Genomic DNA, 144179 nt, shown 5'->3' on the forward strand with positions numbered 1-144179 from the left:
CTGAAACTGTACTATAGTAAAAGTATGGTACTGTATCTCAATCTAACTCAATTAAAGAGCTGAAACTGTACTATAGTGAAAGTATGGTGCTGTATCCCAATCTAACTCAATTAAAGAACTGAAACTGTACTATAGTGAAAGTATGGTACTGTATCCCAATCTAACTCAATTAAAGAGCTGAAACTGTACTATAGTGAAAGTATGGTACTGTATCCCAATCTAACTCAATTAAAGAGCTGAAACTGTACTATAGTGAGAGTATGGTACTGTATCCCAATCTAACTCAATTAAAGAGCTGAAACTGTACTATAGTGAAAGTATGGTACTGTATCCCAATCTAACTCAATTAAAGAGCTGAAACTGTACTATAGTGAAAGTATGGTACTGTATCACCAATCTAACTCAATTAAAGAGCTGAAACTGTACTATAGTGAAAGTATGGTACTGTATCTCAATCTAACTCAATTAAAGAGCTGAAACTGTACTATAGTGAAAGTATGGTACTGTATCTCAATCTAACTCAATTAAAGAGCTGAAACTGTACTATAGTGAAAGTATGGTACTGTATCTCAATCTAACTCAATTAAAGAGCTGAAACTGTACTATAGTGAAAGTATGGTACTGTATCCCAATCTAACTCAATTAAAGAGCTGAAACTGTACTATAGTGAAAGTATGGTACTGTATCCCAATCTAACTCAATTAAAGAGCTGAAACTGTACTATAGTGAAAGTATGGTACTGTCTCCCAGTCTAACTCAATTAAAGAGCTGAAACTGTACTATAGTGAAAGTATGGTACTGTATCCCACCTCTAACTCAATTTAAAGAGCTGAAACTGTACTATAGTGAAAGTATGGTACTGTATCCCAATCTAACTCAATTAAAGAGCTGAAACTGTACTATAGTGAAAGTATGGTACTGTACCCCAATCTAACTCAATTAAAGAGCTGAAACTGTACTATAGTGAAAGTATGGTACTGTATCCCAATCTAACTCAATTAAAGAGCTGAAACTGTACTATAGTGAAAGTATGGTACTGTACCCCAATCTAACTCAATTAAAGAGCTGAAACTGTACTATAGTGAAAGTATGTTACTGTATCCCAATCTAACTCAATTAAAGAGCTGAAACTGTACTATAGTGAAAGTATGGTACTGTATCCCAATCTAACTCAATTAAAGAGCTGAAACTGTACTACAGTGAAAGTATGGTACTGTATCCCAATCTAACTCAATTAAAGAGCTGAAACTGTACTATAGTGAAAGTATGGTACTGTATCCCAGTCCATGCAGCAATAGGGGACCTGTCCCTATTAATAACATGCCACAAACTCAGCGAGTGCTGCAGGTGAAAGCAGAATGCTTCCCTCTACTGGTGACGCTTGCAGTCACACTGGTTCTGCCAGCATTGGATGTGCAGTTATGTGCTGTCATAGCAGGACAGATCAATTATTGGTGATTGTAACCAACTGAACCAACTGTAGTTTGATGTTGAGACAGGTGTGTGTACGGCAGAGAGACACAGCGAGTGTGTACAGGCTGTCTGCAGCTCTGTGAAGATGAATAGCAGGCGAGTTCACGGTTTGAATATTCTCTAAAAAATGAACTTCTACAACACATGCCAGAGACTCTCCGGGCGGGGGGCCAAGAAACAAGCGCAGGAGAGGAGAGGAAGAGAGGAGGGGGTGCAGCTTTGGGGGTTTGTCAGAGCTCTGAAACAGATGCCCAGATAATTTAACTATTGCATCACCATACCTGTGCTCTCCATATTGACAAAAAGTATAGGGACAGCTGCTCATTTATTCCATGTTTCTTCTGAAATCATGGTATTAAAGCCTTTTGTTGGAGTAACTGTCTCTACTGTCCAGAGAAGAAGGCTTTCTAATACATCCTGGAGGGGCATTGCTGCAAGGATTTGATTGCATTCAATGACAAGAGCACTAGTGAGATTAGTATATTGGATGAAGATCGCCACCCCACCTCATCATCCCCAACTCAACTCATCCAAAAGAACCACCATCATTCCAGAGAACACAGTTCCTCCACTGCTCCACAGCTCAATGCTGGGGGGCTTCATACCCCTCTAGCCCACGCCTGGCATTATTAGGCAGCATGGAGCCAATAGGGTCATGATGTTTTATCTGATCCGGAGAGTCCTATTCTATTGGCAGCACTTCTCTACAGGGACTAGACAAGCTGTGTGTGTGCATTTGCACATCTGTAGCTGAGTGCATGCATTAGTAGGGGTGCTCAGAGCTCTGGAATGAAGGTGTGGCAGAAATCTGGAGTCGAACACAATCACTTCGACTCTTCCATTGGAAGACTCTTCCAATTCCCCATTTTACCAAAACCTGACTAAAGCCTGGTACACACGGCAGGAGAACCGTAACCGATGTAGAACCCGGAGCACATCCCACACCTAACAGAGGCGACTCGCCAGGCTGGTCAGGCGTGCTGGGTAAGTGGTTGGTGTGGAAGTGGCCTGGACAGGAGAGAGGAGGACACCGCACACACTGCTCTTCATCATGGACGATGATGGTCACCCACTGCACACCATCATTATGGGCCGAAGGAGCTGAGATCAGTGGCAGGCTGCTGTCACAGAGCTGCTCTACAGACAGACTCAGGAGGTCCTTTGTTCAGAGAGCCATCAGACTCTTCAGCTCCTCCAGTGGAGGTGGAAGAGGGAGGAGGACGGGGTCTCTTATGTTTAATCAGAGTATTCAGTATTGTTAGTTTATCTTTATTCTTTATCTTTATTTTTCATTATTATTGTATTGTTTTTACTGTGCTGTATTGTGTATCTGTCTGTCTGTCTGTCTATCTATCTATCTATCTATCTATCTATCTGTCTGTCTGTCTGTCTATCTATATATCTGTCTGTCTGTCTATCTATATATCTGTCTGTCTGTCTATCTATATATCGGTCTATCTATATATCTGTCTGTCTATCTATATATCGGTCTATCTGTCTGTCTGTCTATCTATATATCGGTCTGTCTGTCTGTCTGTCTGTATATCTGTCTGTCTATCTATATATCGGGTCTATCTATATATCTGTCTGTCTGTCTATCTATATATCGGTCTATCTATATATCTGTCTGTCTGTCTATCTATATATCAGTCCTATCTGTCTGTCTTTCTATCTATATATCAGTCTATCTATATATCTGTCTGTCTGTCTATCTATATATCGGTCTATCTGTCTGTCTTTCTATCTATATATCGGTCTATCTGTCTGTCTTTCTATCTATATATCAGTCTATCTATATATCTGTCTGTCTGTTTATCTATATATCGGTCTATCTGTCTGTCTTTCTATCTATATATCTGTCTGTCTGTCTATCTATATATCGGTCTATCTATATATCGGTCTATCTATATATCAGTCTATCTATCTATCTATCTATCTGTCTGTCTGTCTGTCTGTCTGTCTATCGGTCTGTCTGTCTATCAGTCTGTCTATCTATCTATCTATCTATCTATCTATCTATCTATCTCTGTGTATCTGTCTGTCTGTCTATCTGTCTATCTATCTATCTATCTATCTCTGTGTATCTGTCTGTCTGTCTATCTGTCTATCTTTCGATTCTCCAAAATCACCAGGCTAAAGTCTGCCTAATTTGGGCCGAACTTATCAAACACTAGGAGGCGCTCTTGAGTGAGGCCTTATTTGATGGGTGGATGGAGCTAATCAGTATGGTAATGATGATGGATTACTTTTCTAGTCTTTCAGGCAGGATTTCCTTAATTAAAGTAGAATCATTCATTCGTTTAATTTATTTATTTATTTATTTATTTATTTATTTATTTATCAAATTTCCTGTTATGTACAGCAAACAGATTTAGCAGAAACTAATATTCTGGTTATGAAGTGCTAACTCGTATTCTGGCTACCAAACTTATTTCAGACAATTTATGTGCTATATATTATGGTGTTGCTGAGGTTTTCCCTGTGGTTGTTAAGGTGTTTCCAGTTGTATCCCAGTGGTTGCTAAGCTAATTTCTATCATATTTCAAGTGGTTGCTAAGGTTTTCGCTACCATACTTCAAGTGGTTGCTAAGCTATTCACTATCATATTTCAAGTGGTTGCTAAGCTAATCGCTATGGTTTGCTAAGGTTTTCACTATCATATTTTTTACTGCTGTCCAGTGAAAACCATGTATCTCCAGTTTTCAGTTTCTCCATGGTTTGAATCCTGTAGCTGCTTCTGTGCACTGTGTAGATAACTCTGGATGAATGGACCAATAGAAACGCTCTAAATGACCTAAATAAATAAACTCTTATTTCTTATTACTTCCATTCCATTAGAAACATTGTTCTGTAAAGTCACATTTTGGAGATACATGTTTTTCTTGGACAGCGACGATTAGCATCATTAGGGTTGTGTATAGGTAAGAACCTGGTGCTGTGATCTGTATGACGGTGCAGGAGGTAAATATACTGATTTAATATTCTGCACTTTAAACACAGCACTGAGGGAACCTCTGCCTGACACCGGACCGATCTCCACACCTGCACTATTCATCAGTCCTGGGTTTTTCTTGAGAACTGATAAAGCACTGATAAACATCTGCTACAGTCATATTTCTTACACCTCAGTTCATCATGACACTCAGAACATATGAAAAGGTAAACGGTCATAAACCGGTGTATCATCTAGAATCCAGGGTTTCCGGCTGGTGGTACGAACTGTGTTTTACCCATCGCAGCTTCATTTACATTCTCAGTCATTTATGTTCTTAGATCATAAACCAATTAAATAAGTGGATTCTTATAAATAATTTAATAAAATCATTTTCAGCCCAGCCTGTTGTTTAGATAAGGTGCCGTAAAGCACGAGCTCATTCACTTATCTCAGTCTTAAAGGCGCAGTAACAGAAGAGCCGGTTGATTTCTCATAGTACATAAAAGCCACGCCTCCGGGAAATCCGGAAAATGAGGAAAACGTTGTACCCCAAACTGGAGATCATATCTCTGTAGCATTCAGATGTGTGATGTCACAAAAAGGAGAGCATTTACATACATCCTCACATTCAGCCTACAGCAGCTCCACCCGGTAGAGCAGCCATTCATAGCTCTCACAGTCTTAAAGGCACAGTGACTAACAACAGCCAGATTGAGCCTACGGGCCATAGAGACGATGGACAGTTATAAATGATAAATATATTATATATACATAATATATATATTAATATATTACATAATAAACAGATAATAAATATAATAGTAATTACTATGTAAATTGGGAAAACAGGGAATATGGGCTCTTTAATAACTTCAATACTGATTTTCAATTTTCCAAATTTCAGCACAGTTCAGCGGTCGAGATCCTGACTCGCTGTGTTCTCTACCTCCAGCCACTGGAGTTGCCCCTTTAAATGTAGAAGATAGCAAAAACCTTAGCACCCCGCCTTCTTATGCTGAAGTTATAAGGAGTGTTTCAATGCAGCCTGGGGTTTGACCATTGCACAGCCAATCAGAGCAGAGCTCTTTGATACATATTGGTCTTAAAGGCACAGTAGCAAGCACAGCCTGTTTAATCCCAAAAGGGTACGAAGAGATTGGACTGTTGTTTTTTTTTTTGGTATATAAAAATATAAAAGGAAAATTGGTGTAGAAAATGTGAGATATGGATCCTTTAAAATCTCAACACTGGATTTTCTACACAATTCAGTGGTTGAGACTCAAATCCCAAATCTTGTCTGAATGTGTTTGTTTGCAGATCAGTCTTTTAATGAAGGTGTGAAATTTGGGCTATTGATAAAAATTCGGGCTACTGATCACAGGGTTGTGGGTTCGATACCGGGCTTGGTAGAAGGCTGTGGCTCAGCGGTTAGAGTGCCGGGCTATTGATCACTGGGTTCGATACCCGGGCTTGGAAGGCTATTGATCACAGGGTTGTGGGTTCGATACCCGGGCTTGGTAGAAGGCTGTGGCTCAGCGGTTAGAGTGCCGGGCTATTGATCACTGGGTTGGGCTTGGGCTTCCCCTGGCTTGGAAGGCTATTGATCACAGGTTGTGGGTTCGATACCCGGGCTTGGTAGAAGGCTGTGGCTCAGTGGTTAGAGTGCTGGGCTATTGATCACAGGGTTGTGGGTTCGATACCCGGGCTTGGCATCTAATTTGGGGGTAGAAGGCTGTGGCTCAGTGGTTAGCGCGCCGGGCTATTGATCACAGGGTTGTGGGTTTGATACCTGGGCTTGGCAAGCTGCCACTGTCGGGCCCTTGAGCAAGGCTTCCCCCAGCCTGGGGTTTGACCATGGCACAGCCAATCAGATATATATATATATATATTATTGGTCTTAAAGGCACAGGAGCGAGTTTTTTTGGTAAATAAAAAAAAATTGGTGTAGAAAATGTGAGATATGGATCCTTTAAAATCTCAACACTGGATTTTCTACACAATTCAGTGGTTCTCGAATCTGTCTGAATGTGTTTGTTTGCAGATCAGTGTTTTAATGAAGGTGTGAATTTTGGGGAGATCGCTGGAGTTGCCCTTTAAAGGTAGAAGGCTGTGGGTCGTGTTAAAAAGCTGTGCTGTTCTCACATCCGGGATATGAAACATGAGCAAAGACGTGGAATGTTAGGCTTTTTTTCTCCTCTCTCTCTCTCTCTCTCTCTCTCTCTCTCTTACTCACTCACTCTCTCTCTCTCTCTCTCTCTCTCTCTCTCCCTCTCTCTCTAATGATGAAGTAAAAAGCCCATGATTGGTGGAGGCCAGCGCCAAGAAACCCAAACCCGGAGCTGTGAGCTGTGTAGCGTTTGGGAATGCTGCTCCTGATCGGGAGGAGAACCGGCGCGCGCACCCCCTGCGTGTTTTTCTCTGCCCTTCTTTTTTAGGCGAGACGGGCCGCGTGAACCGATCCCGCACAGCCGCGCGCAGCAGAGGAGCTGTTAGAAGTGCACAATGGTCGCTCGCGCTGCTCCGCTCTCAGACAAGCTTTAGAAGGCGCCGCTCTGCGTGACGGACCCGGCGGCCAATGGGAAGGGGCGCGCAGGCAGCTGCGCCGGCGCTCGGCCAATGGGAGCGGGCGGAGCGCGGGCTCAGCCGAGGTTAGGCTGTTGCTGCAGCGGCCAGCGCTAAACTTCACCAAATAATAGCTGTTTGTGTTTTGGCTGCTGCAGTAGCCATTTTAGGTAAGTAGATCTTTGCAACTTTTGCTTTAATCCGTGTGGTTGGGGCGCGCGCCGGGCGGCCGGGCGCGCGCACGACCGGTCCCTAAACTCTCCTGCATCCCTCCTGAATGAAGCGCAGGGGTGTTAGGATTGAGAAATTCGACTTCTTCTTCTTCTTCTTCTTCTGTGTGTTTTTTCCACCCTCCTCCTCCTCCTCCTTGTCCCCCTCCCCCTCTCTATTTTTTATGCATCTTTTTTTTTAACTCCCCCCCCTTTAAAAACTGTCATGGCGTTTTTGTTGTGCCCTTGGAAAGTAAATGCAGGGGGGGAAGAGCGCGTGCTGAGTCCGGATAGCCGGTTGTGAAGGGGCTCAGGTAGGTAAGGTGGGCTCTTTAGGTTGGCGCACAGACACACATAGACACATAGACACACGCACGCGCGCGCGCGCACCCGCACAGGGTCCCTCCGTGGAGTTTGGAGGGAGTGCTTGAGCTCACACGTGCGACGTTAGAGCCTTAGCACGCGGGGCTACATCGCTACACGTTATGTGGAATGCATTAGATATACGTTGCCACTGCCACCGGTGCGTGCGCGTGCGTGAGCGAGCGAGCGTGCGTGCGTGCGTGCGTGAGCGTGCATGTGTTTTTGCATCGTTTTGGGCAGCACGAGAGCAGCCCAAAGCTGGATTGGATAGCCAGTGTAGCACCAATGTCTTCTAAAAGTGTGCACGTGTAGTGGTTAGTTAATTGAACTAATGCATTTAGACACTTTAAGGAAATGCACCACGGTAGAATGGGACCAGTCTGAGGTCACCATGCCCAGTGATCAGTGCATCCAAGCGTCGGCTAGAGGGGTTTAAGGCCAGTGGACACTCTAGGTACTGAACAAATGGGGTGGCCTAGTCAATTTAGGGCATCCAAGGTACGGGAATGGTCCCAAATATAGATAGTGTGCACACAGTGTATAAGGATAATAAAAATAAAGTTCTTTATTCTGTTTACCATTCCACCTTAAATGGTGCAGCAGATACGTTCATGCACCTGTGCACCAATAACAGTGACAGTACTGTAATTGCTGGCTGATTTAAGGTGGCACGGGTAAGCTGGACAGCACGAGAGCATCCCAAAACTAGCAAAAGTCCTGTGAGGAAGGTGTGAGACCTAATGTAGCATCTTCTAACTGTGTGCATGTGTAATTACTGATTAGTTAATATGCATCAGTATATATATATATTTAATATACACTAATATAACACTAATAGAAATGCACCAGTGGTCAGTGCATCCAAGTGCCAGTTAGAGGAGTATAAGGCTAGTGGAGACTCTAGAACTGTACTAATGGGGTATCCAGGGCAATTTAGGGAACTCATAGTATGTAAACAGCCCCAAAATCTGATCTGTGCAAAGACCAGAAAACAAGATTCAGCCTCAATTAATTCGTCTTTATGTGAAAAGAAGCTAAAATTACTATCAGGTGAACAGATAATGGGTGTAGTTATAGTACAGAGACAGACAGAGGGTACTTCCTGGACTGGCTTCCTTAAACGGCTGTCAGCACATCAGTAATACACACCCGACACTCACATAACACACACAGTGTATAGGCTAACGAATGATCATTTTTTAAATTCCACCTTAAATGGTGCAGCAGTTACATTCAGGCACCTGTGCACCAATAACAGTAAGAGGTGCGGTAACTGCTGCCCCGTTTAAGGTGGAACGGATCATTAGAATCAGTGGCTGCAGCTTGACCACATAAAAAGACAGGTGTAAACCTGATCACTCAGATCAGATCACTCAGGCCGCAGTTGGAAGCGGTCAGCGTTGAGCCTGGACCACATTTAACACGAGTGTAGATGGGACATGTGCCACACCTTTGACGCGAAGGTGAAAGCAGGCACGCCAGGCTTGGCTACTATCTTGAGTCCAAAGAGGTTTCTAGAGGGTCGGTGATTCACTGACGACTCAGATGATTCGATGAGTCACTACATTAAGTCATTTTCAGTTCTCGCTAAACACGATCTTGGGGTGGAGATAAAGGCCAGCAAACCTGGTCACTGACGGAGGGCTGTGGCATCACTGGGGATCTCCAAAGACAGACCTCCCAAAGACAGACAACAGTGACGGGATGCAACCCAGATATGACATGCAGCTTAATGAAGGATGTAGAGAAGCTTGAGGAGTTTCACATAAACACTTTTTCACATACACGACCAGCCATAACATTATAACCACTGCCGGGTAAAGTGAATAACACTGATGATCTGGTTCCAATGGCTCCTGTCATCGGATAAATATATTAGGCTGCGAGTGAACAGTCAGTTCTTGAAAGTGATGAAGGAGCTAAAGCAGGAAAATTGGACAAGCGTAAGAATCAGAGTCACTTTGACAAGAACCGAACTGTGATGTGCTCAGAACCCCATGGCCCTGCGTATTGGAATCAGACATGACTGAGTGGTATTGTGCCACCCCTGTTTAAAACGAGCAGTGTTCTGATCCTTACTGGACTGGATTACTCACTGTGTTCTGATCCTTACTGGACTGGATTACTCACTGTACTGGGCTGAGTGATGTTCTTTATATAGGGGTGACCAGTTAGTGGTGTTAAAAGTATTGACCTTACTTCCTCCACACTCAGAGCGAGGATGGAGTGGTTGGATGTTGAACTGCAGTGTGCTGGGACAGAGGGGCATCCCGCAGAGCTGCAGCAACTCTCAAAGTATGGATCATGCGAGCTGACCAGCTAAATTCTCGGTCGACCGCAAATTTGGGCTGAAAACATTCCAAACTGAGACATAGCATAGCATTCACCATATGTCCCGTCGCATAAATGAAGGTCTTGAAAATCAGGTGTTTTGGCTGTCCCCAGGTTCAGGCTGCTCACTATGGGTGGCAGGTGCTTCAAGGTTTCTCTGGAACTCTTTACCTTCATCTTTTTGCTTCTGCACCCCTCTTTCTACCTTTAAAGCCCAGCTTAAAACCCAGCTTTCCTCAGAATACTACCACTCCCTCACAGCCCCTCCTCTTGGCTAGAATTAAATACATATATTTATTACTTTTTTTCTTTTATTCAAGGGCTTTTGTTGGAGTAACTGTCTCTATTGTCCAGAGAAGAAGACTTTCTACTACATTTTGGAGAAACATTGCTGTGAGGATTTGATTGCCTTCTTCAGCAAGGGCATTAGTGAGGTCAGGATGTTGGATGATTACCACCCCACCTCATCATCCCCAAAAGTAACCATCATTTCAGAGAACACAGCTCTTCCACTGCTCCACAGCTCCTCAATGCTGGGGGGCTTTATGCCCCTCTAGCCCACGCCTGGCATTATTAGACAGCATGGAGCCAAAGGGTTCATGTTTATCTCCTCTTGCTGAATGCAGTCAAAAAATCACAGCAATGTTCCAACAACTAGGTCTTTACAGCAGAGTAGATGCTGTTACTGCTTCAAAAGCAGTCAGACTCACTAATAATACATATATTTATTCATTTTTAACAATTGTGAAGCGTCTTGAGTATGTGGAAGTCTAATGTAGTATTATTATTATTATAATTATTATTATTATATTGTGACAAATGCTATGTCTAAAGAGGGTGGGCAGTAACAGTGAGAGAAATCTGATACTGATATTCTGCTGGACCTCACGGTTCAGAACAACAGAAAAAAGCAGCGAGACCCCAAATGCATAAAACTAACCCACAGGCAGTCGTGCAAGTCATTGTTTGTTCCATCTAATGCTGTATAGCGCCCCCCTGAGGTGGCTGGGACAGCCTGTACTGTGTAAAGCAGCACAAACTGCAACCGAATAGAATATTATACACTAATCAGCCTCAACATTAACACCACCTGCATAATATTGACTCCCCCTTGTGCCGCCACAGCAGCTCTGACCCGTCGATGCACGGATTCCACAAGACCTTCAGAGGTGTATCCGGCACCAGGACTAATGTCAGCAGCAGATCCTTTAAGTCCTGTAAGGTGTGAGGTGGGCGGGGCCTCCATGAGCATCAATGAGAGACTTGTGCGCCCATGACCCTGTCGCTGGTTCACCGCTTGTCCTTCCTTGGAGCACTTTTGGTAGGTCGTACTGACCACTGCACACCAGGAACACCCCACAAGACCTGCTTGCTGATGTTCTGGAGATGTTCTGACCCAGTTATTATCTAGAACATCACAGTTCGGTTCTTGTCTTAGATTCTTACGCTTGTCCATTTTTCCTCCTTCATACCTTCATCACCTTCAAGAACTGACTGTTCACTCGCTGACCATTATGTAGATCCACCCCATGAGAGGTGCTGCTGGAACCAGATCATCAGTGCTGTTCACTTCAGCTGTCAGTGGTGTTAATGTTATGGCTGATTGGTGTGTAATTAGACTTGCAGTTTTGGGGGAGTGTTTTAATTGGTTCCACTTAAGCTGGAAGGGCTTAAACATTTAGGGCTTCTTAAGCTAAACCCAGCCGTCCCAAACAACAGACAGAGGAAACGCCATCGCTGGTTGGAAAACAGCGTTTACACTCGCCGTAGTCAGACGCCGATCAGCTAAGGGTTTGTGATTGTGGTATAAAAGTATTGGGACACCTGCTCATTCACTGTTTCCTCTGAAATCAAGAGTACTAAAAGAGCTGATCCTGCTTCTGTTGGAGTAACTGTCTCTACTGTCCAGAGATAAAGACTTTCTACTAGATTCTGGAGGAACATTGCTGTGAGGATTTGATTGCATTCTTCAGCAAGAGCGTTAGTGAGGTCAGGATGTTGGATGATGATCACCATCCCACCTCATCATCCCCACCTCATCCCCAAAAATAACCATCATTCCAGAGAACACAGTTCTTCCACTGCTCCACAGCTCAATGCTGGGGGGCTTTATGCCCCTCTAGCCCACGCCTGGCATTATTAGACAGCATGGAGCCAAAGCGTGGTTCATGTTTATCTCCTCTTGCTGAATGCAATCAAATAATCACAGCAATGTTCCAACAACTAGGTCTTTACAGCAGAGCAGATGCTGTTACTTCAGCAAAAGCAGTCAAACTCACTAATAATAGCCTTGATATGAGAAGAAAGGCTGGACAAGCAGGTGTCCACATACTTATGGAAATGTAGTGTATTTGGGTCAGTGGGGTGTGTCACTGCTGTAGCTGTAATACAGGTGTAATTACATAGATGTGCACTTTTCTAAAAGGAGAAGTCAACCGATTTTTCAGAATTCCTCCACAGAGAAGTAAATAGTAAGGATATCAGCAGTGTTGGGGCTGTAATTGGGCCTAGCAGGCCTCGGCCCACCTGTTTTTATCACCCACGCAAAATTAATGGCCAAATTTACTTTCATTATTAAAATGTTATGACTAAATTAAGTAAAACAAATAAAAAACAGTCATTAAATAAAACACAGCCAGATCCTCCCCTGCCTTAAACCCCAGCAGCAGAACTGTACCTCACTGCTGCTCCGTAGCGGCAGCCGAGCGCGGGACGGTCTCTCTCCCGCTGAATACTGTGTGAATGTCTTTATTGACAGTGAGATCAGAGTCACTGTAATGCTGATGGAGAGCGCGGTTCAGCAGCTGTTAGCAGACTGAATGAAGGCGTGCAGGCCTGCAGTGTTTATACCTGTAGTCTATATTTATTTCATACAACGGCCACATCATAAAACCACGCCAACTACCAAACTACACCAACAGCATCCAAACCACGCCAACTACCAAACTACACCAACAGCATCCAAACCACGCCAACTACCAAACTACACCAACTACCAAACTACACCAACTACCAAACCACGCCAACTACCAAACCACGCCAACTACCAAACTACACCAACAGCATCCAAACTACACCAACTACCAAACCACACCAACTACCAAACCACACCAACTACCAAACCACACCATCTACCAAACCACACCAACTACCAAACCACACCAACTACCAAACCACACTAACTACCAAACCACACCAACTACCAAACCACGCCATCTACCAAACCACACCAACTACCAAACCACACCAACTACCAAACCACGCCATCTACCAAACTACACCGACAGCATCCAAACCACGCCAACTACCATACCACGCCAACAGCATCCAAACCACGCCAACTACCAAACTGTCCAAACCGTGCCAAAAGTCGTTACACTGCTCTATGATTCACACATTGTTGACGAGCAGTTAGGAGACACTGACCTCAGTATGACGGGATCAGGGGCTGGATGATATTGATCAAATCCCAAATCACGATATTTTCCAGATATTTCACAAAATCATTGATCATGGATGTTTTCAGCAAAACCTGCCTGATGTTCTGACCCAGTCGTCCTCCTGGTGCTAATGTTATGGCTGATTGATGTATCGTGTGTGTGTGTATTTAATTCATGAGCTGTTGTTTTACTGTTTTACAGATGCAGACGCAAAGTTCTAGAAAAAGATGAAAATACAAAAGAAAGACAAGCAGGTCAGTGTAACACAACCTCTCTCTCTCTCTCTCACTCTCTCTCACTCTCTCTCTCTCTCTCTCTCTCTCTCTCTCTCCCTCTCTCCCTCTCTCTCTCTCTCTCACTCTCTCTCACTCTCTCTCTCTCTCTCTCTCTCTCACTCTCTCTCTCTCTCTCTCTCTCTCTCTCACTCTCACTCTCACTCTCTCACTCTCTCTCTCTCTCTCTCTCTCTCTCGCTCTCTCTCTCTCCTGACTCTCCCACAATCTCTCTCACACTCCTATGGGCTGTTTCACTTTCCATACATTTAAAGCATCATTCTGCGTCAATCAGCTCCACCTTAAATCAGCAGCTTCAGGATCATGCTGATGCTCCACTGGCTGGAACAGGGAGAATGGCGTCTCCGTCATTCCCACTCCGGGCCGGAGCGCTGCTGCTGCTACTGCACTATGGAGGTTTGGTGGTGGAGCTGCAGGAGGAGAACCTCTCTCCAGAACTGCTGTGTAATGCTGCAGAACCCATAGTGTTACTCTACCGCCCCCACCCACATGCTGCTCCACCTTCAGATCAAGCTTCTGCAGCTCTCAGCTTGCTCAGCTGTCCATGTGTTTACAGCAGTGGTGTAAAAATAAATGACACTTCCTGACTGCAGGGGGAGCCCAGGAGCAGAGAATACAGATTCCCAAACAATTCCGAACTCCGCTTGAGCTCTCAGAGCTCCTCCAGATCTTCATTAGCTGGTAGATGGATGTGGTTTAGGAGATGGTGGGACTAACTTTAGTCTATAAACCCCAACAGAACCGGAACCACAGAGCTGAGGAACGCTGGAGCAGTAGCTGAGTGACTCTTCTAGTCTTAGCTTAAACTTAAAAGTTTTCATCGTTTAACTCCATCATATTTCTACTGGACCTCCTCCCGGGCCGGCCTAGAGAGGCAGTTTTCCCTTACTGACTTCAGCCACAAAGCTAACAAGCATCTGTGCTTCTAAGAGGAGGAGTCATCTTAGGTAAGCTGAGGTTGGGTCTCCTTGCATACGTGTCATTAATTGGTGTTAACGCATGTCGACTTAACATCGGTAGCGTGCCGGTGTGACACATCCTACCACACCCCCCTCCTCGACTGTCCCATTGGTTAAAATCGTGCATGTGATTAATTGCCCACCTTCACACTGCTGTCGTACTTATATGCCAGATTAAACTTTAAGGAAAGATATTTACTGATCATTACTGAAACGTTAATGATAAAGAGTCGCTATTTAACTTTATTTATTAATTATGAATCACATATTAGCACAAGTTCAACCATATAATATTGTTGTGGCTACACTGGCATATACAGCTGATACCAACCTTGACGCTGGCCTACAAAGCCAAGACTGGACCAGCCAGCTCCTCCGTACCTGATGGCAATGGTCAAAAGCCGATCCGCACCGAGAGCCCTTCGAGCTTCAAGTACGGCTCGGCTCGACCCGCCATTCCTCAAAATCCGCAGAAGACAAGCGTCCAGGCTTTTTTCTGTCCTGCACCGAAGTGGTGGAACGAGCTTCCCCTGGGTGTCCGAACGGCCGAGTCGCTCGCTGTCTTCAAACGCAGACTGAAGACCCTCCTCTTCTGAGAGGACTTGGGCGAATAGCAGAGTACTATGGTCACCTTATTGTCTTGTGCTCAGTAATGTCTAAAGATTAGAGGTATCTTTAAACTATTAGTCTATTAAAACTAGCTAAGGTTTTCTTGGGTAAATAGCAAAGCACTTTGTAAGTCGCTCTGGATAAGAGCGTCTGCTAAATGCCGTGAATGTAAATGTAATGTAAAGCTGGCTATCGTGCACTTGCTATCCGCTGATCATTGGGATCCACATAAAATAATAAAAAACTAGCACGAGATAAAACACACTGTGAAGGATGGGGGGGCAACTCCGCTGGCTAACTAGTAGCATGCTAGCTACATCGCTAACTACTGGCTAACGTATCAGGTCCTAAATGGTCCTTGGGTAAGATGACGTAAGATGACGTTAGAGGGGGTAGGCTGTGTCCAGGGGGCTAGTATGTGTCATGACACCGGCAGCCGGCCTCGCCCAGCAATGCTACCATGGCACAAGCATCACAACCGTGGTGTTAGCATCCCAATCGCGCTGTTGGCTTTGCTGTTGTGGCGTTAGTGGCACCAACTCATCCAGCATCGCTACTCTGGTGTTCCTTTCTGCTCCTTATTAAGATATTTTCCAGATATTTCACAGAATCATGGATGATTTCAACAAAACCTGACTGATGAAAATAACATAACATAACATTAAGACCACCTGCCTAAAGTGAATAGGTTTTGCTTGTACCACCACAACAGCTCTGACCCGCTGAGGTTCAGACTCCACAAGACCTCTGAAGGTGTCCTGCTGTGGTGTCCGGCACCAAGACTAACATCAGCAGCAGATCCTTTAAGTCCTCAGCATCACTAATGCAGCGATATTCACATGCCATGCTCACTGGCCTTAGGGCTCTGAGGGCAAGGCTGGAGTCCTACACTAGACAGGGTCACAGGAAATGCTACAGGAAACAGAACAGAGGTGATTTTATGCCACAGAACCTTATCCACCATAAGGAGAAGATAGATCGGACCCACTGTTGAAATGAAGCGCACCAATCAGATGCCTTGATTGACTGAATCTGAATCTGGGCTCAGTGATCAATCATGCTGATTGATTTTTTGCTTGTATTGTTTCTTTAAGACTAATATGTGAACAGTCTCTGTTCTGATTGGTTGTACTATGTGCTTAAATGAAAAATCAGTCCAGGCTGCAGCACCCAATATAATTGCTGTGTCAGTGTGAATGGGCGGGGCTAAACTGCTCTAGGCTTGATATACAGTCGGCTTTTCTGCAGCTTTGCAGCGTCCACATGTGGCCTGTATGTAAGATACGCTTTCATACAAATTGTCAGTATCATTGTTTCATTATCAAATTGTAAAAAAGGAGGGAAATTCAGTTTTCTTTAATACAGGGTCTGTAAAAGCTCACAGCAGCGATATTCCGTGGCCTCACGCCTTCAAAACACATTTTAGGACTTTCAGCAGGGATCTGGAGAAGCTGGCAATTTGCTAGGCATTGTGCATTAGTCTGCTCCAGAGTGTCCAGTTCTATTGATCAGTACTTTTCTGTGGAGACTATACAAGCTGTGTGTGAACACCTGTGTCAGCAGTGAGGGCACCTCAACGCAGCTGAACTCCCTCAGTAAAAGGGCTGTCCGGATGTAGCAGTTGGTTTGGCATGGTTTTTCATACTTGAGAAAGGATGTTATTTCAACTAACTTAATTCATTGTTTTAGTTAATTATCATGTACAATGATGATGCTCCCAATCTAACTCAATTAAAGAGCTGAAACTGTACTATAGTGAAAGTATGGTACTGTATCCCAATCTAACTCAATTAAAGAGCTGAAACTGTACTATAGTGAAAGTATGGTACTGTATCCCAATCTAACTCAATTAAAGAGCTGAAACTGTACTATAGTGAAAGTATGGTGCTGTATCTCAATCTAACTCAATTAAAGAGCTGAAACTGTACTATAGTGAAAGTATGGTGCTGTATCTCAATCTAACTCAATTAAAGAGCTGAAACTGTACTATAGTGAAAGTATGGTACTGTATCCCAATCTAACTCAATTAAAGAGCTGAAACTGTACTATAGTGAAAGTATGGTACTGTACCCCAATCTAACTCAATTAAAAGAGCTGAAACTGTACTATAGTGAAAGTATGGTACTGTATCCCAATCTAACTCAATTAAAGAGCTGAAACTGTACTATAGTGAAAGTATGGTACTGTACCCCAATCTAACTCAATTAAAGAGCTGAAACTGTACTATAGTGAAAGTATGGTACTGTATCCCAATCTAACTCAATTAAAGAGCTGAAACTGTACTATAGTGAAAGTATGGTACTGTACCCCAATCTAACTCAATTAAAGAGCTGAAACTGTACTATAGTGAAAGTATGGTACTGTATCCCAATCTAACTCAATTAAAGAGCTGAAACTGTACTATAGTGAAAGTATGGTACTGTACCCCAATCTAACTCAATTAAAGAGCTGAAACTGTACTATAGTGAAAGTATGGTACTGTATCCCAATCTAACTCAATTAAAGAGCTGAAACTGTACTATAGTGAAAGTATGGTACTGTACCCCAATCTAACTCAATTAAAGAGCTGAAACTGTACTATAGTGAAAGTATGGTACTGTATCCCAATCTAACTCAATTAAAGAGCTGAAACTGTACTATAGTGAAAGTATGGTACTGTCTCCCAGTCTAACTCAATTAAAGAGCTGAAACTGTACTATAGTGAAAGTATGGTACTGTATCCCACTCTAACTAAATTAAAGAGCTGAAACTGTACTATAGTGAAAGTATGGTACTGTACCCCAATCTAACTCAATTAAAGAGCTGAAACTGTACTATAGTGAAAGTATGGTACTGTATCCCAATCTAACTCAATTAAAGAGCTGAAACTGTACTATAGTGAAAGTATGGTACTGTATCCCAATCTAACTCAATTAAAGAGCTGAAACTGTACTATAGTGAATGTTTGGGGAGACAGTGTGGTATTTGAATATATCTAATATGTGTGTTTTAAAGCTTTTAAATATAGAACATGTTATGGCAGTGTTGGATGATACGTTTTTTTCGCATCTCCAGTTTTGTGAGATTTATATGTTGAGATGATGACCGGTAGTTTTTCAGGATCAGTGAGTGCTTTTCCAGGTTCAGCTGATCTGTATTTGGGGACTTCTCTGTTGCGCATCTTTGGAGTGATCACTTGTGACAGACTAAAGCACTGTGTGGATGTTTTATGTGACAGTCTACATTAAGCCACATTGGGTTTTGTTCTAGTGGGGTTGTGATGTCTGTTGTTCATAAAGGCACATTTACACGTCTCTGTTTCCAGGGTCTTCTCGCTCCGTGACGAAGTCAGAAATGCACAAAGAGGCTTTTTCTTTTCCGCACTTTGATGATGATGATGATTGATGTTTCAAAGGCATAAAGAATAGCTTTGTGATGGTGGTGTGAAAATGCAGTGATAAGTTGGCGATAAAGATGATATGACCAATGAATCAGACAGGCTGTGACTGCACAGAGCCCCTTAAATAGTGCTGTGCTGTGCTGAGTTGGGGGGGGGGGTATTTTATTAGTAAATCGCAGTAAAAACACAAAGATCAGTAAATGAATTTAGATTATTTCTCATCAATGTGCATCAGCATTCACCAGTAACATAGACAAAACAAACCGATTTCTTATAAGTTGGGTTCTTGTGGACATTATAGTTTGGACAAAAGTATTGGGACACTTACTCATTCATTGTGTCTTCTGAAATCTAGGCTATTAAAAATAGTTGATCCTGCTTTTGTTGGAGTAACTGTCTCTACTGTGCAGAGAACAAGACTTTCTACTAGATTATGGAGGAACATTGCTGTGAGGATTTGATCGCAGTCAGTAAAAAGGTCGTTAGTAAGGTCAGGATGTTGGATGATGATCACCAGCCCACCTCATCATCCCCAACTCCCCAACCCCTCTCTTTCGCAGTTCACAGCTCAATGTTGGGGGGCCTTCTAGCCCACGCCTGGCTTTAGGCAGCATGGTGCCAAAAGGTTCATGTTTATTATCATCTCCAGAGAGTCCTATTCTATTGGCAGTACTTCTGTACAGGGACTTGACAAGCTGTGTGTGTGCATTTGCACATCTAATGAATGCATTCATTAGAAGGGATGTCCACAAACTTTTGGACATCTAGTGAATATGGTGAATAGGTTTGAGAATTTAGGGTTCTTTCTAATCTAGGATTGTAGGAAGCTGTAGGTCGGTTGTCATGGTAGATGTTCTTTTGTATTTCAGTTGGAGATCACACCAGTCAGGGACGTCCTGATAAGCGGGTTAGGAAAATATCTGTATACTGAAGTATTGTGATATTCTGTTCTGCGGAACTGTATCGATTCTTAATCTTAATTACAGTATTGATTATTAATGAATCGTTTAGATGTAGAGATTGGTGGCAGACAGTGGTTCACTTAGTGTTGTGTTTAAACCCGGACCACTAGATGGCAGTGTTGTTTTCTGTCTTCAGATCCCGCTGTTCTGATTGGATTAAAAAGTCAACTTTTCTTTTACTGAGATTTTATGCAGATGATCGTGTGCTTATATATATATATATAGACTGTATAGCTTACAGTATTGCATCGTATTGTGATGCGTATCATATCGCCAGGCTAGTCAATGCACAGCCCTAGTCCCAATTCAAGTACATCATCATCTAGAGTATTATCTAGAGCTGGGCCATATGACAATATTTTATCATATCGTGATAAATTTGGTTATCGTGATACACAATATGCTTTTCTAATCATATGGAGGAGACTGTTAGTGTTAATAAACACTGATCAGCTGCAGGTTTCATTACTAACAGTGTAATTAGACTGAAGGGTTCATTAGATGAAGAGCAGCAGATGTTGAGTATAAATCACTGTATTCAGTACAGGAGAGGATCTGAACAGTCGTTTATAAGAATCTGTTTTTAGTCTTTGATTACATGTATTGTAATAAATATTGTGTATTGTGAAAAATGTCTTTAAATATCGTGATGTGGTATTTTTACCATATCGTCCAGCCCTAAGCTTTGATAATAAGGAATTTAATTTTAGTAATAATCAGTCAGTATTGGCCGATACTCAGCATTAAGGTCATTTTTTTAAAGCTTAGTAGATTTTAAAGATAAAGATATTAAATTGTATTTGTAAGGTTTGTGTGTCGGTATCAGAAGGGAGGTGATATTGTTCATCTCTGAGCTCATTTCTGCCTCTCCTCCTCTTTAATAGAGAAAAAATCGCTTGGCTGTATTTTAAGCAGTCTCACACTAATGATAATAAACCCTGCTTGTTTCATTAAGCACTGAAACTCATTAAACACGGGGCTTAAAGTTTACACAGTTGGATGACAAATCGTATGCATGTTTCTCTGTAGCTTGATGAGCTCATTACTTGCGATGCTACACACGGTCTGTGGACTAATGACCTAATCTATTCATTCCTTTGCTTTCTGCGCCAGACGACGTAGCTGGCCGGCCGCTAACATTAGCGGCTAATGTGGCCCTGCTGTGTGGGCACTATTTTCAGCTCAGATGTTCGCCCTGCTTATATGCAAACACTTGGGAAAATCCCTGACATGATTTTTGAACGTCCGGTGTTAAAATACACCTCCTGACATCCTTAAAGGGGAATTCCACTCTGAGCTTCACTGTAGAATAACTAAACCCACTCTGATCTCTCTACAGTGGAGGTGAATGGAATTAGGTGTCGGTTGCCATGACTACAACACAGATACAGCCCATAATTTATCTCTTATCCAAACCCTCCAGTGCAGCTACACGAGTCTTCTGAGTTTTATATGGAATGATGATGATGATGATGATGATGATGATGAAGGTAAAATAGTGAATAGAGAATCTGAACTAATCCAGTTTTCTTTAGGGACTACTTTCTGTAGCTGCACTACACCCTGCAGCATGTATCCCTCCACCATTTTAATGATCTGGTTCTAAAAGCAGGTTCTAGAGCCGAGCTCTTCTCAGAACTCTGGTAGAACAGTGTCTCAGGCATCAGGCAGCGTCTTCATCACCATTAGGTGAAGAACTTTCTGTGAGGAGCTTTTATTAGAGCTTCAGACGTCTGCTAATATTCACCTGCTAAAAATATAAATATAAAGAATAAAAAATCACCTCTACTAAAAAAAATAATACAAAATAAAAGTCACCTCTGTTAAAAAAACAAAAGGGGATGCCCTTGCTTCATTGCTCATGTGCCTTTGTCCTTCATGTCCTTTATGAATGTGTGTTACCGTGACGACAGTGGCGGGCTGTTATGTCAGAGTGTGGTCAGTTCATGAACATCAGCAGCCGTCTGTCTGTTCAGCAGCACAGGGGTGCAGAGCGTGAGTCAGACAGACAGACGATTTGTTTGGTGGTGTTCCTTTTCAGCAGGTCAGGGGCAGTTCAAGGGACCCGAATTAGGTTACCCTGCCTCGCCCGCCACGCCCGCATCACCTGTTCCCCATGAGCCCTACATCTCGGATGCTGCATCTAGATGCACCTCCGCTGGAGTTTAGGAAAGACAGATGGAGAGATCTTCCAGGCAGCTGTGATGCCGTCTCTCTCTCTGAGGATCTCCGAAACCAGCCGGTCAGTATCCGTGCTGTTAGCCGCCGGGGAATCCCTTATCCTCTGTCCGGCAGGAGCCTGAAGTGAGCATCGCTTGTCTGGCTCACTGTGCTTTATTTAAGGGGACCCACTGAAGTGAACTTCGGCTTCTGCAGGACATCTCAACCGTGTGGTGATCGATTGTTAACATCCGCACTGTGTTTATTTGTATGTTCTTGCTTTTCTTATGAAAAATCATTCATCAATTTCTCTGTTTAAAAAAAACAAACAAACAAACACCAGCTGTGAAGATTTCATAGCAAACGCGCTTAATAAATATAGGCTTATTGTGTATCTGAGGATCTGCTGCGTGTTGAGCTACATGCATTGTGAAGGCGAGGGCGAAGACGCATTTACACCCTGGTGAGGCGGTGGAGAGACCTTCGAACATTGGAAGGCATGAAAAGGGATAAGGATAAGGAAAAGGGATATTTTAGCAACAGTTCGCTAATGCTAACCTAGCTAATGCTAACCTAGCTAATAACCTGACCCTAATGTTGCTCTCTCTCTCTTTATGATGTTAGATCATGGTATTTGATTGTACAGCATATGCAAAGGCTGTTATGGTCACAAAGATCTGGGCGGGGGTTGTGTGGCTGGGGGCGGAGCTTCTAACAGAGCACTGAAGAGAGGCGTGTGTTTTTGATGCTGGGAAGTAGCAGCTCTTACTGAAAACTGAAGACCCCTGGCTTCTTTGTCGCGTCCCGCCACGTCCGGTGTGATCGCAGGGTGAAGGCCTCAGTAATCTCCTTGTGGAGACGACGTTCGTCTGACTTCTGCAAACGAAATGATGGAATTGTGGAGAACAGGAACACCCACAGACGTCACATACACCATGCCACAATGCATTTGATTGGTTGGTGGTATAGAGGCGGTACTTTAGGGTACTTTACAGCTCGCAGTCCTCTTCCAATAGTCATCTAGCTCAATGATCATAAACTGTCCTCACACCCCCCTCACAAGCTTCATTTTTTAACCTACACTGAGACTAGTCCCTTTCTAGTCCTGTTTACATGAATGCCGGCATAATCCGACAACAGGACAACAGTAAGGTCGCCCCCTACAGGCCACACGTTTTTTTCCATTTAAATATCTAATATTAAATATTTATAATAATCTTTATCATGAGGGATGCTCCTCCTCTCCGCCGGATACGCCCCTTCCCCCTTTTTGGACTCGTCTGTTTGGGTGCGTCGGGGTTCTGATTCCTCGTGTTCAGCCTGCCCTTGTTCTGCTGGGGTGTGTGTGGATAATGTGGACTTCTCTGAGTGCTAAGAGGACGTTTACAGGGCTGTTAAACGCAGAGCTTTGATTTAGTGTTTGATTGGTTGGTTTTACTGCTGGAAAAGCTGTGAAATGTTGCAAAAGCTCTGTCTGCGAGTCGGGGAGCGCCCCAGAATTTACATGAGCAAATATGACCTCAGGTGATCCAGCTATTATCAGCCCGGACCGCATGTTTTCATCAGGCTCAGCTCAGCTTAATTAACACCTCAGTTGGACTGAGAATCGGGTCAATCACTCAGTTAATCAGTCAATCAATCAGTCAATTTATTCATTTTCAGGAGTGCATCATTGCATCATTTCAGCGTGGCTGAGCGTTTATAATAAAGAAAATCTCAAAAAAAAAAATTATATATATATATAGTACCCAATAACTCTAATGCAACAATTTACAAGTGAGAAATAATAATTAAATAAGTAAACAACAGAAAATAAATGAATAAATGAAAAAAACCCAGAACAAAGTCACTTTTTTTTACAAAATAATAACTAAAAAAATAACTAATTTATGGAAATATATATAAAATAAGCCAAAGTGAATGACAAAATAATGATAATGTTTTAATGATAAAATTAAAATAGAAAGCGATATAATTAACAATAACAATAATATTAATAATAATAATAACCATAATAAATAATAGAATAAAATAATTATAAAAAATCAAGAAAAATTATTCAAAACAACTGTTTTCTCATCATCACAGCTTTAACTAGTATATATCGAGCCATGGGTGTGAGTGTAAACATAGCTGGTGCCTTTCCCACTTTATTCCGGAACAAAAGACCCGAAGTGTGAACGCTCTCCCCGTGCTGCAGAGTGGGGAGTCTGCCCTTATTCTTTTGGGTGTATTTTTGTCAGAAAGGCGTCTGCACGAGCACACAGTCACTGAGCTGTTGTTCAGAGGGTTTACGAGCACGGCTTAGAGTGTGTGTTGGAAAGGTGTGTGTGCTGGAGTGGTTTCTGGGAGAAGCTTGGCATTGACCAAACTGCAGCTGTCGCATTTGGGTGTTTGGAGCGGGTATTGATTCATAGGGAGTTTGATTGGGGTGTGTGCGTGTGTGTGTGTGTGTGTGTGTGTTTGGCGGATTTGCCTGGCAAGCATGCATACTGCAGCATGTCCGGGGAATAATGAGCAGTGTTTGCGCATGCCTGGGTGTGCGTGTGTGTGTGTTGTCTGCATGTGAGGCGTACTGCTTGGGACCGCCACTGCAATGTGGTTCATCCCCTCGGCACACGGGAGAGCCAGGCTGAGGACAGGAAGGTCTCGCAGGCCTTTTCTTCAGCAGATTTGGGCTGAAACGTTGAAATGTTGGTTTTCGGCCCTGTAGACGTCGGGACACGTGTACGTCTGGGCGAAAAGCAGAAAGGTGGTCCGGGTTTTTCCGGGTTTTTTTCGGGCAGGGGTACGGTACAAAAAATCACTCCATCGGGTTCGTTAAACCGAGCAGACACGTCCCTTCAATTCCACAGCTTTCACCTTCAGACAGACGGAGACTGAGAGAAACGGCACAGCTGGCGCCGAAAGAGTTACCGCGGAGACGGTGTGTTTACGTTGCTGCTTCCTGCAGCTTGGGCCCGAGCCTGTTGCCGTGACGACGGCCCTGATTCCAGACCGCTTTGGAAAGCGTGTGATTCATTGACATTATCCCCATACCTGCCTGCAGATGCGTGCTCTGTGTGTGTGTGTGTGTGTGTGAGAGAGTCTTTGTGTGCATTTGTAGGCTTCCACATGTGTGCTGCTGCCGCTGCTGCCGCTGCTGCGGTGATGGTGGTGATGGTGGAGGTTGGCACAGTTAAAAATAAAGCCCTGAATGAGATGAATGAGAGATCCTCGGCTAAATGTAGCTCAGAAACGTAAAGGTTCTCCTCCTCCTCCTCTTCCTCCTCCTCTTCCTCCTCCGCAGCACAGAACCAGTCCTGCCTTATAGAGAAAGCTGATATTTCCATGGCCATCCAGCAGCGTGTATGTAGAAGTAGGTCAGTGCAGGGGCATCTGCAAAACCGAGGCCCAGCGTCCACATCTGTGTCCATGCCTCTTCTTTGCAGTGGAGTACAAGTGAGTTACATTCTCCACCTGTAGGGGGAGCCCAAGAGTAGACAAAATACCAACTCTACCTAAGCGCCATGCTGCTTTAAAGGATGTTGTGTGGTGTATAAATAGTGAGTGTGTGACTTCAGTTGGGGTGAAAATGCCCAGATGTGATGTTATAAGCAGTTTACCACCCCCATATTTGTGTAAAATCCTGTAATATTGCAGCTGGTCAGTGGCTGTTGGGCCTTGAGCATGGCCCTTCACCCACCCTGGAGTTGGCTGCCCACCGCTCTGGTAAATATGGTTGTCTTGTCTAGACTGATCGCTCTACATTCTGCCATGTTTTTGTCATTTCTGGATAAGAGCAGCAGATGTGGCAGATCTACATGTTTCTGTAAAAAAATTTAGGGATGTCCTGAAATCTGATCCAAGTCACCTCATGCCTAATCAGCCGATAGTGATCTAATCTGATCTTTGTGTTTCTATAAATAATACAGCCCCACAGCTTTAGGTACGAAGTGCTGTTAATTAACACTAGTAAACAGCAGTTTCTGTAATCAGACTAAATTCTAATCTAAGGCTCAGAACTAAGCCTCCCCGACTGAGGTTAGCTATTAGACCTTTTCTATCCTAACTAGCTATCCTAACGTTTAACCTGATCAGTGCGGCGACGTAAGCTACTGCTATTTAGCAGCCAAATCAAGCCGTCTTAGTCTAACACACCCTTCCACCTTAAACAGTGCAGCAGTTATTGTGTACGTTTCAACTGTAGAGCATTTCTGCATTATTTAAGGTGGAGTGAAACAGCCTGGCTGCTAACTGGTAACGTCAGCACACTGATCAGATCAAATAAAGCTCTTTTTTGTTTTTGCTCACTGGAATAAGCTCCCAAATGAACATACGAACAAAGCGGTTAGGATAGTTCCTAAGTTCCTTATTGCGACAGATGGCAGCCAAGAATCATGCCTGTTAATGGTGCCTAGAGGACTCCAGAGGGCGCTCTGCTACAATAAAAACCCAAGTATCTAGAGTGCATTGGGCTTTAAAAGCCGATATCCATGCCATAAAAAGCCTGGATCGCCCCCATCCCGCTCCGTCCCAAGTCACTGGATTGGGACATTCCTAGTAAATGTTCTTGTTCTATAAAGAACGTGTTTTAACGAAGCCCAACATTCACAGATGTTTGTTCCGTCAGTGTCAGAATCTCTCTTTCTGATCAACAAACACGTGGATAGGGTGATCCGATCACAGGGGAGGTCTGCATGCAGTTATTGCATGATTCTCTTACTGTGTTTGATCTGAGACCAGCGAATCCTGGTTCGTGTCCCAGTACGGTCAGGCTGTGTCGGACGTTTTGATGAATTGAGCTCTAGTCTGCAACTAAAGTTAAAAGCACAATACAGCGAATCAGAACCAACATTATTTACATGTGGCATTTTAAGGGGACAGAGGTCAGGAAAACCATAAAAATGCAAGAAGGTCAGGGAGTGGAATTCTTGCTGAAGGACACACTGTACACATGCATTTCTGGACAGTGTGAGAGCTGCAGAAGCTTGCTCTGAAGGTGGAGCAGCATGTGGGCTGAGGTGGTAGAGTAATACTACAGGATTTTACACTAATATGACTCTATGGGTCCTGCAGCGTTACACAGCAGTTCTGGAGAGAGGTTCTCCTCCTGCAGCTCCACCACCAAACCTCCATAGTGCAGTAGCAGGAGCAGCGCTCCGGCCCGGAGTGGGAATGACGGAGACGGCCTGTTAGTTCTCCCTGTTTCAGTCAGTAGAGCATCAGCATGATCCTGAAGCTGCTGGTTTAAGGTGGAGCTGATACAGGATGCTGCTCTAATGAAAGTCCTCTGAGAAATTGACCAGTTTGCTTTATGTTGGCTTCTAATCAGTTCTAATTTGCATATGTGTTTTGTTGCAGATGTCTGCAGCCCACATTTTAAAGCACACGCAAGCCACTGCAGCAGCTACTGCCTCCGACCAAAACGCACAAACTACATTTCCCATCGGCCATTTCGGCAAGGAGCAGATCCGCATCATCGGCGGGCCGGCCAATCACTGCATGGCCCACGGAAGCAGCCCCAGTACCCACCCCTCTTCCTCACCGGTCAACAGCGAGGAGGATGATGGAGGGGGCGGGGCCAGGGTGAGGAAAAAACGGAAGAAAAAAGAAAAGAAAGACGGGAGAGACTGGCAGCAGGCGGAGCGAGAGAGCAACATTAGACCAAAGAAAAAGAAGGAGCAGAAAGAAGGGAAGGACCTGCTTCAGAAGAAGCCCCGGACCCCCAAGGAGGAGAAGGAGGCTAAGAAGAAAGAAGGGAAGCCGGTGAAGGAGTCGAAAAAGGTCAAGAAAGACCAAGAGGTCAAGTCAAAGACGCAAGCCAAGTGTGCGGCCTCCCTTCCGAGACAGCGAGGGAGGAAGCCAAAGTGAGTTGAAGACAATTAAAAATGAGACATTCTGTCGGTCGCCATGACTACAACACAGATACAGCCCATAATTTATCTCCTGTCCAAACCCACCAATAAGGGAGAATCTCAACTAATGCAGTTTTCTTTAGGGACTACTTTCTGTAGCTGCACTACACCCTGCAGCATGTATCCCTCCACCATTTTAATGATCTGATTTTAAAAGCAGGTTCTAGAGCCGAGCTCTTCTCAGAACTCTGGTAGAACCGTGAGTTAAGTAAGCTGCACCCATTGCTGACAGAGATGTGCAAATGCACACACAGCTTCTCTAGTCCCTGTAGAGAAGTACTGCCAATAGAATAGGACTCTCTGGAGCAGATCAACAGCAGGAACCTATTGGCTCCATGCTGCCTAATAATGCCAGGCGTGGGCTAGAGGGGTATAAAGCCCCCCAGCATTGAGGAGCTGTGGAGCAGTGGAGGAGCTGTGTTCTCTGGAATGATGATGGAGAAGCTCCATCCAGTACTTTTGAATGGGATGAGTTGGGGATGATGAGGAGGGGTGGTGATCAAATCAAATCCTTACAGCAATGCTCCTCCTCCAAAATCTAGTAGAAAGCTTTCTTCCCTGGAAAGTAGAGACAGTTACTCCAACAAAAGCAGAAAAGAAAAAAAACATGAATCAGAAGGTGTCCCAATACTTTTGTCTATATAGTATAGCAAGTCTTAAAGGCACAGTAACAAATACAAAAGGCTGGTTAATTCATAGGAATAAACAATGGCTGCAGAATGGCAGTGTACAGTGAATGTACTTTAAAATAAGTAAATTGAATAATATTCTAATAATATTCTAATATAATATTTTTACAGAAAATGAGAAATATTAGATATGTAGACTGGAATTAAGATGATTTCAGTTGCTAACAGAGACATTCTTTGCTATAAATATTAGGAGCTTCTTATTATACCTGTGTGTGTGTGTGTGTGTGTGTGTGTGTGTGTGTGTGTGTGTGTGTTGCAGAGAGCAGGGGGCCGTCCCTCCAGAGAAGAGGAAGAAAGGGAAGCGGAAAAGCGAGGCCATGCAGGAGGCAGGGGAAAGCGATGACACGGCCTCGCTCTGCACGCTGGCCACCGGTGGAGAGGAGAGCACCGACCCCATGGACAACACTGTGAGCACTGCGGTCATTCCTCACTCAGTCTGCTCGTCTATCCGGCTCAGTGATGCTCTTTGTTTCCTCCGGCTGTCTGTGTCTGAGGCCCCCCCCGACAGTCTGCCCCCTCCCCTGTTCATCTGTCACTTTATGGTTCCCCGTGATCTCAGATCCAGAACCAGAACCAAAGTAGCTTTATTGTTCTGACTGTATTGAGAATACAGATGAGAAACAATACTGACCAAAGAACCAAAAACTATAGATATATAAAACATTATCTGGACAAAAGTATTGGGACACCAGCTAATTTGTTAAAAAGTGTTTCTCCTGCTTTTGTTGGAGTAACTGTCGCTACTGTCCAGAGAAGAAGACTCACTACTAGATTCTGGACTTCAGCATTGATGTGAGGATTTGATTGCATTCAGCCACAAGAGTGTTAGTGAGGTCAGGCCACTAACCTCATCATCACCACACCACCTCATCATCCCCAACTCCCCAACTCATCCTTTCCAAAAGTACTGGATGGAGCTCCACCACCATCATTCCAGAGAACACAGTTCTTCCACTGCTCCACAGCTCCTCAATGCTGGGGGGCTTTATACCCCTCTAGCCCACGCCTGGCATTAGGCAGCATGGTGCCAATAGGGTCATGTTGATCTGATCCAGTCCAGTCCTATTCTATTGGCAGTACTTCTTCTCTACAGGGACTAGACACATCTACACAGCTGCAGATCTGTATCACAAATGGAAGTAGCTTAAAGTAGTTAAATGCAATCATTAGAAGGGGTGTCCACAAACATTTGGACATACAGTGTACTAAAAAGAATCTCTCTCTGTCTCTCTCTCTCTCTCTCTCTCTCTCTCTCTCTGGTTTGCAGAAGAGGCGTTCGGGGCGGCAGGTGAAGCGCAGGAAGTATAATGAGGATCTTGATTTTAAGGTGGTGGATGATGACGGGGAGACGATCGCAGTGTTGGGAACGGGGCGAATCCCCGCCATCTCCTCCTCCACCCTCGCCTGGCAGGCCGAGGTACTTCCCTTTGTTTCTCTCTCCACAGAGTTGCCCTAATTCTGTCCACCCAGCTTCTCAGTACACACACACACACACACACACACACACACTTTCATCTGCGTGTGCATTATTTGAGTGACACTCTTATCCAGATCACCTCACTGTAGTGCAGAGGTAGGAGTCTTGTCCAAGGTCTCTTCTTGGTGTAGAGTGGTGAGCTTGTCCAGCCAAGGAACCTAATTCTGGTCTGCCCCAGGAGGGTTGTGTTGCTCCTTACTAGGCAACACCAACCAATTTCCAGATTATTATGTATTATTATTATTTTTGTACCTACATTGGCCAGTTTATCAGAAACACCAACCCCTATGGGATTTTTAAAAGACAACATCTGCCTCGTACACAGCGTAGCCTCCATCACATCTACAGTACACTCCTGACCCACCATCACATCTACAGTACACTCCTGACCCACCATCACATCTACAGTACACTCCTGACTGACCCACCATCACATCTACAGTACACTCCTGACCCACCATCACATCTACAGTACACTCCTGACTGACCCACCATCACATCTACAGTACACTCCTGACCCACCATCACATCTACAGTACACTCCTGACTGACCCACCATCACATCCACATGTTTGGAAGCTGTACTTTAGCTTGGCTAGCTCTCACTGCTTCTCTCTCTGCTTCTAAACGGTGCTCTATTACGCCACCTAGAGGAGGTTTAAATAAGGCAGGAGTGAATATAATATATTTATTTACTATACAATATATCTTATTTATAATAATTTTATTTATATTTATAGACTTCTACACACTCCTCAGTCATCACACACACGTACCATGAACACACACTGTTATAGTGCAGAAACAGCCTTCAGGGGGAATCTGGAGAAATATCTGTCCACATGCGGCCAAAAAAGCGACGCTACCAGTATAGAAAAACACATGGATGCACAGGTGCAGAGACACCGTTATGCATCATTCACACATATGACAGCTCTGTGTCACACACTCACCCACACACACACACACACACACACACACCTGCACACATGACTAATTCCCCGCTTCTCTCTTTCTCTCTGTCTTCCTAGGAACCCCCTGAAGACGATGCCAACATCATTGAGAAGATCCTCTCTGTGCGCATCGTGAAGAAAGAGGTTCAGTGCTCTCTGCTCTTCTGCTCTCTCTCTTTCTCACTTTCACTTTTGATCAGCGCCGTTTTATCTGAAGTGTTTAATCGCTTCTTCCTCCCCTCTTTTCTCTCTGTCATATCTGTTTCATCAGACGTCCCCCGGGGAACCACCTGAGGAGTTGGAGGAGTTTTATGTCAAGTACAGAAATTTGTAAGTCTCTTTGTCGGATGTTTAAACTGGTGGTCTGTCTGATTATGAAGCTAAATCCTGATCTGAGTCACAGCAGGGCTGCTGAATTACTGTGTAGACTATAATGTTAATACAATGATTTGTCTAAATCACTCGTTTTTGTAATATAAAAAGGTACAGAATGATGCACAAGTTAATTAATAATGTGCTTAATAATGCCAGGCGTGGGCTAGAGGGGTATAAAGCCCCCCAATCATTGAGGAGCTGTGGAGCAGTGGAAGAACTGTGTTCTCTGGAATGATGGTGGAGGAGCTCCATCCAGTACTTTTAGGATGGGTTGGGGAGAGGGGATGATGAGGTGGGGTGGTGATCATCATCCAACATCCTGACCTCACTAACGCTCCGGTTGCTGAGTGCAATCAAATCCTCACAGCAATGCTCTTTCTCCAAAATCTAGTAGAAAGTCTTCTTCTCTGGACAGTAGAGACAGTTACTCCAACAAAAGCAGGATCAGCTCTTTTTAATATCCTTGATTTCAGAGGAGACAATGAATGAGCAGGTGTCCCAATACTTTTGTCCATACAGTGTGGATTTCTGATGGTAACAGCTAGGGTGGATATGGTGTGAATGTGCAGAATATGACCTGGTTATCTCCTGGTATTAACGCATGCGTTTGTTTTGTTTCAGCTCCTACCTTCACTGTAAATGGGCGACGTTGGAGGAGCTGGAAAAGGACCCACGCATTCACCAAAAAATCAAGCGCTTCAGGAACAAGCAGGCACAAATGAAGCACATTTTCACAGAGGTGAGTCTTGACTCACCGGCCTGGTGTACCCTGGTGTACCCTGAATATATACCCACAAAATATTAGCTTTAATACACCAGAAGGACGATATTAGCCAATATTTATTTTTATATTTATGTACATTTTTTTTGTATTTAAAGCTGCATTATGCATTACAGCTGAATTGGTATTTCAGCCCCTGGCCGCCCCCTACAGTTGGAGAGTGTAATAAATTTTTACTCCACTGCTGTAAATACAAATCAGGCTTTGAGTGCCCCCTCATGGACAGTTGTACATGTGCATTTCTGGACAGTCTGAGAGCTCCAGAAGCTTGATCTGAAGATAGAGCAGCATGTGGACTGAGGAGGTAGAGTAATACTACATTTCAGAGTTTATGCATATTTTTAGATTTGAAAGTTTTACTAAAATTTCATTTAAAATTTAGAATCAGAGTCAGAAAAACTTTATCGATTCCAGTAAATTGCAGAAATTGCAGTTGTTATAGTTGCAACTGTTTGTGTAAGAATAAACACTTTATAAATAAACACTCTATAAAGTAAACAATAAAACAGACACTATAAATAGACACTATAAAATAAACACTCTATAAAGTAAACAATAAAATAGACACTATAAATAAACAATAAAATAGACACTATAAATAAACACTATAAATAGACACTCTATAAAATAAACACTATAAATAAGCACTCTATAAATAGACACTATAAAATAAATACAATAAAATAGACACTCTGTAAATAAACACTATAAAAAACAATAAAATAGACAATAAAATAAACACTATAAATAAACACTATAAATAAACACACTATAAATAAACACTCTATACGTAGACCATAAATAAACACTATAAAATAAACAATAAAATAGACACTCTATAAATAAACACTCTACAAAATAAATTTACAACAAATAGAGAAATTGAAATATATACATATGTATAAATTATATGAAGATGGTAAAGTGGCATAGTGGTAATAATTGTCATAATAAATATGGAAGATTAATGCTCCCGCATTATTGCACACATATTAAATTGAATTACTGTACTATTATTATTGCACATATCAACATTACAAGACCAGACCACCATATTCACTATTTGTGACATTGTTGTGACACAGATTAAATTTGGCTTCTGCCTTTAACCCATCTGTGCAGTGAACACAGACACACACACACACACACACACACACACACACACACACACACACACCAGTGAACACACACTGACAGTGAGCACACATGCCTGGAGCGGTGGGCAGCCATTGCTGAGGAGCCCGGGGAGCAGAGAGGGTGAAGGGTCTTGCTCAAGGGCCCAACAGTGGCAGCTTTCTGATCCCGGGTATCGAACCCACAACCCTCTCATTAATAGACCCCCAGTATTGTGAAATACGTATCATATCGGCAGGTTCCAGCCACAGCTCCACAGAAACTGAAGCTGCAAACTAATTTCATTTCCTCTCAGTTGCGTTATTTCGTTGATTTGTACAATATTAAACTATGTCCCTGTCAGTGCTCAAAAAATAACAGAGTTATTGTAATATTTGGTGTGTTTTGTGATTGTTTGGGGGACACTTGAATAATAATAAGACATGAAGGACATGAAAACAGTGAATCAGACCCACCAGGATCGCAAGATCACAAATTCCTGGAGGGACTGAATGAATAACAGCTGGTCTGGATCTGTTATGGTTGTGCAAATGAAGTAGCTCATTGTTATCCATCAGTTCTGAAGGAAATTATGGGCCATTAGTGATGTTCAGGATGTCCATAACATTCCTATTAATAATATTAATAATGATGTCCATCTCACAGCCGGACGAAGACCTCTTCAACCCCGACTACATTGAAGTAGATCGAGTTTTGGAGATTGCGATCACCACCGACACCGAGACAGGAGAGGTGAGAAGACAACGCACGCAAATCTGATGCCTATAATAGAGAGAGGCTAAGAGGAACGCCGCTGTGGAGAGCTTCTGGGCGGGTGTGTGATGTCGCCATGTGTTCTTATGTCCACACAGGAGGTGACGCACTATCTAGTGAAGTGGTGTTCTTTGTCCTACGAGGAAAGCACCTGGGAACTGCAGGAGGATGTAGACCCTGGGAAGATCCGTGAGTTTGAAGACCTCAAGAAAATTCCAGAACACAAACATGTTGTAAGCTTTTCATCTTTTATTCAACTGAATCCAATTTACTCCGTTTAAAGCAAAGATCCTCGCGCTCACTCAGAGCCGTGTGAGATATCCCTGCTGAAAATCCCAGCTCAGGACACGCGTCTGCTCCTAGATGGAGGTTAAAAGCTGGTCATCCAGCCGAAAACACACCCTATACTGGTAAACTAGCTGGATTACCAGATCTTGATCAGCATGGGGTGTGTTGCATTTGATTTTGGTCTTGCTGGTCATACTGGTCAACCAACCTAGTCATGCTGATCATGCTGGTCAATCGGCGGGTCATGCTGGATAACCAGCTTGGTCTTGCTGGTCAATTAACTTGGTCATGCTGGTCAACCAACGTAGTCATGATGGTCAGGCTGGTCAGTCGGCTGGTCATGCTGGATAACCAGCTTGGTCTTGCTGGTCGATCAGCTTCTTCTTGCTGGTCATGCTGGTTAATTAACTTGGTCATGCTGGTCAACCAACAAAATCATGCTGGTCATGCTGGTTAATCCGGTTGGTCTTGCTAATCCTGCTGGTCAATCGTCTGGTCATGCTGGATAACCAACATAGTCATGCTGGTCATGCTGGTCGATCAGCTTGATTTTGCTGGTCATGCTGGATAACTAGCTTGGTCATGCTGGTCAATTAACTTGGTCATGCTGGTCGATCAGCTTGGTTTTGCTGGTCATGCTGGATAACTAGCTTGGTCTTGCTGGTCATGCTGGTCAATTAACTTGGTCATGCTGGTCGATCAGCTTGGTTTTGCTGGTCATGCTGGATAACTAGCTTGGTCTTGCTGGTCGATCAGCTTGGTCATGCTGGTCGATCAGCTTGGTTTTGCTGGTCGATCAGCTTGGTTTTGCTGGTCATGCTGGTCAATTAACTTGGTCATGGTGGTCGATCAGCTTGGTCATGCTGGTCGATCAGCTTGGTTTTGCTGGTCGATCAGCTTGGTTTTGCTGGTCATGCTGGTCAATTAACTTGGTCATGGTGGTCGATCAGCTTGGTTCTGCTGGTCATTCTGATCAACCAAATTAGTCACGCTGGCCAACCAACTTGGTCATGCCGGATAACCAGCTTGATCTTGCTGGCCATGCTTTTTGACTGGCTTGGTCTTGTTGGTCAACCAGCATGGTCAAGCTTGGTCATACTGGTGGTTTAGCTTGGCCAGGTTGATTGTGCTTGTAGAGCAGCTAAACTTACCCTATGCTGGTCAACTATCTTAACCGGCTTGAGCTGGCCAGGTTGTTTTTTTCAGCAGGGATAACTTTTGAACTCACCCAGGTTAACATGTACTGCTGCTGGTCTGAGGTCTGACAGTTAAACCTTCCACAGAGAACAAATACCTGCACAGTCTCGTGAACAGTTACTGTTTATTTACTGACTTTAACAGACTGTGCTGTAAATGCTGGCTCTGTTTGATAGAAATGAACAGGTGTGTTATCAACGGCTTGCTGTGTTAAACCATTATTAGCATGTTAGCTTTGACGTCCCTGTTAAATACTCAATGCACAACATAATCTGTCAGCATGTGGGGTTGTTTGCATGTTTGGGAATGTGCACAGCTATGCTGAACCTGAAACCTGATGATGTTCTGTGCATGTAGAAGCACATCATTACTGCACAGTGTCATTTGACTGAGGAAAATGTGGTTCCTGAGGAAGAAGTTCAGACCATTTCTCTTTCAGTCAAGAAAGAAAAAATCCTGACTGTTTTTATTCACAGTTGATCCTTTTCTTGCTCTGCTTTAGGAGAGGCCTTTACCGGAGCAGTGGCAGAAGCTCGAGAAGTCTCGAGAATACCGAAACGGCAACCAGCTCAGAGAATACCAGCTAGAAGGCATGAACTGGCTCCTGTTCAACTGGTACAACAGGTAAAAAAGTAAAGGGCTTGGGGATGAGGCGGGGTGGTGATCATCCTCATCATCCAACATCCTGATCTCACTAACGCTCTTGTTGCTGAATACAATCAAATCCTCACAGCAATGCTCCTCCAAAATCTAGTAGAAAGTCTTCTTCTCTGGACAGTAGAGACGGTTACTCCAACAAAAGCAGGATCAACTCTTTTTAATGGCCTTGATTTCAGAAGAAGCAATGAATGAGCAGGTGTCCCAATACTTTTGTCCAAATAGTGTATTTTGTTACATTCATACCTAAAGCATTTTTATATGCAGGATGGAATTAAAAGCCATTAAAATAAATAAAGCAATAAATAAATGAATAACCAGATTGATTGATTGGTTGATCTTTGGGTGTGAAGTGTTCCTCACTGTACTCTCACCCTCTCTCTCTCTCTGTAGGAAGAACTGCATCCTCGCTGATGAGATGGGGCTGGGGAAGACCATCCAGTCCATAACATTCCTCTACGAGATGTTCCTCATGGGCTTGAGGGGGCCCTTCCTCATCATCGCCCCGCTCTCCACCATTACCAACTGGGAGAGGGAGTTCCGCACATGGACTGAGATCAACGTCATCGTCTATCACGGCAGCCAGATCAGCCGGCAGATGATCCTGCAGTATGAGATGTACCATAAGGATGAACAGGTAGAGGAACTTTACAGGGATGTGTGCTGTGTCGGCGAGCTGTATAATTAAATAAATAAATTAAATTATAATTAAAGCAGAGTATTTCACTTCTCCTAGTCCACACAGCGCCCTCTGCTGGCCACTCTGCAGTTTAGTTCGTTCAGTATTTAGTTTTCATTTGTCTGTCGAAGAGGCTTCTTACTGAAATTCGCTGCACCCTTTAAGCTAATGAACGAGAAGTGAAAAACGACTTCAGCTCGCTCTCAGTTCCACTGTATTTCCTTCAGCTGTTATAATTAGAGCCAGTTTAAAAAAATCTTCAGGGGCTGTTTCTCTTTTTTAGATGCTTTATTAATCATGTTGATATTTTTACACTCGCCTTCACTCGTCTTTCCAGTTGTGGGATATCGTCTGAAGTCATAGTTTAGGGTCAGTGCTAACGATGCAGCATTCAGCTACATGAGTATAACACTTTTCTAAATTATATTTATAATATTGTCTAATATAGGTGCCAGGGCTGACATAAATAATGACATAATTATATATTATATATTTAGTTGAATTTAATGAAACTTCTTTATTTTTACTCCGATCCTGTTTACACGTGGCTGTTCGAAGCCTCTTAGGTATCAGGATTACCCTCACAGAAAGTCACGTATAGGACAGGATATACCGGCTAACATGCATTGGACTTGCATTGTCACCAATCTCATTTCTGTAAACACATTTTTGGCGTAAATTAAGATTTTGGGATGTGATTACAGACATGGGGATGAGATTGGTGAGTGGTGTTTATTAGCAGTATTAGCCTAGCATCTTCCATTGTAACCTAAAGAAGCTTGTGTCAGATATCGAACATGCTGATCGTCTGAATCTGAGTCTCATTAAAATCTTATCAGTCTTATCTAATCAAATCTTATCTTTTTCTCTCTCTCTCTCTCCCTGTAGGGGAACATAGTGCCTGGCCAGTTTAAGTTCCACGGCGTGATCACCACGTTTGAGATGATCATGGCTGACTGCCCTGAGCTGAAGAAGATTAACTGGCGCTGTGTGGTGATTGACGAGGCTCATCGGCTGAAGAACCGTAATTGTAAACTGCTGGAGGGACTCAAACTAATGAACCTGGTCTGTTTAATATCCTCTGCATTTCCTTAACCGTCAACCTTAAAAAAAAATGTTAAAAACAATTATAAATAAAATCCAGTCTGTTTTTAGAATGGTGTCCAAACCTGAAGAGCGTTTACTTTAAAAAGAGGAAATAAAGGCAGTCAGTGTTTCCCCTTATGACCTGCTTAGTGGTCAGACTGGGGCTGCATTCTGCTTCAGTGCATTTAGATGCAGCATGTACAGAAGATCCTCTCCCTCCTAGCGTACCTAAAATGTACTCAGAGTATATATAAGGAGTATATATAAAGAGTATAGGAGTGTACATATAAGGAGTGTATATATAAAGAGTAAAGGAGTATATATAAGTATACATAAAGAGTATGGGAGTGTATATATAAGGATTATTTATAAAGAGTATAGAAGTATATAAGGAGTATATTTATAAAGTATGGGAGTATATATAAAGAGTATGGGGTATATAAAAGAAATATAGAAGTATATATAAGGAGTATATATATAAATAATACAGGAGTGTAAATATAAGGAGTAAATAAAAAGAGTAAAGGAATATTTATAAGAAGTATATTTATAAGGAGTATATGAGGATAAATATGGAGTATATATAAAGCGTATGGGAGTATATATAAAAAGAGTAAAGGAGTATATACAAAGTGTATGGGAGTATATATATATATATATATAGGGAGTATATATATATAAAGAGTAAAGGAGTATATATAAGGTAGAACTATGATTAAACACCAGTATTTAGAGCTATGTGGGTGTGACCAAATACTCAAATGAGTTCACTTGATTGACATCCTCTGTCCAACATTTCCAGCGATTCTTTAGGGACTACTTTCTGTAGCCGCACTACACCCTGCAGCATGTATCCCTCCACCATTTTAATGATCTGATTTTAAAAGCAGGTTCTAGAGCCGAACTCTTCTCAGAACTCTGGTAGAACAGTGTCTCAGGCATCAGGCAGCGTTTATAGTGAGGACTGCTACTAAAACTGACTGCCTCGTTGTGTTCGCTCTCCTCAGGAACATAAAGTCCTCCTTACTGGTACGCCCCTGCAGAACTCTGTGGAGGAACTCTTCAGTCTGCTCAACTTCCTGGAGCCGATGCAGTTCCCATCAGAGAGCACGTTCCTCGAGGAGTTTGGAGATTTGAAGACCGAGGAGCAGGTGAGCGTCCTGTGCCTCTGCCCATTCTGCTCCAGTTTGACCCAAGCTGGTTGACTAGCATGACCTATGTGGTTAATCAGTATGACCAAGCTTGTTGAGCACTGAATCAGCTGGTTTACTGGCAAAGTGGGATTCGCATCAATTCCTTTTTGTATAGCAGCTGTGACAGATCTGAGCAAGTGTGTTCTTCTAAGCTGTGTGAGCGTTTAGTCTGCTCCCTTTTATATATACTTCCAGAGTGACTGATTTCAAAGTGTTCAAACTTTGAAATCAGTCACTCTGGAAGTATACATAAAAGGTATATATAAGAAATATATATAGAGTATAGGAGTATATATAAAGAGTATATATAAGGAGTATAAAGAGTATAGTAGTGTATATATAAGGAGCTTAGGGCATCATTTGGGACTAGGCTGTTAATATGGCATCCTGCTGTGCCCTTGATTGGTATTGCCGATTGGCCGATTGTACTGAAAGACAATTGGCGATCAGTTTCAGAACAAAGTCTGCTATCTCTATAAGTATAATTTTAAATGTAATTCATAAAAAATATGACTGACGCCTCATCACACTCGAGTAAGTTATAAGTGAGTTATAGTTTTATTGAGTAACTGAGTAATTCACCTTAGGGTGTGATAAGCCGTGTGTTGTGTGTTAAGGGGTTGAGAGAAGAGAAAGTGTGTGTGTGTGTGTGTGTGTGCATTTACAGAAAAGATTTGGGCGATTAATGACATTCTAGTGTTATCCTCTACACTCCATAGATATGGGCTCAAACAGTTCCCTGTCCACACATATATGGTTATTTAATATCTAAGTTTCGGCCTCCCGTCCACACGAAAACGACATTTTTGGTCACTAAAAATAAATCTTTTAAAAGTGTAAGATTTTTAAAAAGCTCTGTTTTGATTGTTGTCGTGTGGGCGGGGCAAAAATGATTCATGTTTCTGGCTGAATCTCAGATGGCAACTTGTTTCCTTTATATAGTGAACTACTTAAATCATAAACCTACAACATCTACACACAGATAGCTCTGGAGTTCAGATTTCCACACATGAATAAATGTAGATGATGTTCTATTACAGATTTTGCTCGGGAGCTGATGTTAAATGTGTGTGTCATGAAGTTTTTTTCTTCTAACACAAACACCCACAGGTTAAGAAGCTCCAGGCCATTCTGAAGCCCATGATGCTGAGGAGACTGAAGGACGATGTGGAGAAGAATCTGGCGCCCAAAGAAGAGACCATCATTGAGGTGGAGCTCACCAACATCCAGAAGAAGTACTACCGAGCCATCTTGGAGAAGAACTTTGCTTTTCTAGCTAAGGGAGCCAACCAGCACAACATGCCCAACCTCATCAACACCATGATGGAGCTGCGCAAATGCTGCAACCACCCTTACCTCATCACAGGTCAGTACATTTACACACACACACACATACACACACACACAGGCTCATTATACACACACTAAGCACTTCATTACCATCACTGTGTGGAACCTGCTGTTGTACAGAATGGTTATCTGAGCTACTGTAGCCTTTCTGTCAGCTCCAACCAGCCTGATTCTCTGTAGACCCTCTCATCAACAAGGTGTTTCAGTCTGCAGAACCGCAGAACCTCCGCTCACTGGACATGAAACTCTAGAGACTGCTGTGCTGAAAATCCTATTATCGGTTCTAGATAACCTCAAACCAGTAGAATCGCACCACGCTCAAATCACTGAAGTCACAGTTTCCTCCTTTCTGATGGATGATGTGAACATGGCCTAAAGCTGCTGGACCGTGTCTGCATGATTTAATGCATTGCACTGCTACTGATTAGATCCATTATAAGGACAAGGCAAAGACAATTAAGAGTTGAGGTCAGGATGTTGGATGATGATAACAACCACCCCACCTCATCATCCCCAACTCCCTAACTCATTCCAAAAGTACTGGATGGAGCTCCACCACCATCATTCCAGAGAACACAGTTCTTCCACTGCTCCACAGCTCCTCAATGCTGGGGGGCTTTATACCCCTCTAGCCCACGCCTGGCATTAGGCAGCATGGAGCCAATAGGTTAATGATGCTGATCTGCTCCAGAGAGTCCTATTCTATTGGTACTTCTCTACAGGGAGTAGACAAGCTGTGTGTGTGCTTTTGCACATCTCTGTCAGCAATGGGTGCAACTTAAAATAGCTGAATTCATTCATTAGAAGGGGTGTCCACAAACTTTTTGATCTATATGTAATTGAATGTATGTTAGTTTATTTGTTTGTGTTTGTATTGATTTGTATCTTCTGCTTCTCTCAGGTGCTGAGGAGAAAATCCTGGAGAGCTTCAGGAAAAATCATAATCCCGACGCCCCAGATTTCCAGCTCCAGGCTATGATCCAAGCTGCCGGGAAACTGGTGCTGATCGACAAGCTGCTGCCCAAACTGATCGCTGGGGGACACAAGGTGCTGATATTTTCCCAGATGGTTCGGTGCTTAGACATACTGGAGGACTACCTCATCCAGAGGAGGTGAGGTTCTGCTTTCTGCTGATGCATGTTTCTTTATATTTTCAAGGAACATTTCACCAAAAACACACATTTTCAGATTTTCCTGTTAGGCCAAACACAGTCGATAATTTGGCTTCTTCAGTTTGACACTGGGTCTTCAGTGCTTCAGTCCTGTTACATTAACCTTCCAGTGCAAACATAAAGAAGCCAAACAGCTGCCATTGAGGTGTCTGACCCATAATTAGAGGTGCAAGGATCAATCAGCTGTACTGTATTGGTAACGATTTTCAGACCAGTTATGCAATTGGTGATTGTCAATAATTTTCCTTATCCTGAGAGCTGGTCAGATTATATGGTCTATATTGCTGCCTCTCTGCTAGAGGCTGCAAAATACCATGAAAGTCAGTGTGGAAATCTTCTAGAATGTTTTTTTTACCGTTTCTGACTCAAACTCACGTATTTGTAAAATACAATACAACAATACATTTTGTTACTCTATCCTTCATATTGTGGGTATTGTAAATACAACACTGAGCAGCTCCACGTTTCACTACGGAGTGTTATTGGTCCTGTTAGTTCAGCTGATTTCGAATCAAATTCTCTGAACTATAGAACTTGATAGTATTTAATAGTATTTGAGTATCAGGTAAACTCTAATCTTTGCTGTATCTGATGTGTATTTAATGTGTGTAATGTGTATCATGTCTTTATGTCAGTGTATTATGATAAATTATATACCATATTTCACATTTTTACCATATGGCCTACCTCTGATGCTGATGTTCTGTGGTATTCGTGTTCTGCAGGTACACGTATGAGCGTATCGATGGGAGAGTGCGAGGAAACCTGCGTCAGGCGGCTATTGATCGGTTCTGCAAGGTGGACTCGGACCGCTTCGTCTTCCTGCTGTGCACGCGAGCCGGGGGGCTGGGCATCAACCTCACTGCTGCAGACACCTGCATCATCTTCGACTCCGACTGGAACCCACAGAACGACCTGCAGGTCACTTGCTCTGCTCTCTCCAGATTAAGGGGCCTTAATTACACTAAATGACTCAGCTTTTGTCGGCTGTAGGCCCAAAATCAGCAGGGGGTAGAGCTGCCCTTACCGCTCTTTGACAGAGAGGGAGCGAGAGAGTGAGAGATACTATATAAAAAAAGAGGGAGGAAAGGAGACTGGGCATGTGTCATGAGACTTTGCAGCAGTGTGTGACTGTTTAGAGCGTATGTAGTGCTGAGTGCTGTTACTCTGATCTTTTCCAAAGTATTCTTCTTCTTCTTATTATTAATAATATTATTACAAAATACATTACAATTTCCAAAAAGAAAAGATGCTTTGCACCATAGGTAGCTAATAAGCCACACTATATGTCCAAATGTTTGTGGACACCCCTCCTAATGAATGCATCCGGCTACTTTAGGTTGACACAGATGTGCAAATGCATTCCCATCTATATACTATACATCCATACTCAACATCTATACCCATGCCCATCTATATACTATACATCCATACTCAATATCTATACCCATTCCCATCTATATACTATACATCCATACTCAACATCTATACCCATTCCCATCTATATACTATACATCCATACTCAACATCTATACCCATTCCCATCTATATACTATACATCCATACTCAACATCTATACCCATTCCCATCTATATACTATACATCCATACTCAATATCTATACCCATTCCCATCTATATACTATACATCCATACTCAACATCTATACCCATTCCCATCTATATACTATACATCCATACTCAACATCTATACCCATGCCCATCTATATACTATACATCCATACTCAATATCTATACCCATTCCCATCTATATACTATACATCTCTAACTAAGTCTCTAACTTTGTTAAAGGTTCTTTTTGTTTTTTGTTTTTTTTGTTTTTTCTCAGGCCCAGGCCCGCTGCCACCGGATTGGCCAGAGCAAAGCTGTGAAGGTGTATCGTCTCATCACTCGCAACTCATATGAAAGGGAGATGTTTGACAAAGCCAGTCTGAAACTGGGACTGGACAAGGCTGTCCTTCAGGACATCAACCGCAAGGGCAGTCTCAACGGGGTACGTCTTCATCAACACTGAGCCAGCGTCCTCATAGACAGTCATTCCTGAGCGTCCGGCTGTACCCAGGGTCAGTCTGCGTGGACTCGTTTTACAGTATGCTCTTCTCACCGTCACAGGTCCAGCAGTTGTCTAAGATGGAAGTCGAGGATCTCCTGAGGAAGGGTGCGTACGGCGCGCTCATGGATGAGGAAGATGAAGGCTCAAAGTTCTGTGAGGAAGATATCGATCAGATTCTGCAGCGGCGCACTCAAACCATCACCATTCAGTCTGAGGGCAAGGGCTCCACGTTTGCAAAGGTAAACACAAACACCCTGAGGTGCAGCGACGTGAAGAGCACAGTTTTATCACAGATGTTTTTTTACATTATTAGAAAGTTATTACATTAATTATTTTTCATAGATCAGAGTTTAATACATTTTTACATGCAAATTTAAAAAATCCATCCCTGACTGTGATCCAAACCAAATCATGGGTCAAAAACCAGCACTGAACCGAGTGGTGAACCGAGTCGTGATCCGACTGGTCTCAGGACTAATGCAAAGCTATTTGCATGCTGGTAGGATCCGACTCCAGCAGGAGGCGCTTTTCTATCCCCTCCTGGAAGCCTCCAACACTAAGCAGTAAATTTCTGAATTCAAGTTCACGTGTTTTACGGATCACAGAAAAGGAGGTGTGTCCATCGTTACAGTGGATGGGCTTCGACACCAGATAGCTCACAGTTTCTTAATGTTATAATTCAGGGATTTATCAGTAAAACAGAATCTAACATTATGAGTATATCAGTGGTGTCACGCAAAAACCTTTTGTTATGAAGTGAATCTGGCAGTTGTTCTTTGTACTGTATCAGAATTTAGACCAATAGAAACGCTCCAAAATGACCCTGAATAAAATCTCTTACACTGATGTCCATTAAAAGTTAAGGTTTTTTTTGTAAAGCTCCTGGAGATACAAGCTTATTTGCACGACAGCAACAATGTACTAGATTTCTCCACTTGATTGACAAGTGTCCAGTGAGTCCCAGTTGAATGTCCCCAGTGTCAGTCTTGGTGATGTGCTTCTATGGTCATTCCCAGGCCAGCTTTGTGTCGTCTGGAAACCGGACGGACATCTCTCTGGACGACCCGAACTTCTGGCAGAAATGGGCAAAAATCGCAGAGCTGGAGATCGACTCGAAAGCAGAGAAGGTAAGGACAGCAGACGCCTTCCTCACGCTCTTCCTCTCTGTCTGTCTGTCTGTCTGTCGGTTTGAGTAAGACGTCTGCTGCGCCTGCTTTGGCCAAATGCCAGAGAATCAGCCAACAGACAGCACATCAGAGGGACTAGAGAGGAGGGGGTTGGGAAAGAGAGGGTAAAGAGAGAGAGAGGGAGAGAGAGGGTACAGAGAAAGAGTAGAGAGAAAGAGGGGAGAGGAGGAGAGAGAGTAGAGAGAGGGAGAGGGAGAGGGAAGAGAGAGAGAGGGGAGAGGAGGAGAGAGAGGAGAGAATGGAGAGAGAGGGGAGAGAGAGAGAGAGAGAGAGAGAGAGAGAGAGGAAGGGAGAGAGAGAGAGAGAGAGGGGAAGGGAGAGAGAGTAGAGAGAGAGAGGAGAGAGAGAGAGAGAGACAGAGAGAGAGAGAGACAGAGAGAGGGGAATCAGGGTTGATTTGAATATCTGGCTCTCGTTATGGTTGAAGCAGATGGGTGGAATTAATGGAAAAAGCAGGGTTAGCTAAACAGCCGCAGTGTGAGAGCATGTGTAGCCTGGCTCGTGCAGACCGACAGGCGCAGACATCTGCAGACAGGAAGTCTTCTTTGTTGGTAGTCTTTCTCTTCATAAGTGTGCTTCACATTTCTAAGCACTGCAGGAGTTTAGAGTTCTGTATTTTTTCAGTCAGATCTGACAACCTGCCCGTCCTCCTTCTGCTCCCCAACACTGACACCAGATCAACACGCTGCTGGTCTGATCATTTCTGTGTTGTTTTGTGAGCAAAACTAAAATCCTTTAGTTATGGTTAAAATATGCTATACACTATAACATACACTAAATAGACAAAAGTATTGGGACACCTGCTCATTGTTCACTGTTTAGATTTTGGAGGAGCATTGCTGTAAGGATTTGATTGCATTCAGTGACAAGACAGTATGTTGGATGATGGATGTTGGATGATGGATGTTGGATGATGATCACCATACCACCTCATCATCCCAAAAGTACTGGATGGAGCTCCTCCACCATCATTCCAGAGAACACAGCTCCTCCACTGCTCCACAGCTCCTCAATGCTGGGGGGCTTTATACCCCTCTAGATCACGCCTGGCATTAGGCAGCATGGTGCCATAGCTTCATGATGTTGATCTGCTCCAGAGAGTCCTATTCTATTGGCAGTACTTCTTCTCTACAGGGACTAGACAAGCTGTGTGTGTGCATTTGCACATCTGTGTCAGCAATGGGTGCAGCTTAAAATAGCTAAATGCATTAATTAGAAGGGGTGTCCACAAACATTTGGATGTTTGTGTTTTATATATATAAATATAGAGTAGATGTTGCTTTATATATTTCTATCTCTATATTTTATAATTTCTTTATATATGTTTTCTTTTTATTTTATTTGTTTTGTTCTTTAAACACTCTCTCTTTTATTTTTTCTTATTGTTTGATGTGATCTGACAGTCGTCAAAGCATTTCACTACTAGTTGAACCATGTATGTAAATGTAAATGTATGACTGTCTAAGTGACAAATAAACTTGATTGATTGATTGATTAATTGATTGCTTGATTGACGTGTCCTCTGTCGACCTGTCCTGTAGGAGAGTCTGGTGATCGATACGCCTCGTGTGAGGAAGCAAACACGTCACTACAACTCCTTTGAGGACGATGAACTGATGGAGTTCTCAGAGCTGGACAGTGATTCTGAGGAGCGTCCCTGCCGCTCTCGGCGATTCGGTGACCGCAGCAGAAGATATCTCCGAGCAGAGTGCTTCAGAGTGGAGAAGAACCTGCTCATATTTGGGTCGGTATCTCACAGATCAGTCACTTCCTTCACAAACTGGTTTTCCCAAAACCTTGTAGGACTTTTATCAGGGCGATTGGGCGATTATCAGGTGATCAGTTGCTTACATTTCAGCATGATTTCAGTAGTGCAGTGTGCAAGAGATGGCCACAAGTTGTATCATGTGAGTCTCGAGTCTTTGGGTGCTGAGTTTGAATTCGAGTCTTCAGCCAGAGGTGTCAGAGTCGAGTCTCTGGGTTGTAAGTCTGAGTGGAGGTCTGAGTCTCTGGGTTGTAAGTCTGAGTGGAGGTCTGAGTCTCTGGGTTGTAAGTCTGAGTGGAGGTCTGAGTCTCTGGGTTGTAAGTCTGAGAGGAGGTCTGAGTCTCTGGGTTGTAAGTCTGAGAGGAGGTCTGAGTCTCTGGGGTGTAAGTCTGAGTGGAGGTCTGAGTCTCTGGGGTGTAAGTCTGAGTGGAGGTCTGAGTCTCTGGGGTGTAAGTCTGAGTGGAGGTCTGAGTCTCTGGGTTGTAAGTCTGAGTGGAGGCCTGGGTCTCTGGGTTGTAAGTCTGAGTGGAGGCCTGGGTCTCTGGGTTGTAAGTCTGAGTGGAGGCCTGGGTCTCTGGGGTGTAAGTCTGAGTGGAGGTCTGAGTCTCTGGGTTGTAAGTCTGAGTGGAGGTCTGAGTCTCTGGGTTGTAAGTCTGAGTGGAGGCCTGGGTCTCTGGGGTGCGAGTCTGAGTGGAGGTCTGGGTCTCTGAGGTGTAATTCTGAGTCTCTGGGTTGTAAGTCTGAGTGGAGGTCTGAGTCTCTGGGGTGTAAGTCTGAGTGGAGGCCTGGGTCTCTGGGGTGTAAGTCTGAGTGGAGGTCTGAGTCTCTGGGTTGTAAGTCTGAGTGGAGGTCTGAGTCTCTGGGTTGTAAGTCTGAGAGGAGGTCTGAGTCTCTGGGGTGCGAGTCTGAGTGGAGGTCTGAGTCTCTGGGTTGTAATTCTGAGTGGAGGTCTGAGTCTCTGGGGTGCGAGTCTGAGTGGAGGTCTGAGTCTCTGGGGTGCGAGTCTGAGTGGAGGTCTGGGTCTCTGGGGTGCGAGTCTGAGTGGAGGCCTGGGTCTCTGAGGTGTAATTCTGAGTGGAGGTCTGAGTCTCTGGGGTGCGAGTCTGAGTGGAGGTCTGAGTCTCTGGGGTGCGAGTCTGAGTCTCTGTGGAGCTCTGGCTCTCTCCATGTCTGGATGACTTTCCTTTATTTTACCTTTCGTCTTGCCCTCACTTTTGCCTGTGGTTGGACGCTGTTGTTACATATATTTACCAAACAGTGCTTCTAATTCCTAGACTTTCAATCCATTTTGGCCAAACAGGTGCTGAGTGTTGGTCATTAATATGTATGAGCTCATTAGCATGTCAGTTTTAATTGGCTGTCACTGAGGACAGGTGTGGAAATACTGCAGTGGTAAAAGGACAGCTGTGTGCTTAGAACAACAGCCATCATTTTAGGAATAGCTGCAGTGCAGCGATACAGTCTACCACGTTACCTTCCCTCTATACCATACTGTACGCTGGTCTCATCGTATTTTTGTTCCGTCTGCACAGATGGGGGCGGTGGAAGGACATTCTGAATCACGGGCGTTTTAAGTGGCACCTCACAGAGCGAGATATGGAGGTGCTCTGCAGAGCGCTGCTCGCCTACTGTGTTCGTCATTACAAAGGAGACGACAAGATCAAGAGTTTCATCTGGGACCTAATCACTCCCACCAAGGACGGGCACAACCAGGCGCTGCAGAACCACTCCGGTAACTCTTCCTGTCTCATAAAGTTGCTTCAATGAGCACTAAAATATGCTCTAATTAATTTACATCAAAAAATAAAGACTTGATGTAAAAAAAAACACCTGCACAAATCTGTTATATATCTGCAGCCCTTCTGAATTTTAACAAAATTCACCATCCACTGAATAATTAAGCTGCCAGTGTACTTAAAACAACCAAAGGAGATATGAAATCGACCCCCCACAGAACACACTGCCATTAATATACTATCTATAGTTGTATTTCAATTAGTGCAAGATTAAAATAAGATTTGGACCTAATCAGTGAGAGTGTCTACCTGTAATTAACTCTATATAACATTAGAATAAACCCAAATAAACATAAAGTCAGTGGTCAGTGAGAGTGTCTACCTGTAATTAACTCTATATAACATTAGAACAAACCCAAATAAACATAAAGTCAGTGGTCACTGAGAATGTCAACCTGTAATTAACTCTATATAACATTAGAATAAACCCAAATAAACATAAAGTCAGTGGTCAGTGAGAGCGTCTACCTGTAATTAACTCTATATAACATTAGAATAAACCCAAATAAACATAGTCAGTGGTCAGTGAGAGTGTCTACCTGTAATTAACTCTATATAACATTAGAATAAACCCAAATAAACATAGTCAGTGGTCAGTGAGAGTGTCTACCTGTAATTAACTCTATATAACATTAGAATAAACCCAAATAAACATAAAGTCAGCGGTCAGTGAGAGTGTCTACCTGTAATTAACTCTATATAACATTAGAATAAACCCAAATAAACATAAAGTCAGTGGTCAGTGAGAGCGTCTACCTGTAATTAACTCTATATAACATTAGAATAAACCCAAATAAACATAGTCAGTGGTCAGTGAGAGTGTCTACCTGTAATTAACTCTATATAACATTAGAATAAACCCAAATAAACATAAAGTCAGCGGTCAGTGAGAGCGTCTACCTGTAATTAACTCTATATAACATTAGAATAAACCCAAATAAACATAAAGTCAGCGGTCAGTGAGAGTGTCTACCTGTAATTAACTCTATATAACATTAGAATAAACCCAAATAAACATAATCAGTGGTCAGTGAGAGTGTCTAGCTGTAATTAACTCTATATACCATTAGAATAAACCCAAATAAATATAAAGTCAGTGGTCAGTGAGAGTGTCTACCTGTAATTTGAACATCCAGGGTTTGTTTGTGTGCAGGACTGTCGGCCCCTGTGCCCCGGGGTCGTAAGGGTAAGAAGCTGAAGAACCAGTTGAGTCCTCCTGAGCTGAAGAATGCAGACTGGCTGGTACACTGTAACCCAGAGGTGGTGCTTCAGGATGACAGCTACAAGAAACACCTCAAACAGCACTGCAACAAGTAAGGGTCCAGCAGTGACCAGCAGTGACCAGCAGTGATGACACTGCCCTCTGGCGGAGCTCTCAGTAGTTTGTGGAAGCGCTCTGAGAGCTTTAGATATGTCTGTAGGAACCATTACAGGTTATGGGTTTGTATGTTTGGGCTTATTTAGGACACCTATTTTAAAGCACTAGGGGGCAGTAGAGTGCGCGCACTCTGCAGTGGGTCAGGGGTTCATGTTTTAAGGCTGCAGATGAAAATCATAACAGATCAGATTGCTAACAGTATCCCAATTACCCAGTCATATCAGAACATATCAGAACCCCAGAGTCCCAGCTCCACTTCCCAGAAAGGATCCCTGTGTAGTTCTGTAATTCCAGCCTGTAGTCCATCAGTGTCTCTGCATACTCCGTTACCCTCTTTTCACCCTGTTCCTCAACAACCAGGACTCCACAGGACAGACCACCACAGTGTTTGGGTGGTGGGTCATTCTCAGCACTGTAGTAACACTGACTCACATTGTAGTGGGGAGTGTGTTGGTGTGTGTTGTGCTGCTGGTACGAGTGGATCAGACACAGCAGCGCTGCTGGACTCTCTAGTGAGTTTCGCATGTTAAATGGTAGAGCGAGCATCACGTTCAACACTCCCTCTACCATTTAAGAAGATCTTATTACTTATTGTGTCCTGAGCTCTGGAAAAACACAATCCCTCACTGCACTGACTGCTCTGTGTGTTCATATGTGTGTGTAGGGTGCTGCTGAGGGTGCGAATGCTGTATTACCTGAAGGCCGAGGTGCTCGGTGAGGCTGCTGGTCAGGCTCTAGAAGAAATCCCAGCCAGGTACTGCTGCATGTTACCTTCTCTAATCTTAAAAGAATTCCTCATTAAAGAATAATATTAGGAGCCTGGACATTTCAGACCAGGCCCATATTAAACCTATAGTCTAAAGTCTAGTCTAAGATTTCCTTCCTGATTTTAAACTTAATTTGCCATTTATGACAAATATTCAGATTTGGAATCAGAGAACTTGGTCAGGAGCAATTTACGGCACAAAGGATCCAGTCAATCTTTAACCTTCTGATCTGCTGCCGCTCCAGCTGGTTAAAAACTGTGTATCTCAGCAGGGAGTGTGTTTCCACCTGTAAAACTGCTGTAAAGCTGCTTTTTCAACAAGCCACAGCTTCACTACTCCGTTTACACTCTTTAAAAATTGGGGTTCCTTTGTAAAATTTGTCGGGGCTAAACCCGTTTACTGTGTGCTTGATGTAACTGCTACCCTATTTTCCTCGTTTCCCTCTTGAGTTTCTAAATGATAATGGTGGTAATAATAAGGGTGTCTTTCGCAGCAAACTGGAGGTGGCGCTACCTGATATCGACTACATTGAGATCCCCACTAGTTGGTGGGATGCAGAAGCAGATAAATCTCTGCTGGTTGGAGTGCACAAACACGGTAAGAGGGGACTAAACCACTACATATGTGAAAGTTATTCTTCACAAAGATTATTTAGTGATACACGTGTGTGTGTGTGTGTGTGTGTGTGTGTGTGTGTGTGTGTGTGTTCAGGGTATGAGCGGTACAACGCCATGCGTGCAGACCCTCAGCTCTGCTTCCTTGAGAGAGTTGGCATGCCAGACGCCACTGCACTTACAGCAGAACAGGCTGGGGCTGAAGTGGTGACTGATGCACCTGACAGGTAAAATATCATCTAATCTGTATCATCACACCTCCTCCCCATACACACACACACACTCTGCACCCTGCATTTACTACTGGAACCCCTATGCACAGTCACACTTCACCCTCAAAGACACAACTACACTTCACCTGCACACTACATCTGAACTCACACCCATCCAGTGTCTTTAGTAAATAATGTAAACATTCTGTACATTTACCTGCTTTTACCAGAGCAGTACTGTAAGTAGAGAGTGTGTATAGTGTGTATGATGTGTGTGTATATGGATAGTATAAGTTAATGTAATGTGTAAATACCCAATTTTTTCTACTCACATTTACACCTGTATTAATGTGTATTAATTATTATAAATAAATTAATTAATTAAGTGACAATAAAAAAAGGATTTGATCAGCTGAGTAAACGATGGAGTGATGGAGCTCCAGAAACGGGTCAATAAGGCCACATCATTGCTGTTAAACTGTTAAAATGATGACTAATGAATATTGTAATGATGCATCATTTGCGTTATGATTCTTGGTCCTTTTAATGACCCAAACAGGCAGAGCATTGCTTAGTAATATGCATTATCTCATGTGCATGTTGATAATAATCCCTCATCTGTGAAAAGACAGCAGCACACTGAGAACATCCACTGTAACTGTATGGAAAGGACCTGCTTCACTATACGGGTCTTTAATAAGTCTTTAACAATGACTGTAGAACACATGAACTCCGTGGTTCAATTCCTTTCCCTTCTATAGAAATGAAGCCAAAACTGTCTGCCATGTGGACTAGGTTGCATCCAGAGTCCCCCCTTCTCCCAGACCAATCCTTAGTGTCTCAGACCGTCTTCATTGAGCTTCCAGCTCAGAAGCAGAACAGATTTCCCCCTGGATTCCTAATGTGTCCGGTAAGTGGACGCTCCAACAGCTCCTGGAAGTTCCTCTACAGCTCTGCTCCTTCATGTACTGAACTGCAGACAAGCGCTCTCTTCCAGCCAAGGCTGTCTGTCAATCACTGCATTCCTAAGCGTAGCCCCGCCTCCTTACGATAGAGCAGAGTAAAGGTTGGAATTACTGCTGGAATCTGGAGACACTGGAGATGGAAAGACAGTTCGGAGGAGGAAAATCAGATAGGAAATGGGCGGGAGTTTCTCATTGAAATATATGGGAATGGGTGGGGCTACACATCATACAGCAACCAGCCAGCAGAGGTGCTAGACCTGTGGTTGCTTGACTATTGAGAGACGTTGGTCTGTCCGTGTTTTCTACAGTCATTGTTGCGCACAAGACTAGCATCCAGTAAACCAGCTGAACTCAGTTCTCTGGTCTGATCTCGTTCAGTCTGACGCCGTGTTGGACATGGGGAGTTTTTTACCGTTGCAGCTGTTAATGATTTTTCCCTTCATGGAACTGAGGTCTCTTATGTAGGGAGTCGGCATGCACAGACCCTGCAGCAGTCAGGAAGGCACTAAAATAGACCCTCCTGTAAACTGCACCTGGCAAGGACTGTCGTAAACCCTAGAAGTGCTCAGGCATAAAGGAGCCAGCAGATATGCATGTGCAGTCAGCCTGGACCTTCAGTCTTGTGGATTGAATCTCGAATAAAATATCTAAAATCTCTAAAATATCGAAAATAATTAAACTAAATAATTGCCACATTTGCAAAAAAAATTATATATATATTTGTGTGTGTATATACAAATCTGAACACAGTGGTTTGTATTCAGTATTTTATACACTCACTAAATCCAGTTAACCCTTTAAAGCCAAGTGTATTATATTACATACAGAGTTAGATGAGAATTCTGCAACATCAGTGTGATTGTTAAATATTTAATAATTATTATATGATTACATTATATATAAATAATACCAATATTTTAAGTTATAAGTTACCAATAATAAAGTTTATACTCTTATATACTATATAGAGTATAAGGGGTTAAAAATACTTTGAGTTTTTTATGTTTGTTCACAAAAACATATGAGTCACTATATGTCCAAAAGTTGGACACTCCTTAAATAAATGCATTCAGCTACTTTGTTACGCCCATTGCTAACACAGATGTGCAAATGCACACACACACATGCAGCTTGTCTAGTTCCTGTAGAGAAATATTGCCAATAGAATAGGACTCTCTGGAGCAGATAAGCTTGAACCTATTGGCACCATGTCTATAGATATGTAATGGGCTGTAGCTGCTAATTTGATTTGTTCTTTTTCAGTGTGAGCAAGAGTGACGATCTGAAAGAAGACGTAGACACAAAGCCGGAGGAACTAGAGGACAAAGAAGAGAGAAAGGTGATGCTAGGGAGTCAGAAGAGTGAGAGTTTGGGGTAAAACATACTGTATGATCTTTAATCATTTAAACATTTATTATAATAGTAAACTTGCTTCTTTCACAGGAGGAGGCCAGCCCTTCCCCAGAGGAGTCAGTGAGACCTGACAGTGCTGTGGGAGGTAGGGCTATTCTGAACGGTGCTAAAAGGTTTATATTTAGATTTAGAATTAAGTTGGGGTATTTAAGTATTACTTGAAAATTAGGACCTTAGATTTAGCGAATTGTGACACTTTATTTATAAACTTATACAGATAACTGATAATGGCAACTGATTTTCATATACAGTTCAGAGGTTTAGTCCCATCACTCTACCCCCGTCTCTCAGCAGTGAGAGGGTTTTAGTGTAGAAGCTCCAGATCTCATCAGAACAGATGCAGGAGAACATAAAACCAGTAAAAAGGAGAAACAAGAGCTTCTCATTCTGAAGAAAGAAAGTAGTGAGATCTTGTCGGTGAGCTAGTCTGAAGAACAGAGCTCGGTTCCTCCAGGTTTCTCCTGGACGCCCCCCAGTCCAGCCAGCACAGCGTGGAGGATGTGTTCAACTCCATCAGCAGCAGCAGCAGCAGCAGCAGCTCACCTGATTTACCATCATTAAGCCCTGATTTACCACCAAACCAGGTGTTGATCTGAGGAGAACTCTAAATAATACTAGACTCCATGAGGAGAACTTTGGCGATGTTCTAATGATGAACACAGTGATGGAGAACCACCATCACGTTCTGTAGGAGTGTTATTATTAGTGTTTATTCCAATATCAGTGATTTACTGATGAGATACTGGGGGGCTTTATACCCCTCTAGCCCACGCCTGGCATTATTAGGCAGCATGGAGCCAATAGGTTAATGATATTGATCTGCTCCAGAGAGTCCTATTCTATTGGCAGTACATCTTCTCTACAGGTACTAGACAAGCTGTGTGTGTGCATTTGCACATCTCTGTCAGCAGTGGGTGCAACTTAAAGTAGCTGAATGCTTTCATTAGAAGAGGTGTCCACAAACTTTTGGACATGTAGAGTATGTGAACTAGAGATGCATAATGACATCTGCAAAATATAAATATCAGCTGATAATTTGATTGCAGCAGATATCGACCAGCTGATATATTGATCAGGCTGACATTTGGATCTGCTGTGGCCACTGGAGCAGTGTGTGTGTGTGTGTGTGTGTGTGTGTGTGTGTGTGTGTGTGTGTTTTGGGTTAGTAGAGTCTCTTCCAGATGGACAGGCTCAGGAGGTGGTGGAGCAGGGGCGTGCTCTGTGGCCAGCTGGTTCTGCCCTCACCGCGAGATTACGCCGACTGATCACGGCCTATCAGCGCTACACACGCCGCGAGCCGCTCCGCCACGAATTCCTGATGCACGAGGGTATTGGGCCTGTTGCCTGGCAACTGGGCGAAGACCTACGGCGCTGCACAACCGATCCCGATCCACTCTTTTTGGAGTGGCAAAGAAGGTGAGCAATGTTGGAAAGTGGCTCCAGACAGTCGTTTTGAACTGGAGAGAAAATCCTGAGCTGGGCTGGTTTATGCAGTTAGAGACGATCATCAAATAATGAACAATTACAATGTAGAAATGGATCAAATCCAAAAGTTAAGAACTGACCAGCTTACAGAGAGTTCTCTGATCATTGCATGACTGGAACAGTTCTGGGGTGGGTTTCCAAAAACGCTCGTAACTCTCAGTACTTCATAACCTTATACTTAAGAACATTCTTAAAAATACAAGCGTTTCCCGAAACCCTTCGTAACGATCCTTTAGTAATTCAAGAAGAGTTCTGATTCAGACTGTGACCCATTCATTACTCACTAAGTACTTCTTAACTTTGAAGGTCAAACAGTTCCACTTCAAAAACTACATTTCCTACAACTCACTGACGTGCTGGTTCTGTGCACGGCAGCAGCACCTTTATATTTATATATATATAAATCATGAAAAATCTCCATTTCTATTTTGTAAAAATCTATTTCTAATTTATTTGTAGAATGTGTGGATCACATCATGTGCAGCATGTCTAATACCAACAAAAATCTAATCCACTAGCTTGAATTATGAAGTTAGTATATTCCTATGACTATATAAGCTTCAGCTAATGCATGGTGGTGTAGTGGGTAGCATTAAATGTTGGGGGGGGGGGGTGCACTTGCCATGCTTCTGGACTGAAAGATTAATTGTGTGTTCATTTATAGGTTTGATATGTGATAGGTAGGAATTGCATGTGTAATGTTTTTCATGTTTCTTTATGCCAGTTATTTAAATACTACTAATAATTATAATAATAATAATAATAATAATAATGACATGTCTTTGGTATAATAATGAGAAAATGTAAAATTGGTGGTTTGTTGCTGGTAGCTTTCCTGTGCAGATTCAGAGATCCAGAGACTACCTAAACCTTTTATTTGGGAAACACTCACAAAACTGCCGTTCTTAAAGTTAAATTATTAAGTTAAAAGTTACGTCATTATTATATTATATTGCATACAGAGTTACATGAGACTTCTGCAACATCAGTGTTCAAAATATAAATATCAGCAGATAATTTGACTGCAGCAGATATCGACCAGCTGATGTATTGATCAGGCTGACAACATCAGTGTGATTACTACATTCCATTATTGCTAAAAGATTAGGTACCCCAGGTTAAACTCCATGTATAGTTGATGTTGTGAGTGTACAGCTTCCACTTGCAGGGTGTTCAAACTTTTGGATATAACTAGAACTGCTCAGATAAAGGAATACATGAATTGGCCCTGATGATGAAATGACTAGACTATTCTCAAGCAACTCATACTTTTATTTTCTGAAGAAAATCTCCTGCTGAATATTACGGCTGACTGACAGACAGTTCCTCTAGTTCATCACTTGTTCATATCTGCAGGTGGACCCGCCGTGAACAGGCTGATTTCTACCGCACGGTTTCATCGTTCGGGGTGGTGTACGACCCCGACAAGAAGACCTTCGACTGGAGCCAGTTCCGAGTCTTCGCTCGTCTGGAGAGAAAAACAGATGAAAGTTTAGAGAGATATTTTTGGAGCTTTGTCTCTATGTGTCGCACTGCCTGCAGGCTGCCACCACGGAAGGATGAAGGTAGAGATGGAAGAGTGAATAATAATAATAATAATAATAATAATAATAATAATAAAAGTAAGAATTATAAATAATGTAGAGCACTTTTAAATAGTTAAAATAAACTGAGAATGATTTTGGTCACAACGTTGCTAGGAGACCACCTGTATCAATAGATACAATGGTCTAATGGTACAACCAAGAGTTCCTAGTCAGTACCTAGATGGTTCAAATCCCACCTCTAGGGGGTGGGCTACACTAGATCACATTTTTGGCACATAAAAAGGTGCTCAGCCATAAACCAGTGCACTTCTGATATAGCAAGGGTGATCTGCACCTTCTTACTTGAACAGATGGAGGAATGGATGGATGGATGGATGGATGGGTTTGTCCACTATCACAGATGTATTCGTGTCTTTCTCCCACGTAGGTCCCGTTGACCCCAGTATATTCGTGGAACCTGTAACCGAAGAACGAGCTGCCCGTACCTTGTACCGCATCGAGCTCCTGCGAAAGGTCCGTGAGCAGGTGTTGCGTCACCCTCACCTGGGGGAGCGTCTGAAGCTTTGCCGTCCCAGCCTCTACCTGCCCGTTTGGTGGGAGTGTGGCAAGCATGACCGCGATCTTCTCATCGGAGTGGCCAAGCACGGCCTCAGCCGAACCGACTTCTACATTCTCAACGATGCAAATCTGTCATTCCTGGAGGCCCATCGCAATTACGTCCACAAAGAGAACTACGGATACCCGGTCTCGGGCTTGCCACATCAACACTGCTGCCTGTATGACTCCAGTCTGGGACACTGCCATTCCCCTCAGCCTCCGGAGTACCATCCTCCACCTTTGCATCCAACACAGACCCACCACCACATGCATGCTCATGGACATCACCAAGCCTCAGAGGCTACAGCAGTGTCGGAGCCTGGAAGCAGCTTAAGCATAAGCGCACATGCCAGGGAGGGGTTCTTGGACTGTCCCCCTTTGGACGACTCTTTGGAGCTCGGGTCTCTGCAGCATGAAGGCTTGGCCTCCGACTCGCTCCACAGCAAGTCTGGCAAGGAAGCCTTCAATGGGTTCCCGTTTAACTCTGCCTCCGCTGGGCAGAGCATGTTAAACTCCTACGGCGTGCAGGGAGAGCTCAGCGGAACACAAGGAGACATGGCCGATTCCATAGCCGGGAAGCTTCGGAGTGATGTTTTGGTGGGAGAGCAGGGTTCCTCGGAGGAGACCGGCTTAATGGCACCTTCGGTGGAGCTGAATGAGCTTCAGGCGCCTTGGGAAAGCTCAGACCACGCTGAAACCTCTGATATTTTCAACGAGGCGGATCCCATCTTGGGGACACCTGCGCTGGAAGCGGGATTCTTGGACCCTGCCCAAACTGAAGACGGGCAAGAACAGGACGACCCTCTTACAGACTGTTTGAGCATGCCCAGTTCGGATTCGCAGAGCAATCCGGTAGAACCTCTAGCACCAAGCTTCATGTTGTTCAAAGATCTTAATGTCGGAGAAACGTCCGTAGAGCAAACGGATTTATCCGAAAGCCCGCACGAATACGTTCCCCCGCAGCCGCTTGCGCTTTCAGATGTGAGCATGGACCAAGCAGAGCCCATTAGCGAGGAGCTAGAAGAAAAGCTGAACGACTCCGACATCACTCACAGCGATCCCAGTCCGGAAAATGTGGAGTATCAGTTTGAGAAAGAGGATCCTTCTCAAGGTAGTGACAGTCCTTTGCACACAGACGAGACGACAAAGGAAAGCCAGAACAGGAGAACAAGCTCAGCAGAACCTTCAATAGAAAATCATCTAGAGCCCTTGAAAGCAGAGCGAAGTGTACCATTTGAGGACTCAAGTGAGGAGCAACTGAAGGATCCTTGCGAGGTATCCTTGGAAGAACCTTGCGAAAAACTCCTAATGGAGTCAGGTAAAGTGCCCTTAGAAGAACCATACAGTACGCCCTCCAAAGATGTCCTGGAGGAATCATTTGAAGAGTCCCCCCAAGACGCTAGTGAGGAACAAATGGAGAAAGTGCCGTCTGAAGAGGCTGGCAAAGAACCATTAGATCCGGTGGTAGAGAACTGTCCAGACGACCCCAGTCTCTCAACTGAGGAGCCTTTGCCTTCGTCGTATCCCTTATCTCCCACTCTTTCCAACCCGGCACCGGAGAACCACGTATTCCCTGATCCCGAAGTGGTCCCTCACATAAAACAGGAGTTCCTACTGGGTCCGGGAGGGTGTGAGGTCAAGCCTGAGCCTGACAGCACCACGTTGACCCCTCAGCTGGACCAGACTGCTGCTCTGGAAGTGAAGGATGAGATCAAGGAAGAGGAATCAAAGAGTCCAGGTAAGGGTGATGATCAGTCTTCTTCTGCTGTTAAATATAGAACCTGTGTTTTATTGGAGATGGCGGAGGTGTTACGTGAGCTCACGTCCTGTGACCAGTATTAGGATCCAGTATCTTCTTAAGGTTTAAGCCATGTGTGTTTACACTGGGCAGTCGAATGCGTCACTGAAATCCGAGTGCTGTGTGGAATGGAATATGCAAATGCGCTCGTTAAGCGACAAACAGTTGTTTACCCGTCAGTCCTTTTCCTGTTTTATATGACGGAACAGGAAGGAACAGCTTCAGTTGTACTGAGAGGAGTTCCTGTTTACTGGGAGGGGTTTCTGTGGTTTGGGGTGGAGGGGTTTTGGTTGTACTGGGAGGAGTTTCTGTTGTACTGGGAGGAGTTTCTGTTGTACTGGGAGGAGTTTTTTGATGTACTGGGAGGAGTTTCTGTTGCACTGGGAAGAGTTTCTGTTGCCCTGGGAGGAGTTTCAGTTGTACTGGGAGGGGTTTTGGTTATACTGGGAGGAGTTTCTGTTGTACTGGGAGGGGTTTTGTTATACTGGGAGGAGTTTCTGTTGTACTGGGAGGGGTTTTGGTTATAGCGGGAGGAGTTTCGGTTGTACTGGGAGGGGTTTTGGTTATACTGGGAGGAGTTTCTGTTGTACTGGGAGGGGTTTGGGTTATACTGGGAGGAGTTTCTGTTGTACTGGGAGGGGTTTTGGTTATACTGGGAGGAGTTTCTGTTGTACTGGGAGGGGTTTTGGTTATACTGGGAGGAGTTTCTGTTGTACTGGGAGGGGTTTTGGTTATACTGGGAGGAGTTTCTGTGTACTGGGAGGGCTTTTGGTTATACTGGGAGGGGTTTCTGTTGTACTGGGAGGGGTTTTGGTCATACTGAGAGGAGTTTCTGTTGTACTAGGAGGGGTTTTGGTCATACTGGGAGGAGTTTCTGTTGTACTGGGAGGGGTTTTGGTCATACTGGGAGGAGTTTCTGTTGTACTGGAAGGGGTTTTGGTTATACTGGGAGGAGTTTCTGTTGTACTGGAAGGGGTTTTGGTTATACTGGGAGGAGTTTCAGGACTTTATGGCTGAGATCATGGAACGCTGGTTTTCAGTTTCCATGATGTGAAATGAACTTGATCTGGGAAGGAAATGTTTACGTCTGTTTCCAGATCAATCGTCGACAGATATGGTGAAGTGGTTGACGTGGGAACCCAGACTGGTCGTCAGGGCAACTGCTGACTGATTCTGCAGATTGAATATCTTCCTGCTCTCGTGCTCATCAGCGTTCTTTAAAATAGACTATATTCTTTCTATTTCTCACAGAGGTTTTAGTGTGTGGTAGGTTCGGTCTTTGTGCGGTGTTCTCACACAGATCTGGAAAGTCTGAAAGACGTCCAATTTAAAAGCTTGATAATCCAGTGTTTTGGAAAAAGTGTTGATATAAAGTATATTAACTATGTATAAATTCACATTGAGCCTCATTCCTGATTCAAGTTACGAAATCGATCTTCCCAAAAACCTACCAGTTTCACAGAGAACGCGTTAATGAACACCAGTGGATCAGGATCAGGGTTAGAGTGTGGATTAAGGTTAGGATCAGGATCAGGGTTAGGGTGTGGATTAAGGTTAGGATCAGGGTTAGGGTTAGGTTTTAAGGTTGAGGTTAGGGGTAGGAGTAGGATCAGGGTTAGGGTTAGGTTGTGGGCTGAGGTTAAGGTTAGAATTAGGATCAGCGTTAGGGTTAGGTTGTATCTTGAGATTAAGGTTAGGATTAGGATCAGGGTTAGGGTTAGGTTGTGGTTTAGGCTTTTCACCATTTTTTATAAATAAAAATCAATTCAATTAAAAAAATAAAAACAAGCAAAAAAATAAATAACAGTAGTGTGCAAACACAACTTTCTGCATTTTTATACAAAACAAAGTCATCAAGTAACCAACTGACTTAAAAACCCTCTTTTAGTGCAAATAACAGCAGCAAACCCCTCATTTCTGAGTGAATGTCAATCCAGCATGTGAGTGAGGGGAGGTCAGTGCGGTGGTCAGCTGTAATCTGTACTGACAGTTTGGGCAGTGGTGAGTCCCATAGTAGCATTTAAAGATGAAGTGCAGGTGTGCAGTGATGGTTAAGAAGTGTGTGGTCAGTCTGTGATGGATGCTGGAAAGGATCATTGATCCAGCTGGTTGCTGGGGGGCAGTAGTGTGGTCAGTAATCTGAGCGCCTCAGGGAAAAAGCTGTCCATCATTTACAGCAGCTGGACTCTGTATCTGGTCTCTAGCTGGGGCTGGTGGTGATCTACAGGCTCACCGGTGTTACTGATGCACCTCCTGGAAATCCTGGACTGTCTCAATGACTGTTATTGGAGTTATATTAGAGATCCCCTATACCGCATTATTAGTTATGTATAATATGTAGTTATGTATATAATATGTGTGTGTGTGTGTTTAGCTCTGCTGGGAGATGGTTTTGTGGAGGCTCCACGGTTTGCTCCACCAGGATGCGAGGTGGCAGACAGTCTGCACGATGTCAGAGAGCCGACCATCGCTCAGCTCCTGCAGGAGAAAGCTCTGTACTCGTTCTCTGAGTGGCCCAAGGTAAGGTGCATGCTTAGAGTTAGGCCTGTCAATCACTACATCATCACCTGATCACAAGTATTATTTGAACTTATCATTTTATTTATTTTTTTAATCTGATCACATTAATTTTATACAGAGTTCTGTCATACTTCAGTAGAGATGAGACGTAGTTACAGGGTTTTTTTATTAATTCATTATTTACAGTTTTTTAATTTACATTTTGAAGATCAAATAACAATAAAAAAACACTTCCCACTTTGAAGTGCTGAATCTAAACTAATGGGACCAGTGCAGAGGTGGGAGAGCACTCACCGGCTGTCCTCATCATGCTTTCTATATACCCTCTCGATAATCCCAGTAATTCCATGGACACACCCACTTATGACAACATTAGCGTGAGATTTCCCTAAACTGATATAATACCGGTCACACTCTACTCTTATTTCTCATTCTGTTTGTTCATGTGTCTATTTTACTGTCCTTTTTCTCTAATAATTACCAAATCCCTCCACAATATGCAAAGGAGCATACAGAAAGAAAGTAACACTACTAATAATAACTATAATAATAATAATAATAATATTATGAATGAGTATAGTGTCCAAAAAAACCAACAAACAAAATAAATGAATATCTATCAACAAGTTTTGCCTCTGATCAGAAGGCCCTATATATCGGTTGAGCTCTAGTCAGGAGCCGGTGTGAATGAGTAATGAATGTTGGCGTTTACAAAAAAAAATGACTCTCAATAAGAGACTGGGGAGCATTTCCTCACTCTACCCATCATTCACCAATAGCACAGGGCTGCCTGCAGACATGCCTGACTTCACCTGAAATCTGCGCTGCCAAACATTACCCCCCCCCCCCCCCCCCAAAAAAAAAAAAATACAATTGCAAATGATTTGTGTAGAAATTAATTGAGTTTTATTACAGAACAGAATAAATCGGCTTGTTTAACTAGAATTATTGATGACAGAATTTGACACCATTACCATTACAGGATTCCTCAGGAAGCACGTTCCACAACAGTGTACATACAGGACAGCAGATACAGTAATAATAATATATAATAATAATAATAAGGTTACATGGTTCTTGTATGCAGGTCTATTCATCTTTATTTGTTTCTGTGGTGTCGTTTACTGTCCATTTTCTCCAAAAAATAATAATTAATAATTAATAAACGTTTTCTCCCTCGGTCAAAGCTGGTAAGCTTTTTTTCCCTAGTATATAGATTTACCTACAGTTTCTACCCACTGTTAAATAACCGTTATTGCTTATATACCATGCGCACCAACCTAATGCTGCGCACCTGAGGCTGATCAGATCAGTAAATGCCAGGTGGAGCATAAAGGTAGTTTAGCCCACACAGGAGGGGAGGGACAGATGGGAGCAGAGACTCTCAGCAAGAGACTGGTGAGCGTTTGACAGAGGGAAGAAGCCAGGAACAAGTTAACCTGGTCCTCAGTAGAGCCTCTTAATTGTGTTTGTTTGAGTTTCATTTGGGTGTAAGTGACAGGTGTCTGTGCTCGGCCGACTACCAGGTCTTTCTTAAATATCTATCACTGCCTGAAACATGGTTATTAATGTCGCCAAGACTCATAACTCATAACCCTCATCATCCCTCCCTAAATGACTGGTTTATTACATTCCCAAAAGACGGGAGTATGGTTGGCCACCGAATTTGCACACATTCTCCAAAACGTGGTTGGTGGTGCCCAATTTGTTTAATGTTATAAAATACAATCATACTATACTCTTAATTAAGTTAATTAAAACAAGCAACAATGAATTAATACATATATTTTGTCTGTGAGTTAAATAAAATCATTTGATCCAGCCGGTTGCTGGGGGGCAGTAGTGTGGTCAGTAATCTGAGCGCCTCAGGGAAAAAGCTGTCCATCATTTACAGCAGCTGGACTCCGTATCTGGTCTCTAGCTGGGGCTGGTGGTGATCTACAGGCTCACAGGTGTTACTGATGCACCTCCTGGAAATCCTGGACTGTCTCAATGACTGTTATTAGAGTTATATTATTGTTATTATAAGTTAATTAAAACAAGCAACAATGAATTAATACATATATTTTGTCTGTGAGTTAAATAAAGACTTCATGATGGTGATGGATCTCCTTCTTCCTCATCACCAGTCCTCACGACCCTTTCTGATAGTCCACCGTTTACTCACTTTCTTTGCTCTACGCAGGACCGAGTCATCATCAACCGCATCGACAGTATCTGCCACGCCATCCTGAAGGGGAAATGGCCTTCCTCCAGTCAGCAGTACGAAGCTCCCAGCTCCGCGGCCAACACCTGTGTGTCCAACAGCGCCCAGCCGAGAGCAGGGTTCCTGCCCGCCAGAATGCCTCTACCTCAGAGCCTTAACTTTAACATCCCTCACTCAGTTCCCCGCATACAGAAGGTAATCCATCACGGCTTAATTTAATATTGCTACATGTCCAAAAGTATGTAGACACCATCCTCCTTCAGTGTTTCTCCTGGCCCCTGTACTGTAGTAACAGTCTCTACTCTTGTGGAAAGGCTTCACACTAGATGTTATGAACATTGATATGAGGAGGATTTGATTGCATTTAGCCACACAAGAGCATCAGTGAGGTCAGGCACTGATGTTGGATGATAAGTTCTGCCACTGCAGCTTATCCTAAAGGTATTGGATGGGAGACTGTCAAAGTCAAAGTTAACTCCTGACTTCATCAACAGAACCAAGGGTGTCTGGATACTTTTGGACACAAAAGTCTGTACACTGTGTGCAGAATTATTAGGCAAATGAGTATTTTGATCACATCATCCTTTTTATACATGTTGTCCTACTGCAAGCTCTATAGGCTTGAAAGCCAACTACCAATCAAGTAAATCAGGTGATGTGCATCTCTGTAATGAGAAGGGGTGTGGTCTAATGACATCAACACCCTATATAAGGTGTGCTTAATTATTAGGCAACTTCCTTTCCTTTGGCAAAATGGGTCAGAAGAGAGATTTGACGGACTCTGAAAAGTCAAACATTGTGAGATGTCTTGCAGAGAGATGCAGCAGTCTTGAAATTGTCAAACTTTTGAAGCGTGATCACCGAACAATCAAGCGTTTCATGGCAAATAGCCAACAGGGTCGCAAGAAACAGTAGCAACTGAAAACTGAAAATAACTGCCCATGAATTGAGGAAAATCAAGCGTGAAGCTGCCAGGATGCCATTTGCCACCAGTTTTGCCATTTTTCAGAGCTGCAACGTTACTGGAGTATCAAAAAACACAAGGTGTGCGATACTCAGAGACATGGCCAAGGTAAGGAAGGCTGAAAAATGACCACCTTTGAACAAGAAACGTCCAGACTGGGCCAAGAAATATCTCAAGACTGATTTTTCTAAGGTTTTATGGACTGATGAAATGTGACTGACTCTTGATGGGCCAGATGGACGGGCCCGAGGCTGGATCAGTAAAGGGCAGAGAGCTCCACTCCGACTCAGACGCCAGCAAGGTGGAGGTGGGGTACTGGTATGGGCTGGTATCATCAAAGATGAACTTGTGGGACCTTTTCAGGTTGAGGATGGAGTGAAGCTCAACTCCCAGACCTACTGCCAGTTTCTGGAAGATACCTTCTTCAAGCAGTGGTACAGAAAGAAGTCGGTATCGGTCTAGAAAACCATGATTTTCATGCAGGACAATGCTCCATCACATGCATCCAAATACCCCACAGCGTGGCTGGCCAGTAAGGGTCTAAAAGAAGAGAAAATGATGACATGGCGCCCTAGTTCACCTGATCTGAACCCCATAGAGAACCTGTGGTCCCTCATGAAATGTGAGATCTACAGGGAGGGAAAACAGGACACCTCTCTGAACAGTGTCTGGGAGGCTGTGGTGTCTGCTGCACACAATGCTGATCGTAAACAGATCAAGCAACTGACAGAATCTCTGGATGGAAGGCTTTTGAGTGTCATGGTAAAGAAAGGTGGCTGTATTGGTCACTGATTTGTTTTTGGTTTTGTTTTTGAATGTCAGAAATGTTTATTTCTAATTTTTGTGTTATATTGGTTTACCTGGTGAAAATAAACAAGTGTGATGGGTATATATTTGTTTTTTATTAAGTTGCCTAATAATTCTGCACAGTAATGGTTACCTGCACAAACAGATATCCTCCTAAGATAGCCAAATCTAAAAAACCCCACTCCAACTTCCAAAAATATTAAGCTTTGATATTTATGAGTCTTTTGGGTTGATTGAGAACATAGTTGTTTAATAATTAAAAAAATCCTCTCAAATTCAACTTGCCTAATAATTCTGCACACACTGTATAGAAGGTCATACCACCCCAATGTTCTCGAGCTCATAAATCTCCCCTTTGGTTAAATCCTTTCTCTCTTTCTTTTGACAGGAGCGATTGGTGACCCCTGCATTCCTCCCTGAACTCAAGCGTCCCAGGCGGGGGTTCGAGTTCGAGGCGGAGGTTCTCGCGAAGTCCAGCCATATTGGAGAAAAAATCCAAGTTGGCGTCACCCATCGCGGCGGCGCTCTCCTGCTCAACGGCTGGCAAGAAGCTGCCATGGACCTGTCCAAGACGACAGAACTCTCAGTCGGTGGGGAGGCTAGCACTATGAGTCACATGGCCCATACTGTCCAATCAGCATCTCATAAGATTCCTGGCCTGGGCTCCATGGGACTGGACATGGCTGGCATTCTGCAAGCAGGCCTTATACACCCTGTCACAGGACAGATTGTTAATGGAAGCATTCGGCGTGATGACTCCATCATGAGGAGGAGGAGAGGGCGGAGAAGAAATGTGGAAGACCCGGACCTGGGATTCATGAAGGGACAAGGCATACATTTACCTGAACAACAGGTGAGGGACAGTCAACCAAGTTGTTGTTTTGCGAGTTCAAGCCATGCTTTCAACAAACACCGATCAGCCATAACATTAGTACTGACTAGATACTGAGTAGGTCCCCCTAGATCTTACCGTTTGACAACTCCACAAAACCTCTGAAGATGTTCTATGGTATCTGGCACCAGGACTAACAGTAGATTCTGAGATTCTGAGTGAGCTTCAGGTTGCTCATCACAACTTTCCAACTCATCCCATCCAAAAGTACTGGATGGAGCTCCTCCACCATCATTCCAGAGAACACAGTTCTTCCACTGCTTCACAGCTCCTCAATGCTGGAACGTCTCTGGAATGATGGTGGAGCTCCATCCAGTACTTTTGGGATGAGTTGGGGATGATGAGGTGGGGTGGTGATCATCATCCAACATCCTGACCTCACTAAGACTCTTGTTGCTGAAGGCAATCAAATCCTCACAGCAATGCTCCTCCTCCAAAATCTAGTAAAAAAGTCTTGTTCTCTGGACAGTAGAGACAATTACTCCAACAAAAGCTCCAAAAAAGGATCAACTATTTTATATAGCCTTGATTTCAGAAGAAACGATAATCAATGAGCAGGTGTCCCAATACTTTTGTCCATATAGTGTATGTAGTTTTGGTCTTTAAAAGACCCTTTACGACCATTTCTTCATCATAAAGAAGAACCATTTAATGAACTGTTGTTTCTGTGAGTAATTGTGGAACTGGAAGGCGGCTGGTTGGGCCGATGATTCTGCTTAATGGAGAGTACCAGAAGTATCCAGACTGAATTCTCACTGTGTTTATGTAATCTGCAGGGGCGACCCGAGAGTATCAACCACGCCATCGTATCCTCAACCTCTTCTCAGCCTGAATGCCCCGCTGCCTCTCCTTCAGCTCCTCCTCCCACAGAGCCGCTGACCACAAGTGTTCACAGAGAGGCAGCCAGTAAGAGCCTGATGGAGTGGCTCAGGCAGAACCCCAGCTACAGCATGGAGCTTCCGGCTTTCCCACCGGTGAGTGTGGAGAGCACCCTGGATTAAAGAGTGGAGCTCAACTGGACACCTTAAATGTCAAGTACTTTCATATGCGTATGTCGTAGCTGTTGTATTTGGATGCACTATGTGTTGTATTTTTAAGCCTGTTTTTGTACACTATATAGATCCGTAGCTAATTTCATTTTAGAGTCACGTTTAGCTCTGGACTGATATTCAGTAATGGTTGTCGGCAGTCCTTCAACCCAAGCATGGTTTTCCTGGCCTGAAATGCAGCCATTTCATTTAGAAGAAGAATTTTCTGCTGTCCTGCCTCAAGGTTAAGAACTAGTTTGAGGCATTTGATGAATCTAAGAGGTTCACATGCTTCTGAACTACTCAAAAAAGAATAAAAGTAAATAAAAATAAATAAATAATAATAATAATTATCAAAATAATTGTAATAATAAGTTAAATTAAAATTATGTGTTAATACTACTAAACTAGTTTGAAATGGCTAATTTAAAAATGCAGTATACATTACAATGTTTTTCATGTTATGTTATATAACATATATATATATATATATATATATAACATGAAAAACATTGATGTATACTGCATTTTTAAATTAACAATTATATATATATTATATTATATATTATTATTATATACACAAAAATGTTAAATAATTATTACTTCCTCTCCTTTAAGCCCAAAATTGCAGAAAATTGTAATTTAAATATTAAGATTGGTGTAATACTATATATACTAACTAAGCTGTTACTGAAAAAAGGTAAACTCCTTAGTAAAACACTGATATTGGAGTAAACACTAATAATGACACTTCTACAGAAAGTGGTGGTGGTTCTCCATCACTGTGTTCATCATTAGAACATCTCTAAAGTTCTCCTCATGGAGTCTAGTGTTATTTAGAGTTCTCCTCAGATCAACACCTGGTTTGGTGGTAAATCAGGGCTTAATGATGGTAAATCAGGTGAGCTGCTGCTGCTGCTGCTGCTGCTGATGGAGTTGAACACATCCTCCACGTTGTGCTGGCTGGACTGGGGGGCGTCCAGGAGAACCCTGGAGGAACCGAGCTCTGTTCTTCAGACTAGCTCACCGACAAGATCTCACTACTTTCTTTCTTCAGAATGAGAAGCTCTTGTTTCTCCTTTTTACTGAATTCATGTTCAGCTGCTTTATCTGTTCTGCTGAGAGACGGGGTAGAGTGATGGGGTTACAGTGATGGAGTCAGGGGACTAAAAGTTCTTTCTCTTATTGCCTGCTCGTCTCTCTTCCCTCTCAGTCTCAGACTGCAGGCATGATACACAGTTTCGTTGAACGTCCGAAGCAGAGGAGACACCGCTGTAAAGACCCTACCAAGCTGGATGTGAACTCCCTGACTGGAGAGGAGAGAGTTCCTGTAGTGCACAGGAGCACAGGCCGCAGGGTAAGAAGCACACACGCACTTTTCGAACGCGTCATAATCTCAAATGATGTGAAATAATGTCAGCACTGACCTTTGATGCTTTAATTCCACTGCTGCTAGCTGGGTGGCGCTATGGCACCAGCCATTAAGGAGCTCTCACGTTGGCTGGACGCAAACTCAGAGTATTGCGTAGCTCCTGACTGGGCAGATGTAGTGAAGCATTCAGTAAGTCTTCCACAGCAACTCAGAAGTCAATGCAGGATGATTTACTAATGATACAACACACTAATATACACAGTATGTCCAAAAGTATCCAGACACCTCTAATGAGTGAATTGCGGCCATTTAAGGTGACCCATTGCTGACTTGGGTGTTTAGTTGCAGTTATACAGCTTGTATAAGTCACCATGGCCCCTGTGCCCCTGGGCTAGAGGGGTATAAAGCCCCACAGCAAAGGAACTGTGGTCTCTAGAGTGATGGAGCCCTGTCCAACTCCTTTGGGAAGAGCTGAAGTGGCAGAAATAATCATCCAGCATCAATGATGATCTCATGGGGCTGAATGCAATCAAGTCCTCCTCACAGAAATGTTCCAACACCAAAAGTAAAGCCTTCCCAGTAAAGTAGAGGACACACTCCCAGCTAATGCCCTTGATTTCAGAAGAAATGCTGGAGGAGAAGGTGTCCACATATTTTTGGACATAGTGCAGTGTATCACAAAACGTTGTATTTTTATAAAGTAACTTTTATAAAGTTTCAAGGTCCTTAAAGATATGTTGTCGTCTGTGCTCCAGGGTTTCCTTCCAGAAGGAAAGTTCACCCGTATCCTCACCGAGCCGGTAAATCGTGACTCCGGAGCACGCCGGCGAGGCAGGCGGCCTCGCAGCGAGATGCCCAAAGCCCCCGAGCTGCCTGCGGGCATAGGACCTCTCTTTATGAACGGTGGGCTCATCGGTAGCATGGACCTGGTTAGCTTACCCAACCTCCGGAATGTCCCTGGCATCCCGATAACCGGGCTCATGGGCTTCCCTCACGGTTTCGCTGCAGCTGTTTCAGGAGAGGATGCTAAGGGCAGCCTGGGCATGCTTCCCATGATGCTCCACAGCATGCCGGCGGTGCAGCCTCCGTTGTACGGCGCTCACGTGAGCAGGATGATGAACCAGCCGCCGTCCAACGCAGCCTCGGTGACGTCTGCGGCCGCAAGCTCCTCCAGCACGGCCACGGTGACTTCCTCGAGCTCCGCCTCCGGGGTCCTGACCCCGAGCCCGGCGGACAGCTCCAGCGCAGAGAGAGCCAGCCCCGAGTCGAGTACCGACAGGCGGAGCGCGGACGACAGGCCGCAAGGGGAGGACGACAGGAAAGCGGCGAGTGTCGCCGCCCCCGTGGCTACTAGCAGCAGTGCTAGCATCACAAGCACTGGGAGCCATTTAGCCTTCAACCCCTTCTTGATCCCAGGAATGTCTCACGGACTGCTGTATCCGCACATGTTCCTGCCGCACGGCAGCATTATGGCGCTTCCGGCCATGCCGGCGGCGGACAGCACCGGCAGCCCCAAGCGAAAGAGAAAGAAAGCCGGGCTGGAGGGAAGCGGCGCCGGAGGTGCTCACGCGGAAGCCGCCGAGACAAAAGGGTCGAGGAGGGAACAGACGCCAGAGAGCAAGAGCGCGGACGCCGCCGAGGCTGTGGAGACCGCCAGGGCTGGAGGTCACAGCACCTGTGAGCCTCCACCTGAGGTCAAAGCAGACCGGAGCTCTGACAGTGAAACAGTGGCGGAGGAAAGGGAAGCAGAGGGAGCGACGGAGCCCAGCGTCCCTGCAGCAGAAGGACCGGCCCCGACTGTAACGACTGAGGACGTGCTGTAGACTCTGCTCCCCCCTCTGAAGCAAACAGTACCGTTGTGTGTTGTGTTGGTAAACGTTTGTGTAAAGAACTTTAATTATCCACTTGTTAATGTTTATAGATCTGCTGCCTAATCAAAACAGGTGACATAATAGCATGCACACGCTTACAGGTCTCAGTACCACAAGGGTACGCAGTAGACATCATTTTCAGTGTTAGGGTCATGGGAATGGGTCCTGAGGGGTCACTTGACCCAGTGTGCCTGTGGAGGACATGCTTAGCTGCGCGATAGAGGTCAAAGGAAATGCATCTCCTTTTTTCTTTTTCCACATACACTCCTCCTGGATTCTGGGGAAGTTTCCTGAACAGGGTGCTCGCTGTTAAATAGTCATCTTAGCAATGAAGTGGTGTCAAATCTAGTCGGCGTGGAATATTTCCCATTCTAAGAGACATTTATGTAGCGAAGTTCCTGTATGTCTTGAGCAAAACAAAATTATCTGCATTATTCCTTAAAAAAGCAAATTATTTCCAACCTGTTTAAATACAGTGGCACGAGGCTAGACAAACTGACTTAGAACAGATAAAAACACGTAAGAAAATCTTCAAATAAAATAAAAAGTCATCAAAATCTCTTAATATGAGAAATATTACATATTAAGACTAGATTTTCGATGCCAAGGTATCGTTTTCTTCAGTGCAGTAAAGGATAAAGAGTTGGTAGAATGAGAATGGGATTGTCTTTAAAGATGACAGGATTGATTAAGAGATTCTTATCAAAATGTCACGTTTATAAAAGTTATTATTATAAACCGACCCACTTTCTGTAGGTGCTGAATCGCAGAATCGCTGCTGTTCTACCACACGTTGGACTCCATCCCTAGTTGGTTGCTGCTATGTGTTCATTCTAGTGGAAACTGTAGAAGCGAAACATCTAAGAGCATCTAAGTGCAAAAAAAAAAAAGTTTTAAAGCTATAACATGACATACGTGCAACACGTCGAGTGCAATGGAACCTTACCTATAGAGAAAAGCACTGCTTCTTTGGAGAAAGATAGCAAAGAACAATCCAGAGATTGATTTATCGTGTATCGTTCGCCTTTTCCCAAGATATTCCCACGACGTCACTTTGAAATAGAGCCCTCCAGCCCTCCTGAGCTGTGGGAGGACCTGTACGAGCTACAAGCACGGGGCAGGCTGTTAGTGCCATAGGTGAGCTTGGATTCCAGAAGGGAGGGGATTTTTAACAGTATGGGAGAACACTTTGAGGATTTTAGCCGAGGTGTGGAGCTATTCCTGTGAATGTGTGTGAGCATCTCATTGGTAGAGGTGGGCGATATGGCAAACATGTCTCAATACTGTCTCACAATCATGATATTGTGTTTTTCTACTGGAGCAGAACCAGTCTTTTAAAATGGCTTCATTCAGTGTTCATTCAGTGCTGCATTTAAAGAAATTCGCTTATTTGAGTTTATGCTGTACTCAGAAAAGCCCTCTAGACCTGGGAGTTGCGAGTTTTCAACCCAGAGCCATGATGCTTTGCCATCAGCGGCCAGAGTCAGAGAGAGCATGATTGGCCGAGCTCTCTCCGGGTTGGTAGATGGCGCTCTCTTCCGTCATTGCTCTTAAGCGACGCTGGCCGGTACAGGCGTCTTTAGGCTGGTGCCGCCTTTCTCTGAGTGTTTCGGCTGCGGGATTCGAACCCTGGCTGCTGCGCTGAGAGGTAAACACACAGTTAAAGGCTCACTGTGGTCGTGGGGGTCGATTTTTGCAATTCCAACCCTGGTTGGTGCGCCCCCTAGTGGTTGAAAATGCTGCATCTAGAACTCCACCTCTACTTATGATGAAATAGTGGGGATTTTCTTTCCTGTACTACATAAGGGTGGGTGGCAACCACTCCTCGTTGAGCCCTGCCCACTCACTCTCCTTGTAGCCCCTTAAATGTCCTGAAGGGGGGGTGAAGACATGACATTTATGCTTAGAAAGTTATAAATTCAGTCAAATTAATATAATCCAGATATTTTGGTGCAGTCGTCCAGCGTTGCCTGAACACTCAATAAATCACATGATTTGTATTGTTTTATTCATTTTTAAAATACAGATACTGATATGATTCTAACATTATCGTGCATCCCTAACGTCCGGCGTACCTGATTCAGGTATGCAAATTCTTTCTAACCACAGTTCTGATAAAGTGCTCATATTGCCCACCTCTACTCATCCATATGAACACTACGAGGGGAAATAAGGTGAAAAAACTGTCATTCCGATGTTTTGTCCCGTATGTGTGTGTGTGTGTGTGTGTAGTGGAGAGGACCCGAGAGGCAATGCGGCGCAGGGCCTTCTTCTATGAAACGTCTCCTCTGATGCATCTGAAAATGCTGTAGAGTAGTACCTAGATTTTTAAAAACAACAAAAAAACATGTAAATCTCTCTCGCTGTATATTGCTGTTACTTTTGTTTACAAGCACATGTTTTTTTTTTTTTGTTTTTTTTTCTCTGATCTGTCATTGCATACTGGGAGAACTGTAAAATGGGTTCTAGTGTCACTTGCAGTTACCATACTGTACACTAGGTGGACACAGTAGACTTTTTTTTGGTTGACTTTCTCCCCAAATGTCACAACAGGGTCTCTCTCCTCTCTCTCTCTCCCTCTCCTCTCTCTCTCTCTCTCTCTCTGTCTCTCTCTCTCTCTCTCTCTGTCTCTCTCTCTCTCTCTCTCTCTCCCTCTCTCTCTCTCTCTCTCTCTCTCTCTCTGGTTCTAGGTGGATTTGGGTTTTCGTAGGCGTCTCTCAGCCTTTTCTTTGTTCTCTGATGTGAAACATTTTGCACAGTCCCTTTATGGTGAATGTTTACCCGTTAACTGAATTCCGTCATGCGTTCGGTTTTGTTTATCCGTGTGTGTGAGTGTGTGTGTGTTTGTGTGGAAGCATGCGCACGCTTGCACATGTCACTTCCTGTAGAGAAGGTATTGATCTGAGTCTATTACCCCCCCCCCCCCCTTTCTCTTTCAAGGTTACGTTTCTAGTCGTTGCCTTGTCACGTCTCGTGACTGTACTGTAATTTATTTACTGTTTTTTTGTTTGTTTGTTTGTTTTTTTCGCTTTGCCAAACTTTCACCAAATATAAGACTTTTATTTCTCTTTCCTTTATTTACTTTGGTTCATTATGTTAAAATCGACTTGCCTTATTTAGCTTTTTAACCGTGAGTGTGTGTTTGTTACATCTACATGTTGGACGGTGTACGTCAAGGTAATTATGTAGACGTATGTGAGATGTTCTGAAATGGGAAGCGCTCTTCTCTTCTCTTCTCTTCTCTTCATGTCAGATTGGCCTCTCTGGTTGTGTAGATACTGGCCTCTGAAGTGTGGTTATTCAGTCCCTCCAGGAGTTCTTCAGAGTTGACCATCACGGTCAGCTTCACACACCACAGCCCAAACTAAACTACAGCTAAGACAAGGGGAGAGCACCTGATAATAAATCTAACCTGAACATTTAAGATTAAACTAAGATCCTTTACTCATGTTCCAATAGCAACAATCTCCACCAGCTGTTTCACCAATCAGACGGGCAGTTCTCCAGATTCCCGCTGAAGACTTCAGAGCACCATAACAGTGTGTGTCTTCAGGAGGTGTGTGAAGAAGTAGAAGTCCCAGAATTCACTGTTATATTATCTGAATCTCCTCTTGGTGGAGCAAGTAATAGAGCACCGTTTAGGAGCAGATCAGCTTCAGCTCTCAGTGAGAGCTAGCCAGGCTAAAGTACAGCTTCCAAACATGGTGGAGGTAGTTTCAACCATATACATTGGCAGCAGCTGCTGTGTTGGGCGTTAGACCCGTTGCCGCCGGTGTTTAGTACGAACACTACAGTTACAGGAAGTGGAATATAATCTTAAATCTGAAGAAATTAAAGAATCAGGACTGATGGATGGACGGACGGACGGCTGGTAAAGTGGGAAAGCCCCTCCACTACATTTTTGCCGTTGTTGTGTTGGGACAGCAGCTCTGCACAGCATTGTAAAGCACAAATTGACACAAAACTTTTATCATTGTCACTAAACAATTCACAGTTGATGGCGGGTTAATTTAGATAAACTGCAGAGTTACTTCATTAAACGAGGGCTTCGGTGCGACACCTCAGTCCATATACAGCCAGAGAGGCGAGCTGTTCTCCAGAGAACACTACAGTACTGGTTGCATCTTCGAGGCAGTTCTCCAGCCTCCTGAGTCAGAACCAATAAGGGGATGCAAAGAAACACTCCAGCTCGACCCGTTTTGAGAACCCTTCAAAAAACTTGAAATACTTGGTCGCTGCGGTCGGTGTGGGTTCAGCTAAAGGTCAATGAGGTCAATATTTATTCAGTTTCCATGTCACGAGAACACTCTGAGCTTTCCGAGGTGCGTTCCTCCCTCTCTCACTCTCACTCTCCCTCTCTCTCTCTCCGTTATTTGATAATTTATCACTAAGTCAGATCAATTTCAGTTCTTTATTATTATTATTATTATTTTCTATTTATTGTACTCCACTGTCTTGCCAGTTGTTACCCATCTCTGTATTTCAACATGTACATAAAAAAGAAGAAGTTGCCGTCTGTAGACTTTGGGTGTTTTCCTGTCATGGTATGTCTGTCTGGGTTTTTTTTATATCTAACATAAAGGCTGAAATGTTCCAGAAACTGAACTGCTGGCAATGCTAGCCACACCCATATATTCAAATAGCTACTGTGTGGCACAGTTTTGCATACGATGTCATTGGTTCTGGGTTCATAATAATTGTTTTGGGAGCTAGAGTAGTGTCATATTCAGGGGTATGAATACGTCTCTCTGATCACCCTCCTTTCTTTAATCGCTCTACTCTGAGGAGAGCTCTGCAGCCCTGCCGAGCCACAGCTCCTCAGCTTTCCATAGAGCTGCAGTTACACGTCACCTCCTATCCAGCATACATGTAGTGAAGGAGCCTGACTTTCTCAAACTCTCCTCATATCTCATCAAGAGTGAGAGCTGAGCTCAGTCAGAGTCGGGAGAATCACTGTAGAGAAACTGACCCCCCTCTGATCTCTCTACAGTGGAGGTGAATGGAAGCAGGCGTCGGTCGCCATGACTACAACACAGATACAGCCCATAATTTATCCCCTATCCAAACCCACCAGTGCAGCTACTCGAGTCTTCTGAGTTTTATATGGAATGATGATGATGATGATGATGATTATGATGATTATTGATGATGATGATGATGATGATTATTGATGATGATGATGATGATTATTGATGATGATGATGATGATTATGATGATTATTGATGATGATGATGATGATTATTGATGATGATGATGATGATGATTATTGATGATGATGATGATGATTATGATGATTATTGATGATGATGATGATGATGATGATTATTGATGATGATGATGATGATGATTATTGATGATGGTAAAATAGTGGAGAATCTCAACTAATCCAGTTTTCTTTAGGAACTACTTTACAGCACAGCTTTATGAACAGACTCTAAAAGCTCCTCACAGAAAGTTCTTCACCTAATGGTGATGAAGACGCTGCCTGATGCCTGAGACACTGTTCTACCAGAGTTCTGAGAAGAGTTCGGCTCTAGAACCTGCTTTTAAAATCAGATCATTAAAATGGTGGAGGGATACATGCTGCAGGGTGTAGTGCGGCTACAGAAAGTAGTCCCTAAAGAGAACTGCATTAGTTGAGATTCTCCACTATTTTACCTTCATCATCATCATCATCATCATCATCATTTCATATAAAACTCAGAAGACTTGTGTAGCTGCACTGCTGGGTTTGAATAGGAGATAAATTATGGGCTGTATCTGTGTTGTAGTCATGGCGACCGACGCCTGCTTCCATTCACCTCCACTATACAGAGATCAGAGTGGGTCAGTTTCTCTACAGTGATTCTCCCGACTCTGACTGAGCTCAGCTCCCTCTCTTGATGAGATATGAGGAGAGTTTTGAGGAATCAGTGTAATTGCCCTTTAACTTTCCTTCCACGTTGGTGCTTGCATGCTTGGGCACGCTAACGAAGGCTTATGTCAGATACAGTTCCACAAGGGCTGCTCTAGTAGTGCTTTTTAGAGAGTTTTTGACGTCCGCAGCCGGAGTGAACACATAGAAGCTCTAGGTTGAGAATTTCTCAACTGGGACTTGTTCAGTCTGGCTGAGGAGCGCAGGGTTCATGCATGCTCAGAGGTTCTGTTCTGTTCAGAACAGTTAGAAGCAGATCGTCCAGCAAAGGCCAGTGTTCAGTAAGTGGAAGTACTGTAAGCTCCTAGTGACACTGAACCAAGTGCACTGGACGTGGGATTCTAACGAAACACACAAAGTGTAACGTCTGTTCTTGGTCTGAGAGTCCACAGCAGCGAGCGCAGGTGTCTTTCCCCTTTGCTTTCCTTTTTCTTTTCTTTTCTTATTATTATTTCTTTGGTTGTCCAAGTAGCTCCTGTATTCCCATGTGGACCAATCACACGATTCAAACCATGGTATGTGATCTTTTATTGTGCAATAAAAGATGACTTTCAACTTTCAGGCCAGTGTGTTCAGTGTATTTATTAAACCGTCTCCATTTCCATTCTCCAGAGTTTCTTCCAGAAGAGCTTCACTCAGAAAAGACCCTTATCTAGTTTATACAGACTAGACTCCAGAAGATCCTCTAATCTTAGACTCTACTAAATACAGAAGTCAGTCTGGAGACACAGTCCTCCACACATATTTACATTTAAGGCATTTAGCAGACGCTCTTCTCCAGAGTTCTTACAGAAGAGCTTCACTGTTTACTGAAGAAGAACCTCAGCTAGTTTAAATAGACTAAAATTAAAGATCCTCTAATCTTAGACTCTACTAAACACAAGTCAGTATGGAGACCATAGTACTCTACTCTTCACCCAAGTCCTCTCAGAAGAGGAGGGTCTTCAGTCTGGGTTTGAGGACAGCGAGTGTTGGACTCTGCTGTTCGGACACCCAGGGGAAGTTCGTTCCACCACTTCGGTGCAGGACAGTAAAAAGTCTGGACGCTCGTCTTCCGTGGATCTTAAAGGATGGCGGGTCGAGCCGAGCCGTACTTGAAGCTGGAAGGGCTCTTGGTGCAGATCAGCTTTTGACCATCGCCATCAAGTACGGAGGGGCTGGCTGGTCCAGTCTTGGCTTTGTAGGCCAGAGTCAGGCGTCTGAATCTGATGAGGGCAGCAGCTACAGGAAGCTACAGTGAAGAGAGAACGCAGCAGAGGAGGAGCTGAACATGGCTGAACTTAGAAGTGTTCTGGATAAGCTGCAGGGGCCTGATGGTGCGTAGAGGGAGACCAGCCAGAAGGCAGCTGCAGTGGTCAAGTCTCGGAAGTGATGAGAGACTGAACGAGCACCTGGGCGACTCTCTAGAGAGGAAGGGTCAGGATGGTCCAGATGTTGCAGAGGAGGAATCTGCATGACTGGTCTTCCACGACCACACCAAGGCTTCCAGCTTCTGTAGATGGAGTGACCAGTGAATTCTGGAAGGAGATGGCAAGATCATTGTGAGGTCCAGCAGTTTCCTGGGATTTACAGCAGCTCCGTCTTGCTGGGGTTGAGTTTAAGGTGCTGTTAGTCTCTCTCTTTTATTAATTTATTATTTTCACAAAATACAAGAGAAGGAAGTGAACGAGGAACCACAGCAATGGTGGAAAACAATCAGAAAATTAATCTGCAGAAAGAGTAAAAAGGACTTTTTAAAGCACTCGCTCTCAGAGTCACTCTTCATAACGCAGAGCCGGGTAATTCATTCAAATTCATTAAGGTCCAGTAAGAGAAGCTTTCCTCGAGCTTTAAGGTTTGGAATATCATAATGTCTTAATTACATCACTGAATCAGTGTCATGTCCTGTATACTGAAGTCTAGGAGTTAGGGACGCGCGATACAACGATATTTTATTGTATCGTGAGAAATGTTATCGTGATACACAGTAAGCTTTTCTGAGAGTATCGTGAAGATCGCAGATGCTCAAAGAACACTGACCTACTGCACGACTCCACACTGAGACTTTAATTAACCCGATTTAATTGAGTGGAGCACATCAAATAAAAAAAATAAGAAATATTGGTGCATTTAGTCTGCATGACAAAATAAAATATCAAATATTGCACGTCGTAAAAAAAAGTCTTTAAATATCGTGATATAACTTTCTTACCTTATCGCTCGGCCCTACTGGCAGATAAATCAACATTTTATGGATCAACAAATTCAGATAAAATTCAGTTATTTCAACAATATTAATCAGCAGTTTTCACACTGAACTAGATCAATTATGAATAATAAATGTAAAGTAAAACTAAAACACTGCATCTGCTCTTAAAATAGAGCTTAATAACCCTGATAGCCCCGCTCCACAGTTCTGCTTTTTAGAGCTTATTATGGGCCGCTCTGGTGTAGAACCGCCCCCGAAGAGTAAACCTGTCCCGAGTCCAGTCTGGATTAAAGGCTCGGTTCTGGCTCAGAACTTTCCTCCCACTCACTTGAGGCACAGCACTCCTCCTAACGCACAGATCTGATTGGTCGAGTTGCGGCTTGTGACCAACACATGATTGGTCTCTGACCTTTGAGGGCAACTAAACCTGCCCAACAGTCCTCAGTAGTTTAGTGGTTCTAGGTCCAGGTCCGGATAAGACAGCACCACGCCTATTAGTGACCTCTTGAACAAGATGACCGCTTGAAAATGATCCATTAGTTTCCTTAGGCCATCACTGCAGTTCAGTGTAGAGCCAGCAGCGGCAGCAGTATGGAGACTGGGTGCAGATTTGGAAGCTGAAGTGTTCACCAGGGGTTGATGATGTCACAGGCTCACGGTTTATTGAAACACATCTGAAGAAATCATTTTCCTACAGAACTTAAAGCTCGTAAAGAGGAAGACTGTACTGCAAACTTACCATTACACCAGTCAGCCAAAACATTAAAACCTTCCTAATACTGAGTAGGTCCTTCTCGTGTCCCCAAATCAGCTCTAACCCATCGAGGCAGAGTCCACAACGTCTCTGAAGGTGTCCTGCTGTGGCATCTGGAATCAAGACTAACGTCAGCAGCAGATCCTTCAAGCCCTGGAAGTTGTGAGGTGGGCGGAGCCTCAATGAGCATCTATAAGGGCCTTGGGCGCCCATGACCCAAGTCACGGTTGCACTTTGAGCAAGTACTGACCACTGCATACCAGGAGAGAACTTGCTGCCTGATGTTGTAAGGAGGTTCTGACCCAGTCATTATCTAGAACAGTCTGGTTCTTGTCAAAGTGTCTCAGATTCTTACGCTTGACCATTTTTCCTGCTTCAGCACCTTCAAGACCTGACTGTTAAGAGGAGACGCTGTAGATGAAGATGAGCAGTAGAGTCACATCACCGGTCAGTGGTGTTAATGTTATGGCTGATCAGTGTATTACTGTTGTTCTACATGAAGGTTTTGGGCAGTGGGATGCTACAGCTCTGTAAATGAGTTTCTGACACAGCTACATTTGCCCACTTACGAAAAACATCATGGATATCATCAGCACTTCAACACTGATCACTTTCAGAGAGCATGATCAGTCTGGTTCAGCTGGATTTAGTGAGATATGTTCAGCCCTATTAGCCTTAGAAAATATCTTAAAACTGCAAAATAAAAAAGCCTAAAAAAAAAAAAAAAAAAGGATAATGAAACAAAAATTAGGGCAGAAAAAGAAAATGTATTAGTTATCACAATAAATAAATAAATAAATAAATAAATGATGAAATAAATAAAAAAAGGACAGAAATGAGTGATAGGAAATATTTTATTTCTATGTACACTGGAAGGCACTGGTAAGCTGCATTCGCTCAGTACAGGGTTCCGGGTCCCAAACAATAACATTTACATTCAGTTAAAACGTACTGATCAATTCATCGTGTTTAGAGAACAGCTCGTAAATCCACTATTCTGAACAAAGTACGAGAAAGTCAAAGTGGAAAGTGTGGAGCGAAGAAAAACAACAAAACCTCGTCATGGAGCACATTTTCCTTTTAATGGAAAAATGATTGTTTAGTGATTTCAGGTCATTTTCCCGGACTTGGATTAAGCCTAGTCACGGTCTCTACTTCCCTTGTAGTGGAGAATGGTGTGCAGTCCAGAGTCCTTAATCCTTAATCCAGAACATTTGCACTAGGATTATTTACACAGCTGTACAGATGTCAACTTTCTGCTAATGTTTATTTATATAATTGTTATATATAATATTATAATATTCTTTTAAAAACATTGTTTTTAATATATTTATTGTTTAGTGTATTTTTCTCTCTCAGTGTAACACTTGCTAACGATTACATGTCATACTTGTGTTGCTCTCACCAAGTAAAATTCCTTGTATGTGTAACAAACTTGGCGAAATAAAGAGATTCTGATTCTAATTGTGATATTTTGAGCCGAATATCAGAATATCCTGAATTTTTATCCAGGAAAATTTGGGAGATTTATCTTCTTAAAAGTTCAGGTTTCCCAGCCTAATCATCTGGACTGAACACCATTCACTTCACTACTGAAAGGAAAATACGGTCCATGAGGCTCATAGGCTCAAACCAATACCTGGAATTGGAATTTTCTAATAATCTAATGAATTAATGTCAAGAAATTTAGTCATTACTTATTTTCACAATTTTCCTTTTAACGGAAAGCCTCATTCAGAACGGTTTAGAGTCCAGAGGAAAAATGACTTTAGTAAGAACAGCCCTTATTTTTAAATACTAATTCTGATTAAAACTTTTTGAGATACAAACTTAATAACAGTCATTATTTCAATATAAAGCAATATATTTGAGAAAATACATTATTATTATTATTATTCTGAATTTAGTTCCACTATTTTGACCATCATTAAACAGCAGTTTGTAACAGTAAAGTTCTGTTCTGCACTTTTTAAAAAGACAATTCTATCTGTCAGACAGAACATCATTGAACTTCAGGGTCTTAAAACAAAACCTTAGATTTAAAAGAGAAGGAAATGATTTGAGAATGCTGTGGTAACTGATGAAGCAGGGTGATCAGAGCGCTCCACTGCTCTGCAGAGAAATCACACACTGTAGAGATGAAGAGGAAGAGCTGAAGGATGAAGAGTCACTGACAAAATATGGCAAAGATTCTGTAAACGCGGACTATGAAGAACGTGAAGAATAAGAACATTGAAGAACAATAAGAGGAACTTCTGGTGTCTCATTCTCCAGCTGAGTGGAGAACCATGATTTAAAAGAGAAGCGAAAGTAAAAAATTGTGTAAGTGTAGATACTACACATCCCACCAGCAGCACACACTTACGTAAACACACCACGCGGCTGTGTTACAGGAATACAACACTCCGGTATAGCCGTTTTAAATGGCAAATAATTCAGATAGCCAGAAAAGAGAACACTATGTCCAAAAGTATCCAGACGCCCCTAGGAGCACCCATTGCTAAAGTGGGGGGTAAAGCTGCCCAGCCTAAAAGCAGTTCTACTGTTCCACACTTCCTCAAATGCTAGTACAGTGACCTTAGGCTCATGGGATATTAAACCATCTAATACTTTTGGGATGAGTTGGGGTGATGATGATGATGATGATAATCATCCTCCTCCTCATCCTCAAACATCCTGACCTCACTAACAATGCTAGCAATGCTCCTCCACAATCTAGCAGAAACCCTTCTTCCCTAGACAGTCACTCCAGCAAAAGCTAAAAACTTTACCCTGGATGAAGAAGAAACAATGAATGAGCAGGTGTCCTAATACTTTGGTCCATAGAGCGTAGCTAAAAACTAAAGACGCACCGCGTTTCTGATCAACTTTCGGGGCTGTAAATGTGATTATTCGGTCAAATATACCTTCAAAGCAGCTGAACTTACTTATTAAACTGCAGAGTCTGTAATCCAGGACTAATTATCCAACATCTATATATGTGAATACTGAATACAATCAAATCCTCACAGCAACATCTAGTGTAAAATCTTCCCAGAAGAGTAGAGGCTGTGACTGAAGTAAAAAGGGGGTGTGCAAACCTATGGTAGTTGCCTAATCAGCCTAAGGCATATGACCTCGCTGATGCTCTTATGGCTAAATGCAATCAAATCTTACTCATAGCAATGTTCCAACATCCAGTGTAAAGCCTTCTCATGAGTGTAGAGGGGGACAAACTCAGAGCCAACACCCTTGAGTTCAGAAGAAACACTGAAGAAGCAGACGTCCACAAACTTTAGGACACACTGTGTAGGGGAGTGTAATCTTTGGTTACACAGTGTGTGTGTGTGTGTGTGTGTGTGTGTGTGTGTGTGTGTGGATCAAATCTATTGTGATCCATAAACACCTGAGGACAGTTGTGGCTTGTTACAGAGCCACTGTAGACGTCCACAAGGATCTGTCAATCATGATCCTTGGGCTCAGCGCACTGACCAGCTTCTGAGTGGACGTGGCCAGAACGCTCTGATTGGTCAGAGAACAGCTGCTGGTCTGCGATGATTTAAAAAAAAGATTGTGTCCGGCAGTGTGGCCTCGCTCTCTGGTCAGAGTGAGAAATTGTCTCTTGTCCGTGATTGGTCAGTGGTTGGCCCTCTCGCTGACCACGTCCTGCAGGCGTTTCAGCAGAACATCTTCACTCTCCTGGTTCAACCGCTTGGTAGGAGATTCGGTCTCGTCTCCATCCATGGTGAAAGCGCGCTTCTTGCTCACGCCACCCTGACGGATCATCCGGTTGATGTCGCTCAGCTCCTGAAAACAGATTCCATCAGAGAGGAGAGAGCTGCTTATACAGAACACGGACCAACGGACCAGAACAACGGCATCTACCAAATCTGACCACAGTCTGGCAGATAGTGCTCCAGATTCCCCCTGAAGACCTCAGAGTACCATAATGACTGAGGCGTGTGTAGAAGTCCCAGCATTCACTCCATTATTATCTGAACCTCCTCTAGGTGGCGTAATAGAGCACCGTTTAGAAGCAGACCAGCTTCAGCTTACAGCCAGGCTAAAGCACAGCTTCCAAACATGGTGGAGGTAGTTTTACACACTGCTACTGTACCCAAGACCCCCAACATAAACAATGAAAGACCCCTTTTTGTGGTGTGAAGTAAATGTCCCAACATCTAGAATAAAGCCTGCAGCAAAAGAGGGGGGGGAGGGTCAAACCCCCTGTTAACACCCTTGTGGCCATGTGGAGCACACTGAAAGGTAATGAAGCTGAAAGTCCTGCTTACCTTAGAGGGGCTGCCGCTGAACTTGTACGTGTAGGCAGAGTTGGGGGTGAGGCAGGAGCCGTTCTTATGAGGCGAGAGGTAGATTGAGTGTCTCTGAGAGATTCGTCGTGGGGAGAGGGGCTGAGCTCGCACAGAGGGGAACGGAGATAACGGAGGAGCTTCCATCTGAGACGAAAGAGAAGGTTAATCGTTTGCTGGACTTACAGAACGGTTACGAACAGACGGTCAGACATAGTTTGCACACTGGACAGCATCTAAGAGGAGCAGTGTTTAGGTCAGGCTACTGGAGTCAACCGCTGGCGGCTGGCTGTGTCCAAACACCTCTGCCAGATTCTGCTGATCTGGTACTCGTGTGGATCCATCAGCTAGTCAGCTCTGAGAGTAGATTTACTCAAGCAATGGCATCCAGATGGAGAAGAAGGGCCAGTAAAGTATTCGGACGCAGATGAGGGGCGGAGTTTACGGTGGATCTGGAGGTCATGTCTGGAGTTTTCTTTTCTTTTTTAATATTGATTGATTGATTGATTGATTTATTTATAAATATTTACTCTCCCGAAGAGAGTACTGATGGCCGCAAAGCGGCATGGCTCAGGGCTCTTGACTAGAATCACTGAACCACTCAGAGAACAAGACTAGCGACCATTTTCGACTGCTGATTTCCATCAGAGGAAAATCCAGCTCAGACCCTGAACTGCTAAACTTGTGCACTCGGACCACAGTAGAGCACAGCTTCAGTGCTCTACTACCAGGACATCTTCAAGCTGAGGAAACGCATCTACCTACCCGGTTATCAGCTGATGAAGGAGCATATCTAAGTGCAAAAGTCTTCATCTTCAGAACATAAACAGAGTTGTAGAACTGGATGAGATCTCCCCTCTCCTCCTCTGATTCACTGTTGGCCTCTGCTCTGGCCGCACACTCGGTCCTGTCGTTAGCTGTACAACACCAGAGTACCATGAAAGCCAATTCTTCAAATGATCCAAACAACAACAACAACAGGTTGGCATCCTTACACTGATCTGCTGGTGGGTCCACCTCCATATTCTCGTCAGTCTGTTGTTCTCCAACTAGCTTCCTCATCAAAACACTGCGGTACACCTGTAAGGAGAGGTCACACCCACAAACTCAAAACAACCTCCACCTGCCCACCAAAACCCTGTCTCTGTAAAAGTGCAGTGCTTACGTGGCTGCTCGCTTGCGGCTGACTCCGATAGCACTTCATAATGTCCTGGAAAGTGTGCTCCTCTTTGGAGATCTGTAACAAAAAGCAGAGAACATGTAAACCTGTGAAATATACAGCAGCTTCATGTTCGTCAATAGTGTTGTTAAAACCACGTTTCACAGTGGAGGTGAATGGAGCCTAATGGACTCTAAAACTGCCCCAAAAAATCTGCTCCCTCACAGACAGCCAATACACAAAACAGTCTGAGAAGCTTTAAAAACACAGAGCGACTTATAAGGTTACCTAAAGAGCTGGGCAATATGACTATATTTTATTGTATAGTGATAAATTTTATTTTGGTGATAACAGTAAGCATTTCTAAATCATATGGAGGAGACTGTTAGTGCTTAATAAACACTGATCACCGGCACGTTTTATTACAAACAGTGTAATTAGACTGATTTAGAGTAATAATCACTGTACTCAGTACGGGAGAGTATCTGAATAGTACTTTTTAAGAATCTGCAGCTACTGATGCATTTTGTGATGAATGATGTCGTGTCTCTTTAAATATTGTGATATGGTAAAAATATTCTATTGCCCTGCCCTAGTTAGGAGTCTTGCCCAAGGACTCTTATTTGGCATAGTGCAGCATAATCACCCAGGCCAGGAACCGAACCCTGGTCTCCCAGTGGAAGCTCAGTGGCAGGTAGAGGTGTTATCTGTTGCACCACACCCACCACTGGCAGAGTGATATATGCAGGGTGTTGTGAGGTAAAACACAAATTCCATATAAAACTCAGAAGACTTGTGTAGCTGCACTGGAGGGTTTGGATAGGAGTCAAATTATGGGCTGAATCTGTGTTGTAGTCATGGTGACCGACGCCTGATTCTGTTCACCTCCATGTAAATGGGTCAGTTTCTCTGCAGTGAAGCTAAGTTTCACACTGAATCCCCGACTCTGACTGAATTCAGGTCCCACTCTGATGGAAGGAATTTAGAGGAAGTAGTAGAAATCTGTGTCTGCTGAAAGGATCATGTGATCTCTCAAGGTTTTCTGGCATCACTGCTGACTGAGTGGCATCAGAATTTGTTTATCGGTGGTGTTTGATACACTTGTCACTTAAAATGTTCAGTATTTTTCTGGAAAATAAGCAAACTGCCTGAATAAATCAGTGCATCACAAAAACCTCCTAAATATTTAAATAAAATCTATTTAAAAAAAATAAAAACAAACTAAAAAGCATCAATGAAGGTTGAGGATGCTGAGGGTCCTGATTCTTGCCTTGGAAATGATGTAGACAGCACAGAGCAGAAGCTGATCCAGGTGTCGGTCCTTCATCAGATCTGTGCAGTGGACCAAGGAGTGTTCAAAGCATGTCCAGATTTTTCCCCTCAGTTCGGCAGAGATGTCCAGTTTTAGGCACAGGTCCCTTAGACGCACACTAGCTAAATGATACACCTTCACAAACAAACGTAGCAGGATATTAGTTATACATGCATATACACACACATACACCTATAGAACAGATGTCACTATAGGGACAAAATTATTGGGACACCTGCTCATTCAGTGTTTCGCCTAAAATCAAGGGTATTTAAAAGAGCTTTTGTTGGAGTAACTGTCTCTACTGTCCAGAGAAGATGATTTTCTACTAGATTTTAGAGAAGGAGCATTGCTGTGAGGATTAGATTGCACTTAGCAACAAGAGCATTAGTGAAGTCAGGATGTTGGATGAAGATCACCACCCCACCTCATCATCCTCAACTCATCCCAAAAGTACTGGATGGAGCTCCACCACTATCATCCCAGAGAACACAGTTCTTCCACTGCTCCACAGCTCCTCAATGCTGGGGGGCTTTATACCCCTCTAGCCCATGCCTGGCATTATTAGGCAGCATGGAGCCAATAGGGTCATGATGTTGATCTGCTCCAGAGAGTCCTATTCTATTGGCAGTACTTCTTCTCTACAGGGTCTAGACAAGCTGTGTGTGTGCATTTGCACATCTGTGTCAGCAATGGGTGCAACTTAGAAGCAGCTTAACACCTTCATTAGAAGGGGTGTCCACAAATATTTGGACATTGTTTGATTATCTACAGATGCTAAACTATATATATATATATATATATATATATATATATATATATATATATATATATATATATATATATATATTGTAAACAAATGCATTGAAATCATCAATGTGGTCTGTGCAAAAGTTTGGACACCTTAAGTGTTCCAAACTCTCATCTGACACGTTTTTACACTCTGGCTCCTCCAACCAACTGCCTATAAGCTGCAAACTGATGGCTGTGCTGCTTTCAGTGTGGCAGACTAGGGTCAGATAACCCCTCCACTCTACACCAATAAGAGTTCTTGGGTAAGACTTCTAAATCTACCTTCTCCTACCTGTGCAACCTGATTTACCTGTAAGAGCTCTCAACAAGAGCATCAGATAAGTGCTGTAAATGTGAGCAGATTAACTGAAGGTGGTTGGTCTTCAGCATACACACTCCTCATGCTCACCTTGCGGAAAAAGAGAGCGAGGGACCCGGTGCGGCGAGGTCTGCTGGCAGGCTGCTGTGCGTCGGGGCAGGGGGCCGGGGGAGGGGCTCTCGTGGGGGAGGCGAGCAGCACCTGAGCTGTGAGGGGGTTCAGGTCATTGGCCTGGACTTGGATTACTGTGATGCCTCCCATTTCATTCTTCACCACTGCGGAGAGGCACAGGGTAAGAATGTCCATCAGTCAGTACATGGGTCAGCCTATGACACAGGTGCCATTTGTGTCCATAAAGTTTGAGGAGATGCACAAAAAAAGTGCCAAAGTGTTTCTTAAACTTATCGCTCTTAATTCAAGCATTCTTCTTAATAATGAGATACAAGACAATAACATTTCTTAACCATTAACATCCTGTATTAGAATAATTTTGCCTTTAGTTCAAGGTCATTTGAAATCAAGGGTATTAAAAGAGCGGATCCTGCTTCTGTTGGAGTAACTGTCTCTACTGTCCAGAGAAGAAAACTTTCTACTAGATTCTGGAGGAGGAGCATTGCTGTGAGGATTTGACTGCATTTAGCGGCAAGAGCGTTAGTGAGGTCAGGATGTTGGATGATGATCACCATCCCACCTCATCATCCCCAACTCCCCACCTCATCCCAAAAGTACTGGATGGAGCTCCTCCACCATCATTCCAGAGAACACAGTTCTTCCACTGCTCCACAGCTCCTCAATGCTGGGGGGCTTTATACCCCTCTAGCCCACGCCTGGCATTAGGCAGCATGGGGCCAATAGGTTCATGATGTTGGCAGTACTTCTCTACAGGGACTAGACAAGCTGTGCGTCAGCAAAGGATGCAACTCAAAGTAGCTGAATGCATTTATTAAAAGGGATGTCCACAAACATTTGGACATGTAGTATTAGCAGTATCGTCTATTGTGCTCTCTCAGGCTCCGGCTGCTGATGGCAAGTAGAAAAACATTTAAAGCTGCAATGAGGAAGTGGCTCCCGTTTCGTAGAAAGGTTCACATATAAACAGGAACCCTCAACCCTTAAACCCACTGACCCAACACCACCTGCAGAAAGAAAAACTGCACTCTGGGTAGAGTAACGTACCTGGCAGGGGAATGTTGAGCTGCTGGCCATTGGTAGTGGCCATGGAGAGGACAGTTGTGGTGTTGGCAGACTGGTTGTTCTCTGTAGAGGGGCTGGGTATGAGCTTTATGGGGGTAAATGAGATTTTCTTTACTGGAGACAGAGGCTGAGGGTCGTCACCAAACAAACGCCGTTTGACGCTGCCTGCCGCCGGAGAACTGAAGCGGTCATGGACAGAGATCGGAGATGGAGGGACGTCTGAAAGAGAGAGAGAGAAGTGATTGTTCATCTCAAACACACAAACTTCACTGATAAGCGTCAGTGAAGTCACTGATACGCGTCAGTGAAGTCACTGATACATCAAAGTATCAGAGTCAGGGGGGGGTGGTGTAAAATTGTGCTTCATTGTTGATGAACTTCTTGATTTCCTTACAGTGGAATAAACCAGGAGTCACAAATACAACACAGATACAGCCTAAACCCAATCTGAACCCTCTTGTTTACATCTGAAGCATTTACATTACATCTGAATGAAAAAATGCTTTAAAACCTGAAATATTTTTTTTATATATAAGCAGATGGGAATAATTAGTACTATTATTATTATTTGATCAAACAATTAAACACTTTCAAAGTCTTCCAATTATCTTCAGCTAAAGTTAATAGAGTAAATTCAGCTACAATGAGGATATGGCAGAATGGAATTAAAGATGTGTGTATACATATATATTAGATTAGATGTGGTGATTGGGTGTGATTTTTGTGATGTGATGTTTGTTTGTGTTGCACTTGTGTTCTGTATGCACTGTCTATGTTGCACCATGGTCCTGGAGGAACGTTGTTTCGTTTCACTGTGTACTCTGTATGTAGTTGAAATGACAATAAACCCACTTGACTTGACTTGATAGGACAGGATGGGTGTGGGTGGAGGGTAAAAGGGGTTGCATAAATTAAATAAAAATAAATAAATAAATAAAACCAAGCTTTCAAAAATAAACAAGCTTTCTGTTTAGTGAGGGGTTTTGTATGGTACCTTTGCGGGCACTGGAACCAAGGCCTATGCGGACCTCTCTGAGTCGAGGGTGGATTATGGGGGACAAAGCCACCAATGGGAGGTGATTAGGGCCCCCACAGTTGCTGCTACTGCCAGTGTCAAAACTACTGGGGAAATTCACCTAGAAACCAGACGAACACACACACACACACACACACACACACACACACAATTAAGCTTTGGAACCAGAAAATATTTCTCTGTATTTTCAGTGTAAAGCTGGGAATACTGTATTTAGGATCGTCCACGGTTGTGTACCTCCTCTACAGTGGGGACTTTATTATTAGCGTTCTGTAACGTCTCCCACAGCACAGAGTCTTTGGTCCAGGCCCTGCTCTCCAACACCTGCTCCTCTATAGTGTTTAGGTGCTTCACCATGTCTCTGGAGAGGCTTTCCTCAGAGCGGATAAACACCTCGATCACCTGCACAAAAAAAACAAAAAACACACTTTAGCATTACTTTAAAAATGATTTAGGCAGTTCAGTCACGAGACCCCAAATACAACACTCCTGAGTGTAACTCATACCTGCATGCCAACACCCTAAAGACCAAGTAACTCATTTAGAAATCTGACCTTGTAGAAGTAGAAGGGCCGCAGCTGGAACGTCTCTATAATCCAGGGGAAGGTTCGCTGGGAACTGTAGGCAAAAAGCACCACCTCCAGACAGCAGGCCAAAAGAGAGCAGTGGAACACGTCCTGCTCCAGCAGCCCCTGATGAGAAAACAGCCATGGCTCTCCATCAGACATGCTTCACATGCACATCGGCATGTTAAGACAACAGGAGGACGACAGGCTACAACGAAGCCAAGAAAACGTACCGTCATGTCTTTACCCTGCAGTCTCTTCATCTCCTGAGTCATGACGCTCTCAAGGATCTTGTAATACAGGATCTCGGCTAGCTTCAGGCGGTTCTCCGCGAAGTCTGCATCAATGTTACAACCACAAAAAGACTCAATGAACAAAAACACAGGCATAGCTAATCTTAACCCTCCAGACACAACTAAACAAAGGCTTTCTAACCCATATGAGCTCCTGGAAGGTCATCTGTTTGTTTGGTGTAGCCCTCTTTAAAGGTCTCTCCCAGGGTCTTCACTCGATTCAAAATGGACTCAGTGGGGCAGCGAGAGCAAGACCTAGGGATTAAGGGAGCAAGCAAATAAATAAATAAATAAATAAATAAATAAATAAATAAATAGCTAAATTGTCTTGCAAACAATATTTACCACAATTTTTTTTACCACTTTACACATTTTTCTGGTGTGGCTTCAGAAATTCTTGGTAATATTTCTGTTCACTACATCCATTTTTTTTCCCATTGCATAAATTCAGTGCGATTCCCTCATTCGTCTCTTCCAACAAACACAACAGCTGCACCCACTCACACTGAAGAGTGCATAAAATAGCCCCCACCAATAGACCTAAACTGGTTGGTGTAGTGAGTGAGGTGTAGGAGTGTGCGGTTTGGGATGCAGGAGAACAAACCCAACCAGGACAGCCAGGTGAAGCTGGAGGGCATTAGGAGGAGAGCAGAGTGTTTTAAAAATAATAATAATAAAAAAAAAATAAAAATAAAAAAAAAAGAAAGAGAGAGAAAGAAATAGATAGAGAGAAAGGAGAAAGAAAGGAGAGAGGAAAAAAAAGGACAGAGAGAGAGAGAGAGAGAGTGACAGAGAGTGACAAAAAGAGAGAGAGAGATAGAGAGAAAAAGGATAGAGAGAGAGAAAGAGAGAGAAAATAAAAAAAGATAGAGAGAGAAAAAAGACAGAGAGAGAGAGAGAGAGAGAGAGAGAGAGAGAGAGAGAGAGAGAGAGAAAGAAAGAGAGAGAGAGAGAGAGAGATCAGATGAACAGGACAGTCATGATCAGTAGATTATGTGGGTATTAGGGAAAACCATATTGCGGATTTTACCACATCTCTTTTGTTCTTTTGGCGTCATTCTGCAAAATGCTTTAATTGCAAAATGTCCGTTTGACAAACAAAACTGCAGAGCGACCAAATATCAAATCATTTTGATGTATTTTCTTTTTATCTGGAACTTGCAAGAAAAGTTGATGGAAACGCAGCTAAAGCAGTCAACTGGTAAATGGGTGGATGGATTCTCCCTTAACGCACTTCAGTGTAGGAACCAGATGCTACTAAAAGTTTTACACAAACACTTACGCAAAGATCTGCAGTAGAGAGTCACTGGGGGCGCTGCGGAGGCCGGTCACCATGCTCTGCAGTCGGCTCACACTCTGAGTTGCTGAGGAGACCGGAGTGATGAGCAGCTCTTTCTCTTTGAGGTATCGCCGGCCTGTGAGCGGGGTGGAAGGAGCCAGGGAGCGTGTCTGCGCATAAACAAAAAGATAGCATGGTAAACATATTCATATAAAAAATTCACAATATTATTTGTTTTATTAAAACACCCAGAAAAGTCTGTGAGTCAGGGTTGGTAAGAGCTTATTACTGTGGTATCCAATCAGAGAAAGGATGAATATGATATCCCTGTTCATGTGTTTGTTGATTAGAGTTTCTGACTCTGAGAGGGATACAGTGGTCTTGCTCATACTGTGCCAAGTGAGGTAAAGAGGAGAAACTGATTAATCAAATCAATCAATTAATGAATGAATGAATTAATGAGGGGTGACCCTCATTTAGCATGCAGCCAGTTCAAATATAGACTGAAAATTAAGATTAACTTATATAATATAAAGCTATATTTATAATGGTTAAATCTAAGAACTCTAAATTAAGCAAAAACTACTAAAAACTAAAAATGATAAAAAAAATACAAAAATACACAAATAAAAAAATCCTGTTCATGTGTTTGTTGATTAGAATGAGAGTTTCTGACTCTGACTGAAGAAACAGCTGTGAATGGTGGGCTTTGTTAGATTAGTGACACAGATGGAATTTGGCCTTCTCCTTTAACCCACCCATGCAACACACACACACACACACACACACACACACACACACACACACACACACACACACACACACACACACACGCGCCAACGCTGCGGCGTCCAGGGAGCAGAGAGGTTTAAGGTGACCAACATACTGCATATGTATATGATGTGCAACGTTGATCAAATGTGAGCTTTAATTCATTTAAATAATTAAAATATGCAGCAAATCTTCAGGAATGGCACATGGCTTAAATAAATATATTTAATTACTAATTTAATAATAATTATTAATTTTTTATTACATTTAATTAATAACAACTAATTAATACTAATATTAACAATAAACCCATATAAAACACCTGAACTGGCTCCCATCCTGATCTACTGGAGCACACTGGTACACCTGTATGATAACCACCACCAACTCAATAAGAGCTACCTTCTCAAAGTGCTGCTGTAGGTTGTTCTCCACCTGCATGCGGGCCGTCAGTTGGCCGGACGGAGGCTCGACAGCAGCTTTGCGTGGGGTTCCGATCTCCTCGTCGGCATCAGCCCCCAAAAACACACGCTCGTCAAAGTCTCCCACAGTCAGGACATACTCCTCATACTCACGATTTATGGCTTTACTGGGTAAACACAGACACACAGCTTCATGCATATACTGTCCAAACACAGCGCAAGTTCTGTATTTAAACAAACAAACAAACAAACAAAAACACCACAACAACTAATGACACAAAAACAATTGTATTAATTTGCTGCTCTTGCTTACTTATTATCTTGGAAGTTGGGGGTGTCCAGCAGCTCAGTCAGGGTCTCTTCATCTCCTTTCAGAATCTGATAATAAGACAGTACTGTATTAAACAACTGGGTCAATACCGGTCACTCTGTAAACACTGCTTCATGTCAGCGCCCTCACTTTCTTCCCAAACAGCCGTCTGATGTAGGGTTTGAAGTAATGCTCCTTTATTCCCTTCGCCTCCACGACCAGACCATCATGCAGTTCACACAGCTGCTCGATCACACTAGGAGCCTCTTCAGAGCTTCCAGAATCTTTTGGCAAACCTGGAGGAAACAGAGGACTTGTACACTGAGTACACTGAGGGTGATCCTCATTTACAAATGTAGCCATTTTAAATATAGACTGAAAATGAAGAGGAATTTATATAATATAAAACAAGACAAAAAATATGAATTATAAAAGTTAAATCTAAGAATTAAAAATTAAGCAAAAACTAACTACTAAATCTATAAAACTATAAATAGTACAAATTACAAATAGCAAAAATACACAAATAAATGGGTGAAAACAAAAAAATTATAAAAATATAAAATATAATAAAAATGAAGCAAGATGCATTTTAGAAAAATTGTAAAAGAAAATTAAATGAAATGTAAAAAGACAACTAAACCCATATATTAATCTATATATTCAGATTTCTGGCTAAAACATGAAATTGGTGACTAACCTCTAAAATGTGGATTGACAAGGTCTTTCCTGTTGCCGCAGAGGAGGGCATTACCATAGACCAGGTCCAGACAGCAGAGGAGCAGATGGTAGGAGTTCACCAGATCATCTCCAATCATACGGAAATTACCTGCGTTACACCATTAAAACAGCACAGCTTTAATACACTGGAACAGAAGGACTGAACAGACGTCATACAGGCTATATGTCCATTAGTACTCAGACATCCCTTCTTTATGTGCACCAATTACAGTCTCACACAACGTATAAAGAAAGATAAGCACTGATAGAACAGGACTGGCTCTGGAGCAGCAGCACATCAGCCTAAGCTTCTCTGCAGTGATTATGGAAGGCCACCCAATACGGAGAGGCAGAACTAATTATCCAACATCAGTACCAGACATCAATGTTGCTTTACTGGGGATAAATACAATCAAATCCTCTTCAAAGCAATGTTCCAACATCTAGTGCAAAGCCTTCCCAGAAAAGCAGAGACTGATACTGTAGTAAAGGAAGCAAATTCCTGAGAAATACCCCTAATTTCAGAGGAAATGCTGGAAGAATAGATGTCTACAAACTTTTGGACATACAGTGTGCGTGTCTCATTCAGCACGGTTCATTCGCTAAATAGCAATCAACAGACAGGCATTGGCATAAGCAGGTGAAGGAGAGAGCTGAACCTTTAGTGTACACGAAGAGAGTCCAGCAGAACTTGAAAACGTCGCTGATGTGGCACGGAAGCCGCCTGGAAGAGAGGAGGCGCGATCAGTGATCCCCTTATTCGCTCATATGGGAAAGTGCTGTGCGTCAGCGGAGTAAACAAGCGGGAGAGCAAGGGTACGAGAGAAAGCTCACCTATGCTTCCTGCCTCTTGGCAGACGAGGAGGTTCACCCTGAGGATTCTGAAACATGTCCAGAAATATCGGCTCAAATTTACGGAAAATCACAGTCGACACCTCAAAATTCCTCTCCAGGTGGCTTATGCGGTTGCGGAAATCCTGCGAGAGGTTCGACATGTCTGCCCATTTCTTCATCTTGCTGAAGAACTGGATCAGGCTGAAAGACAGAGGCAGAGAGAGGCAGATCTGAATAAACCACACGTGAAAAGCCCTGCATGCCAGAGATCATGGAGCCATGCTGTGATGGGGGAGTAGAAGCTACTGGTGGGAATTTGAAATGAATTAAAATAATAAACTTAAATAAATAAATAAAATAAAATCAATCAATCCAAGTATTGTAGATTGTGTGCCTTGATCATCCGTTTCAGTTATGTGTCGAAATGTGTGTGTTATTTACTACATTGCTATAACTACAGTAACATTGTCCTACATTATTAATAACAGATTCATTTAATAATTTTCTAATATTTATTTTCCAATAATTTTTCCACCTGTGGAACATCTGAGTACTGAGTCTATAGTATATGGCCTAACTCGGTTAATGTTCAATTGTTAATAATAATAAAAAAAAAAAAATTATATATATATATATATATATATATATATATATATATATATATATATATATATATATATAAATAAAATATAATAATATATAATACAATTATATAACACACACACAATAACTGCTATTTATAATATATAATAAATTGTGTAAAAACGGTAGGCTCTTCAGAAATTCACTCACTCACTTACTCACCCACCCAGAACACAACTTTTACACACTCTTACACTGGTAGCAGAGGTTTTCTGTGTCAGCAGTTTTCTCACTACAGAAACGTCCCATGTGATTTTGTTAACAGCAAAGGAGGCTACTGGCTTCTCCATAAGGACGTCAATAACATGCCCAATGTGAATTGTCAGGGAAATACCCAGTCTTTGTGGTAATGTCTGATACAACTGATCTGGACAGCTCCTCCACGTAATACCCGGAAAAGGTCCGGGTTACCATGCATGTCTGTAAGAGACTTCAGTCGAATGTGTGGCTACTCCAGAGTGTCCTCTTCTACTGGTCAGTGCTTTTCTATGAAGGCTAGTTGAAAAGCTGAAATCTCTCTCATTCAAATGTACCTTGAACTAAGCAGAACCTGGGTCAAATGCACAAAATAATAATCAATCAAGTTACTCATCATAGTTCATCCTCATGTGAAACCTCTCATTACCTGAGTTTGGAGGAGCGCAGGATCCTGGTGAGAGAGACACAGTTGCCTTCCACCAGACCTCGTCCAACAGTGGGAGTGGAAGCCTTTCGGCAGGCGGCATATAGAGAGCAGGCCAGCCAGTGAACCACCTCACCCTGAGAGCGTGAAAGAAACACAGACATGAATAAATAAAAATAACTGTGTGATTAGGAAGCAGATTTTATTTTTTATAATAAAACCAATGAATCATGGGTCACATGCTTTAGCCAGTGACTTTAAAAATGCATGTGGGAAAGATAAGGTATGCATGAAAATGAACTAAGTAAAATGCTAAACTATTTTTACAGGGTCAAGCCGATTCACTGAGGTGTACAGTCTAAATGATCTATACAGTCACGGTCAGTCACACTGGACTCGGGTGCCAAACTGAAACTAACAGTGTTAATGCATCCATTATTTTACAGCTCTGACAAAATGCAGTGCTTGTATATGGAATCTGACAATCTGAGCAAATGAATGAGTTATGAATGAGCTCCACTACACCCATCATTCTCATGTCCTCATGGGGGGGACACAACTTTTAAGATAAGCTGACAGAGCACAACCCCACCATCCAGTTTATGTGGAGGGGGACAGTTTGGACATTTAATTGGCGTAAACATGAGACTTCTCACTACCATCAAACACTGGAGCTTTACAGACATGAGTAACAGAACAGCTGGTTTATAGCCAAGTCCAGCTGTGTGAAATTTATAAACTATACTTATAAACAACATACCACTAACAGGAATTCTCAATACAAATCATAATAATAATAATAATAATAATAATCAAAGTAGGGTCTGCGACTTACAACAGATCTAATCCAATCCAATCATCTCCTACAGGACCAGGTTCATCCGGGTTATCTGAGATGAACTAATCTGATTAACTGAACAGCCCAAGCAGCTACATCAGCCAGACTTACCTTAACATACGCCACCAACCTGGACACCCAGATTAGGCCTGGACTACACAGCTAGGCTTTCTAGGACCTTTAGACACTGGTACTGCAATTCAGCCCAGGCAAAGCAGCCCGGAGATGAACCTGCCTTAATGCTTTAAAGCAAAGTGTCTCATATTTGATTTGATGGGTAAATATTAAATATTTCAGTTCATAGACCTCTGCAACAGTAGTGTGATAATCTTAAATAATAATAATAATAACAATAATAACAACAACAACAACAACAACAACACCACCACCACCACCACCACCACTAGTATATAGCTAATAAATAAGATATATATTTAAGTAAGATAATAAATAAGATATATATTTAAATAAGATAATAAATAAGATATATATTTAAATAAGATAATAAATAAGATATATATTTAAATAAGATAATAAATAAGATATATTTAAGCTAAATAATAATTAATTACATTAATAAGTAAACAACACGTTTTCTACTTTCTGCTGGATTATTATTTAGTGGGCAAAATACAAAGAGTAATTAGTTTAAAGGCAACTTTAGCATAATATTAACAGTTTAATTTAATTTAATATTAATATATAGTTATTTTAGTGTGTTTACAAAGTGGGCAGGACGTTCCGGATGTAGCTAGCTAGCTAACAAGCGTGATACAAAATAAAAGTCACATATTTAATTTCATTTTCTTTAAATTAAACTGTTGAGGAAAAATAAAAGATTTAAAACGTTAAATAAAATGGCAGGATATTAAATCAGTGTTATTATTTAATAACTTATTTTTTTAAATGGTTAAAATGGGACTTTTGTAACAGTCAGTTCCGCCTTACAGGGTGCAGCAGTTGTAAGGGACCTGGAATAAGGAGCCGAGTCCAGCACAGAGCTCCGGTCCTGCCTGCCTGTCAGCCAAACCACCAAACAGCAAAATACAGACTACTTAAAGCGGGCTCGGTCCCGGGCTCGGTCCCGGTCCCGGGGGGTAGAGTGAGAGCGCTGACCTCCAGCGTGTACGTGTTCCAGATGGTGGTGAAGTTCTGCAGCGCCTCCGTGGCCGTCTCCTCGTCCATGTTAAGCTCCTGACACAGCGTGTCGAGGCTCCTCCGAATTGTCCCGCCATCGTCCGACTTCCCGGACTCTGAATCCGTCTCGTCTTCCCGCATCCCGCCGCCGCCGCGAGCCGTTCAACCGTGTTTACCAACAAAGGAGCGGAGCGGCGTCCGACCCTCCGGCTGCTATCCCACAGTGCTCGCGGTCCCGAATGGCGCGAAATCTGCGCGCCCTCAGCCAATGGGAGAGCGGCATGGGCCTGCCTACGTCACACAGAGGAACAACAATAACAAAACATGGCGGCGACGCGAACTTTCAGACAAACCTCGGCCTGAAAGCAGCGATTATGTTGATATTGATGATATTTGTGAACGTTTTTGGGGTTAATTCATATTCTCTAGCTCAGCCCCGAATCCCTCAGCGTGTCTCTCTGTCCACAGTCCTGCGGTTAGGAGTTTATTTCGATGCTTTTTCTTTATTAACGAACCTGATTGTGCTGCATCCACTGTAAAATCACCCAATAAAGAACAGAAAACCCTGATCTGAGGAGTCTGATTGTTTTAAATACTAAATATTTACCTATTTATCCAGTATTATCATCAGTCTGCTGATCACCCACTGCTCTGCACATTAACATCCCCTGTTCCTTATAACTGCACTGCCTTTCATCTCCAGTTAGTTTCTAATGCATATATATATATATATACAATTTATTTATTATTATTTCATTTATTCTAATTATTGATATTATTGTATTGTGCAATTGCTGCTACATGGCTGCTAAATTTCCTTCGGGATCAATAAAGTAATAAATAGATGCTCTAAATAAAGCATAAAGCAAATGAAAGTGTTGCATGTGCAAAAATAAAGCTTCTGTTTCACCAATAAATAACAATAAAATTGTGGCCTTTAAAATATTTGAAAGATTTTCACTTTTTAAACTTTAAAAATCAACGAGGAGCACAGACTTATTTATTTATACAGAGGATTTATTATATCCTTTATTTTTTTGCTTGAGGTGCACATACAGTGTCTGCAGTCTTAGATAGTTTAATTACAGTATATGTGTTATATTTATATATGTTTCATTTATTGATTTTTTGTGTATAAATCTAATTTTTCATTATTGTGATGTCTTGTCTCTGTACTGTTGAGCGGCATAAAAGCATCTAATGATAAATAATAATAATAAAAAAAAACCCTGAATGTGAAGTTTAAAGCATGTCTTGAAGCACAGTCTGAGAAAGATTGTGCACCCCTGTTTTTAGGTCCTGATTTTTGTTTACAGAAACACTTGTAAACACTGTATGTTTAAAGCAGATTTACTGTTTATTAACACTGAGTTTAACACGGTGCACAACATCCATTAAATATGATTTATTTTTTTACCATGTTAATTTCAGTAAATAAAAAACATTAATATGCAGAAATAAATGTCATATTTAAGTTTGTTTTAAGTGTGTGAAAGTTGTGAATAAGGTTATATGTTATGTTTATTTTTTTATCTGATAAATCCAGTAAACAAATAGAGATGATTTCAATAATGTGCAGAACCTGTTTTTATTACAACCGCTAGATGGCGCCCGAGACCGAGTCCTCACTGCAGGGGGCTGAGTGGGGCTGAGTGGAGCTGAGTTGGGCTGAGTTGGGCTGAGTGGGGCTGAATGGAGCTGAGTGGGGCTGAGTGGGGCTGAGTGGAGCTGAGTGGGGCTGAGTGGAGCTGAGTGGAGCTGAACGGATGAAGCTGCAGTTTTTAATCAGGACTTCTCTTTCATTTAGGACTTTTACTACATACAGAAGCACTGAGTGCTGATTGGCTGGCCAGCTGATGAGCTGATTGACAGTTGTGAAGCTGGAGTATAAAGGTGTGGAGAGGACCTGAGCGGAGGGTGGAGGTGTTGGGTGTTGGTCTGTGGAGAGGACCTGAGCGGAGGGTGGAGGTGTTGGGTGTTGGTCTGTGGAGAGGACCTGAGAGCAGGGTGGAGGTGTTGGGTGTTGGTCTGTGGAGAGGACCTGAGCGCAGGGTGGAGGTGTTGGGTGTTGGTCTGTGGAGAGGACCTGAGAGCAGGGTGGAGGTGTTGGGTGTTGATCTGTGGAGAGGACCTGAGAGCAGGGTGGAGGTGTTGGGTGTTGATTTGTGGAGAGGACCTGAGAGCAGGGTGGAGGTGTTGGGTGTTGATCTGTGGAGAGGACCTGAGAGCAGGGTGGAGGTGTTGGGTGTTGGTCTATGGAGAGGACCTGAGGGCAGGGTGGAGGTGTTGGGTGTTGGTCTGTGGAGAAGACCTGAGCGCAGGGTGGAGGTGTTGGGTGTTGGTCTGTGGAGAGGACCTGAGCGCAGGGTGGAGGTGTTGGGTGTTGGTCTGTGGAGAGGACCTGAGAGCAGGGTGGAGGTGTTGGGTGTTGGTCTGTGGAGAGGACCTGAGAGCAGGACGGAGGTGTTGGGTGTTGGTCTGTGGAGAGGACCTGAGAGCAGGGTGGAGGTGTTGGGTGTTGGTCTGTGGAGAGGACCTGAGAGCAGGGTGGAGGTGTTGGGTGTTGGTCTGTGGAGAGGACCTGAGAGCAGGGTGGAGGTGTTGGGTGTTGGTCTGTGGAGAGGACCTGAGAGCAGGACGGAGGTGTTGGGTGTTGGTCTGTGGAGAGGACCTGAGAGCAGGGTGGAGGTGTTGGGTGTTGGTCTGTGGAGAGGACCTGAGAGCAGGGTGGAGGTGTTGGGTGTTGATCTGTGGAGAGGACCTGAGAGCAGGGTGGAGGTGTTGGGTGTTGGTCTGTGGAGAGGACCTGAGAGCAGGACGGAGGTGTTGGGTGTTGGTCTGTGGAGAGGACCTGAGCGCAGGGTGGAGGTGTTGGGTGTTGGTCTGTGGAGAGGACCTGAGAGCAGGGTGGAGGTGTTGGGTGTTGATCTGTGGAGAGGACCTGAGAGCAGGGTGGAGGTGTTGGGTGTTGATTTGTGGAGAGGACCTGAGAGCAGGGTGGAGGTGTTGGGTGTTGATCTGTGGAGAGGACCTGAGAGCAGGGTGGAGGTGTTGGGTGTTGGTCTATGGAGAGGACCTGAGAGCAGGGTGGAGGTGTTGGGTGTTGGTCTATGGAGATGACCTGAGCGCAGGGTGGAGGTGTTGGGTGTTGGTCTGTGGAGAGGACCTGAGAGCAGGGTGGAGGTGTTGGGTGTTGGTCTGTGGAGAGGACCTGAGAGCAGGGTGGAGGTGTTGGGTGTTGATCTGTGGAGAGGACCTGAGAGCAGGGTGGAGGTGTTGGGTGTTGGTCTATGGAGAGGACCTGAGAGCAGGGTGGAGGTGTTGGGTGTTGGTCTGTGGAGAGGACCTGAGAGCAGGGTGGAGGTGTTGGGTGTTGGTCTGTGGAGAGGACCTGAGCGCAGGGTGGAGGTGTTGGGTGTTGGTCTGTGGAGAGGACCTGAGAGCAGGGTGGAGGTGTTGGGTGTTGATCTGTGGAGAGGACCTGAGAGCAGGGTGGAGGTGTTGGGTGTTGATTTGTGGAGAGGACCTGAGAGCAGGGTGGAGGTGTTGGGTGTTGGTCTGTGGAGAGGACCTGAGAGCAGGGTGGAGGTGTTGGGTGTTGGTCTATGGAGAGGACCTGAGGGCAGGGTGGAGGTGTTGGGTGTTGGTCTGTGGAGAGGACCTGAGAGCAGGGTGGAGGTGTTGGGTGTTGATCTGTGGAGAGGACCTGAGAGCAGGGTGGAGGTGTTGGGTGTTGGTCTGTGGAGAGGACCTGAGCGCAGGGTGGAGGTGTTGGGTGTTGATCTGTGGAGAGGACCTGAGAGCAGGGTGGAGGTGTTGGGTGTTGATCTGTGGAGAGGACCTGAGAGCAGGGTGGAGGTGTTGGGTGTTGATTTGTGGAGAGGACCTGAGAGCAGGGTGGAGGTGTTGGGTGTTGATCTGTGGAGAGGACCTGAGAGCAGGGTGGAGGTGTTGGGTGTTGGTCTATGGAGAGGACCTGAGGGCAGGGTGGAGGTGTTGGGTGTTGGTCTGTGGAGAGGACCTGAGAGCAGGGTGGAGGTGTTGGGTGTTGATCTGTGGAGAGGACCTGAGAGCAGGGTGGAGGTGTTGGGTGTTGGTCTGTGGAGAGGACCTGAGCGCAGGGTGGAGGTGTTGGGTGTTGATCTGTGGAGAGGACCTGAGAGCAGGGTGGAGGTGTTGGGTGTTGATCTGTGGAGAGGACCTGAGAGCAGGGTGGAGGTGTTGGGTGTTGGTCTGTGGAGAGGACCTGAGAGCAGGGTGGAGGTGTTGGGTGTTGATCTGTGGAGAGGACCTGAGAGCAGGGTGGAGGTGTTGGGTGTTGGTCTGTGGAGAGGACCTGAGAGCAGGGTGGAGGTGTTGGGTGTTGATCTGTGGAGAGGACCTGAGAGCAGGGTGGAGGTGTTGGGTGTTGGTCTATGGAGAGGACCTGAGAGCAGGGTGGAGGTGTTGGGTGTTGGTCTGTGGAGAGGACCTGAGAGCAGGGTGGAGGTGTTGGGTGTTGATCTGTGGAGAGGACCTGAGAGCAGGGTGGAGGTGTTGGGTGTTGGTCTGTGGAGAGGACCTAAGAGCAGGGTGGAGGTGTTGGGTGTTGGTCTGTGGAGAGGACCCGAGAGCAGGGTGGAGGTTGATTGGAGGAGATTTTTAATATGAAGCGCTTTCAGCTGGAGCTGCTCAGCAGCACCCTCTAGTGTCTGCACACAGCAGGAGATGTTCGGGACACTAAAGCTGCAGTGATTTTAATCCTTTACCATCTCCTCATGGTCAGCCAGCTGGAAAACAGCCAAAGATCAGGCCAGGGTGAGGAACCGTGTTGGTGAGGTGTTTCTACACTGAGGAGACCTCTGAGAGCTAAACAGGGGTCAGGAGGTGGTTCTGATTCTGCTGGACAGTTGGGTCACTTTCCCTCGTTTCTACTGTTTCGCAGAACCAAGCTCAGTGGTGTCAGAGAGCAGTGTTATTGATCACAGGGCTCAGGGGCCAATAAGCTGATATTGTTGTTGGGCCCTTGAGCAAGGCCCTTAACCCTCTCTGCTGCAGGGGGCGCTGTAGCATGGCTGATCCTGGGCTCTGTGTTGAGGAATCGAGAGCAGCTTCCTTTATTAAGATGATCCATCAGTTACAAACCTGACACACTGATGGAAAACACACACACACACACACACACACACACACACAGTATGAAATGACTTGAGTAAAAGTTACTCAGAGCATAAAGGGTTAAACAGTTTCTGTTCTGCATGTTTTAGTGTGTTTAAGAACATTTACTGTATTAAATACCTTCCAGACACAAAATAAAAGTCCTTTATTATTCTATTCTTTATTGTTTTTGGCAGAAGATCAAATAAACTGAATTAACAAATAATTAAAGAATAAAAGCTGTTTAATGATTCAGGCTTTGAACTGTTCAGATTAAACTGTTAGCTTGAGCTAATTACAACTTCTCCAACTTCCCTTTATCCTTTAAAATAAAGCAGGCTGTTTGTTTCCCATCATAGAGAACTGAGCTGTAAATATTACTAATGTTATTAATAGAACTTTTACTCCTTCAGTTTGAATATGGAAACTATGCTGTGAAACAGTCACTGCCCACCTCTCCACTGACTGTCTGCTCAATTCACAAAACCATGAAATTAAAAAGCTTAGAAATATGATTTTCTCTTCAGCAAAGTTGAATTATCTTAAAAGATGATTATTATAAACAGAAATATGGAAATGCTTTGATCCCCCTATTAAAACTCCATGTTTAGCTAATGATGTAAACGTAAATAAGTCACATCCTGTACAGAGACCCACGTCTGCACACTGTAATACACACTTACTGTTGATTCACTGAATTAAATAATAAGTGATAAAATGGGGCACACCTGTGCAAAAGTAATGACACGTTTTAACTTAATTTAAGTAAATAAATAGAAATTGGGAAAAATGTGATTTTAAACATTTTAGCATTATTATGATATTTACACTCAGAACATCAACACGCGTCATTTAAACAGGGGTGCTCTAACTTTTGCACTCAGCTGTGTGTTAGAACTGGTTACTCAGGGGGTCTGAGGGGAGGCAAAGTGCAGATCGGCTCCCTCTGCAGGTTGATGGCAATCCCCAATCATGCCCGATCGGTTGGATTTATCCCTCCAGACTCCAGCTCTGAGTTACAGGAACATCTCGAGCAGAATCAGTGGAAACCAAAGACACCTCAGCTCACTTTCGGGTGTCCTATCAAAGGGCGGGCGCACTGTGTACATATGATATTTTGCATTTAGATTTTTAATAAATGAGCACAAATGTCTCAAACCATGCTTCCCCTTGACCAGTGTGGGAGATTCTGTGTAGAACTGTATGACCCAAATGAACTGAATTATCAGTAAAGTAAAACCTGTGGAGAAGGTGGAAGGGCTGCAGATCATATAAACACACACATTATATGTCCAAATGTTTGTGGACACCCCTTCTAATAAATGCATTCTGCTCTCTGGAGCAGATAAACATGAACCTACTGGCACCTACTGCCTAATGCCATTCTTTTGGGATGAGGTGGGGATGATGAGGTGGGGATGATGAGGTGGGGTGGTGATCATCATCCAACATCCTGACCTCACTAACGCTCTTGATGCTGAATGCAATCAAATCCTCACAGCAATGCTCCTCCACAATCTAGTGGAAAGTCTTCACTTTGCTGGTAAGATTGGATGCCCCTTCTTTAAGGAATCCATCATAAATGAAGATAGTTAGTGACCAGTAGATGGCAGCAGATGAACATGCATGGCATGCATGATCCACACCTGATCCTCACACAGCATCACTAACCAGCTCCTGAGAGTTAGTCTGCATCAATCTGCGAGAAGATCAAGCTGTCTGTCTGTCTATCTGCCTGTCTATCTATCTACCTGTCTGCCTCTCTATATAGCTATCTACTTGTCTATCTATTTACCTGTCTGTCTCTGTCTATCTATCTGTCTGTCTGTCTATCTATATATGTCTCTCTTTCGATCTGTCTGTCTATCTATCTATGTCTGTCTATCCGCCTGTCTATCTATCTACCTGTCTGCCTCTCTATATAGCTATCTACTTGTCTATCTATTTACCTGTCTGCCTCTCTGTCTATCTATCTGTCTGTCTGTTTATCTATGTAGCTACCTGTCTGTCTCTGTCTATCTATGTCTGTCTGTCTCTCTGTCTATCTATCTGTCTGTCTGTCTATCTATATATGTCTCTCTTTCGATCTGTCTGTCTATCTATGTCTGTCTGTCTGTCTGTCTTTTTTGTCTACCTGCCTTTCTGCCTTCCATGTATCTGTCTTTCTCCTTGCCAGTATTTTCATTTGCCTGTCTTTCTACATGTCTGTCTTTCCAGCTGTCTTTCTTTCTGACTACTTGTCTTGTAGTTCTGTGTCTGTCTTCCTGCTTGCTTTTTCCACTGTCTGTCATTCCATCTGTCTTTCCGCCTCTGTCTATCTGCCTGTCTCATCTGTCTACTTCTCTGTCTGTGTATCTTTCCATCTGTTCCATCTAATTCATCCTTTCAGGCTGACTGTCTTACTTCCTGCTTGCCTTTCCCTGTCTGTCTGTCCATCTGTCTGTCTACCTACCTGTCCTTTTCTATCTCTGTATGTCATTCTGACCTCTTCTGTCTCTGTTTCCATCTGTCTGTTCTTCCTCCGTCCTGCCTACCTGTCTTTCCATATGTCTGACTATCTGACTATCTGTGTTCTCATTTCTGTCTGCTTGTCTGTCTATATGTCTACCTGCCCATCTTTTCAACTGTCTATCTTTCTAACTGCCTCAATTTCCCTCTTTCTTTCTTTTCTGCTTTCATTCCATCTGTCTGTCTTTCCATCTGTCTGTCTACCTACCTGCCTCTGTCTTCACGCCTGTCTTACTTTCTACCTTCCGATCTTTCAATATGTCTGTCTTTTTGACTATCTGTCTTTCTGCCTGATTGTTTTTCCATTTGCCTTTCTCCCTGTCTGTCTGCTCCTGCCTACCTGTCTTACCTGTCTTTTCCATCTGTCTGTCTGTCCATCTGTCATTCTGTCTGCTTGTCTTTTTATTTGTCTACCAGCCCATCTTTTCAACTGTCTGTCTTTCTGTCTCTATTTTCCTATTGTCTTCTGCCTGCTTTCATTCCACCTGTCTGTCTTTCCATCTGTCTGTCTACCTGTCTTACCTGTCTTTTCCATCTGTCTGTCTGTCCATCTGTCATTCTGTCTGCTTGTCTTTCTATTTGTCTACCTGCCCATCTTTTCAACCTGTCTGTCTATCCATGTGCCTGGATTTCCTTCTGTCTGTCTTTCTGACCATCAGTATTTCCTTCTGTCTGTCTAATAATCTGTCTATTAGTCAGTGTTTTGTGTGGAGCTGTACCAATTTGCCGTGTCAGCACTGGAACACCGTAAAGTAGCACTGAGTTAAAGGGGTGTCTGGATACTTTTGGAAAATAGAAGAATAACAAAAATGTGTCATCAGTATTTGGCTGCTGTGCTTCACACAGGGGAGACCTAAATTATAATGGCCACTGGCCCAAGTCCTCCTCGCTCCACACTCCTCGCGCTGTTAGTGCTTCTTGGACTTGCACAAATCGGAGAGCGGTGGCCGTCATCATGTGCCCGTAGGTGCTGTTAATGACTCCCCCTCGCTGCTGCTTTCACTAAGAGTTTTTAGAAGGCGCTGGCCGTGGGAGGACAGACCACCGTGTCTTCTGTTCATTTTTCTTGGTAATAGAACTGTCAGGGGGAAGAGGGAGCGAGGAACGCGTGGCAGAAAGGATGCAATGTGGCTCGGCAGGAGTGGTCTTCCTCCTCCCCCGTGAGCAGGGGAAAGGAGCGAGCCCCCTGCCGGCTTTGGGGAAATGAAATTCACAGCGCCCGCCAGGCGTCCGCACAATCCATCACCTCTAAACTGTTCTCACCATGACCATGAGGAGACGAGGGGCAGGCCTCTCCGGGACAACAGGCACAGCTGAGACGACAGGCCGCAGGCTACAACCAGTCACACATCTGCTCTCGAACGGACCGCAGGGGCGATTGGCGAGGCCTCGGACACACTTACGGATCTTCTCAGTTGTAGAAGAGAAACTAGAAGACCTGCTGTACCACTGAAGGAGGGTCCCAGTCTCCCACTGTCCCCATTTGTAGCCAATTAGCCAAGAAATTTGTACCTGTCTGTCTTTCAGCCTGCCTGTCTTAGAACTTCATACTGGATATTCATGTTATTAGAGCTTCATACTGGATATTAATGTTATTAGAGCTTCATATTGGATATTAAAGTTATTAGAGCTTCATACTGGATATTAATGTTATTAGAGCTTCATATTGGATATTAAAGTTATTAGAGCTTCATACTGGATATTAATGTTATTAGAACTTCATACTGGATATTAATGCTATTAGAGCTTCATACTGGATATTAATGTTATTAGAGCTTCATTCTGGATATTAATGTTATTAGAACTTCATACTGGATATTAATGCTATTAGAACTTCATATTGGATATTAAAGTTATTAGAGCTTCATACTGGATATTAATGTTATTAGAGCTTCATTCTGGATATTAATGATATTAGAGCTTCATACTGGATGTTGATGTTATTAGAGCTTCATACTGGATATTAATGTTATTAGAAATTCATACTGGATATTAAAGTTATTAGAGCTTCATTTTGGATATTAATGTTATTAGAACTTCATACTGGATATTAATGTTATTAGAGCTTCATTCTGGATATTAATGTTATTAGAGCTTCATTCTGGATATTAATGTTATTAGAGCTTCATACTGGATATTAATGTTATTAGAGCTTCATTCTGGATATTAATGTTATTAGAGCTTCATTCTGGATATTAATGATATTAGAGCTTCATACTGGATGTTGATGTTATTAGAGCTTCATACTGGATATTAATGTTATTAGAAATTCATACTGGATATTAAAGTTATTAGAGCTTCATTTTGGATATTAATGTTATTAGAACTTCATACTGGATATTAATGTTATTAGAGCTTCATACTGGATATTAATGTTATTAGAACTTCATTCTGGATATTAATGTTATTAGAACTTCATACTGGATATTAATGTTATTAGAGCTTCATACTGGATATTAATGTTATTAGAGCTTTATACTGGATATTAACGTTATTAGAGCTTCATTCTGGATAATAACGTTATTAGAGCTTCATACTGGATATTCATGTTATTAGAGCTTCATACTGGATATTCATGTTATTAAAGCTTCATACTGGATATTAATGCTATTAGAACTTCATACTGCATATTAAAGTTATTAGAGCTTCATACTGGATATTAATGTTATTAGAGCTTCATACTGGATATTAAAGTTATTAGAGCTTCATTCTGGATATTAATGTTATTAGAGCTTCATACTGGATATTAATGTTATTAGAGCTTCATACTGGATATTAAAGTTATTAGAGCTTCATTCTGGATATTCATGTTATTAGAGCTTCATACTGGATATTAATGTTATTAGAGCTTCATTCTGGATATTAATGATATTAGAGCTTCATACTGGATGTTGATGTTATTAGAGCTTCATACTGGATATTAATGTTATTAGAACTTCATACTGGATATTAAAGTTATTAGAGCTTCATTCTGGATATTAATGTTATTAGAGCTTCATTCTGGATATTAATGTTATTAGAACTTTATACTGGATATTAACGTTATTAGAGCTTCATTCTGGATAATAACGTTATTAGAGCTTCATACTGGATATTAATGTTATTAGAGCTTCATACTGGATATTAATGTTATTAGAGCTTCATACTGGATATTAATGCTATTAGAACTTCATACTGGATTTTGATGTTATTAGAGCTTCATATTGGAAATTAATGTTATTAGAACTTCATACTGGATATTGATGTTATTAGAACTTCATACTGGATATTGATGTTAATAGAACTTCATACTGGATATTAATGTTAATAGAGCTTCATACTGGATATTAATGTTAATAGAGCTTCATACTGGATATTAATGTTATTAGAGCTTCATACTGGATATTACTGTTATTAGAACTTTATACTGGATATTAATGTTAATGGTTCTGTACTCATCTGCAGGTTTTCTATAAATTGTCCAGTTGTATTCTCAGGATCTGCTGATGGTCAGAAGGTGTGAAGGTGAACAGGATGAGAGGATTAGAGAGGTGTATTATAAACTAATCTTATGTATTTTTTTCGGAAACCAGATTTGTTTTATTGTATTAAAATAATTTATTTCTTTAAACACTAGAGAATATTATTCATTTGACGTAGTCCACTGCCTTTACTATTGGCTGGAGAGCAATATTGTAATATTACTTAGGTGGATGCTTTGTTTTGTGAGTATTTTAAATTGTGTATATAATCTAAATTAAACTAAATTAAACTGATTGGTTAATGCATGTAGAACATCTGTAATATTTATATGAAGACTCACTTACATAAATCTTGTAGAACGAATGCTGATGTAATGGTGAACCTGCAGAACTGGACTTATTCTACAGTGTTATTTTATCACATCATTTGACAACGAACATCCATCACAGATTCTTCTCTGGAACCTTCAGCCTCGGCCCCTGATTGCCATTCGCTCCAGTGTCTCTGTGAGTCTGTATAAACAGTCCCAGTGTCCCCTTTAGAGCTGAGACAGGTGTTGCATTGGTACACTGCAATACTTAGACACTTTCTACGGTTTCATGTTTTTTCTGGTTCCTCTGTCGTGTGTTTTCTAGATCTGTTCGGTTATGAATATGGATTATCTTCAGTTAGCTCCGCCTGTCTGTTCCTTCTTAAATACTAGACAAGCCAACGCCTCAGTGCATCAGGGGTGTAATAACGCCATTATCACTACTCACAAAATCTGTATCTGCATTCAGATTGGAACAGGAAGGAGACAGGAAGTGGGCGTGACCTAAATCTGAAGTTTTAATTTTAGCACATCCTCTAAGCACGATTTCACTCTGCCTGTGGTGGGCAATGAGTGGTCTGTATGGGCTACATGTAGTGGGGGTCAGTGCTGGGCAGATAAACATCATGACCCTATTGGCTCCATGCTGCCTAATAATGTCAGGCGTGGGCTAGAGGGGTATAAATCCCCCCAGCATTGAGGAGCTGTGGAGCAGTGGAAGAACTGTGTTCTCTGGAATGATGGTGGTGGAGCTCCATCCAGTACTTTTGGAATGAGTTGGGGATGATGAGGTGGGGTGCTGATCATCATCCAACATCCTGACCTCACCCCACTTTTTATCCATCAAAGAGCAGGTGTCCCAATACTTTTGTCAATATAGTATACATAACAATGATTATATATTGTTCCAGAGTAGGAAAGGCACATATGTATCTACTCCTGTGTTGTTATTTATTATTATTATTATTATTATTATTATTATTATTCTCCTCATTAGGTAAAAACAGAAGCATCTGCATGGAGAAGAAGGGTATTTTGGATTCCAGGGAATCAAGCCCAAGGCTGTGTTCCAACAAGGAAGGCCGTGTTGTTACCTACTACACTATCCGTATTCAGTTTGGCTGCATGGCCCAGTCAATCAATCACAGTATGGAGAACTCTTTAGGAGCCCCCAGTGGATGTTTTCTTTTTAGACGAGGCCACATCAAAAGGTCCTGCGCGGTCAGCAGAAGGTCATCTACCTCACGACACTAGGCTGGGTGGTAGCTCAGTATCTCACACTGATTTAGCCACACATCCACACACAATCATCAATCATCAGTGGTGGCGGCGGTGGCAGCGGCGGCGGCAGTCACGTCCGAGACTGTACTCTGGGACCTGATCAATCAGGGCCCCCCGTGAGCGCCGCACGCTCGTGACAAGACAAGGCCTCGGCTCTGCGCCAGAGTGCCCGTCTGAAACCAGTCACACATAAATAATGACAGGCACATCATTAGAGGCCTTATTTATCAGGACTCCGCCGGATAAATCCTCTTTATCGTCCTGTCTTTCATCCCCCATTAAACTTTATGCATGGGCCTCCGCGGGGAGAGGGAGTGTCCTGAGGTGTCGAGAAGTTCACGTGAAGAAGAGAGAGAGAGAGAGAGGCAGAGAGAGCTTAAGACAGAGAGAGAGCAGATAGAGGACAGATATTGCTCAGTAACAGCTGGTACGTGTTAGAACCCAATCACAAATACAGACTCTGATCTTCAAAGGAAACTCACATCCCCGCAGTTAAACCTGGCAAATGGGCTCGCTCGTCCTCAGCTGTTGCATATTCATTGCCCAGCTGTTGCATATTCATGGCGGTGTGCTCTTGTTTTAATGGAAGTTAATTTAAGCCAGAGAGGCACTTAAAGCCTTATCACATGACCGCCAGTCTTTTTGTCCTTCACACCCCGGACCACCAGCCGCTAATACTGATGTTATCTCTGATAATATAATCGTTCGCACTCCACTTAGCATGGGAATAACATTGGGCCGCACTTAAAGGGAATTCAAACACACTGTGAAGCCTTAAGGGTCTGATGGTTAAATCCTGTGTGCTCAAATGGAAACAAAAGTTTTTGGACATCCCTTCTAATAAATGCATTCTGCACAGATGTGCAAATGCTTACACACACACAAACAGCTTGTCTAGTCCCTGTAGAGAAGAAGTACTGCCAATAGAATAGGACTCTCTGGAGCAGATCAACATCATGACCCTATTGGCTCCATGCTGCCTAATAATGCCAGGCGTGGGCTAGAGGGGTATAAAGCCCCCCAGCATTGAGGAGCTGTGGAGCAGTGGAAGAACTGTGTTCTCTGGGATGATGGTGGAGGAGCTCCATCCAGTACTTTTGGATGGGATGAGTTGGGGAGTTGGGGATGATGAGGTGGGGTGGTGATCATCATCCAACTTCCTGACCTCACTAACGATCCTCACAGATTCTCAATGCTCCTCCTCCTTCCCTGGATAGTAGAAACAGTTATTCCAACAAAATCAGGATAAACTTGTTTTAATATTCTTGATTTCAGAAGAAGCAATCAAGGTGTCCCAATACTTTTGTCCATTTAGTGTAGCTAATGTAAAAAAAAAAAGTTAAGTCAGTCCAAAAGTCCAAACTGATGCAGTGACTGATGTTACTGTGTTTTTTTAGTTAAGTCTAAGTAGTTGAGTCTAAAGTTCTCCTAACTCCTTTTTTCTTCTGTCTCTCAGTTTGATCAGCAGGAATGACTCGAGTTGAGCCTCTCGATAAGTCACATCAGTAAACGAGCTGCAGCCGAAATACTGTGGAAGATGTTTAGTCCGTGGCTCCACCCCCTTAATTTTTACTGTCCCCACATGTAGACCTGTATGTTCATCCTCTCATACCTCAGACTGCCTCAAACACTCCCCACATTAAACAGCGCTACAGATCAAATACTTCAGCATAAACACATCTAAACGCTCTGAATTTAACTATGATGCCCATCCGTGATGTTTAATAATACCACATTCATTACAGTCACTGTAACTGTTGTAAAATGCGCTATAAAGCAAAACTACATTCATGAGCAAAAGCTGAACATCTTCACTGTCAGTAAAATCAGCGGCGAGAGAGAGTCTGAAATTAACAGCAGGGATTCATTTGACTGATCTGACCGAATAAAGGAATAATAAAATGACCTGAATTATCATAAATAATGATAATTACTGCTTCAGTAATACAGTGATAACAACTATTCTAGAACTATAAAAAATCCAGAATGCATGGAGAAATGAATCAAAATGACGCAGAATGAATGAATAATCACAGTAAACAGAGCAGGGGAAACACTGGAGAGTATATTTTATGTATTTTTAATAATAAATTGTTACAGGATGTGGGGATGGAGATGATGGAAATAGTGTTTTGATTAACTAATAGATGGAATGTATACACTGTAGTATTTTATTCCTATTTATTATTATATATTATGAATATTTAATGTATGTATAATAATTATTGTGCAGTCAAGCTGGAAAATGTTGTTTGACTTATTCTACAATAGAGTTTTTTGCCTCAAACATCTACAAACATCTACACACTCCAATAATTACCAAGTTAAAATATTTTTTCAGTAAATCTACAATTTTATTTTACTGATAAAACCAGTTTTTTTAGGGCTTACACATCTCTACACACTCTTAGCTGAATACTGGGTTGATATACCTTTGGCAGCCAGAAGCTATGAGCTGAGCACACTTGTTTCTGGACATTTTTGCCCGTTCCTCTTGGCATATCCTTGTAAGCTCTGTCAGGTTAGACGAGGAGCATCACACAGCCATTTTCAGCCCCTTCCACAGATGTTCAGCTGGTTTCCGGCTGGGGGGGGGTGCATTCATCTTTCCCTGGATCAGGGCTAGTCGCCCCATTCCTGATGCTGAAAAACACCCCACATCATGATGCTGCCACCACCATGCTTCACTGTAGAGATGGCATTAGCCAGGTGATTAGCAGTGCCTGGTTTCCTCCAGATGTGTTGGGGATTTTTACCCCTCTAGCCCACGCCTGGCATTAGGCAGCACGGTGCCAATAGAGTCATGTTTGGTTTATGTGCTCCAGAGAGTCCTATTCTGTGTGTGTGTGTGTGTGTGTGTGTGTGTGTGTGCATTTTGACATCTTTGTCAGCAATGGGTGCAGCTTAAAGTAGCTGAATGCATTCATTAGAAGGGGTGTCCATAAACATTTGGACATGTAGTATACTTTTAAATTGTCATGATAAAGCTAACACACACAACTACACTACAGACTCCTGTATCTACAGACAGGTCCTACTACTGAAGTGGATGGGATCAGTGTTGAAGGTTCCCTGCACCACCAGCTGAATCTACCTGATATAACCCCCGGATGAGTCTTTAACCCTTTAAACATAAGCTTATAGAGTTATTACAAGCTTCTATTAGCAGAGAATAGCCCCACCAGCTTGTACAGGACTCCCTGTAGTTACTGAGAAATACACCTTAGTGCATAATAAGCCTTGGAGTGTTAAGGGGTTAAGCCCAGGCCCAGGCCCAGGCCCAAGCCCAGAAAAGCTGATTTTTAAAATTTTGCTTCCAAGCGACTGTCTGAACGCTCTAACCCGGATAGTTCCCAGTTTCTCCATCAGTGAAATCTCACAGCTTTCACTCCTTTGAGCTCAATTTCCTTCCACATTGCATCTCTTGCGCTCTTTGTTCTGCTTACTGACTCTGAGGAATCTGTTGAGGAATTCACAGCTTCATAGGGACGTCTCGCTACTAGAGCTCTAGAATATCACTGGCTGAAAACGTCTGTTCTCAATGGATACAGTTTTCGACATTTTCAGCCAGTGATATTCTAGGCATTCCAGTCTGAACTCAGTGTGTAAGGGTTCCGACTGAAATGTCTGCTATCTTCTTCATAGCCTTTGATTTCAATAGGTTATTGACTCTCTCTGAGGGTGGTGTACAGACGGAAAGCACTGCCGAGCTCTAGAGCAGGATCCAGGTTTGAGTGCCTTTGTTGATGGACATGATGGACACCCTGGACATGCAAATATGCCTCATGTTAAGGTCAAGGTGGGTCAATAAGCTTCTTCCACCATGAAGCGACATTCCAGCCAGTCGAGTGGCTGCGTCTTTGCCTGGCAGTGTTTATTCCTTCACCATGAGGCACTTGACAAAGCAGCCGAGTTCAAAAAGCTGCAGTGACGTGCTTTACATTCATCACAGGAGCTTAGCGCTGGCCTTTGGCCTCTCTTGTTGTTATTGCAGTCGAGCGTGGCCTGCGGTAGAAGCTGACTAAGAGCACATTCTGAGAAAAAGAGGGAAGCAGAAGTTCCAAATAATCCAAATACTAGAAATGTCTTAGACCAAAAACAGTGAGAGCGTCAACCTGTAATTAACTCTATATAACATTAGAATAAACCCAAATAAACATAAAGTCAGTGGTCAGTGAGAGCGTCAACCTGTAATTAACTCTATATAACATTAGAATAAACCCAAATAAACATAGTCAGTGGTCAGTGAGAGTGTCTACCTGTAATTAACTCTATATAACATTAGAATAAACCCAAATAAACATAAAGTCAGTGGTCAGTGAGAGTGTCTACCTGTAATTAACTCTATATAACATTAGAATAAACATAAAGTCAGTGGTCAGTAAGAGTGTCTACCTGTAATTAACTCTATATAACATTAGAATAAACCCATATAAACATAAAGTCAGTGGTCAGTGAGAGTGTCTACCTGTAATTAACTCTATATAACATTAGAATAAACCCAAATAAACATAAAGTCAGTGGTCAGTGAGAGTGTCTACCTGTAATTAACTCTATATAGTGGTGGCTCAGCGGTTAGAGCGCCGGGATATCGATAACAGGGTTGTGGGTTCGATTCCCGGGCTCGGCAAGCTGCCACTGTTGGGCCCTTGAGCAAGGCCCTTTACCCTCTCTGCTCCCCGGGCGCTGGAGTTGGCTGCCCACCGCTCTGGGTGTGTGTGTGTACTCACTGCCCCTAACACGTGTGTGTGTGTGAGTGTGTGTTCACTACCAGATGGGTTAAATGCGGAGGACACATTTCGCTGTACAGTCCACACTGTACAGTGACGAATACGTGCACCTTTATCCTTTATCCTTTATAACATCAGAATAAACCCAAATAAACATAAAGTCAGTGGTCAGTGAGAGTATCTACCTGTAATTAACTCTATATAACATTAGAATAAACCCAAATAAACATAAAGTCAGTGGTCAGTGAGAGTATCTACCTGTAATTAACTCTATATAACATTAGAATAAACCCAAATAAACATAAAGTCAGTGGTCAGTGAGAGCGTCTACCTGTAATTAACTCTATATAACATTAGAATAAACCCAAATAAACATAAAGTCAGTGGTCAGTGAGAGTGTCTAACTGTAATTAACTCTATATAACATCAGAATAAACCCAAATAAACATAAAGTCAGTGGTCAGTGAGAGTATCTACCTGTAATTAACTCTATATAACATCAGAATAAACCCAAATAAACATAAAGTCAGTGGTCAGTGAGAGTATCTACCTGTAATTAACTCTATATAACATTAGAATAAACCCAAATAAACATAAAGTCAGTTGTCAGTGAGAGAGTCTACCTGTAATTAACTCTATATAACATTAGAATAAACCCAAATAAACATAAAGTCAGTGGTCAGTGAGAGTGTCTACCTGTAATTAACTCTATATAACATTAAAATAAACCCCAATAAACAGAAAGTCAGTGGTTTCTGACTTCTCTGTGAACTCCAACATTGGGCTGTGGAGCAGGTACATTCTCTGGAGTAATAATAGAGCTCTATCCAGTACCTCTGTGATGGTTTGGACTGACAGAACTAATCCCCTGCAACAGAGCCCGACCTCACTGATGCTCTCACGTGGCTGTTTGCAATCAAATCTTCCTCACAGCAATGTAAAGCATTGTACATTTTTGAACATATTAATGTTTTCTCATTCTAACAGTGTGACTGACTGCAGATGTAGATTCTGCACACAAAAACAGCTCTGTTGAGATTCTGCAGCCAGAAGAAGTTTGTAATGATTTATTGATGCAGTTTCAGATCAGATTCTGTAGCTGTGGAAGTCCTGAGTGTCTACATGAGGAGAGGCTGATGTGCTACAGTGAGAGGAATAACCTCATCACCCCCGGCCCAGAGGGGATAAACAGGAGTGCAACAACAGGGATCTGTGCAGGTGGGTCTGAAACATCAGAGGCCCTTCATGCTACAATTTAAAGCACTCTCACAGACTATCAATCCTGACACATACAGTTACGACTGAAATTATTCAACTATGCAAATTAAGTTTATCAGCAAAATGTACGTTTAGCTGTTAGCAATAAATCAATCAAACAAGAGCAATTTAAATATCGCAACACAGCTAAGTGTTCTCCAAATTTAACACAACGTGCCACTTTTAATTACGACTGCAGTCTCAGAATTATTCAACCCCCTGAACAGGATTCCTGATAAGACACACTTTCACAAATCAGGTGGTAAATCAGCTGTGCTTGAAATAAACCACATCAAATACCTGGACTGGATCAGGAATTTTCTGACTGGGACGTTTGACTGCATGTTAGAAATATGTCAGGAAAGTCGGCCAGAGAAGAGCTCACTTTCTTCACCAACAAGGAAACGGATCCAGAAAGAAGAAAAGCACCAAATATTCATAGAGATCCAGCTGGAAGCAGCGGTCACAAGTTCAGAGCACTGGCTACACTACTTGGACGTGGCAGATAGAGGATGCTATCATTGGCTGCCAGCAGATTCCTGAGGAGACAGGTGCTCAAAAACCCTTGAGTGAGAGCGTTAACTGGCTCCAGGCCTCATCCAGTATCGTTACCAGACTTGTCCAACATCACTAACATGGCGCTAGTACAGTCCAGCTTGCGTGGTGAAAGCTAGCATTACCTTCGCAACACTTAAAAGCTGATGTGAGACAGCTGTGCTGGACTACGTTTATGATTTTATGACTGTATATCATTTTTATGGCAGGACCATGGTGATAGCTATATGCTATATGTTAGCATAGCTAATATATAGCACAGTGGTTGGTGTGGAGCAACAGGTAACACCACTACCGGCCAGTGAGCTACCATACCATGTGGGAGACTGGGGTTCAATTCCTGGTCTGGGTTACTGTGCTGGGTCACACACTCTGAGTTTCAGACAGACTAGTTTAAGTGGATTCCAGCATTATTTGGCACCACAGCTAAAAGTAATAAAGGCCTTCTGGGCCTTTCTGAGAAAAGGAGGGAAGTAAAGAGAAGCAGAAGTTCCAAATAGTCCAAATACTACAAAAGTCCTAGACCAAAAACAGTGAGAGCATCTACCTGTAATTAACTCTATATAACATTAGAATAAACCCAAATAAACAGAAAGTCAGTGATCAGAGTGTCTACCTGTAATTAACTCTATATAACCTTATAATAAACCCATTTAAACATAAAGTCAGTGGTCAGTGAGAGTGTCTACCTGTAATTAACTCTATATAACATTAGAATAAACCCATTTAAACATAAAGTCAGTGGTCAGTGAGAGTGTTTACCTGTAATTAACTTTATATAACATTAGAATAAACCAAAAAAACATAAAGTCAGTGGTCAGTGAGAGTATCTACCTGTAATTAACTCTATATAACATTAGAATAAACCTAAATAAACATAAAGTCAGTGGTCAGTGAGAGTGTCTATCTGTAATTAACTCTATATAACATTAGAATAAACCCAAATAAACATAAAGTCAGTGGTCAGTGAGAGTGTTTACCTGTAATTAACTTTATATAACATTAGAATAAACCAAAAAAACATAAAGTCAGTGGTCAGTGAGAGTGTCTACCTGTAATTAACTCTATATAACATTAGAATAAACCAAATAAACAAAGTCAGTGGTCAGTGAGAGTGTCTACCTGTAATTAACTCTATATAACATTAGAATAAACCAAATAAACATAAAGTCAGTGGTCAGTGAGAGTGTCTACCTGTAATTAACTCTATATAACATTAGAATAAACCAAATAAACATAAAGTCAGTGGTCAGTGAGAGTATCTACCTGTAATTAACTCTATATAACATTAGAATAAACCTAAATAAACATAAAGTCAGTGGTCAGTAAGAGTGTCTACCTGTAATTAACTCTATATAACATTAGAATAAACCAAATAAACAAAGTCAGTGGTCAGTGAGAGTGTCTACCTGTAATTAACTCTATATAACATTAGAATAAATCCAAATAATCATAAAGTCAGTGGTCAGTGAGAGTATCTACCTGTAATTAACTCTATATAACATTAGAATAAATCCAAATAAACATAAAGTCAGTGGTCAGTGAGAGTGTCTACCTGTAATTAACTCTATATAACATTAGAATAAACCCAAATAAACATAAAGTCAGTGGTCAGTAAGAGTGTCTACTTGTACCACAGCAATAAAATAACGGCCTTCTTGGCGTGGTTTGAGACGAGTGTGATTTATGCATGTAGATGCATTACGCCATGCTAACAGATGGATTACAGCTTCAGTGAGTTAGCTAGCATTAGCTAGCAACATTAACCTCATAGTTGTAGACTAAAGAACGAATCTCTTGCATAATTATTAGAGACATGGTGAGTGCACTTCCTGGTCCCGATTTACCAAATTCACAGCAAATGGAAAAAGAAACCGTATCTGGTCTAGCAGGTCGGCACCGGCCGGAAATGGAAAAGTGCAGCCTTAGTAACTATTTGACTTTTCGTTACCTGTCAGATATAATTAGCAAGTCATTGCACAAAAGGTGTTCAGTGACCAAAGACGTCTTGATTGGAGAAAAGAAATACCCTGCTTGCGATCACTAATTAGAAACAGCATGTCCACAATTGATTGGCTAAGTGAAAGGAAGAGACGTGTACATCTTTGTGTGAAATTCTCTTTGAAGCAGGGAAATCAAACGCTGACCTTCTCTGCCTTCACAGGTCCCTCACTGTGAAACTCAATGTTCCATGGAGAATCGATGCACTCACTCTCAGAGAAGCAGAAAGAAGGAGAAATTCCTCCTCTTGTACGATGTGACTTTTTTGTTAAAGACAGGCGCTATTATTTAAGAATCTACATTCCTACATTCTTCCTCAATTGTTGCTTCCATATCGACTCATTTTAGCTAAAATCCAAACATATTACTCATAATAATAGAAGACACCACCATTGCTGATACATTGCCTCTCAGCCAATTACAACCATCTCTAAATGCTACTTTCCTTTTCAGGTGAAAGAAATCTCCTCGGATAAACCTGCAGTAAGATCACTGCTGGTGGTACTCCAGTTTAAATGATAAGACTAAGATAGATAAAAAGATGTGACTGAAGAGGTGAGTTCAGGTGAGTGATATTCTGATCGTCCAGAAGGTGAAGCTGTTTTACCATCTTCCTGAAAAATGACACTAGTAAACGTTTTCTCAGTTACTGCATTTGTTTGAATCACATTTCTATAGAAGTGCATCGACTAATCAACTTAGTCGACTAAAATCAACAACCAAATCGGTCTGCAGCTTATTAAATACTTGATTAGGTGATCAACACTGAGCCTTTAGCTTTGGTATACTTCTTTTGTTGGTTTGTTTTTGGAATTTTGATTCTTTAGCCATAGTTTGAACAATTATTTCATACATGTTTCTCTTCCGTCCACTTCCAGGGAGGTTAGCTACAATATCATGGGCGGTACATTTCTTAATGATGTTGTGCACAGTGGACACCAGAATATCCAGAGGATCTCTGGAGATGAACTTTTCTATATAACCACACATAAAACAACAAAAGAGGGCAAATAAATAATTTAATTAATTAATGAATTGATAGAAAAGAGTTCATTTATAGCAGGTTCATTAAAGCAGGTGCATGTATAATGAACCGATTAATTCTTGCCGTTTTAAAAATGGCAATAATTCCAATTACAAAAATTTTGTCCAGTCCCTTTATGGAGTTGTGATGAAGTACCAAACTCAAAAATCTAAAATATTGGAGACGTGGTGCATTCACTAAAAGAAGATGACATTTTTGACCATATATATATATATGGTGTATATCACACATAGTATATATTCCCTTTTGTGTTTTCCTGAGCTGCAGCCACATATCAGCCCACTTATGTCTTTCTCTATCTCAGCAGAAGACACTTGGTCAGTGATTCCCCAGAAATGAGAGATGGTTTCATTAAATGGCCATTTACTTCCAAGATGGTCTTTTTTCTGGAGACATGATGACATTTCTGAGATGTATTACTCCTTGGAGATGAGAACTGGATATCTCATCTTCACAAGATGTCACACTGACCCCTAATGTGTCCACAGGCACTGTGACGGGCATCGCTAAATGGTGTTTTTCCTCCCCGGTGTTCTTGCCCTTATGAAGCAGATCTGTGAAGTGTGGATGGAATCTTCATCACTGGCAAAGCTCAGACATGTGAAGAGCTTCTCTCTGCTTCGCTGTTTTAGATGTTTCAGAGCTGTCACACTGCACTTAAGCAGCGATCTTGTTATTATAGCCACGGCTCATGAACGATCATCTTTAAGACGTATTCCTCAGTCACTTCCAGGCTTCAGGGGGTTTAACACGCTTCAAATCTGACGAGTGTTTAAATCTTGGGTCATCGGTTTGAGCAGAACTAATATTTTTATATTTTTGTTCTCCAACTTAACATTCAGTATTCAAGAGAAAATGAAAGAGTGGTTCATTCTGTTGCTTTTCCACCGGCTGTCCGGGAACTAATATAATAAAATAGCAGAGTCTGAAAGCTGTTTGGGAGCTGCAGTTGTGTTTGCATTGATAAAGATGTGTCTACACACACACACACACACGCACGCACACACACACAGGCACACACACACAATTTTACTGTGTGTGTATCAAGGAAACAGCTCCAACACAGCTCTGAAACATCCCATAATAATATATCCAAAGATTGTTCTGATCAAAATAAGTCTAAATGCAGACCATCAACAGTTCTCAAGCTCCCTGTTTAACAATGCAGAGACATGCTAGCAGATAAAACAACCAGATGTTCTCTCAACAAAGATGTTAGAGTTACAGGAAAAGCCCTTCTGATATTGTATGCAGTATTGAATACAGCACCATACTTTCACTATAGTACAGTTTCAGCTCTATAATTGAGTTAGATTGGGATACAGCACCATACTTTCACTATAGTACAGTTTCAGCTCTTTAATTGAGTTAGATTGAGATACAGTACCATACTTTCACTATAGTACAGTTTCAGCTCTTTAATTGAGTTAGATTGGGATACAGTACCATACTTTCACTATAGTACAGTTTCAGCTCTTTTAATTGAGTTAGATTGGGATACAGTATCATACTTTCACTATAGTACAGTTTCAGCTCTTTAATTGAGTTAGATTGAGATACAGTACCATACTTTCACTATAGTACAGTTTCAGCTCTTTAATTGAGTTAGATTGGGATACAGTACCATACTTTCACTATAGTACAGTTTCAGCTCTTTTAATTGAGTTAGACTGGGATACAGTATCATACTTTCACTATAGTACAGTTTCAGCTCTTTAATTGAGTTAGATTGGGATACAGTACCATACTTTCACTATAGTACAGTTTCAGCTCTTTAATTGAGTTAGATTGGGATACAGTACCATACTTTCACTATAGTACAGTTTCAGCTCTTTTAATTGAGTTAGATTGGGATACAGTATCATACTTTCACTATAGTACAGTTTCAGCTCTTTAATTGAGTTAGATTGAGATACAGTACCATACTTTCACTATAGTACAGTTTCAGCTCTTTAATTGAGTTAGATTGGGATACAGTACCATACTTTCACTATAGTACAGTTTCAGCTCTATAATTGAGTTAGATTGGGATACAGTACCATACTTTCACTATAGTACAGTTTCAGCTCTTTAATTGAGTTAGATTGAGATACAGTACCATACTTTCACTATAGTACAGTTTCAGCTCTTTAATTGAGTTAGATTGGGATACAGTACCATACTTTCACTATAGTACAGTTTCAGCTCTTTAATTGAGTTAGATTGAGATACAGTACCATACTTTCACTATAGTACAGTTTCAGCTCTTTAATTGAGTTAGATTGGGATACAGTACCATACTTTCACTATAGTACAGTTTCAGCTCTTTAATTGAGTTAGATTGGGATACAGTACCATACTTTCACTATAGTACAGTTTCAGCTCTATAATTGAGTTAGATTGGGATACAGTACCATACTTTCACTATAGTACAGTTTCAGCTCTTTTAATTGAGTTAGATTGGGATACAGTACCATACTTTCACTATAGTACAGTTTCAGCTCTTTAATTGAGTTAGATTGGGATACAGTGCCTGGATTTTTTACAGTCTAAGCAGCTGTATCTCTTCTTAGGACTGGAGAGGTAGACCAAGAGAGTTAGAAGCACATTAATAAACTGATGCTAACAGACAGTGACAAATCCACAGTAACACGTAATGAAGGTGTGATTGCTGATGTAGAGGTTATGAAAGTTGCTTTCAGATATTTAGTTTCTTGTGGATTCATCACTAAGGTTCAGTTAACAGAATCCTTTAAAATATTTACTAGCTTGCAAGGTCAGCGCGCCTGCTGATGATATTTCTTATTACTAAAATGTGGTTGCCTATGAATGATACATTGCCCTACCCATAATCTAATGAATATCCATATCCCATAATATAGCAGTGCAAATTCATGTTTCTGTATTCGTATTTTAAATGGACTAAAATCGGAATGTCAGCGAGAGCAACCTGAGCTTGAAATGAAACTGCCTTTATGAAAATCTGTCATAGAAATTTAATTATATCCTCTCCACCCTGAGGAGTAGGTCTCCTGCTCCGTAATTGAAAACTGTTCAAATGATTAATCTAATATTGTGCAGAGGACATTTTTCATTATTTTCAGTGTACATTTAAAATTATACTCCCTGAGTCCTACCTAATGGCTAGGAATACACCTGGGCCTCTGTGTTTAGTTAATTATCTCACTGATTTGTTTGCAAATGTGGATTTAATCCACTTTTATTTGTGAGGCTGGAAGATCTGGGCTGGTTCACAACACATCTCTGGCTAAAAGTGATCTGAGATGAACACTCCTGATATGAGATCAGAGCATTATGTGTACTGGGCATGAACATAGATACAGTATACACTCAAAAAAGGTCAAAATAAAGGTGCTTCAAATGGTTCTCTCAGCGATGCCACAGAAGAACCACTAAGAACCAATTTTCCATTAAGAACCAAATTTGCCTCATTCATCAGTATCTTTCTGAGAGTCTAGGTCAGATCCGTGATGTGTTTTTAAAGAGCAGAATTGTTTAAAACGTTCTACACTCGCCCATCTCTATCTTCTTTACGGAACCAAAAGAGGTTCTTCTATGGTATCAATTAAAGAACCATTTGAAGAACCTTTGTTTTTAAGAGTGCAACCAGGTACAATGATGTTTGATGTTTGACAAAAATACTGCATGAAATGTTTTGGAATTACATCAATTTTTATGAAGTCCTTCCATTTTCATCAGCTCAAAAGTTATTGGACAATTGACAGATAAGCAGTGTCATGCTGGCCAGCTGTGGCCCTGTTCGCTTGTTATTTCATGACAAATTAAGGAGATAAAAAGTCTGGAGTAGATTACAGGTGCTGAATTTGTCTTAAGTAGTTGGTTATTAAATCTCTCCATATGTGGTCGACAGAGCGTGAAGTGAAGACTTTCACTATAGTACAGTTTCAGCTTTTTTAATTGAGTTAGATTGGGATACAGAACCGGTGGCTTCATTGAACCTGGTGACAGCGCCATCTAGCGCTCTGGAGGTGATAGTGTGGGTTTGAAATGATTCGTAACGTTTTTATAACTGTAGAGAGTAACGATGCAGCACATAAACAAAGTAAACTTATTAAACTTATCCAAAATATGCAGTGAAGTGAAAGTGCAAGTAGGAGAAAGAAATAATACTCCAGTAGATACAGATACAGTATTGTAGTACTTAAGTACAGTACTAGAGTAGTTCTACTTCCTTACTATACATCTCGGGATTTTAGATTAACTGAAGCTGAACCTTCTCCAACACACCAACGATCTGAAAAACATCACCAATAAACCTTCAGCAGTGTTTTTTTATGGCTATATTCTATTCTATTCTAAATTGATATTCTTAAACAGTTTTTCTGACTTCTGTATTTTCTGTTATTGTTTTCTGAAATTGTGGTTTTATTTTTAAGTCACTCTGAGCTGCATTTAAATGAATAATGTGTGCTGGATGAATAAAGTTGGTTATTATGATGATGTAGGTCAGCTGCTTTGAGAATGTGTTAAAGCTAGAAGGCGTGTTGGAGACGGGTTGTTGAGCTACAGGCTTCCAGAACCTGCTGTTTGTACTTCCTCCTGTTTAATTCTCAGTGGGAGGTGAGTCACTCGAGCCAAATTTACTGATAAATCCGCACTGTCAAATAAACAGTTTTACATGAAAAGGCTCCATAAATCATGCATGACATTTCAGCTTCTTCCCTCTTGTCATTTCAATGGTAACATTTCAGATGAAAATGCTGGCTTCCACTGTGTGGTTAAAACGCTTAGCTGCTCTATCTCTCTCTCTCTCTCTCGCTCTCTCTCTCTTTTTCCCCATACGTATTAAAACAGTACTTCAATCTGTTGCTCTATTAAAACATCATGGGGGATACTGAAGTTTTGCAGTCACAGACTGATGGTTCAGTATGAATGCGACTCAGAATCGCGGCGCCTCCTACTGACTCTCTCTGTTCTTAATCAGTGTGGAGAATTAATCTGCAGCACACAAGGATGACTCTGTTGTCAAATAGAGTTTGAGGCGTTAATTTATCTCGTAGCTAATTTATCTGAAACAACGAGTGTAAACCAAGACACCACACAAGTAATATAAACCATTATAGTGTACTACAGGACACTACACCAGTGTTATTATAGATCACTATAGTTTACTACAGGACACTACACCAGTATTATAGATCACTATAGTTTACTACAGGACACTCCACCAGTATTACACATCACCATAGTTTACTACAGGATACTACACCAGTATTATAGATCACTATAGTTTACTACAGGACACTCCACCAGTATTACACATCACCATAGTTTACTACAGGATACTACACCAGTATTATAGATCACTATAGTTTACTACAGGACACTACACCAGTGTTATACACCACTATAGTTTACTACAGGACACTACACCAGTGTTATTATAGATCACTATAGTTTACTACAGGACACTACACCAGTATTATAGATCACTATAGTTTACTACAGGACACTCCACCAGTATTACACATCACCATAGTTTACTACAGGATACTACACCAGTATTATACACCACTATAGTTTACTACAGGACACTACACCAGTGTTATACACCACTATAGTTTACTACAGGACACTACACCAGTATTATAGATCACTATAGTTTACTACAGGACACGCCACCAGTATTACACATCACCATAGTTTACTACAGGATACTACACCAGTATTATACACCACTATAGTTTACTACAGGACACTACACCAGTGTTATACACCACTATAGTTTACTACAGGACACTACACCAGTGTTATACATCACTATAGTTTACTACAGGACACTACACCAGTGTTATTCATCACTATAGTTTACTACAGGACACTACACCAGTATTATAGATCACTATAGTTTACTACAGGACACTACACCAGTATTACACATCACCATAGTTTACTACAGGATACTACACCAGTATTATACACCACTATAGTTTACTACAGGACACTACACTAGTGTTACACACCACTATAGTTTACTACAGGACACTACACCAGTGTTATACACCACTATAGTTTACTACAGGACACTACACCAGTGTTATACATCACTATAGTTTACTACAGGACACTACATCAGTATTATACACCACTATAGTTTACTACAGGACACTACACCAGTGTTATACACCACTATAGTTTTCCTCAGGACACTACACCAGTGTTATACATCACTATAGTTTACTACAGGACACTACACCAGTATTACACATCACTATAGTTTACTACAGGACACTACACCAGTATTATACATCACTATAGTTTACTACAGGACACTACACCAGTACTATACACCACTATAGTTCACTACAGGACACTACACCAGTATTATACACCACTATAGTTTACTACAGGACACTACACCAGTATTATACACCACTATAGTTTACTACAGGACACTACACCAGTGTTATACTTTACTCTAGTTTACTACAGAATTAAAGGGTTTACTACAATCACAAAGAGGAGATTCTTTTTTTCCTCTAAACTCTGGAGCTCTGGCCACCTTTAATTAGACAATCAATTTCCGCATGTCTTTTATTATATAATATATCTTTTTAATTTAGCTTATAATTAAGTTAACATTTTCATTCATATCTTTTTAATTTGATCTGTGTAATTGCCTCGTTTATCTGAAGGAATACTCTTCACTTTCATTTATTCAGCTTTATCATTGTCAGTGGAGCAAATTGTGCTGCTGCCTGTTTAAGAATGTCTGAATAATGAACTTATAATAACAGCTTTTATATTTCAGAGTGAAACACTGTAAACCAGACAACAAGAGGCACTTTTAGTTCTAACATTTTAAGTATTTTGGTAATAAGAAGTAAACGACATACTGTATTTATCTGTTTATACATATTAACACATATAAAAATGCATATTAAAATCAGTCCTAAAATATATCAGAGGCCTGTGGTGCTCTGCTGTTATGTTGGGAGGACTCAGTGTGTGAGAAGATCCTTCTCTGCACACCTTCACTACACCAGCTCTAGAACATTCCATAAAGTTAGCGTCTTCCAAGATATCTCAACTTTTTAAAACTATTGTTATCTATAAATTAACCGTTCGACCCGTCCAGGAGGAATCAGGTGTGATTTTAGATTAACTGAGAGTGAAGCAACCTTCTCCAGCTCACCAACAATCTGAAAAACATCACCAATGAACCTTCAGCAGTCTTTTTTAGAACTATATTCTATTCAATTTCTATTCAATTCAATATGCTCTTCGTGAACAGTTTATTTCTGACTGTTTTCTGAAACTGTGCTTTTATTCCACATTGAAAGTCACTTTGAGCTGCACCTTTGTTGGAGTAACTGTCTCTACTGTTCAGAGGGAGACTGTTTTTTTGGAAACATTGCTGTGAGGATTTGATTGCACTTAATTCATTCCAAAAGTACTGGATGGAGCTCCTCCACCATCATTCCAGAGAACACAGTTCTTCCACTGCTCCACAGCCCCTCAATGCTGGGGGGCTTTATACCCCTCTAGCCCACACCTGGCATTATTAGGCAGCATGGAGCCAATAGGGTCATGATGTTGAACTGCTGCAGAGAGTCCTATTCTATTGGCAGTACTTCTTCTCTACAGGGACTAGACAAGCTGTGTATGTGCATTTGCACATCTGTATCAGCAATGAGTGTAACCAAAAGTATCAGAATGCATTCAATAGAAAGGGTGTCCGCAAACTTTTGAATGTATAGTGGATTACTATCAATGTCTGTATTTAAATAAAGTGAGGGAAGTTCATTGGTCGATGATATGAGCCCATTATCATTAACCGCTCGCAGTCGGAGAGTCAGCACTTTCACTCTCGTCTCACTTTTTAAGCCCAGTTTCTTCTCATCCAAAGCCTGATCTGTGTTTAACCTCTGAGCCGACCTTTCTGTTTCAGTTACTCCAACTCCACCTGAAACTTTCTTTCCATCAGAGTTAACAATGAGGTGAATTAGATCATGAAACCACAGTGTATTAAAGGGTGCCAATTAAAGTGTCCTATTTTTACAGCAGACGGCTCCGTGAGCCAACATTTCCACCCACAAGTAAAAAAATGAAAGCATGACGGCACCTGCTCCCAGCACAGCATGTAAATGAGCAAAAGTTCGCTGAAGCTTGTAAGTTTAAGACAGAAAAGAAAAGTCCAATGAATTCTACACCCGAGCCAACTGCTCCAGTCATATAGAGTTAAACTCCACTGATTTTTAGAATTTTCTGCATAACTCATTGTTTGAGATGTGAGAGCTGAGCTCAGACAGAGTCGGGAGAATCACCGTAGAGAAACTGACCCTGATCTCTCTACAGTGGAGGTGAATGGAAGCAGGCATCGGTCGCCATGACTACAACACAGATACAGCCCATAATTTATCTCCTATCCAAACCCACCAATGAAGCTACACGAGTCTTATATGGGATCATATGGTTTTATATGGGATGATGATGATGATGAAGATGATGAAAGGTAAAATAGTGGAGAATCTCAACTAATGCAGTTCTCTTTAGGGACTACTTTCTGTAGCCGCACTACACCCTGCAGCATGTATCCCTCCACCACCTTACTGAAACAGCTCTGCAGTATTCTCAGGAGAGGAGTGGTGGTGGGGGAGAAGTAATCAAGTGTGTTGTTGAAGCCTCGTAGACGTTCACCTGACATTCAGCTAACATTGAACTGAATCTGTATTAAATACAACTGAACTCTGAACTGAATGTAAACCACTGGCTATTGAATCTCACCCTACACCCTAACCCTGATCTTAATCGTGACCTCAATCTTAATCCTAACCCCAATCTGAATTTTAACCCTAATCTTAATCCTAGCCCTAATCTAAATTTAAACCCTAATCTTAATCCTAATGCTAATCTTAATCCTAACCGTAACCATAACCCTAATCCTAACTTTAATCTTAATCCTAACCTTAACCTTAATCTTAACCCTGATCTTAACCCTAACCCTAATCTTAACCCTAATCTTAATCCTAACCCTAATCTTAATTTTTATCCTAATTGTAATCGTGACCTCATCCTTAATTCTAGCCCTAATCTTAATCCTAACCCTAATCTAAATTTTAACCCTAATCTTAACCCTAATCTTAATCCTAACCCTAATCTTAATTTTAACCCTAATCTTAATCCTAGCCCTAATCTAATTTTTGACCCTAATCTTAATCCTAATGCTAATCTTAACCCTAATCTTAACCCTAACCCTAATTTTAATCCTAACCCTAATCTTAATCCTAATCTTAACCTTAATCTTAACTCTCATCTTAATTCTAACCCTACTCTTAACCCTAATCTTAATCTTAACCCTAATCTTAACCCTAATTTGAGAATGTGACGCTCACTGGAAGACTGCGGGATAGGTGTGCTCGCTGTTCAGCAGTTCAGACGTCCAAACATTTGCACACCCAAATAAGAGACCAGCAGAGGCAGGAGGAGGCTCTGTCTGAGGAATCACACGCTCCCTCTCCCTCTCCCTTCTCTCCAGCCTCCCCGCCATCTGTTAAATGTGTTGGAGTCTGGCCCTAAGTAACTCTAATGCCTCCTATTTCACCGGCTGCCATAAATTAGCATCTGCTTAACACCATAAAACCATCTGAAATGACTGAGCTTAAAGAAATCAGATCATTTCATTCATTAAGGGCCTCACATTGAAGCGGCCGCTGTCGTCCCCTCCCCTGAGCATCCGGAGCTCGTGCTAGAAAAAGAGAGGTCGCTTTGTGCAAAGGCACATCAGCTCGGACCCACTGAATGTTTATTAAGCAGAGTTTAGCCGGTGGTGGTTGAGGGGTGTGTGTGTGTGTGTGTGTGTGTTTTTGGGGGGGGGGGGGTTGGGACGCAGATCTCTGTCCTTCATCTGTCAGCGAGGGCTAATTCACGCAGGAGGCTGAAGCCAGTTTATTATTTCTCCTTTTTTCTCAGTGTGAATAAATGCAAGTTGATCAGTCAGCCCGTTCAAGGGCTTCTCCAGCATCCTTGGAGCTTTGACACAGGATGTTTGTCTTTCAAATGAAAAGCTGGAACGGGTGGGTGTTTATCTTATTTGCTTTGAAACCCACCTGATCCCCCTCCCTCATTTCTTACAATCGCTCATCCTCCGCTCGTGTGCTGTACTGTAAATTAATCCTGCAGGAGCCTCTGTGCTCTCCATTATCAATTATTAATCCACTGCCAAGGCAAAGGAATGCAGGGATGAGCAGCCTTTCATTGGTCATTATGGGATTAAAGGCACACAGACACACACACACACACACACACCAGTGTACTCATGTGCCTGTGCCAACATATCCTTGAGATGGATGTTTCATAACTAATATTATTTCACTAAATCAGTTTCAGCGTGAATTTCATTTGTTTGACCCTTCAGGATTAACGGTAACAGTGTGTGTGTGTGTGTTCATGGTGTGTGTGTGTGTGTGTGATGACTGAGGTGTGTGTAAAAGCCACAGACTTCACTCCTATATTATTTGAATTTCCTCTCGGGAGCGTAATAGAGCAGTGGAATAGAGCCCCCCTTCAAGTATCTAAGACGAGCTGCGACCCCCCCTTATATACAGCTCTGTAATAAATGAAGGCCTACATGATCAGTGTCTCTGGTTTTACTGTTTATAGGCAGTGTGTTTTAGGGAAATTAATATTTGTGTTATATTTCATAAACCATGGACAACATTTCTTCTAAATTCCAAATAAAAATATTTACTATTTAGAGCATATTTATTTGTAGAAATGACAACTGCTAAAAACAACTGCTGAAATAATGCAAAGAAATGATTCTAATAATTATAATATAAAGAAGTTATTATTCAGATTTAAACACAGTACTAATATCTCAATCTTTAAATCTAGGCTGAAACTCATCTGTTCAGTTCAGCTTTTGGTAATTAATGTTTCTTAGATAAGGGCTGCAGGTCCAGGGGTTCGAGGACACAGGGAATTGTAGTACACTGAGATGCTGGAGCTGTCGTCTCGCTGCTTACACGTGATCACTCAGGTTTGTTGACGGTGGAGCAGATAGATGCTGGTGTTCTCAGGGAGCTCCCGTGTCCGTGTTACCTTCTGGCTCTCTCCTTTTAATTAGGCTGTTATAGTCAGACCTGCCGGAGTCGTCAGACACACTCTGATACTGATGCCCAACATTCTCTGATCTCTATAAAATCCTCTCAGAATTAACCCTCTCTTTTTACCTTCTCCAAGTAAATGGCCACCCGGCCCGACCTGCTGGAAGATTGCCCGCTGAGGTCCCCTCTACCTGCGTCAAACCAGCTGCCACCTACCAGTCCAACCAGCGGGCCCCCCCACCCGCCATCACCCATAGCAGACCAGCGGCTCTCCCGCCTGCCGCTGCTACCTGTTTAGTGACCATGTTCAAACCATTATTAACTGTCTGTTATACCTGGTTTGGTCATTTTTATCATTAATGTTTAAATAGTTCTGATCAGAGGAGGACGGGTCGGGTCCCCCTTGTGAGTCTTGGTTCCTCCCAAGGTTTCTTCCTCCAGCTCTGAGGGAGGTTCTCCTTGCCACTGTCGCCGTTGGGGCTCACTGGGGGTCTTTGATACATCATGTCTTACGTTATTTCTTCTTTCTTCTCTGTCTCTGTCTTTTACTAATTACTATTGATGTAAAGCTGCTTTGTGACGACAACAGTTGTAAAAAGCTACACAAATAAATCTGACTTGACTTGATTTGACTTAATATCTGATCTCTGAGAGCATTCAGAATCACTATGGTGAAATAACCTTGACGGCCAATCACAGCTCTCATGTCTCGGCCGGCTCTCCACTAGTCTTTCACATTACTGTTGGGACTTTATGCCGTTCATAGTCTGTGGATTCAGCTAACTCAGCTCTGTCTGATGAAATGCCTGAAATAAAATATTTGCCAGACAGTAGAGATGCTAATTTAAGAAAAAAAATTAAGTGATCAATTCATTTTTTCCGGAGCTCTCTCTCTCTCTCTCTCTCTCTCTATATATATATATATATATATACATATATATATAGACAAAATATTAATTTCTCCTCATTCTTGAGCAGAAGCGAGTGAAGGTCCTTTTCTGAGCCTCTCTGCTCCATATGTTAATGGTCTGGAGCGTTCTTTCAAAAGTTGGAGGTGAAGAATCTGCACTGATTTTTAGAAGCCATTTTTATTCACAGGCTGTGAAACCCACCAGCGGTCCCTGTCTGTCAGTTTTGCCTTTCGGACACAACTTTGAGGAGGATTTCCTGTAGGCCGGGATTTCTGCCACTGCTGGTAGACCTGTATGACCGTAAGCTTTCATGCACCTGCAGATTCAGCTCCTTCCTTCACACTATGTTTTTTAACCATGCCCAAATGCAGTCAATCCTCTTAGCCAATCATTAACTGCATTTGCTTTGAGACCCATTTTCCACACATCCAATGAGACCCTCACAGCACTGCACCACCTCTTCTCAATCTATGAACCCTGTCACTCACCCCGCAGATATTTATAGTCCTATTGTCCTTATGCAGCACCATTTGCAGGAGCCTGAAATGACTAGCACCTTAAACACACAAGGTGACTAAATATAAATATCTATAGCAATATTTGTGTGCAATTTATATAGCAATATATGTGAAAGCTTGTTTTTTACCCCACTTTTTGTGTCAGTAACTATAATTTTGAACAAAAAAAGGACATGTTTGGTCACTTTTCTAACTGTAAACAACAATACGAAACTCTTAAAAATCTAAAATGACCCTGGTTAAGCTCTAGAGCTTTTTGGGATGAAGTCAGGGTGTGTTTCCTCATAATGAGAGACTTGTTTATCTTATACAGAGCTACTTAAACGTAGACATCCAGACAAGCTGTTCAAACACGCCGATAGGTTTCACTTTCACGCCTACACAGATGCTAAAAGAGGATGAAAAACAGACAGGATGGACTGCAGCAAGATGTTTAATCATTTTTTAGACTTTCACATCTAAAGTAAGTGTGTGATATTTTATTTTATTAATTTATTTTCTCCCAGCCTGGTTCTGCCAATTAACCCATCTGTTCTTAGCTCCCCCTAGCACTAGCTGTGCTCCCGGCATTAAGAGGGTAAGGACCTCTGATACATGTGAAGCCAGTCACCCCCTCTTTTCTAACTGCCACCAATGTGGCTTCGCTGAGCAGTCAACACGCTTGGAGGAAAGTGACGGAGGAAAGTGACGCCTGTGCCAGCTAACATCTACCTACCTGGAAAGAACGAGGACAATTGTGCTCTCTCAGACTCTGGCTGCTGATGGCAACGCAGCATGGCTCGGTATTTAAACTTGCGACCCCCAAGCCATTATTTTAATGAACATATATTTACATATACCTCAGAGCAGACAAAGTCTTGTGGACCCACTGTGATGTTTGGGTGGTGCAGACCATTTACATTTACTTATCCAGAGCGACTGCATATTCAGGAAATATCCTTAGCTAGTTTGTATCGTACAGAATCCAAAAGGTTGAATTCTCCAGCTACTACAGAGGAGAACTCTGCATGACCGAGTGAAACCAAAGGTCGGGAACCACTGTAATAGAGCAGATCAACAGCTCACAGTGAGAGCTAGCCAGGCTAAAGTACAGCCTTCAAGCATGGTGGAGGTAGTTTCACACACTGCTACTGTATCGAATGAGAGACCCCCTCCCACCCCCAATATAAAACTTCTTTTACATAAAACTTTCTATCAGAGTTGTGTGATTACCCATGCTGTGATTACTGTGTTTCTCTCTCTGTAAGTCTGAGCCTTGCTCTGAGCCCCCCAAAACTCACTTTCAGCTGGCAGTGACAGGAAAAGTGGGAGGGGGTCTTCTTCTGGGGAGCAGCAGGGAGGAGGAAACCCCTCCCCATTCGTCTAAGTTCAGCAGCTATCTTCATATTAATGCAGACAGCAGGGGGAAGCAGGCGTGTCCCCCGTCTCACACAGAGGGGAGACTAATCTCAGGTATCGACTGTGGTGTTGTGGCAAGAGGAGAAAGCGAAAGAACAGAGAGCGAATGGGGGAGGAAGCTGTTTTCTTTTGCTAGTCTGATGGATGCGCTTGCGGCCTGCCAAATGGTCCCTACAGAGGGGAATGTGTGCACAGAGCGAGAACCTGGAGTACCGATGTCTCTGAGAAATTGGTCTTGGGGAGGGAGATACGGTGAGAGAGAGAGAGAAAGCTGCATGAAGTATCCTTCTGCTAATTTCCATTCACTCTACCCATGAGTGATAAACAAAGCTCCTGAAATTCACAGAACTCCTTAAAATCCCTAAAATAAAGGATCCTAGAAGGTTTTAGTTATGGCTTATATGGTTCTATATACAGGATATTCTTGTTCTAGAGAGCGAGTCACTCCATTTCACAGCCTGGAGTCACGTAAGCCAACACAGCAATGATGGAGGTGATGTTAAGTAGCAAATATGACATTATGAAAAGATTTGGTGCCCAACTAATATACTTATTTTTGGAGATCTGCACTTAAATGTTTGTATTTTAGCTGGGATACAGTACCATACTTTCACTATAGTACAGTTTCAGCTCTTTAATTGAGTTAGATTGGGATACAGTACCATACTTTCACTATAGTACAGTTTCAGCTCTTTAATTGAGTTAGATTGGGATACAGTACCATACTTTCACTATAGTACAGTTTCAGCTCTATAATTGAGTTAGATTGAGATACAGTACCATACTTTCACTATAGTACAGTTTCAGCTCTTTAATTGAGTTAGATTGGGATACAGTATCATACTTTCACTATAGTACAGTTTCAGCTCTTTAATTGAGTTTGATTGGGATACAGTACCATACTTCCACTATAGTACAGTTTCAGCTCTTTAATTGAGTTAGATTGGGAGACAGTACCATACTTCCACTATAGTACAGTTTCAGCTCTTTAATTGAGTTAGATTGGGAGACAGTACCATACTTCCACTATAGTACAGTTTCAGCTCTTTAATTGAGTTAGATTGAGATACAGTACCATACTTTCACTATAGTACAGTTTCAGCTCTATAATTGAGTTAGATTGAGATACAGTACCATACTTTCACTATAGTACAGTTTCAGCTCTTTAATTGAGTTAGATTGGGATACAGTATCATACTTTCACTATAGTACAGTTTCAGCTCTTTAATTGAGTTAGATTAGGATACAGTATCATACTTTCACTATAGTACAGTTTCAGCTCTTTAATTGAGTTTGATTGGGATACAGTACCATACTTCCACTATAGTACAGTTTCAGCTCTTTAATTGAGTTAGATTGGGAGACAGTACCATACTTCCACTATAGTACAGTTTCAGCTCTTTAATTGAGTTAGATTGAGATACAGTACCATACTTTCACTATAGTACAGTTTCAGCTCTTTAATTGAGTTAGATTGGGATACAGTACCATACTTTCACTATAGTACAGTTTCAGCTCTTTAATTGAGTTAGATTGGGATACAGTACCATACTTTCACTATAGTACAGTTTCAGCTCTTTAATTGAGTTAGATTGAGATACAGTACCATACTTTCACTATAGTACAGTTTCAGCTCTTTAATTGAGTTAGATTAGGATACAGTACCATACTTTCACTATAGTACAGTTTCAGCTCTTTTAATTGAGTTAGATTGGGATACAGTACCATACTTTCACTATAGTACAGTTTCAGCTCTTTAATTGAGTTAGATTGAGATACAGTACCATACTTTCACTATAGTACAGTTTCAGCTCTTTTAACTGAGTTAGATTGAGATACAGTACCATACTTTCACTATAGTACAGTTTCAGCTCTTTAATTGAGTTAGATTGGAATGCAGTACCATACTTTCACTATAGTACAGTTTCAGCTCTTTAATTGAGTTAGATTGGGATACAGTACCATACTTTCACTATAGTACAGTTTCAGCTCTTTAATTGAGTTAGATTGGGATACAGTACCATACTTTCACTATAGTACAGTTTCAGCTCTTTTAATTGAGTTAGATTGGGATACAGTACCATACTTTCACTATAGTACAGTTTCAGCTCTTTAATTGAGTTAGATTGGGATACAGTACCATACTTTCACTATAGTACAGTTTCAGCTCTTTAATTGAGTTAGATTGGGATACAGTACCATACTTTCACTATAGTACAGTTTATGTCTCAATTTTTCTACCCAATTTTTTCTACCTCAATTACTCAGTGCCCCCAACACTAGGAAGGCTAGCATTTCTCCTCTGACACACCTCCTGTTTTCCAACTGTCGCTGATGCATCACTATCCAGCACGCTCGGAGGAAAGCACGGCTCCCCAGCTCCGATACAACAGCTAACAGACACCTGTGCTGACCAACATCACACTAGGAGTGCTGTGCTCTCTCAGACTCTGGCTGCTGATTGCTGAGTTGCAGCAGAGCTGCTCAGGAAGTTGCAGCAAAGTCTTGAAGCCGATTTCTACTTTCTGGACCTGAAGTTTCCATCTCTAGTCTTGGCTCATGCACAGTGTGACACAGACATTGTGAATAACCAATAGGTGATATCTCCAGCATTAAACTGGAGGAACCCAGATCATTTAACCAGGGTTGTGTCCCCGTTCTGCAGCTTCCTTATATTTCAGAGACCACTGGACACACAAGGGCAGCTGTGGCCTAAGATGCTGCTGTTTCTGTTCCATTGTTTAACCGTCTCTTCTGGTGGCCTGGTCTCTTCACCAGGAGCATGAAGGGAAATAATCTCAAAAGGAATCTAGTTGCAGTCTTGCAGATAGTGACCTTGCAAGCTTCCCAGTCCTTCCAGGAAAATCATCTGTGAGTATCAACAGATTGTCTTTAGAAGTGAGAGAGTGTCTTCAGTCTTTTCAAAGTATTTTCAGAGTCATCGAGTGTATCTTAGCAACGTTTGCTCCGAGCTGAACATTTCCCAAAACTGCTCTACCTGCATCTCTTTTTTCCAAGGCTGAATGAACACCTTAGCCAATCCAGAGGTCCAGAATGAGCATTTTTAGAGAACATCCAGAGGTATAGAGGGATGCAGAGTTATAGAACTCCAACTGAGCTGATATTAGATTTATCCACCAGTCACCAGATTTCCATCTGAAACACCACCTAAGAAGGAGCTTCCTGCCACCATGCTGAGCGACACACGCCGTGATTAATATCCCCCATGCTTAAACCTGATAACTACTGTGTGTCCTGCTATCAGCCCCAGCCAGAGCTCCGAGCATCCATTAGAAAGCCTTAAGAGAGCAATGCGTTCAGGGCTGGGTGAAGGATGTGAAGAAACACCATCCCCAGTGAGCTGCTGGGAGGAGATAGGGGCTGCTATGTGTGTGTGTGTGTGTGTGTGTGTGTGTGTGTGTATGTGTATAAAATACAGCACCTGTAGTGGTGGGCAGATTGATGGATTTTAAGGTGTGGGATCAAGACTGATGAAGGGCCGTACAGAGAAAGACAGAGGGCAAAAATAATGTATAGGTTAACATTGTTAGTGCTGTTTACCCTGGCCTTGACAGAGCGGTCAGCTGACCTGAGGAGTGGGCGTTTTTGAAGGGTACATTTAGAGCCCGAGTTTGTCATTGTCGTAGAAAATTTGCTTACACTCAACAAATTCTGTATCCATACTGCATTCAAAATAGTTATTAATTATATACATTTAACATTAAAACCACCTGCCCAATATTGAGTAGATCACCCTTATGCCAACAAAACACCTTTGTTATCGTATCTTACCATTAAGACTTCACTTTATTACGTTCATATAATTTATATATATATATATATATATATATATATATATATATATATATATATATATATATATATACATTTCATTATTGTTTCTAAATTTATTTATAGAGTGTAATTTCCTCCTGGGATCAAAAAAGTATTTCTGTAATTAGTATCGGTCAACAGCAGAGCCTTTAAGTCCTGTATGTTGTGAGGTGGGCGGGACCTCCATGAGCATCAATGAGAGCATTGAGCTCCCATGACCCTGTCATTGATTCACTGGTTGTCATTTCTTTGGAGCACTTTTGGAAGGTGGTACTGACCACTGCATACCGGGAACACCACACAAGACCTGCCTGATGTTCTGGAGATGTTCTGACCCAGTCATTGTCTAGAACATCACAGTCTGGTTCATGTCAAAGATCTTGTGTCAGATTCTTACGCTTGTTCCTTTTTCACCTTCATCACCTTCAGGAACTGACTGTTCACTTCCTACCTAATATTTCGACCCCTTAGGAGGAGCCACTGGACCAGATGGTACCTAGCATAATGTTGTTGCAGATTGGTGAACAATGTGCATTACGATATGATAATACTGTATATAACTCCCAGTAGAGCATTATGGATGTTCATCATGGTTTCATGAAGATTTTATGATGCATTATTAGACGTGACATTGTGAAGTATATAAAGTGTTGTGTGTATTGCTGTAATTATTAATCAGCAATTATCCAAGCAGTATAAGAGCTTATGTATAAGAGCTCATTTTTTAGTCTGGTGGCTCAGTCATTTATGCCTTTTGTTTCCAAAGCTTACCAAAATGTAATATTGTAATTAGACTAGTATGATCATACCAAACAGTCAACTAAATACATAAGAAAGCCCAGAAACCTCCAGGCTTTCACTGAAGGCCTTGAAGGCCCCGCGGGTTCCTCACTGGTGTAAACCTGCATTCAGTCAGTGCTCTAAAAAACTAAACATGACGTCCAATGAAAGCTGTTTTCATGCTTTGGAAAAATACATCGGCACATCTGTACAAATGCTCAAGGTCCAGACAAAAAAAAATCCTATTCGACCTGACCCGCGCTCTGCGGACAAATCGCCCAAGCTTCCTCCCATAACTCTTGCTGAAGAGATAACGGAGCTCTCGCGCTGGGAAGTCAGAAATACTCGGCTTCTCTCTGTCTCTAACATCCATTCCCATCTGTCTGACATTACCTGCCATAAGTCATTGCTGGAGGGCTGCATACGATACCTCCCCCAGTGCCTGACTGGCATGAGGCCAGGAGAGAGAGAGAGAGAACCGACCAAGGTACTCGCTCTCTCCCTCTCTCTCCCTCTCTCTCTCCTTCAAGGAAGGATGTGTCCTGAAAGCTAGTCTGACGCAGGGCATCCATCTGCACTGCAAGGTTATCCAGCTCCATCAGGACAATGGAGATGGATGGCCATGGCTAAGTGTGAGCAGATATGTTAATCTGCTGTGGACATGAGTACAGCCAGGGGAGTCGCTCCAGCCACAGCTAGTGCTCACTTTTCATTTCTGTCCAGAGCAAATTTAAAGCTGCCATGCAATACACTTTTCTTCCCATACTAAATGGACAAAAGTATTGGGACACCTGCTTATTCACTGTTTCTTCTGAAATCAAGACTATTAAAAGAGTTTCTCCTGCTTCTGTTGGAGTAACTGTAACTTAAGAAGATTTTCTACTAGATTTTGGAGGAGGAGCATTGCTGTGAGGATTTGATTGCATTTAGTGCCAAGATCAGTGCCAAGGTCAGGATGTTGGATGATGATCACCAGCCCACCTCATCATCCCCAACTCCCCACTGTTTTTGGTGTTTTTGGTCGGGGTGAAAAATACAAACCCTGTTTTACCAGCCTATTAACCACCTTTTTTTTTTTTTTTTTTACCTTAAAAGGAAACATGCTGGCTGTGTCCCATTTGCGCACTACACTATAGGGTATAGACTATATACTAATACCAAGAGTGAGTCAAGACTTACGCAACAGCATTGGGAATCAGCCCGTTTTCCAGCTCTGTTCTGGTTCCACTGGATGTTCTTCTGAGGGAGGAACGGCAGTGTTTGAGGTTCACGGTTTGTCACGTCCATGTACCGAACTGTCATTATTCAACCATGAGCAGAAATATACAGTTCTACATTCCAGGGCCTCTATGAGGGATGAGCCAGGCCTCGTTTACACAGTGAGTGAGGTTATCTGACCTCTATATCCCGTTAGTGAAATGATGCGGGTTTCAGTCTCAAGTGAGCAGTGTGCATATTTACTCCCTAAATCTCTGCACAGCAATGCAAAACGAGGTAAATTTCTCTTTTCTGTTAGGTTTGAACGCTATACCCCCACGTTACTGAAACTAGGCAAACATCTAGCTCGTTTCTGTGCACACAAGTCAGCTCGTCTCAGCTTTCCAGCTTTCCAGCGCTCTGAAAGTGCAGCGGTGCTGAGAGCTAATCAGTGTGAAGACTTTAATGACTCGGACGGTCAGAAATCTTACTCACTTCAAGGAGACTTTGCTTAAATAAATATTTCAGCACTTTCAACCTAATCCCGGTCTGCCTCAACTTCATCATACAGTCAGTGACTGCCGACAACTATATATAAGCTAGATGATAATGAGCAGCACCCCAGTTTAGCCCGAAACTTTCTCCAAAAATCAAAGGAATTCAAATGTTCCAGTTTTCCAACACAGAACACCGTTCCACAAACCATTCCATCAGTTATCAGACAGGAAAGTCTTATGCCCAACATTTATGTCGTACGCTCTTGGAAAAGGGTTCTTTCCGGGATCTATACTACAGGCAATGGGGCTATATACAGAGTTCTATGGTCTCCATATTGACTTGTGTTTAGTAGAGTCTAAGATTAGAGGATCTGAATTTTAGTCTATTTAAACTAGCTGAGGTTCTTCTTCAGTAAGCAATGAAGCTCTTCTGTAAGTCGCACTGGAAAAGAGCGTCTGCTAAATGCTGTAAATATAAATGTAAATATATATGATGCAAAATAATGGGGCTATATATAATGGTGCTTGTGCTGCCAAAGCATCTCTGACCCGTTGAGGCATGGACTCCACAATACCTCTAAAGGTGTTCTATGATATCTAGTACCAAGAAATTAGAAAGTCCTATGAGTTGCAAAGCGTGACTAAATAACAGGGGGGGTTGATGGTCATTAATGGCATTAAATATACATATACAATGAACCAAACTTAAAATACTCAATAAAGGCATATAAAAGCACCTCTAAGTAATAATATAGCAATACACCAATTGGTCATAACAATACAATGCTAAAACAGCTCTGAGCTATCAATGTATGGACTTCGCCAGACCTCTGAAGATGTCCTGCTGTGGTATCTGACTCCAAGGCTAACATTAGCAGCAGATCCTTCAGTCCTTCAAGTAAGTTGTGAGGTGGAACCTCTAAGCATCAATGAGCCACCAGGGTTATCATTGTCTTTACTTGGAGCACTGTTGGTAGGTACTGACCACTGCATACTGGGAACAACCCACAAGACCTTCCTGATGTTTTGGAGATGTTCTAGACAACTGAGTCAGTTTGGTTCTTGTCAAAGTTTCTCAGATTTTTATGCTTTAAGAACAGACAGTTCCTCCAGTAGATATCAATAGCCAATGTTTTTCACTTCTCCTGTCAGTGGTGCTAATGCTATTGGCTGATCGATGTGTTTAAATCAGCAGAATAACAATCAGGACTGGCCATCACCGCTGGTGCTGCATCGCCGACTGTGCAGTGTTTAGAAGTTTAGAACAGCGTGATGTGAGACGGTATGGCTGTGGGAGGGCTCTGCTGTTTTGGATAGTTGTGTAAGTCAGTCTGCGACTCCAAACGGAGACAAATATTCAGTCAAACCTCCAAATGATAACAAATAGCATGAGTCACTGCCTCCTTTGTTGTCAGTCTCATTTAAGCTACATTTTCCCTCCCGAAAAGCCACCAGACTTCGGCCTCCGCCATCTGCAGCCATTCATCAATTTGTACCGTACACAAAAATCGGCGAACTTTTGTGATAGTGTTCTATTTATGCACCAAATACACGAGTTAAAGTTAATGAGGTCGCTATATTCCTTATTAGCGTTAGCGCTCGCTTCATTAGCTGTGGTTAATAAGGTGTAAAATGTTTTCATTACTGGGCCAAAGCCAGCTGTCGTTTGAGGAGGAGAGTGACAAAGGATTGGCATGATAGGATCGGATGAGCAGACTGAGGGCATGATTCAGGGGTGTTAATAACACTGTGTCCTTGATGGAAAACATACACACACACACACACACACACACACACACATTGCTTAGGGCCTATATTAGTCTATTAATCTTGCATGCTAGAGTTAGATGCAACAAAATGATCTCGGAACTGATCCTGATGGAAAGTTCTGGATATTTAGAGCATCTCCTGTTGAACTGGGAAATGATGGTGATGTTTATTTGTCCAGTCCAGAGGCACCCAGGCATCGATGAAATCCATCTACAGGATTATTTTGGTGTTTTCAGTCTAATTCTCGCTCTGTTGCATCTGTATTGTACCAGCATTTACCACAGAGAGTAATTTCCCAGTACTTAGTAAACGAACAGGAAAACTCCTCAGCTCTCAAAACACACATCTAATGGAAGCCAATGGGCAGGTAAAGGGCAGGTAAATGGGCACTGTTATATTAGGAGCTTCTTTTTTGCTTGGATTTTACCACAATTCGTCCTCATGCTTGAGGTGAGCCCTTTAGGCTAAGTGATGCAGTACTTCTGTACAGAACATTACATTACATAGGATAGGGAATGACCGTACTAAAGGCTTTAGTTTTAGGCTCCAATCGCTCTCTAATCGCTCTCCAATCGCTCGCAATGTTAGTAAATTATTTCCAAGTAAGTTTAGTCATCTTGTTTTGGCCTAATCGTTGTAATATTTTAATGCAGCATAAAGGACGGCTGATGTTTAAACTGAAACAGGTTTTATTATCACATTCAGAGTCCACTGTGCTTGAAAACTCTCGAGGACTTACAAGACTAATAGACACCAATCAGCCTAATATTGAGTAGCCCCTCCTTTAGCTACCACAACAGATCTGACCATTTGAGGCATGGACTCCACAAGACCTCTAAAGGTGTCCTGCTGTGGTATCTGCCGTTAGCAGCAGATCCTTTAAGTCCTGTAAGGTGTGAGGACCAGGGAGTCCATGACCATGTCACCAGTAGTCCTTTCTTTAGAGCACTTTTGGAAGGTGGTACTGAGCACTGCATACCGGGAACACCCCACAAGACCTGCCTGATGTTCTGGAGATGTTCTGACCCAGTCATTGTCTAGAACATCACAGTTTGGTTCATGTCAAAGATCTTCATCACCTTCAGGAACTGACTGTTCACTTCCTACCTAATATTTCGACCCCTTAGGAGGAGCCACTGGACCAGATGGTACCTAGCATAATGTTGTTGCAGATTGGTGAACAATGTGCATTACGATATGATAATACTGTATATAACTCCCAGTAGAGCATTATGGATGTTCATCATGGTTTCATGAAGATTTTATGATGCATTATTAGACGTGACATTGTGAAGTATATAAAGTGTTGTGTGTATTGCTGTAATTATTAATCAGCAATTATCCAAGCAGTATAAGAGCTTATGAATGCCATATGACATGTCATAAAAGAAGCAGTCATCCTGACTGATGGGAGAACTAGCTTGGCTGTGTCTATCAAGATACCCTGGGATCATTTATGCCTTTTGTTTCCAAAGCTTACCAAAATGTAATATTTTATTAGACTAGTATGATCATACTAAACTAAATACATAAATCACAATTAACTAAATATACAGACATTCCAAGAAACCTCCAGGCTTTTACTGAAGGCCTTGAAGGCCCTGCGGGTTCCTCACTGGTGTAAACCTGCATTGAGTCACTGCTCTAAACAACTAAACATGACGTCCAATGAAAGCTGTTTTCATGCTTGTTGATGTTCTGGAGATGCTCTGACCCAGTCATTATCTAGAACATCACAGTTAGGTTCTTGTTAAAGTGTCTCAGATTCTTATGCTTGTTCATTTTTCACCTTCATCACCTTCAGCATCTTCAGGAACTGACTGTTCACTCGCTGCCTAATATGTAGATCCACCCCTCGACAGACAGGAGCCGCTGTAGATGAAGATAATCAATGTTTTTCACCTCACCTGTCGG

The 144179-nt window shown here is 42.5% G+C and overlaps 2 protein-coding genes across 5 annotated transcripts; one reads left to right on the top strand and one right to left on the bottom strand.

The window, feature by feature from the left end:
* Positions 1–6687: 6687 nt before the first annotated feature.
* chd6 (chromodomain helicase DNA binding protein 6) lies at positions 6688–75522 on the top strand. 3 transcript variants are annotated; one of them, XM_072684945.1, is made up of 38 exons: positions 6688–7140; positions 13515–13567; positions 27019–27524; positions 28524–28671; positions 29532–29681; positions 30773–30838; positions 30966–31024; positions 31691–31808; positions 33630–33716; positions 33836–33970; positions 35725–35846; positions 36273–36516; positions 37447–37623; positions 38652–38795; positions 39948–40203; positions 41089–41299; positions 42085–42280; positions 43206–43370; positions 43490–43669; positions 44447–44557; positions 46159–46361; positions 47915–48114; positions 49332–49491; positions 50221–50310; positions 50817–50920; positions 51035–51164; positions 53378–53453; positions 53558–53612; positions 54694–54943; positions 56369–56577; positions 56987–58894; positions 61329–61474; positions 63660–63875; positions 65840–66304; positions 67120–67317; positions 68585–68728; positions 68828–68932; positions 69499–75522. In XM_072684945.1, the coding sequence occupies exons 2-38, from the start codon at positions 13541–13543 to the stop codon at positions 70564–70566; spliced, it is 8829 nt and encodes a 2942-aa protein (XP_072541046.1). In that variant the 5' UTR covers positions 6688–7140; positions 13515–13540; the 3' UTR covers positions 70567–75522. The 3 variants fall into 3 exon arrangements, with proteins under 3 accessions (XP_072541046.1, XP_072541048.1, XP_072541047.1); XM_072684947.1 differs by having other exon boundaries at positions 54697–54943; XM_072684946.1 differs by lacking the exon at positions 6688–7140 and adding an exon at positions 7411–7493.
* A 4785-nt stretch (positions 75523–80307) lies between these two features.
* Positions 80308–98231, bottom strand: rbl1 (retinoblastoma-like 1 (p107)). Of its 2 annotated transcripts, XM_072684950.1 has the most exons (22): positions 97986–98231; positions 96035–96168; positions 94768–94968; positions 94593–94657; positions 93914–94042; positions 93364–93509; positions 93217–93281; positions 92884–93070; positions 91714–91880; positions 90574–90686; positions 90372–90475; positions 90127–90264; positions 89810–89974; positions 89531–89672; positions 88519–88755; positions 87433–87617; positions 86190–86366; positions 84926–84997; positions 84756–84840; positions 84526–84677; positions 83743–83907; positions 80308–83257 (listed from the first exon to the last, which is right to left on the bottom strand). In XM_072684950.1, the coding sequence occupies exons 1-22, from the start codon at positions 98145–98147 to the stop codon at positions 83087–83089; spliced, it is 3162 nt and encodes a 1053-aa protein (XP_072541051.1). In that variant the 5' UTR covers positions 98148–98231; the 3' UTR covers positions 80308–83086. The 2 variants fall into 2 exon arrangements, with proteins under 2 accessions (XP_072541051.1, XP_072541049.1); XM_072684948.1 differs by having other exon boundaries at positions 84526–84840.
* Between the last annotated feature and the right edge of the window lie 45948 nt (positions 98232–144179).

This window comes from Salminus brasiliensis, chromosome 7 (assembly GCF_030463535.1).
Source record: "Salminus brasiliensis chromosome 7, fSalBra1.hap2, whole genome shotgun sequence".
NCBI classification, from domain to species: domain Eukaryota; kingdom Metazoa; phylum Chordata; class Actinopteri; order Characiformes; family Bryconidae; genus Salminus; species Salminus brasiliensis.

Bases quoted from the DNA above. Each gene is read 5' to 3' on its own strand.
- chd6 (XM_072684945.1), top strand. From the start codon at position 13,541: ATGAAAATACAAAAGAAAGACAAGCAG. The intron at 29,682-30,772 runs GTACTTCCCTTT...CTGTCTTCCTAG, and splicing joins CCCTCGCCTGGCAGGCCGAG to GAACCCCCTGAAGACGATGC. The intron at 63,876-65,839 runs GTAATCCATCAC...TTCTTTTGACAG, and splicing joins CAGTTCCCCGCATACAGAAG to GAGCGATTGGTGACCCCTGC.
- rbl1 (XM_072684948.1), bottom strand. From the start codon at position 98,147: ATGCGGGAAGACGAGACGGATTCAGAGTCCGGGAAGTCGGACGATGGC. The intron at 91,881-92,883 runs GTAGCTCTTATT...GTTTATGCGCAG, and splicing joins TACAGCAGCACTTTGAGAAG to ACACGCTCCCTGGCTCCTTC. The intron at 89,673-89,809 runs GTACACAACCGT...TCTGGTTTCTAG, and splicing joins AAGTCCCCACTGTAGAGGAG to GTGAATTTCCCCAGTAGTTT.